Raw genomic sequence first — 144,179 nt, forward strand, 5'->3', positions numbered from 1 at the left:
ATAGCATTAGCATGACCAAACTGCATTGCTGAGACTAGATATTTTTATTTTCATGGTTTGTTGCTGTAGCATGTCCCTTGGCTGAACTCTAAACTTTGTTACATGTGAAATAATAAGGACTCAGCAAATGTGACTGAACACACTAAAGAGGAAAAGATCAAATTATGGATGAGCACAGAATCCCAGAGGCGCTACTGGTGCTAATGATTCATATTCAAAATGGATTTTGTGCATTTCACTATGGGCTAAAGAGGGCAAAGTGGGAGAAAAATCAAATACTGTAGTAATAAAAAGGCCTTACAATTGCCTAAGTTAAAATACAGCCACTTGTTAGAGGCAAGTTGGGAGAACAAAGGATTTTTTGCTTTCTTTCCTTTTCCTTAAACAGGTTTAAGTCATAAACAAGTATTTAGAAATTTCACTCAAGAAAAGCAGAAGAATGAAGTTAGGATATTTTTCTATATTAAGGAAATGTCATGTAATGGACCATGGTTCTATGAGAATGAATCTCTTGTCACTTGTTTGTTTTTCACCTGAATTTGTCCCTGTTGGAGAAATGTACTTAATATTAAACTATCAGGAGACAGTATAGGCTAGGTCCGCAGGTTCGGCCGATCGCGGCTCTCACTGGCCGCGGTTTGCTGCTCCAGGCCAATGGGAGCTGCTGGAAGCGGCGGCCAGTTCGCCCCTCGGCTCGCGCTGCTTCCAGCATCTCCCATTGGCCTGGAGCAGTGAACTGCGGCCACTGGGAGTTGCGATCAGCTGAACCTGTGGATGCGGCAGGTAAACAAACTGGCCCGGCCTGGCAGGGGCTTTCCCTGCACAAGCAGAGGAACAAGTTTGGGAACCACTGGGCTAGTGGATAAGGCACTGTGATAGGAGTCAGGAGGCCTGGGTTCTATTTACAGCTCTGCTACTGACGTGTTGTGTGACCTTGAGCAGGGAATCACTTCACCTCTGTTTCTCCTCCCATCCTGTATCTATTTAGACTCCAGGATCTTTGGAACAGGGACTCTCTCACTGTGTGTGTGTGTATGTGTGTGTATTGCTTAGCACAATGTTGAACTTGACTGGTGCTATTGTTTATCCAAATAAATAATAAATGTTAACATTTGTTTTTGGAGGAAAAAGGGAAGTTGCAGTCACGTAACTCTAGGAAGAGTTGGGCCGTGTGTGTGTCTCTCTCTAGGATAGCTGGCAAAGTCGCAATGTACTATGTTGAAGTAATAAGATTGTGATACAAGAAGCCTATCAAAAACCAAGAAATGCAAAACTAAGACTGATGTCTCACATTGAATCTTGACTGGATCCTTGTGAAAAGAAAAGCCCAACAGTAGGAGTATAAAATGGAGCATCAGCCTTATAGTTAACTTTCCTCGCTTCTGTTGCCTGGAGTCAGAACTATAAAGTTATTGACTATGCATTGTAGTTTTATGCAGTTTTCTTGTTTTTTGTTTTCAAAAGGTATTTAAATCTATAAGAACCCTTTTCAGACATTATAGCCTTTCATATAAACATATAAGTCTCAGGTAGTTACATCACATTTATTTACTACCCCAGAGGAATTTAATCTTCTGGAGCCACTGTTGACTGTCCTATAACTAAGATCTATAAAACCAAACAAACCTAGATTTAGCGTTTGGCATCCTTGGAAAAGGGTATCCTCGATTTTGCTGTAGAAAAGGTAAGGCAGCAGGACAAGCTTTCCCATACTTCCCTGTGCTTTAGTCCTGATGTGAAGGGACCCATCCTGTTTTGTGAGAAGGGAACTCCTTAGATGGCTGAATCTCTGGCCTCTTCTGAGATTGCAAAATAGTGCTAACGGTTATTATGATTGTCATAGTCATTGAGGTCAATGGAACTTATGTTTCTAAGGCCTGGGCTAGGCAGTTTTTGTACAGATTTAACTATTTAGTTTTGATGTATGGGTTTTTTTTAAACAAAAATTTTATTGACAGACCTGTACAATCCATACCACAAATGCATTTGTACTGGTATAAAAATGCCTCATACCAGTATATTGTTAGGCAAAAAGGTGCTTTTCCCCAAGAATCAGGCAAGCACAGACAATACTGAAGGGGTTTATTTACGGTACCGGGAAGACTGACAAGCAGCTTCAAAGATATGGTGCCATAGTGGCCAGTTATATACTTTTTTTTATTAATTCATTTGCGTTTATTTGTACATACAGAGGCAGATATTGTTACAAATCAAGAAAGAACCCTAAACAAAGATAAAAATAAGAACAGTATATATGTATAGAGGTCATTCTATTGCATTAAGCCTCCATGGCTACCTTGCGGGGGAAGAAGGCAGGGCTGAGGGCGGGGGAGGTAGGGATGAGTGCCTACAGATATCCAGTGGGCTGTGAAGGAAGGGTTTGTCCTGTTCTAAGAACTGAGTTACCAGATGGGCATTGACCGTATAAGCTCAGCTAAGTTATCAGGTTTTGACAGAAACTATGTCCTTGCTTTTCAGCCGTTTCTGTCTTTTCTGCTGGCTGAATTTTAACTCCTTCCTGACAATTCCCTCCTTTTGACAAATCGAACTTTTAAGTGAGATAAAGTCAATACAGTACTTTAAGTACTTTGATATACATGATTTGTTTTAGGGTTGCTTGAGGAAGGTGGGGGGGAGGGAGAGGGGAATTGGGGAAGGGGGTAAAGGTAGGAAACATAGTAAGATTTTTAAGCGTGTGTTTAAAGTACTTATATACGACAAGAGAGGTTAGTAACACAAATACAGAAGCGGCAGCTATTATTTGGACAATTGTCCACTAGGAGATGGGGCTGTAAGATGCATTACAAACAGGATTTTTTAGCTGGATGATGGTTTGATTGAAGAGCTGGACCTGAATGCGACCTTCGGTGACGTGGTTATGAATGGTGATAAACGCAGACGCAACAGCCAGGACCATTTTTAGAAGTAGCTTTTTGGCCAGTTGAACTGGTGTATTGTCCAGATGTATTGAGGAGCTGTTGTCATTCCAGTGAACACACGGCCAGGGAGGTGCACATCACCTAGGGTAAATGAGTCAGTAATTTGCAGGCACATGGAAGCGTTTGCCTGGCACTGTAATGGTCTGTACATGTAATAAGATGTAGTGGTGATGAAACACCACTGGGTAGGGGATACTTGGACAGCAATTTTATTATTTGCAAGAGGAAGGACATTCATAACAACAGAAGAGGACAAGGTTAAAGGACAAAGGGTAGAACAGGAGCACACGATGTAACTGTTCTTTTCTCAGCAACAGTTTGAGGTTATTATTAGTGTAGCATTGTCAGGGAATGATGTCAGGTATTTAGATAGCCCTACTTTATACACTATATTATTAGCTACATATTTAATAGACTTGAAACGGAAAGAAGAACTAAACACATGAGTAGGAATGACAGAGAATACATAAGAAGGAAATTGAAGGATGAGGGTGAGTCTGGAGGAAGTAGAGAGGCTACTATTAGTTGTGTAGAGATGCCTGCAATGTGGGCAAGGGTGGGGGGAGGAAAGGGTATGGGATGGGGGAAAACCCAGGCATACATTTAACATGGGTTTTTTTGCAATGTTAAACAGATTACGAGCCAGCATATCACAAGCATGACTTTTAGCTTGTGACTTGGCCAGGTTGACTACAGCATTTGGGGTTTTTTTAATGATTTTGTAAAAAAATGTTATGGCTGTATTAATTGCAGTTTGGGCATAAGATAACCCAGTGTTAATATGCTTAAGGGCTTGGGTGGTTTAGCCTTTGACCCAAGAATTGTATGACCTTGTATTTCAAAATTGGGGGTCCTATATGTGTGTGCCCACATCCCCTGAAGCTAAATACCCAGTTACAGTCCAGATCCAGTGAAATGCTTGGAGGGAGCTGAAGACTGCTCCCGGGCTGTGGTAGTCAGATTGAGACCTTAGAGCCTGGATGTTTTTGGAGGCGAGCTGTAATCACGATAGGTCCCAGGTGGTCTGGTCTCGGGGTAAGCCAAGTGTTTGGATTTTTATTTATTTGCTGCTGTTTATTGTAGGGAGTTGCACAAACTGGCCAGCTTTGAAACAGGTATTTTGTGTAACATGTACCAAGGGGAGATCCCAGGAGGCTGCATTAGGTTTGTTTGCTAGGAAGATTAACGTGGGGAGTTACATTTCATAGAATCATAGAATATCAGGGTTGGAAGGGACCTCAGGAGGTCATCTAGTCCAACCCCCTGCTCAAAGCAGGACCAATCCCCAACTAAATCATCCCAGCCAGGGCTTTGTCAAGCCTGACCTTAAAAACTTCTAAGGAAGGAGATTCCACCAACTCCCTAGGTAACGTATTCCAGTGTTTCACCACCCTCCTAGTGAAAAAGTTTTTCCTAATATCCAACCTAAACCTTCCCCACTGCAACTTGAGACCATTACTCCTTGTTCTGTCATCTGGTACCACTGAGAACAGTCTAGAGCCATCCTCTTTGGAACCCCCTTTCAGGTAGTTGAAAGCAACTATCAAACCCCCCCTCATTCTTCTCTTCTGCAGACTAAACAATCCCAGTTCCCTCAGCTTCTCCTCATAAGTCATGTGCTCCAGCCCCCTAATCATTTTTGTTGCGCTCCGCTGGACATTTTCCAATTTTTCCACATCCTTCTCGTAGTGTGGGGCCCAAAACTGGACACAGTTCTCCAGATGAGGCCTCACCAATGTCGAATAGAGGGGAAAGACGTCCCTCGATCTGCTGGCAATGCCCCTACTTATACATCCCAAAATGCCATTGGCCTTCTTGGCAAAAATGGCACACTGTTGACTCATATCCAGCTTCTCGTCTGCTGTAACCCTTAGGTCCTTTTCTGCAGAACTGCTGCCGAGCCATTCGGTCCCTAGTCTGTAGTGGTGCATGGGATTCTTCCGTCCTAAGTGCAGAACATTTGTTACCTAAAAGGATACAATATAAACAAAATGAATTTATTTATACATTTTAATTTTGGTTTTATGAACCCATGTTGGAATTTCTTGCACTTTTACAGAGGTATTTGTATGGGCCAATACCATGTGCAGGCCGGAGTATTTTGGCTGAAGTACTCCGGGGTTGTATGTTTTTACCATGACCTGATTTCCCTCCTGTTCATTCGCCCAAGAGGGGGTTTCTGGAGGGTTTTGGGCTTAAGCGGGTGCATTTTTACAAGGAACCAGTATGCCTTGCTGAAGTAAAGAGTGAATAATGTTACCTACCGCATCCAGGTTTGAGAGGGTATTGCTTGGTAGGTGGAGCAAATTGACTGGTAGCCTGGATGCGTGGGCAAAGATGAGTAGGCATTGAACTGCAAGACAGCTTATTTTTTGCCCAATCAGAGGGGAACCTGGAACATAACTTTTGAAAAGGGTTAGATGTATCCCAAGTAAGAGCCACAGATTTGGCAGTTGCATCAGAAGAGAGGGATGTATTGTTGTGGAGGGGGATGGTATGAGTACACATAAGTTTATTAGTATCTGTACTTTGAGCGAGGTTAAGAGTTGCTGCAAGGTCGCAGAGGGCGACCATGCTGAGAATAGTCCCCTTTGCATTTGGAGCTACATTAAAAAAAGACTGAATCCAGAAGAATAGATTAGATTTTACAAGAACAGGATAGCTTTTATAAGCTATGAGTTGAGCGCCTCCTACCCCTGAAATAATAATATACTGTTTAGTAATGGGGAGGGGGAGTTCAGTAATGGAAACAGGCGCTTTCGTGTCCACGAGAATTGTGCATGGCCGACCCCTTATTTATGCTTGTAAGTGTGGCCGTGAAGGATTTATATCTGCATCAGCAGTATTGACAGGCAAGGGGGGGCTGCTGGATCCTAGCGGGTCATGGAATTTAAAAGCCTGGCCATTTTTTTTTTTTACTTAGGTGTGAGTAAGGGTTGGCAGCTAGCTGAGACACTGGTTGGGGCCATTCACCCAAGGCTACTTGGCTTGGGCATCCAGCTGCTCAGTGTTTGGTTTCCCCACATACAAAACACTGTGAGGTAGGGGGGAGGGTGGGGACGGGACCAGGACCAGATTGAAAGGCAGTGAGGTGCTGCAGGGATTTAACTGGCCGTGATTCTGTCCCTGACTAGGCTTCTGGTTTTTGTGTTTGCAGTTTTTTGGGGGTACGTTTAAAACATTTACAGTTATAACAGTTTACATTATTTTTTGCTGTTATTATGGCAACTCGAATAGACTTGCTTTTTATTTTTTTGGCCTGTTTGGCTTTGCATTTAGAGGCCCACATACAGATGGATTTATAATTAGAGCCTGGGTTTACTCCCAAATTAAGGGCTGTTTGCAGGTGGGAGTTAAAACCTTTCTTTAACATTTTTAAAAATGCCTGATTTGTTTTTTGTTTTTTTTTGGGGGGGGGGGGGCGGTCTGCAATGCCTGCATTGCTGGAATACATTTCCCATTTTTTCCCCATAATATTGAGAGGCAGGCTCGTCCTTTCCTTATACGCAGTTCACGATCAGTCCCCAATTACTGGCTCTGTTCTCCAAGGCTTTTTGGACAGCTTCTTTACACTCAGTGCAGGCACGGGTTATATTATTTTTAGATTTAAATTTAACAGAGGCCCAAATGCCGTTTCAGTGTCCTTTTGTAGGGATCTTGATTCATGATAGATTGGGGCAGCTAGCTTTTGTTAAGATATAAAGATTTCTGGGATGTAATGTATAGGTGGTAACCATTTGGCTTTTTTTTTTTTTAAGCATATTAAGTTTAGGTTTTTGGGCTTTAGATTAGGGAGACTTTTTAGTAAGCCCCTTATTTCCTCTGTGCTGAGAGGAGTGTACTTATAAGTATTATGAGCCACTTTGTTTTTACCTGTTCCTGACTACCGAGTGGTCACTTGGAGAGGGGGCAAGGGAGCACTGGCACCTAATTTTGGGTTAAAGTGGGGGGAGGAAGTGAAGGGGGCCAATTATTTTGATTTTTTTTTGCGTGTGCCAGGTTCAATTTTGAATTTGTTTTTTAAGGTGTTTTCAATTAATTTTATTTTGGTTTTTATTAGTAGTGCTGCTTGAGTCAGGGTTAGTAAAATTACCCTTCTGTTGTATGCTAGCAACCATACGACGTGCAGAGGAGTTGTTGTTTTTTTAGTTTTTCTTTTAGAGCCTTGTTTTTTGCTTTAAGCTCACTCAGCTTGTGGCTGCTATTTGCCTTTTGATTTAGCTTTGATGTAAGAGCTTTTTGGAGTGTTTTTAATTTTTGTAATTTTTTTTGTATTTGCAATACATTATTACGATTAAAAATTTTTTTTGTTTGACTAGATCACCATAACACGCTATTTATTGTACTCATACCTTTATTTTATTTATTTATTGAACCCTTTTATTTATTTATTTATTTATTTATTTTAAATAGAATTAATGAGTCTTCCTCCCATGCAGGGTATTATTGATGTTCCCTGGGGCCAGTCAATAAGTCTTTTTTTTTTAGAGGGTATTATTGGTGCACCCTGGGGCACGCCAACCAGTCTCTGCCCCCCCCCCCCCGCCATGGAGGGTATTGTTGACGCATTTTGGGGCAATTTATAAGACATTGTATCCCAGCTTCCTGAAACCCACTTCAGCGGCACTTCAGGGAAGACTGACTGAGCACACCCTTGTCCTCAGTTTACCGCAGCTCACACCCTGGTGCTCAGTACTTGGCAGTGCAGCCTTCACCTCCAGCGATCCCTGCACCCCAACAATCTTGGCCACAAACACAGTTCCATTCAGTCCTCTTGCCTGTGCGTCCTATATGAGGTTCGGATTAAAAAAGGGGTGTGGAGGGGAGCCTCGGGGAGTTCCAAACCAAGGTGTGCGCTAGAGGTGGTGAGTAAAAGGGTACTTACCTCTATTCCGGGTTGTGAGAAACTTTTTGAGGATTCCCATCACACCCTGCTCGCTGCGCCAAAACTGTTAGGCACAAAGGTTCTTTTCCTCAAGAATCAGGCAAGCACAGATAATACTGAAGGGGGTTTATTCAGTCGGGAAGACTGACAAGCAGCTTCAAAGATATGGTGCCATAGTGGCCAGGTATATACATTTTTTATTAATTCATTTGCATTTATTTGTACATACAGAGGCAGATATCGTTATAAATCAAGAGAGAACCCTAAACAAAGATAAAAATACGAACAGTGCATATGTGTAGAGGTCAGTCTACTGCATTAATTATCTATGGCTACCTTGCGGGGGAGGGAGGCGGGGTGGGCAGAGGGTAGGGATAAGTGCTTACAGATATCCAGTGGGCTGTGAAGGGAGGGTTTGTCCTGTTCTAAGAACTGAGTTACTGGGTGGGCATTGACCATATAAGCTAAGCTATCAGGTATTAACAAAAGCTATGTCCTTGCTTTTCAGCAGTTTCTATCTTTTCTGCTGGCTAAATTTTAACGCCTTCCTTACAATATCTTATTCTCCTTTCCCAAAGGGAATAAGCTACATTGATATAAGCACCGTTCTACTGGTATGAACTGTCAACACTAGGAGAGTTGTATCCCTTTAAATAGACTGGTCTAATTAAAAGCAGTACAACTTTTATGTGTATTTAAGACTTAAATCACTTTCAAAGACTTTAATTGTGGGGACCTGTCCAGTAGGGATTGCACTAAGGCCACCAACCAAGCTTTCAGTCAATTGTCTGCTTCCACTTTGTGGAGAAGTGGGACCGAGGGATGCATAACTGTACCTCTCACTGCGGAGGCCACAAATAGTCTTAGGAATAAGGATTCTATTTTTTTAAATCCTGAATTCTAGTGATCACCCTGGCTGTTTGCTACTCTCCTTCCTGAAGCTCCAGCCAGCCTTCAGTGGAAACCTATGTGGTTTTGTGTCTGAGGCGATGTCCTCACTGCAGAGTTAACACCTGAATAAGAGTTTGGGTTGCCCCAACCCAGCTTCCAGCCACACACACAAACCTCTGAGTGGAGCTGAGTGGTGCTTTTAACCTGAGCTAGCTGGCTTGCCTGGGGCTACAGACTAGAGCCAGCTTTAATTCAGGCTGGTAACCTGCCCGCTTTAATTCAGGCTGGTAACCTGCCCGCTTTGCAGTGAGGATGCAGGTTAAACCACTCAAGTGCTGATCATCCTCCCATGCCTTCCCACAAATCACCCTGTGTGCCCAGAAGGAGACACAGGTTCTCCCACCACTTACTGGGAGGGAATCATGGAGTGGCTCACTTTACTGCAGCACAAAGAGCCATAAGCTATGTCTCCACAGGTCTTGGTGACACACACACGGGAATGCAGCGCCAGTGAGGATGCTGTGGCTAGGCTAACGTGAGTGCTGTGACCCAGGAATCTCTAGGTACCAACTAGGCATGGGATGCATAAAGTGTACCAGGGATCCCGTGGGTCAATATATGAATAATTATTCACTATAGCAGGGATCAGCAACCTTCGGCCTGTGGCCTGCCAGGGTAAGCCCCCTGGAGGGCCGGGACAGTTTGTTTATCTGCAGTGTCCGCAGGTTTGGCCGATCGTGGCTCCCACTGGCCACGGTTCGCCGTTCCAGGCTAATGGGGACTGCAGGAAACGATGTGGGCTGAAGCATGTGCTGGCCGCGGCTTCTCGCAGCCCCCATTGGCCTGGAATGGCAAACCGCGGCCAGTGGGAGCTGCCATTGGCCGAACCTGCGGATGCAGCAGGTAAACAAACCGGCCCGGCCCGCCAGGGGACTTATCCTGGCAAGCTGCGAGCTGAAGGTTGCTGATCCCTACACCATAGGGTGTCAGGTGAGGTCTCTACCAAAAGCCCATTGTGAATGTATGTCTGGATAATATGTGAGGAGTTATATCTGTATTGAAAATTAGGTTCTTAAATGCAGGTAACCAGGAGGGGACATGTCTCATACAGGTTCCTTTCACTCAGGAGGTAACAGATGCTTTTCTCTGTGTTTGGTCATGTGCATATTGGGCATTGTGTATGTCTCACAATGGATGTCTGTTTGCATACTGAGTCGAATGCTAATCAAGAGATTATGAAATCTTTAAGAGGATATTTACAGGAAGAAATAAACACAGAAGGGGATCCAGTTTATGAATAAAGACAATGACTGGGGAATATTGGGGGGGTGCAGCGGTGTACCCTGGATCCTTCACTGAGGAGGCACATTGACATTGTGTTTGTCTTATGAATGGAGGTCCTGTAAAACACTAGAAGAAGGCTGGGTGAGCATTGCTTTATAAGACATGAAAGTGTCTAGTTAAGTAAGTCTAGGTTCTAAAATGCATGTTATGGTTTTATTTTATATGTAACCATTTGTTTCCAATACTTCTACGTCAGGTCATTTGAATTGCTATTCTTTGTTTAAAATCTTTTTTTTTTACTTTTCACTATAAACATATCTACATGCTGCGTGTTAAGCAGAGCGGTGATCTGAGGTGGAGCTGGTAAACTCGGGTGTACTGCTTCTTTGGAAGCAGCGAATCTGTGAATTCCGTGTGTGTCCATTGGAACAGGAGGTGGGCACTTCAGTGAGATGCTTAAGAGTTGGAGCATGCCTATAGCTAACCTGCAGAGATTGAGAGTAGGGCCTGTGTAGGCCTAGAGGGGCGAGCTTGTGTTGCCTGGGGCAAGTGGAGTCAGGGACCTGACCCCTGGCAGGCACAGACAAGGCTTCCTCATGCTAAGGGCAGATGGTAGCAAGGTGTCTCTCAACCCTGGGTACCCCTGGAAGTGTCATAGGTGCCAATCATCCATTTTAACTCTGCAGTGAAGATATACCTTGAATATGGGGCTGGGGGCCAGGAATCCCTGCACTCTCACTGACTTTGGTCTTTAGCAAATTACTTATTCCCTTCATTTCCCCATGTGTACAATGGAGGTGATAAATACCACTCCCCCAGGCATGTTGTAAGGGTGGCTAATTGTTAATGTAGGCAAAGCCCAGGTGCTGTTAAGCATTTCTAACTATTCATTAATAGCAAATCTGTGGAAAAACTCCACATTCAGAAATCCCCTGCTTTGCACTTGTTTCCTGCACTGACTGTCCCCAGAAGTGTTCTGTAGGGGAACCAGTGAGCCCTGCTTATTTCATAGGTGATTTCCCCCCACCCCAAACTCCTCTCTCCCAAACCCTCCTGCACTGTGTGCCTGGGATACTTCAGCAGGGCTGCGAAAACAGTTCAACAATCAAACCCCAACACCACTGAGGAGGTGGAGCAGGAGTGGTCATTTGCCCTCAACTTGTCTGAAACCTTTATATAGACCAGATTCAGATTAAATTGCTGAGCACTGCTCTGTTTCACTGACTGAACTACTGTAAATGATGGGTGTAACTGTGATCATGAATAACACAAGCAAAGCTGTTACTGTCAGGTTAAAAAGAATGGGAGACCAGACATGGATTTCCAATGCAGAAGCAGGAGCAAACCCATAATTAAATAAAGCAACAGGTGGTGTATTTTTAATTTTTAAAAACAATTACTTTTTCATGGCTATTGGGTATGTCAGAAGGAAGCCTCCTAGTTCTCCTTCCAGACCTGTCTGAATTCTTTGTGCCAGAGTAGTCTCATTTTTCCAGACACTCCACCTACGCCAGTTTTATTTCATTCCCGACTTGCAGAGAATGTTAAAGACTTTGGAACCTCCTGCAGTAAAACAAACCATCTAATTAACATGCCAAGCTGTACAATCCAGGAAAGAACTTTCCCAAGTCTCCAGTAAGAGGCAGTGGTGCTTATGAAGAGGAAAGGACACAAGGACTTTCATTCTGTGTGGGCATCCACAATTTGCCCAACTGATGGCAGCCTTGATAACTTGGCAGGAGCCCAAGGGCTCTCCAGAACTTAAAATGGAATAGATTGTGGCTGTCCTCACCTTTTTAATAAGGAGCAGGCTGCTTGGATTAAAATGGACCTCATTGTAGACTGAGGGTCTGTTGTCTCTGCTGTCAGGTCATCCATTTTTAAAAATGAGTGATTGCTCTTGACCAAACATTTCTACACTTTAGCCATCTCACTGAGGGACGTCATAATTAGGGATGTGTGTAGCTGGATCTGAAACTCGTACACAATCTGAATCCTATTTTGGGTTCAAAAGAGTTCGATTAGTTTTAAAATAATAATTGTACAGCTGAGAGGTCTTTTTCTTGCATTAGTTCTGAACCTGTTAAAACCATGACCTTCTGGGACTCTCCTCAATGGGGCTGATTTTTACATTGGTAACTAAGAGTTTGATGCAGCCTTCTCAACTCCACTTGAATTCAGTGGGAGACTAAGGGCACTTCACATCCCATGGAATTGGGACCGAATGCAGTTCAGATATGTTCAAATAAGGATCTTAACCTGGGACTGTCCTAACTAAATTGAACCAGTAAATCTTTTCAGGCTCACTCACTGAATGCACTGTTGCATTGGAATTCATTGTAATGACTATGAAAGGTGACTTACCGGGAAAAGAAGGGGTGTCATATTGTTTTGTCTGGTGCCCCTCCAACCTGTAAGCCTGCTTTCAAAATAACGTTTTTTTTTAAAATAAAACCTATTTGTATTACAGTAGCTCCTGGTCCCAGTCCTAGCTGAGATCTTTGCTCCATTGTGCTGAGCACTGTACCAACAGGAGACTGCCTGCCCCAAAGTGCTTACCATCTAAATAGACAAGACTGATGACAGCCCCGGTCCTGTGGGCTGTTTGCCCAGAACTCCAGTTAAAGCCGCAGGGAGTTCTATGCATGAAGGATTTGCAGGATCAAGCCCTTAATGCTATGTCTACATAAGCATTTCTCAGGAAATCTCTCACCATTGCACTACCACTAGTGCAGCTCCGTGGATAATATTGCCAGCATAGAGAGAACACAAGCATTTTTACTATCATGCCATCTAACCCTGCTCAGAGCAGATCTGTATGTCATGATGGTAAAATTTCCTGTGCCTTTCAACACTAACACTCCTACTGTTACCTCCACCCTGAAAACTGCACCAATGGGAGATTTAAAAACAAAGATCAAAACCAAAACCCTAGTGGAGACAAGGCTTTATTGTCTATGTGTCAAATATTTGTCAAGTTTGGTCTGCACTGTCTTAACTTGTGCTTTTAGATACACTGACAGCAAATATTGAAGCAATTCAGTAGGCAGTTGAATTCTATAAGACAAAATGTACAGTACGAATACAATGTAGACTTAATTGGATAAAAAAAATATCAGACCAAGTTACTAGTTATAGTTACTGCTGTTTTCTTTTGGTTACTCTGCCATCACATTCATTTCTAATTCAGTGTCCAGGACATATTCTTTAAATAATTAAAATAAAAAAAAACAACCACCACCACCTTCCGGTCCCGCCCCCCCATCCCCCGCAATTACATTTGACATCTCCATGACACTAATTCAGCTGAATTATAACTCTTCTCAGCATAGTCAGCTCTTTATAACTTATGTTGATTCATCCATCAGGGAATATTTATAGTAGGTTTGCTGGTTAGGTTTCTACATTTTATTTATTGCCATCTCTATTATATGTTATAGTTTACTAATTTATACGCCAGAACACTTGAGTTCTATAAAAGAAAGTGTTTTACTGGCCATTCATAAGATTGTCTATAGCAGGGTTTCTTAAACTTCATTGCATTGCGACCCCCTTCTGACAACAAAAATGACTACACAACCTCGGAAAGGGGGACCGAAGCCTGACCCCCACCATCTAGGGCAGGGTGGCCAAAACCAAAGCCCAACCCCTGCCACCATGGTGGGGTGCCAAAGCTTGAGGGCTTTAGCCCTGGGTGGCAGGGCTCGTACCTTGGCTTCAGCCCTGAGCCCCAGCAAGTCTAATGCCAGCCCTGGCGACCCCATTAAAATAGAATTGCGACCCACTTTGGGGTCCCGACCCACAGTTTGAAAACCACTGACCTACAGTAATGCATTGGGAAAATCATTTTTCACTAGTTCATTGTTTAAACAAATCAGGGCACAAATTCTGCTTGCCTTGAGGCCTGTGGGACTACTCACATAAGTAAGGCAAGCAGGATTTAACTTGAAGTCGGTAGTGGATGTTGCTTGTTTCAGTCCAGTCCATTTTCTAGTAATGAGGTGTCACTACAGCTGGAAGCTTGTTAACAGTCTCTTTAGAGAGGCCAAAAATTGGCTGGACATGGAGATTGACCTTTTATTACCCTTAGGATGATTCCACCAAGCCCAAGTTGAAGCACACTACATAGTTCATATGGCCCATGCTGAGATTCTTCCAGGGATAGAGAACTTCATTCTGTAGGGCTGCCAACCTAGCACTTTCACAAGCACCAAGCTCACATAAAAATGTTATAAGTCATTGAGAAAAAGTCTAGGTAAGCAACCATATTTGATAATACTAATACCAGGCACTTAGAGATTTTTATCCAAGAAAATCAAAGCACTTTAGAAATGTGAATATTATCCCCATTTTGTAGATGGGTACACTGAGGCCCAGAGCAATGAGGTTTCTTGCCCAAGGTCACACTGGAGATCTGTGACAGCTGTGAGTAGAAACCAGATCTCTTGCCTACCAGTCCCTTTCTCTAGCCCCGAGGTGACATTGCCATTTTATAAGGGTGGCATTCTGTTTATTCTGTGATGGACACTCCAGCCATCCATTGGGTGGAGCCCTAGAGCAGACCTTAGCATGTAACCACGTATGTGCAAAGTCTCTCTTTTGACATTTCAACTACTAGACCCTAGGGCTCTGGAAGCTGGTGGATTCCCAATGAGCACTCCTACACACCTCCCAAATGAAAGGATTTGCTAGGGCTAGCAGAAAAGACAGGATACCAGTACGCTTTGTAGTGTCTCAGCCAATAACAAGTAAAGACAAACCCTGTAATTTCTAACTCAACCCCCTACTGAGCAGTCCCATAGTGGGGTACAAGGGTAAACTTACCTTATGGGGGTTCTTAGGCCTAGTACTCTGATGCCTCTTCTAGTTCATCCTTGTGATAGCAATTAAGTCTAGGTTAGGGTTGCCAACCCTCCACGATTGGCCTGGAGTCTCCAAGAATTAAAGATTCATCTTTAATTAAAGATTATGTCATGTGACAAAATCTCCAGGAATACATCCAACCAAAATTGGCAACCCTAGTTGCCACTTTAAGATGTTTTGAGTGCTGCTATTCTATGCTCCAGACAATCCCTTTCAGGCCCCTCTCTACTTAGGTTTTAGCTTTTGGGACCTATCCCCCCAGCCTGTTTGCCTAGTCTAGACAGGGCCCTGGGAAGGTTAATGCCAGATACTGTTGGCCTAACTTTCACAGGTTGTGAGCACCCACAGCTCAACCAACTTCAGTGCATTTCAGTCCCCATATCTTTAAGGTCTTGTTCCACCAATGGGAGGTTAGTTTAGCAAATGTACAAACAAGGATCTTTTGAACAGTTAAAAGTAGTTATTGCTAAATGCCAGCCATATTACTTTTTACTCCTTTAAAATACAGGAGGCAATGCTTATCATATGGAAAGTACCAAGATGCGGGGGGAGGGGGGACAGGAAGGGGAGGAGAGAAAGATAGATGTGTGCGTGGAAATAGTTTCAATTTTAAGTGATTATTATAAACTATGGAAAGAGGGCAGGGGGGAGGAATGTAAAGATTTGATTGTCTCTTTGCATTAATAGCTTGAGTCACATTTAAATGGCCATAACATTAGTCCTGCCTTCTGAGGGATGATTCCCCATGCTTAAAATTAATCAGATTTCAAGTATTGTGAAATCAGAGCCTGACTGGGTATCTAGTGGAGCTGGTTGAAGTTTTTTCATCAAAAACAAAAAACAAACAAAAAATAGCTTTTCAACTTCCATGAAAATTTCAATACAAATTTTCATTTGGGTCAGAATTCTCAGATTTTAATGAAAAAACAGAAAGTGAAATATTTTCAGTAACATTTTTCAGGGTTTGGTTTTATACAAACTGAACTTTTTTTAAAGCCAAAAAAATAGTTTTCAAACATTGACACACTTGTTTTTAGCTGAGGAGTTCCATCAAAAATCTGAAAAACATTCTGAAGAATTCTCACCCCCCCCCCCCACAAATTTCCCACAAAAACTGCTCAAGCAACTAGTCACTTGGGTTGAAAGGAGCATTGCCCTCTAGTGTACAAAACAGATACCCAATTATCTATTTATATTTATTGACTGATTTATTAGGACATGCATTCTGCATCACTAAGTCTCTCAACATAATATAATTTGAAGAGAATATCTGAAAATAAAGTGACGGTGAGGCCAATGGGAATTTTGCTGTTGACACGAGTGGGTCAGGATGTCACATACTCAGTCAGTTCAGGGTCAGCACACAGCCCCTAATCGTGCAAACATGAACATTGGTAATTACATTTGTTAGCAATCCCATTGCAAAAGGTTGAGAGAGGAGGTGATCACTTCATCTCTGTACCTCAGCTCTCTATCTGCAAAATGGGGATATTAATCTTTCCTTTCACCCATCCTTACTCATCTTTTTACACTGTAAATTCTTACAATGTGTTTTTACAGTACCTAGCACATTGGGGGCAGATTATGGCTTTATTATGTAATACAAATACATAAGCCCGAATATGAGGGAGTCTCAGTACAAGATCTTACATTAAATCTGTTAATCTGTCCATAAGCAGACAAACCTTTGCTTAGAGTGTGATTCTGTACTGTGTAGGTCTGTTTCTCTCCTTCAGGGATATCATAGAGTCTGTCTACATTTGTGGTTATATGTAAGCCAAATTACACTCCTATTTTACATTCTGCATAAAATGCTTCCATTTCGTATCCTTGCATTATAAATGTTGCCATGGAAGTTTTTATGGGAAACGTGAAAGGTAAAATGTAGTTTCGTCATGTCTTCATGTTCATGTAAAAATAATTAAACTGATCAATTGTTTTACTTATGTCCGGTTTAGACTGTGGTTAATAGTTTTTATTGGTAGACTGTGAATGTCCTTTTGTCTTCCCTGAATGTTTTTCAAAGCTAATAAATACAATTTCCAGAAAATGGCAGTCTTGATTTTTTTTAATCAAAACTAAATTGTGCTATTTAAATAATAATGCATTTTTATTCTGAGACTGAAAACATATTTACATTCTAAAAACATGCCAGATGCAAGTTGGGGCCAAATCCTCAAATCTAGAGGACTTTGGGTACAGAAGACATTGTACAGTTCCACTGTGCATGAGAAAGAAGGGGAGAGTAGAATTCCAGGTCTGTGCTGTACCTTGTGAATCACAGGCATTTGGTCTGACAAAAGATCTAATAGGTAGTTAATGGTTTTTGGAAAGGTAAAATGAAATCAAAACCAGATGTTTGAAAAGAAGACTAAGACAGCAACTAACTGTTTGTACAGTACATAGCTCAATAGGATCCTAATCATGGTCTTTGGGCACCACTGTAATATTAATAAAGTCTAAGGCTTTAGCATTAACTCCTAAAAAGTACTGTAATAGCATCAATTCTATCTCTGAGTGATTCTTTCTATTTACCACTTGTGCAAATATCAAAACCTCATCAAAATATAATCCCAACTATACTTATAAAATGATGGGGTCTAAATTAGCTGTTACCACTCAAGAAAGATCTTGGAGTCATTGTGGATAATTCTCTGAAAACATCAACTCAGTGTGCAGCGGCAGTCAAAAAAGCGAACAGAATGTTGGGAATCATAAAGAAAGGGATAGATAAGACAGAAAATATTATATTGCCTCTATATAAATCCATGGTATGCCCACATCTTGAATACTACATGAAGATGTGGTTGCCTGATCTCAAAAAGATATATTGAAATTGGAAAAGGTCCAGAAAAGGGCAACAAAAATTATTAGGGGTACGGAACTGCTTCCATACAAGGAGAGATTAATAAGACTGGGACTTTTCAGCTTGGGAAAGAGACTACTATAGGGGGATATGATTGAGGTCTATAAGATCTAGGGTGACCAGATGTCCCGATTTTATAGGGACAGTCCCAATATTTGGTACTTTGTCTTATATAGATGCCTATTACCCCTCACTGATAACTGATCTTGGTCAAGACGCTCAGAAGAAAAGATCACCTCAGGCCAAGATTCAGCATTCAGGTTTGAGGTAGTCTCCTAATCTAAGGGCTTGTCTACACAGGCAATTTACAGCGCTGCAACTTTCTCGCTATGGGGTGTGAAAAAACACCCCCCCTGAGCACAGCAAGTTTCAGTGCTGTAAAGCGCCAGTGTAGACAGTGCTCCAGTGCTGGGAGCTACGCCCCTCATGGGGGTGGGTTTTCTTTAGAGCGCTGGAAGAGCTCTCTCCCAGTGCTGCATCGCAACCACACAAGCCACGTTAAAGCATGGCAGCGCTTTAGTGTTGCCAATGTAGACTAGCCCTAATTCTCCAAATCATCAATTTTCAGTGTCGGCTGAGTCATTCCATCAAAGGCCGTCACTGCACTTTGACACTTGATCCTATGTTGTTTCAAAACAAATATTCCCAAGAGTGATTTTTCATGAAGACAGTGCCGTCTGGTGGCCAGATGTGTTTATTCCTGATAGCCCTAATCCAGAGAGAAATCTGGGGCCTCTGGGATTCTATTCTTTTCAGAACAGAATAATATTGGAGTGCCTTCCAGGAGTGCAACATGTCTAGCATCTGCTACATGTGGTTCATTCTCTCCCTCTCAAATTCTCCCCGGAAGGAGAATTGTGGGTTTTGTTTTGATAGGGCTTTCTTTTGTTTTGTTTTTTTTAATGTACACAGTGCTGTGTGTTGTTAGACAAGGCAAGTCAATGAAGCTTGCCTTGCATTTGGAGCTGAAAGTGGTGAAGTTTATGGTGGTCCTTACTTCCTGTGGGAGTTGACTCCACAGTTGTGGACCAGTCCCCAAGAAAACTGTCCCTCGCACAGTTGAGCTTTTAGGTGCTAACTCCGTGGGTGCTGCGAGGCTGGAGCTCCCATGGGGAAAAATTAGTGGGTGCTCCGCACCCACCGGCAGCCAAGCTCCCCCCACCCCCTCCTCCTTCCCTGAGCACACCGTGTCCCCGCTCTTCCCCCTTCCAGTGCTTCCCACCTGCTGCCTAACAACTGTTTGGCAGCGCTTTGGACTTTCCAGGAGGGAGGGGGAGGAGGCAGTAAAGAGATGGGGTGGGGACTTGGGGGAAGGGGGTGGAATTGGGGCAGGGTGAGGGCGGGGCCAGGGGTGGGGCCGGAGGGGTGGGGGTCAAGCACCCACGGGGCAGAGGGGAAGTTGGCACCTACCTTATGATAGAAATTTCGATTGTGCCTGAAAAGTGGAGTTGTCAGCCACAGTCTTCATCCCAGAGCTTTAGGCAATCTTTTAGTTATATTGGGCCTAGGCATTCAGCACCTTGAAGATAAAGCCCAAGATCTTGAATTTGATTCACTGTTCTATGGGAAGTGTGGAAAGGAGAGGGTTTGATGTAGTGGCTGAGGAAACATGCTGCAGCATTCTAGCTGGAGTTTCCTAAGAGCTGATGACTTCATGCCCAAATGCACTGCACTGCATGTGACACACAGGCCCACTTGTGGTTCACTACTTCATGTTAGCAACTCTTGTCAGGCCTGACATTCTCATTATAGCTCACGCACTGGTGTCATGATATTTAGTTAAAAGGTGACATGTAATATAATATGTCTGTCTAATGAAATCTAATAACACACTGGCCCTTAATGTCACTGTAAAATGTTTGTAACACCTCCGTAGGAGAAATCATGCATACTCTCTGATGATATGTCCAGGAGACTATAAATAGACAAAGGTGACAAACAGGTTTCTTCTATATAAAGGGGAAAGAAAGTATGGTGGCAGATACCCTGTCTAGGAAAGAGGGTTCTGACCTACTGCCTCAAAGTCAGCGGATGGCTCCCAGGCTGGGAGCTACAGTGGCAAAGCATTGTGGGACACTCAGGGTTACAGGGTAAAAAGTAACACAAATTCTCACTGGTCTGGATTGCACCCCGAATTCTGTGATACTGCTGTAGTCCAGACTGGACATGACAAAAGTATGTATAACCAAGGTCAGGATGAGATGGTCTCTCCTACCTAGCTGAAAATGATAGCATCTATGAGTAATGCTTTCTATTACATGAGAGCTTAGCATCAGTGAGGAATCCAAGAACACTCCTAAATTACAAACTGAACTGACAAATTGTAGGGTGTGTACCTTCAACCTAAGTGTACTGCACTATCGCTGCAAACTCCTCAAAGTGCTTTCTTCTGCCCACCACAACTGAGGAGACTATTGATGGATTCATTCTCAGGCAGGTTAGGGACACATTCTGCATTAATTTCATATTAGCCTTTTGGCTAAAATATCTGTTTCACAACTGATATGTTCTCTAGTGGCAGAATCTGTCCTGCACATGATGTTGTTTAGTAACTACAGGAGCCATTTGAGAAGCTTTTTCTCCTTCACAGCTTGTCTGCTCTTTCATCTTACCCATACTGCCAAATTCCTCTCAGTGAAGCTGCATGGGTGCAAATCAGGGCAGAATTTGGCCTATTATGCTGAATTTGTGACATCACAATACATTCTGTATGTGGCAATTTCAACTTTAACATTAGGGATGGTGACATCCCTGCAGGATCTAGCAAAAGGCTTAGTTAGGCTATGAGAGAGAAAAGCCCTCTTTTAAAACATAAATATCTTTACTAATAGCAAAGTGTAAACAGGAAAATCAAACTATACATGTTTGGGTGTTCTTTCAAACTTTTTTTCAATTTTGATATAGTATTAAGGAAGGTCCACTTTTAAATACAAAGTTGAATGTGATGTGTTATAACATGTGCCTGCTTCTGGCTTGCAAGTGATAACTTTTTGTAAAACTTTAATCAGACGCTCTACTTTGCTTCTGGAAACAAATGTATTTTTGAGTAACTCATAGCATCAAAGTAGTTAATCACAAGTAAAGGCAAGTTTTACCAGTTTGGGCATAGACAAGTCCTTGCACATTTCAGGCCTAATCTTTAAGGTGCTGAGCACTTCCTGTAGGGTGCTGAATTCCATCAACTTTCCTTTAAATTAGTGGGAGTCAGGAAAGCTGAGCGTCTCCTCAGAATTAGGACCCTCAGGGCAGAGACAAAGCTTAATTTGGGCTGTGGTTAGTGATTTGGTCGAAAGCTAAATTAAAAGCAGCAACTGGATATTTTCCCTTCTGTATTGCTCAACCCTAAATTTGTTTGAACATATGGGGAAAAATAATCCTTGTTCTAACTTCTTTGAAAACAACTGAGTTACAGCTCCACTTAATTTGGCTCATTGAGTGACAGAATTTAGGAAAAGTGCGCGCGCTCTTGCTCTCTCTCTGACACACACACACACACACACACTGGTGGGCAGTGTGACACCCTGGCACCAGGGTGGTGTGATGGCATGGAGGGGGGTAGAGTGACACCCTGGCATAGGGATGGAGTGGGGGTGTGTGTGGAGTGACACTTTGGCCACAGCATTCATATCAACAATGTTCCAGGCACAAAGATCTCCAGGAAGTTGTCATTTAGCAGTCCTCAGCAATGTGTGTCATGGTTTGGGGCTGCCCACATTGACATAGTGGACTGTCTCTGAAACGTTGCTGAAATTCCGCTGCAGCACAAATTCCATGTCCAGTATGAAACTGGCTCAGAAGGCTCCATTGCCTTAGTGGTAAATCAAATCTGGGTTGACGTTGAGTGGGGTCTCAGAAAAGATAATTGTCATTTTCTCTATGGACCACGAAGCTCGCCACTCGTCCTCTATTGGAAATCCCTTGTCCGGTAAACTTATCCACAATGGGCAACATCAGGGCAGATGACCATTTGGTTGATTAAACAAGTCTTTATTTAACAGTAGATGTGGCATATCATGCAATTTTGTCACGAGCTTTGCTATGCTTTCCTCTTTGTGAACACTGGGTGGAGCAATATTGCAGAGACCTGGTGACCATGGTAGAGGAGTCATGCCCCTGGCACTGGGGCAGTGTGAGGGTTTGGGGGGGTGGGATGAGTGCTGGCAGTGAGGTGGTATGATGGCATTGGGTGGGATGCTTTTATGCCTTGGCATTGGGGCAGTGTGAGAGCATGGTGGTGGGGGTGGTATGACCCCCTGGCACTGGGGCAGGTGCGGGGTGTTGTGGGAGCGGTGGGATGCCCTGGCACAAGAGTGGTCTGAGGGCGTGGGGAAGTGGCATGAATCCTGGCACTGAGGCAGTGTGAGGGTGCAGGGGGGGTGGTGGGAGGGCATAGTGGAGGGTGGTGGGATGCCCTGGCATTGGGGTGGTGTGAGAGCATGTTGTGGGTGGGAGTGGAGTGATGCTACAGCACTGGGGCAGTATGGGGGTGTGATGGGGGGCAGTGTGAGGGTGCAGTGTGACACCCTGTCAGGGGGGCAGTGTGGGTATGCCCTGGCAGGGGGGTACAAGACTATGGGGGGGGGGGGGAAGGGATGACGCCATGGGGCGAGCCCTGAGACTGAGGCGATGTGAAGGAGTGGGGGGAGAAGGAGCAGGGGGAGGGGCCGTGTGAGGCCGGGGGGTATGACGCCGTGGTGGGTGGGGGATTCCCTGGCACGGGGTCGGTGTGAGGCCGGGGGTGCGCTATGATGGGAAGCGATGGGATCCCTGGTACTGGGGCGGCGTGAGGCGGGGGGCAGCGCAGCGTCACCCGGAGAAGCGGCCCGAGGGGAGCAGCAGGCAGAGCCCCGCCCGCTTGGGCGAGGGGCACAGAGAGGGCGTCTCCCCGCCTGCCTCGGGCGCCGCCGGCAAACCCTGGGTCCTGTGGCGGGCGGGAGAGCTCCGGGCCCGGCCAGCCCCGCCGCCTCCCCCGCCCGGGGCCAGGCGGAGCCAGCCGCGGGAGGAGGAGCGGGTGAGAGGTCGGCCAGCTCCGGTCGCCCACAGAGGCTGAGTCCCGGGCGGAGAGGGCGGCGGTGAGTGCGGCGGCCCAGCAGGGGGTGGCAGGGAAAGGGCTTGGCTTGGCTCGGCTCGGCTCGGCTCGGGTAAGCCCCGCAGGCGCTGGGGGGAAATCGCGGCTGGCGGCGACCCGCAGAGCAGTGGCCAGCGCCGTGCCCGTGCGGCCGCTCTCAGCGCCGGCCCTCCCCGGCGTATCTGGCTCGGCGGGTGAGGTGACTCCTGAGACCCCACCGCCCCGGCATGCCTGGCTCTGCGGGTGTGGTGCCTGAGACCCCCCCCCCCAGTTCCCTCCACCGCCCCGGCATGCCTGGCTCTGCGGGTGTGGTGCCTGAGACCCCCCCCCCCTCAGTTCCCTCCACCGCCCTGGCATGCCTGGCTCTGCGGGTGTGGTGCCTGAAACCCCCCCCCCCCCCCCTCAGTTCCCTCCACCGCCCTGGCATGCCTGGCTTTGCGGGTGTGGTGCCCGAGACCTCCCCAGTTCCCCCTACCGCCCCGCATGCCTGGCTCTGCGGGTGTGGTGCCCGAGACACCCTTCCCCCCCCGCATGCCTGGCTCTGCGGGTGTGGTGCCCGAGACACCCCCAGTTCCCTCCACCGCCCCGGCATACCTGGCTCTGCAGGTGTGGTGCCCGAGACCTCCCCCACCGCCCCGGCATGCCTGGCTCTGCGGGTGTGGTGCCCGAGACACCCCCCCCCAGGCATGCCTGGCTCTGCGGGTGTGGTGCCCGAGACCCCCATCTCCCTCCCTGCCCCGCCTCTGCTGAGGCTGGCCCTGGAGGAAGGTGCCTCCTGAAACACCCCCATCCTCCCCCACGCCTGCGCGCCGTGGCGTGGCTGGCGGTGGGAGAGTGAGGGGTGATATTCACATGCTCCTCCAGTGTGGTTAGCACACAGGGCAAATGGTTATTGAACTTCTCTCCCTGCATGGAGAGTGTGCCTGCTTATATGAGTGCCAGAGTTGGAAGTGATGGCAGGGTATTGGGAGTGACTTATTACAGGAACTTCCCAGCAGGTGTGGAAATAGCGCCTACCCTGGCTGGCTAGCCTAGTTTTCCACTTGCTGCTGTCCCTTCAGCCACTTCCTTAGAGTTGAATCAACCCACACGCAAACGCCTTCTGCCCCATCTTCGTGATACTGCTAAATTTATGGGGTAATAGTCCTTGATACTGTTACAGGCAGGAAAAGGAAATACCTTGATTCTCGATGGGAACAATTATGACAGAACTTAAAACCTATGGTAGAACACATGGTCTGGGGATTGTCTGGTGATAGTTGTCACTTTATTACTGAATATTTACTATATTTCCCCCCAAAACTAGTGGCAAAACTAGTCTTAAGGAAAATGTGGTAACAGAAAGAAAGAAGGGAGTTAATTAAGGTGTCCTGTCATGTTTAGTGTTTGTCTGTTTGCCATGTTTGGCCTGTTTGCTGCTGGGAAGAAATATGTAACTTGTTGAAAATTCCATCTGGATCTAAACTCTGTTATCTATCTTCTCATCCTTATTACCTGTTTATCCCCTACTCCCCAAGCTGCTTTTGGGGACAGAATATTTACATTCACTAGTGTAATGACAGTTGTTTCAGAGGCTGGTATACTGTCTACAGATAATCTTTTAGCTGATGTCAAAAAGTGTATTTGTTTTAAGAAAGAGTTTGGCTCTGCTTTTAAAGTGTATTAAACCTTCAAAATATTGCACATCCTCTTATGCTTGTGTGTAGCAATCTCTGGTGTTTCAGCTGCAGAAGTGAATGGATAAATCAGATAATGACCAATCTAAATCAGCAAACATTTTAGTTAGCAAGTTTGTGCTTTTTTTAACTTCCCCCACAAATTTCAATTTTGCATTAAAGCCAACATATATTTAGACTGATTTTATTTAATTTCAGTTAGTTACATATTCCTACTAAAAACCCCACTCATTTATTAAAAAATACACTGAGTATGTAGCTATAAAAGTTCTGCTTAAACAAAAACATATTTGGAATAAGTATCTTGTCCATCCATTGTGAATACTGATTAATTTTTATTCAGTATGTCTTTATAGTGTATGTTAATGATCTGAGCATGAGGCTGGAGTCAGAAATTGCTGTGCTCTAATCCTAGCATTGATGCTGATTTGCTGTATGGCCATGGACAAATCACTTACAGCTGTGTCTCATTTTCCACATCTGTAAAGTGGGAATCACAAAATTCCACAAAGGAAAGTTGTGTTGATTAAGGCCCCAGTCCTGCAACTATTTGTGTGGGCAGACAAGAACTTCATTGGGGCACTGTGCTGGTCTAGTAGTCTGTCTTCATGCGACAAGTTGCAGATTGGGTCTAATTAGTGCATTTAGGTAGAAACATGTTATATTATTAATCAAAATGTGCCTCACCAACACTTGTGACTTGTCTTATATATAAATTGACTTTAGTCATTCTTAAACTGCAATATCTTATGCCAGGCTAATATTCATGATGTTTTTAATGAGAGAAAGTCTTTAAGATCCATCTAAATGATGTTTTTATTGTATTTTTTAGCATTATGTATAAAATAATATTTAAAGTGATTTGTCACATTTTCCCCAATATTGCAATTAATTTAGAGCTAATCATAATAGGTTATTAGTTTGTATTTACGTTAATTGTAGATTGGCTTGAAAATAAAACTCCATGAGTAAGTGACCAGTACTGTATAGTAGTAGTATTGTCTGCTGGTCCAACACAAACTAAATGAGGTTAAAGGATTAGTATACAGTTAATGACTTCTAAATCTCCTATTTCATCTCGCCATTGTATATTTTAGAGTAATTTGGGAGCTTTTTAATCAAGTGCTAAATATCAGAATACATTTCATGAATTGCTTTCCCTTAGAAATTTAGTGCAATAAAGCAATCTTATCTGCATAATTGTAAAGCTAATCAAGTTACATACATTTAGTAATGAAACACTTTGAAATTGTTCTGAGACTTCTAACTTCATCTCTTTTTTGGATATATTGCTGTCTCAGAAGTATACACACTTTAATTCTATTTTTAATCTTTTAGCACAGATACTGAGTTATAATAAACATACATTTTCAGCTACTTGTTTCATTTTAAATAATATGTATAATTCAGATCTGTAATTATGTAGTAACTAATTCTGTGGCTACTAAAGGTCTGAATTCTTGGGCCCTGATCCTGCAAAAGCTCAGGACCTTGGAGCCTAACTCATAAACAATGTGTCTGTGGCTCTAAGAGTACAACCTGTGGAATATCTTAAATGCCAGCTTCACAGCAGGCTTACGTGTTCTTGGGATATTGGGTCTGTCTTGGAAGATATTGAACATCATAAGTTTTACAGAAGGTAGTAGCTCAGTTGCTGATACCTTCAGCTCCTGATTCTTGGTCTGTTGGTTAGGCCCTGCAGCAGAAGCAAACCAACAGGAATTATTCCAGCAGCCTGGTTCTAATGAACTGACCTACCCTATCCCATAATACAAGAACAAAGACAGACTAAATGAAATTGACAAATTTTAAAATGAATAAAACGTACTTTTTATGCAATATAAAATTAACTTGTGAAACTTGCTGCCACAGAAATAAGTAACTTGGCAAGATTCATAAAAGGATTGAAGCCATCTAGAAATGAAATTAGCATCTGCATTTATAAAATAAAGGATAAAAATGACAAGGGCTATCAACCCTCTTGCTTTGGTGCAAGGACCAATGGCCTGCACCTGCTTAAATTGAAATCCATAATAAAATTTATTAACTTCAGTGAGAGCAAGGAGCAGGATCTTTTCTCAAATCCTGAGTTGGGCTGAGGACTTGCAATTCCCAGTGGTACCAAACCGGCAGATTGTTTGGCATCTCTCTGGATTCGGTCCAGTTTTATCACTGCTGGACTCGGGCAGCTTTTTTCCCTCAATGTGGTGATATTGCTCCTGCCGACAACACCCTGTTCACACCAGCACTTGTCGCAGCAAAACTTTTGTCTTTTTTGGGGATGGGGGGTGGGGGTGTTTGTGTTTTAACTTTCTGAAAGACACAAGTTTTGTTGCTCAGTTGCCAGTGTAGACATAGCCTTAGTAACATTACATCAATAGGTGATGATACTGTGTCCATGAGACAGAAAACCACATATTGCTGCATGTTCCTGGCAGGAAAAATCAGTTTAGAAAGGGGGCTGTGGAGGGCTGCTGCTAGTCAGAACACAATTGTGCTACCTTGGTAGTGTATACTAGTATCAGATATATGCGTAGGTCAAGAATTTTGTCCCTGCTATTTAGATGTCAGCTAGGCTTGTTCTGTTTATACCATCTTTCTTTCCATCCCTTTTCCATATTTTTTTTAAAACTTGCAGTACAAACATTTCAGTTTGACATGATTTAGTTTCAGGTTTAGTCATAAACTTGTTCTAAGCATTATTTTTTCACTCTGCTTCATGTACAACCGTTCTATCATACAACATCTCGTAAAAGTTGACAGTTAAAGTGAAGGGTGAGATCCTTGGATGTTTGGAGAATGTAAAACTGAATTTTATCTTGGTGGGTAATGTATATAGAAAACCCATTCTTTCATATGGGCTGGTATTTAAACGTTGACTTTACAGCTGCAGAGACTGGTATTTTCAGTTCCCTGCCCAATCGTCGTCTTGCATTTTGTGACCCACCCTTGTTAAATAGGGAGTTGTAACACGTTAAATGAAGTCCTGCTGGATCTTGCATTCTTAATAGATAGTTATCTGTGAATGCTCATGCAGGTAGGTGTTCTTAGGAAAACACAGTGTCTGGAACAACTTTTCTCACTTGCATGGGTGGAGATTGGGCAGTTTGTATTGAGGCTCAAAGGCAACTGTAAATTTCATTTAACTATTTGAGATTAAATACTCACATGTAAGGCAAAATAACAAAGGTGAGTTATACTATTCCTAGTGTTGATATAGGATACAAACAATAAACCTTAATTAGCCTTTCACTGCTAGAAACTGTAGGGAGGTGCGGGGGGAGCCACAATTATTATGGTTCTAGAGGGATTGATTTCCTCCGAGCCAGATTCTGATACCTTCACTCCTGCTGAATAGCACCTTGCTCTGCAAGTAGTCCTATTGAATTGAATGGGACTGCTTGCAGAGTAAATTACTACTCAACATGAGTGAGGGTGTTCAAATCGGGTGTGAATGAGGAAATGTTAAACATACTGTAGGTCTTGGCTAAGTGGCAGCTTAGGGGATGTGGAGTCGTAACTGTCTGCAAGTATTTGAAGTATGTCAATACCAAGGAGGGAAAAGAATTGTTGATTATGATTCAAGGGGCTATAATTAGGAAAAATTGGGTAACAGTAAAAAGGGAAATTGTAGGCTGAATATCAGGTGGAATTTTATGACCATGAGACTTGTTGCTATGTAGAATAGTCATCCAGCGGAAGTGGTAGAAACCCTGCTTTTACAATTAAATTGAACAAAACCAGAAGAAAATGTATTGTACAATGCATAAGTGTTCCCGTGGGAAAGTATAAAAGTTATATCATCTAGTCTTACTCAATGACTCTTTCTGTTTGATCCAGGTTGGCATTCATCTTTGTGCTTTAATAAAATGGCTGGAGCTAATTGCTTATAAATGAACACTAGTGCACTTCCACCATCCTCCATCAATTACGACAATTACATATTCATCTGAGAAGCCAGAACTGCTTTTCTGGTAGGGTATCTTATATTATGAGTATTTTTTGTGTGTGGTTAAGGCCCAGAACTGTACACCTCTTTGTATCTCCATTTCCTTTCCTGCAAATGAGACCTCCCTAACTCAAAGGAGCGTAGTGCGGCTTGGTTTGCTGATATTCATAGTGCATTGAGGTTCCTGAGTGGAAGTCTCTCTGAAAGTGTAAAGTATCCTCTCTATTTCTTCCTGGAGGTAATTTTTTTCCCTTCTTTTAAAGTAACACTGTCAATATCTATAGACTTAAAGACGTAGCAATTTAAAAACATTCACTCCAATCAGAACCTCCTGATGTCTTGCATATAATTGTATTTCTTTTAAAAAGTTTAAAAATTCTTTGGGTCTACAGCAACCAACAGAGCCCCAATGTTGTGCCCAGTGTTCCCTGCATGAAAAAATAGAAGGCTTATGTTATCTTTCATCAAAAGATCTCAACGTGCACTAAATTTGTGAGGTGTATACGTTTTATTTTGTCCAATTTGAAGGTGGAGAAGCTGAGAGGTGGAGAAGTTTGGATTTGACCACAAGGTCACCTAGTGAGTCAGTTGCAAAGCCAAGGTTAGAATCCAAAATTACTCTGTTCTTTGCCAAAATAGGCGATGCTCCCTTCCTACACAGCACGCCACTACTACATATGTAGATTTAAAGGGTTGGATCATTTAAAAATGGTGGTTGGCCTGCAACATCTAGATAAGTAGTAGGTGGGAGGTGAGCAATGGTGCAGGGATTGGTTTCCAAAGTACTGTGTATCGTAGCTAATAGCTGAGTCAGCTATTTTTATTTATAAATTAAATGCTCTGTAGGAAGCCTCCAGAAAAGTTTTCTGTAAACTGCCTATCCCTAATAGGATATGTTTAGATTTCTGTTCTGTGTAGTTACGTTTTCATGCTTAAATTTTCTTAACAGTTGGTTGAATATACAGTTACATGCTATTTGAACTGTCTGTGTTTATGAATTTAAATCCTTAAAACTGGCTCATTGCTTTAAGTCATTAATCATTTCAATAAGTAATGAAGCTTTTCAGGAAGAAAATTTCCATTCTTTTTTTTTTTTTTTTTTTAAGTCAAGTTTACATAAACAGGAATTCACAATTTGTTAGACTTCAGTGTCTCAGTGGAATAAATGAAATTCTGTTGTAGAGCAGTCCATATCAGTTCATAGATGGAAATGTTGACCATATTATTTCATCTGGAATGTATAGTAAGTCTAGAAAAGATATGGCAATTCATCTGTGGCTGCCATAGTTCATTTCTGCTTTGAGTTTACTAAAACACAACAGAAATAATGGTGCAATCCTGCAACCTTTACTCAAGTTAATAAGCCTTACATGAGCAGTCCCGTTGGCCTCACTTGGCCTACTCTCTTATGTAAATGGTGCAGAAGAGTAAATAATTTGTGTTGCATTGCAGCTGCTTTGTTCTCCTTTTTCTCTTAAGAAAAGGGAAGACTATAGAGGGATCTGCCCAAAGCGGCATATACCGTGTTAATAGCATAAGCCTGCTGAGCTGGATTTATCTACCTAAAAGAAAAAAATGACTGAGATAATGGACTATTGAGTTTACAGAGGCATAGTTAAAATAGATTGATGTGGCAGTAGTTTAGCATAAATTGGAAAACTTTGGATGCAGAATTTTTCAAGAATCTTTGACTTGTCTTTCACAAAATAACTCTGCTTTCATATTTAAAGTATTGCACTTGTATAAACTAGCAAAAATACTTAAATGGGTTTTAGTAAGTATGTAATTTTAAAACATAAATATTAGGGCTGTGAAGCGATTGCAATGAAAAAGATTAAGCGTGCGATGTTAATGGAATGCCATTTATTTAAATATTTTTGGGTGTTTTCTACTTTTTAAAATATATTGATTTCAGTTACAACACAAAAGGAGTACTTGTGGCACCTTAGAGACTAACCAGTGTATTTGAGCATAAGCTTTCATGAGCTACAGTCTCTAAGGTGCCACAAGTACTCCTTTTCTTTTTGCGAATACAGACTAACACGGCTGTTACTCTGAAACCTGTCAGTTACAACACAGAATACAAGTGTATAGTGCTCACTTTATATATTTTTTATTACAAATATTTGCACTGTAAAAAATAAAAGATAGTATTTTCAATTCACCTCATATCTTTTGTTTATCATTTTTACAGTGCAATACTGCAGTGAATTTTATGAAATCAGTAAAGGAACAAATGATATAAAGGAAGGCTAATGCTGAAGACACAATGTGCTTTATTCATTTATTTTGACAATTATAGTTATTTATAATACTTTAGGGCAGTGGTTCTCAAACTAGGGCCGCCACTTGTTCAGAGAAAGCCCCTGGCGGGCTGGGCCGGTTTGTTTACCTGCCGCGTCTGCAGGTTCGGCTCATCGCGGCTCCCACTGGCCGCGGTTCGCCGCTCCAGGCCCATGGGGACTGCGGGGAGCGGCGAGGGCCAAGGGATGTGCTGGCTGCCCTTCCTGCAGCCCCCATTGCCCTGGAGAGGCGAACCGCGGCCAGTGGGAGCCGCGATCGGCTGAACCCGCGGACGCGGCAGGTAAACAGCCTGGCCTGCCAGGGGCTTTCTCTGAACAAGCAGCGGCCCTAGTTTGAGAACCACTGCTTTAGGGTACATCTACACAGAAAATTAAATAAAACACTGCAGCAAGTCTCAGAGCCCTAGCATAAATATCTACACTGCTATTTTTAGCCCTGTTACCCTGAGTCAGTTGATGTGAACTCTGAGGGGTAGTTCTGACTGCAGCTAGACACCTGCGGCTGGCCTGTGCCAGCTGGCTCACGCTTGTGAGGCTCGGGCTCAGAGGCTGTTTAATTAAGTCCTAGAGCCCAGCCTGAACATCTACACCACAATTCAAGAGCCCCTGAGCCTGAGCCTGAATGTCTACACCACAACTAAACACTTGTTAGCCTGAGCCCCATGAGCCGAAGCAGCTGGCCTGGGCCAGCTGCGGGTTTTTAATTGCAGTGTGGACCTATCCTGAGACTTGGCGCTACAGATATTTTTGCAGCGTAGACATACCTCTAGCATGCCATTTTTAAATGGTAGTGCAGGATAGTCTTAAAGAGAATAAAGATTTAGCAAAATAAGAATTCACTTAACCTCTTTATTATAGGGCTTGAAAATTTAACCTTCAGGCCAGTACACATTAGGTAAGTCTAGCCAGGGTGAAAAATACTTACACTGCTATACACCCTGGAACTAATATATCAGTCAACTCTCTATTTAAAACATTAAAAAAGAAAACACTTGCTCTGTCCCTCTTGCTTTTGTTATGCCTGCTTTCCTTTCCTGTCTTGATGGCACTTTTTTTTTCTTTAAGTTGGCCTCTTCCTTAAAACTGCCAACAAGGTTGACATGAGCTTGTCTTCGCTAGAAAATTTGGCTGTACCAGGATACAATGTACAACTGATTTTGCTGTCAGTGTAGATGAGGACAAGTAGTGTTTAACACCTGACTCACAATCAAGAGACAATTTTAAGCATTGTTTGCCCCAATCATGAATGAATGCAAAGTTAAGTTTACCATTGCAGTGTTGCCTGCTCTACTGACTTTATCTGAGTCTTGTGATATTTAGTGTTTTTCTTAAAGCTACAGCTGCTTCAACTAAGCCCTGGTCTACACTAGGACTTTAGGTCGAATTTAGCAGCGTTAAATCGATGTAAACCTGCACCCGTCCACACAATGAAGCCCTTTATTTCGACTTAAAGGGCTCTTAAAATCGATTTCCTTACTCCACCCCTGACAAGTGGATTAGCGCTTAAATCGACGTTGCTGGCTCGAATTTGGGGTACTGTGGACACAATTCGATGGTATTGGCCTCTGGGAGCTATCCCAGAGTGCTCCATTATGACCGCTCTGGACAGCACTCTCAACTCAGATGCACTGGCCAGGTAGACAGGAAAAGAACCGCGAACTTTTGAATCTCATTTCCTGTTTGGCCAGCGTGGCAAGCTGCAGGTGACCATGCAGAGCTCATCAGCAGAGGTGACCATGATGGAGTCCCAGAATCGCAAAAGAGCTCCAGCATGGACCGAATGGGAGGTACGGGATCTGATCGCTGTTTGGGGAGAGGAATCCGTGCTATCAGAACTCCGTTCCAGTTTTCGAAATGCCAAAACCTTTGTGAAAATCTCCCAGGGCATGAAGGACAGAGGCCATAACAGGGACCCGAAGCAGTGCCGCGTGAAACTGAAGGAGCTGAGGCAAGCCTACCAGAAAACCAGAGGCGAACAGCCGCTCTGGGTCAGAGCCCCAAACATGCCGCTTCTATGATGAGCTGCATGCCATTTTAGGGGGTTCAGCCACCACTACCCCAGCCGTGTTGTTTGACTCCTTCAATGGAGATGGAGGCAATACGGAAGCAGGTTTTGGGGACGAAGAAGATGATAGCTCACAGCAAGCAAGCGGAGAAACCGGTTTTCCCGACAGCCAGGAACTGTTTCTCACCCTAGACCTGGAGCCAGTACCCCCCGAACCCACCCAAGGCTGCCTCCTGGACCCAGCAGGCGGAGAAGGGACCTCTGGTGAGTGTACCTTTTAAAATACTATATATGGTTTAAAAGCAAGCATGTGAAAGGATTACTTTGCTCTGGCATTTGCGGTTCTCCTAGATGTAGTCCTAAAGCCTTTGCAAAAGGTTTCTGGGGAGGGCAGCCTTATTGCGTCCTTCATGGTAGGACACTTTACCACTCCAGGCCAGTAACACGTACTCGGGAATCATTGTAGAACAAAGCATTGCAGTGTATGTTTGCTGGCATTCAAACAACATCCGTTCTTTATCTCTCTGTGTTATCCTCAGGAGAGTGAGATATAATTCATGGTCACCTGGTTGAAATAGAGTGCTTTTCTTCAGGGGATACTCAGAGGAGCCCATTCCTGCTGGGCTGTTTGCCTGTGGCTAAACAGAAATGTTCCCCGCTGTTAGCCACAGGGAGGGGGGAAGGTTGAGGGGGTAGTCACGCGGTGGGAGGAGGCAAAATGCGACCTTGTAACGAAAGCACATGTGCTATGTATGTAATGTTAACAGCAAGGTTTACCCTGAAAGAGTGTAGCCACTGTTTTATAAAATGCGTCTTTTTAAGTACCGCTGTCCCTTTTTTTTTCTCCACCAGCTGCATGTGTTTCAATGATCACAGGATCTTCTCCTTCCCAGAGGCTAGTGAAGCTTAGAAAGAAAAAAAAACGCACTCGCGATGAAATGTTCTCCGAGCTCATGCTGTCCTCCCACACTGACAGAGCACAGACGAATGCGTGGAGGCAAATAATGTCAGAGTGCAGGAAAGCACAAAATGACCGGGAGGAGAGGTGGCGGCCTGAAGAGAGTAAGTGGCGGGCTGAAGAGAGTAAGTGGCAGGCTGAAGACAGGGCTGAAGCTCAAATGTGGCGGCAGCGTGATGAGAGGAGGCAGGATTCAATGCTGAGGCTGCTGCAGGACCAAACCAGTATGCTCCAGTGCATGGTTGAGCTGCAGCAAAGGCAGCTGGAGCACAGACTGCCACTGCAGCCCCTCTGTAACCAACCGCCCTCCTCCCCAAGTTCCATAGCCTCCACACCCAGACGCCCAAGAACGCGGTGGGGGGGCCTCCGGCCAATCAGCCACTCCACCACAGAGGATTGCCCCAAAAAAAGAAGGCTGTCATTCAATAAATTTTAAAGTTGTAAACTTTTAAAGTGCTGTGCTTAAAGTGCTGTGTGGCATTTTCCTCCCCTCCTCCACCACCCCTCCTGGGCTACGTTGGTAGTCATCCCCCTATTTGTGTGATGAATGAATAAAGAATGCATGAATGTGAAGCAACAATGACTTTATTGCCTCTGCAAGCGGTGATTGAAGGGAGGAGGGGCGGGTGGTTAGCTTACAGGGAAGTAGAGTGAACCAAGGGGCGGGGGGTTTCATCAAGGAGAAACAAACAGAACTTTCACACCATAGCCTGGCCAGTCATGAAACTGGTTTTCAAAGCTTCTCTGATGCGTACCGCGCCCTCCTGTGCTCTTCTAACCGCCCTGGTGTCTGGCTGCGCGTAACCAGCAGCCAGGCGATTTGCCTCAACCTCCCACCCCGCCATAAACGTCTCCCCCTTACTCTCACAGATATTGTGGAGCACACAGCAAGCAGTAATAACAGTGGGAATATTGGTTTTGCTGAGGTCTAAGCGAGTCAGTAAACTGCGCCAGCGCACCTTTAAACGTCCAAATGCACATTCTACCACCATTCTGCACTTGCTCAGCCTGTAGTTGAACAGCTCCTGACTACTGTCCAGGCTGCCTGTGTACGGCTTCATGAGCCATGGCATTAAGGGGTAGGCTGGGTCCCCAAGGATACATATAGGCATTTCAACATCCCCAACAGTTATTTTCTGGTCTGGGAATAAAGTCCCTTCCTGCAGCTTTTGAAACAGACCAGAGTTCCTGAAGATGCGAGCATCATGCACCTTTCCCGGCCATCCCACGTTGATGTTGGTGAAACGTCCCTTGTGATCCACCAGAGCTTGCAGCACTATCGAAAAGTACCCCTTGCGGTTTATGTACTCGGCGGCTTGGTGCTCCGGTGCCAAGATAGGGATATGGGTTCCGTCTATAGCCCCACCACAGTTAGGGAATCCCATTGCAGCAAAGCCATCCACTATGACCTGCACATTTCCCAGGGTCACTACCCTTGATATCAGCAGATCTTTGATTGCGTGGGCTACTTGCATCACAGCAGCCCCCACAGTAGATTTGCCCACTCCAAATTGATTCCCAACTGACCGGTAGCTGTCTGGCGTTGCAAGCTCCCACAGGGCTATCGCCACTCGCTTCTCAACTGTGAGGGCTGCTCTCATCTTGGTATTCATGCGCTTCAGGACAGGGGAAAGCAAGTCACAAAGTTCCATGAAAGTGCCCTTACGCATGCGAAAGTTTCGCAGCCACTGGGAATCGTCCCAGACCTGCAACACTATGCGGTCCCACCAGTCTGTGCTTGTTTCCCGAGCCCAGAATCGGCGTTCCACAGCATGAACCTGCCCCATTAGCACCATGATGCATGCATTGGCAGGGCCCATGCTTTCAGAGAAATCTGTGTCCATGTCCTGATCACTCACGTGACCGCGCTGACGTCGCCTCCTCGCCCGGTATCGCTTTGCCAGTTTCTGGTGCTGCATATACTGCTGGATAATGCGTGTGGTGTTTAATGTGCTCCTAATTGCCAAAGTGAGCTGAGCGGCCTCCATGCTTGCCTTGGTATGGCGTCCGCACAGAAAAAAGGCGCGGAACGATTGTCTGCCGTTGCTCTGACGGAGGGAGGGGCGACTGACGACACGGCTTACAGGGTTGGCTTCAGGGAGCTAAAATCAACAAAGGGGGTGTCTGTACATCAAGGAGTATTTCAGGCAGGACTTCATGGAGGGTTCCAATAAGAAATGGTGCACCTAAGTTATTGTTCTTATTGGAACAAGGAGGTTAGCCTGGCCTCTGATTGATACATGGCTAGATTTACCTCGCTGCACCTTCTCTGTGAGTGACTGCAGTGTGATCTAGAGGAATGAGTCCCCTAGACAGGGGAGGAGGCAAATGAGTACAAAACAAATCTGGCTATTTCTTGTTCTGACCCACTCCATCTATCTTTTACATCTTTGGCTGGCAGCAGACGGTGCAGAAGGACTGCATGCCATCCACATCTCATGGCTGCTCGGCAGAAGATGGTACAGTACGACTGCTAGCCATCTTCATCTCTTGCCTGCCTGGCAGAAGATGGTACAATACGACTGCTAGCAATCCTCATCTCTTGCCTGCCTGGCAGAAGATGGTACAGTACGACAGCTAGCAGTCTGTATCGCCTGCCCGCTCACCATAAGACGGTTCAATAGGACTGACTGCAGGACTAAAGAGAATGACCTGGTGAAGTCACTCCAAATTTAGTCCCTGCGCCCATGTCTGCCCAGGCGCTCCCAGCCGACGTGGCCAGGAGCACCTCGGACATGACGAGGACGACTACCAGTCGTATTGCACCGTCTGCTGCCAGAAGGCAATGGGTTGCTGCTACTGTGCAGCAAAGCCGTACCGCGTCTGCCAGCACCCAGGAGACATAGGGTGACGGTTACCTGAGTGGGCTCCATGCTTGCCGTGGTATGGCGTCTGCACAGGTAACTCAGGAAAAAAGGCGCGAAATGATTGTCTGCCCTTGCTTTCACGGAGGGAGGGAGGGAACGGGGGCCTGACGATACGTACCCAGAACCACCCGCGACAATGTTTTAGCCCCATCAGAGTGCTCCATTGTGACTGCTCTGGAAAGCACTCTCAGATGCCGATTGTTTGCCGTTGCTCTGACGCCGGGAGGGGCGCTTACAGGGTTGGCTTCAGGGAGCTAAAATCAACAAAGGGGGTGGCTTTACATCAAGGAGTATTTCAGGCAGGACTTCACGGAGGGTTCCAATAAGAAATGGTGCACCTAAGTTGTTGTCCTTATTGGAACAAGAAGGTTAGCCTGGCCTCTGATTGATACATGGCTAGATTTACCTTGCTGCACCTTCTCTGTGAGTGACTGCAGTGTGATCTAGAAGAATGAGTCCCCTAGACAGGGGAGGGGGGGAAGCAAATGAGTACAAAACAAATCTGGTCTATTTCTTGTTTTGATCCACTCCATCTATCTTTTACATCTTTGGCTGGCAGCAGACGGTGCAGAAGGACTGCATGCCATCCACATCTCATGGCTGCTCGGCAGAAGATGGTACAGTATGACTGCTAGCAGTCCGTATCGCCTGCCCGCTCACCATAAGACGGTTCAATAGGACTGACTGCAGGACTAAAGAGAATGACCTGGTCAAGTCACTCCAAATTTAGTCCCTGCACCCATGTCTGCCCAGGCGCTCCCAGCCGACGTGGCCAGGAGCACCTCGGACATGACGATGACGGCTACCAGTCGTACTGTACCGTCTGCTGCCACAAGGCAAGGGGTTGCTGCTACTGTGTAGCAATGCCATACCGCGTCTGCCAGCACCCAGGAGACATAGGGTGACGGTTACCTGAGCGGGCTCCATGCTTGCCGTGGTATGGCGTCTGCATAGGTAACTCAGGAAAAAAGGCGCGAAACGATTGTTTGCCCTTGCTTTCACGGAGGGAGGGAGAGAAGGGGGGCCTGACGATATGTACCCAGAACCACCCGCGACAATGTTTTAGCCCCATCAGGCATTGGGATCTCAACCCAGAATTCCAATGGGCAGCGGAGACTGCGGGAACTGTGGGATAGCTACCCACAGTGCAACGCTCCGGAAGTCGACTCTAGCCTCGGTACTGTGGAAGCGCTCCGCCGAGTTAATGCACTTAATGCACTTAGAGCATTTTCTGTGGGGACACACACACTCGAATATATAAAACCGATTTCTAAAAAACCGACTTCTATAAATTCGACCTTATTCCGTAGTGTAGACATACCCTAAGGGTATGTCTACACTGGCAGAGTTACATCGCTGGCAGTTACAGCGCTGCTCAGGAAGCGCTGAAGGGAAACCGCTCCTGTGTGTTCACACTGTCAGCTGTCTGCGCAATAGCGTGTTCACACTTGCGGCACTTGTAGTGGTATTTGGAGCAGTGTACTTTGGGCAGCTATCCCACAGAGCATCTCTTCCTCTTCTGCCGCTAAAAGTTGTGGGAAGGCGGAGGGTGTCGCGGGGCATCCTGGGCCCTGTCCCAGTGCCCTGTGATGCATTGCTTTGCATCCCAGCAATCCCTGTGCTTCCGTCCACATTTGGCACCATCCTTCAACGGTTTGTGTATTGCGCGCTCTGCCTCTTTGTTTTGCAGGAATGGATCCCAATAATGCTGCTCGCTCTCACTAACACATAATGAGTGGCAGTGGAGTTATTCCTTAAACTACAAAGGTAAGAGGAGTTCAACATTGATCTCTCCACATGTAGTAGCTATGACACGAGATTGCTTGTGGCATTCATGGAGGAGCTGATCACAGTGGAACGCCGCTTTTGGGCTCTGGAAACAAGCACTGAGTGGTGGGATCACATCGTGATGCACGTCTGTGATGACGAGCAGTGGCTGCAGAACTTTCAGATGAGGAAAGCCACGTTCCTGGGACTGTGTGATGAGCAAAATTTAGCAGAACACCTAACAGCATGAGGACTAAACTGAGGGGTGGGGGGCTATTGTCCAGGGACAAAGCTCAGGTGAGCAGCCAAGGGTAGTTGGACTCATACCAAGGTGCTCTCCCTGAGTCCTCTGAACAGAGTCCTGTTTTGTAGCTTCTGACTAGCAGGTGTTGAATAAATTGATTCGAAACCCTTCCCTATGTGCAAACCTGGCTGCTGAAAAAAGAGAAGATGCTTATATTCCTATTTTCCTCCCTTCCACTTACTCCAGAAGTTCCTGGGTACAACATGGGTGGAGGGAAATAAAGAGAAATCTCTTCTTCCTCTCTGACTCCATTTTTAAGTCCTCCTTGCCAGTGAATAGATCCAGTGTCTGTCTCTGCTGTTGCTCATAGCCTTCTTAAGAAGCAGCAGCATGAAATTCACTGCTCTGGGTGAAGGAGTCTTTTGTTCCCATTTTCCTTTCCTCCTTCTAAGTTTTTGTTTTTGTTTTAAACCAGTGCCCCCTCCATTTATTTGCATTGAGACCCTGGAGTCTGGTGTCTCTTGTTATGGGAAGGTGGTTTCTGCCATTAGGATGATCCAGTTGGCTGTCAGTCTGGGCATGAAGCATGTCATTCTGATGCCAAGTTAATGTGGTTTAAAATAACCCCGACCAGCCCTTTAAACCTGATTCTGAAGTACCATATTGATGGGATGTGTGGCAGCAATTTGACTAATATAGACATGCAAGTAACAGAACAAGATAAATACTGGATTATATGATGTTTGCCACCACTTACAGTATTAAATGTCTGTGTGGTGAGCCAGGTCACCTGAGGGTATCTTGCCCATGTACCACTAAATCTGGGGACACGGTAAGACTGTGGGGCCCAAAAATAGAAGGGAGGAGGCTGGGACATTACAGGGCCAACAGAAGTCCATGCCTGCCCTCTGGGATCTGCATTGCCTCATTGCCCTAGAAGTTGCCCTAGATGATGTGCTGTTCAGGGGTCAGCCCCCTGTTGTGACCTGATAGTTTTTACTTGATTGGAAACAAGTCCTAGACACTGGAGTGCCTTTTTGTGAAGCAAACAGCTACAAATTCTGGAGAGGTGGATCCGTCTGGGACAGTTTTTAAAATGGCTAAGCTTTTGGGAGGTCCCTGAGTTGCTGGCTGTGACAGCTGATGGAGCCATGCAGGCTCCTGGGGAACAGGTTTGTGCAGTGTCAGGTAGAAGCTCCATGCCTGGGGATCCCAGTGGTGCCCTGCTTCCCCCAAGTGTGGTGAGTCCACTGGCTTCAGATCCTGCATTCCATGGTGGTGATACTGAGTCTCAGCCTCAGGCTGCTCCACTCCCTGCTCCTCTGAGGATGGATCTGATTGATGTGCCCACTACTTCTCCTATGCCTGGTTCCCTTTTGAACAATGGGGATGCTATTGCAGAAGCCTGATATTCTTCTGTGTTAGTGGAGTCCAAAGGAGATGAAGAAGATGATGATGTCTCTGACTTCTTGCTGGTCCCTGATGTCCTCACAAGTCAGCTGGACAGGAAGGGTGGTACAGCATGCAGGAGGTGAATGACTTTTGAGATGACACTAAAGGCAAAAGGGGAATTGAAGTTGAGGCCTGTTTCCCTGATCTGCAGTGCTTTGTTCATTTGGCCTCTCTTGTTTTGAGGGATACCTTATTTGATAGCAGGAAACGTTTCCATTTCAAGAAGTTGGTAGGCAAAGTCAGAAAGCATGCTGGGGACTGTTCAGGGCCTTAAAGCTCCCCTATGGCTCATGTACCTCTAGGTCGTCCCACTCTGACTTGTTTCCCTCTGCGCTCTATCTTTATCCTTCTAACTTCTATGGTGCTGCTCAGCCCTGGCTCTCTGAAATATTAATGGGTACCAGGGTGGTTGTTGAAGGGCACAAGTTCTTGAGCTTCTCTGATAAAACCTGGACAGTCTTTTTTGCAAGAGATTTGTTTGGATCCTGTTGACCAGGAAGCTGTCTGAATGAAGAGGAAGGGGAAGCTTGTATGAGCCATGTCAGTGCTAGGGTGATGTCAGTGCTAGGGTGGCTGTACTTTTCTCCCAGAGAGCAGCTTTCCTTTGTGAAAGAGATTATGTAAAGTCAGATCCTCCAGATGGAGGTGTGTATTGGTGCTGTGTTGGTTAGTTTTTTACTGTCTGTGGCCCTACTCTTGGGCAGGACCACGTTTCCGTTTTGCAGATACCCAGTTCCTGCTTGGCTCTGGTCCTGGATGCTATTATTGTCTGCAGGGGTGGGGATGATGACTTCATTTGTACTGTATATTGTTTTAGACAGGAGCCGTCTGGAGCCACGCCCTTCGCTGGCCAAGGAGCTGTATTGTCTCTTGTAGAACTTTGGGTTAGTGGATGACTGGAGGTTCTCTCACACCACTGTTAGGCAGTATTTTGGCTCAAAGGCCACCCCAACCAAATCTCTGGGGCTAGACTGGATTGCTTTTATGCTGTAAAGTCCAGTATGATTGTTTGTTCAGTTCTGCTTGTCTCCCACTCACTTGGCTGATCATCATTGTCTCTGTCAGTGTTTCTCTGCCCTGTCCTGCCTATGCTTCCCGCTGGTGTTTTTATCACCAACTTGTTTCAGAACCTGAATTTCACCCAGGCGTTAACTGTTTTTTTGGGAACATTGGCAGCAGCAGAAGTCCTTAAGACAGTGGCAGAACATGAGAGGTCCAAATTCAATTGTTTTGCCAATGCTACACTCAGGCTGCTGTGAGGGCCTTGCGTCATGGTGAGTGCCCTGGGATGGGACACTGTGGATCTTCGTGACAGCCTTGAGGCTTTCATTTTTTATGAATTGACACTAGGAGTTCATGGGAGAGGTCCGAAACAAGCCATTGTTTCTCTTGGAAGTACAGCAAGACTTCTTGGCAGAGTGAAAAGGACCAGTCATCAACTACATAACTGAGTGGCACAGGGCACATTTTCTTCCTTTTCTGTTTACCATTTCTGAAAATATATTAAAGAAGACCAGGGAGAAAACCCCTAACCAATCAAAAGGACCAAAATTTGAGCCTTCAGAGCACTTCCTGGAGGAGAACATTTCAGGGAGCTCTGGTTTGGGCCTATTTCCCTCATTTCTTTGGTTTGGAGAGGAAGACTGTGGACTGTCAGCAGATTCACTGTCTCCAGCTGCCCAGGCATATCTGACATCTGATTCTGTGGAAATCCAGAAAGAATCTGTGTCTTTCTGTGGTGCTTTGTACTCGCTTGAGTCCTGTGACATGTTGGCAATGGTGGAGCTGTACCACAGGTTGCCCTGTCTCGCTAGTGAGGAACAACAATGTCTGGAGCCCTTCTGTCCTTGCAGGAGCTCTGTTGTGGTCCAGCAGCTCTCTACAGGCAGAGCCTCGGGAAAAGAAAAGCTGTCGTCTAAATTTTATAAATATTTCTAGGATCTTATTGGTCCTGATATTTTCCTGGGTGGTTTCTGGAGTGCTGCCTGGGGATGGAGCTGTCCCTCAGTTGTCATAGGGCAATAATTACCCTGCTGCCCAAGAAATGGGACCTTTATGATGTGTGGAACTGGAGACCTATTTTTCTTCTCTGTCCCAATTACAAGATCCTATTCTATCCTATTTGGATGCAGTGTTTCATTTTTTTCCTCAATTGTTCCCATTTGATTAGTCTCTTTGGGTTTGTGTGATAGCTTTTCAATGGCTGGGAACTGCTTTTCTCCAGACTTGAGTTTATTCTGGGAGTGCAATACCCAGCCTGGGTTTTTTTGGTGTGTGGTGGTGTTACTGTATCAGGTCAAACTGGTCATTCTGAACTTTCCCAAGGACAAAGTGACAGGGATAAAGGGATGTGATGTACTGGAGTTGTTCTGCATGCTGATCGTTGCCTGCCTCTGGGTTTGTTACCTTTTTATACGCTCACTTTGAAGTCTGGATATGTTTTGATTGACCAGATGTATTAATAATGTCTTGAGCAAACTTGATTCTGGTATCGCTATAGTGATCCATGTGTAATGTTTGTTCGGGGTGGGTTTATTGCTATTTATTCCTTTCTTTATGTATATTTAATGTATTTAATGACATTTTGAATATATTCAAATGTTTTTTTACAGTGAATAAAGGTGTTATTCACATCTCTCCTATCCTTCCCGTGCCCCAGCCCTAAAGACCTTCCTGAATCCTGACAAACATTTTTTGGAAACTGATATATGGAGATTAAACTGATACGTCTGCACAAAACATTTTGGTTTCAGTGAAAACCTATTTTGCTGAAATGACAATGTTCTGACTGGGTCTAAGTTCTGAATAGGCACAGAACCTGCCAGAGGTCTTTCTCACTGCTGCAGTCTATGTGCAGATTTTGGAAAAAAGCACGGCATTGGTTCACACTCACTTAACATTTGGAAGGTTTTGTTCTTTGCCAGAAGTGCTAGGAACTTAATTAAAAAAACAATATAAGCTTTCATTTTTTATGAATTGACACTAGGAGTTCATGGGAGAGATCCGAAACAAGCCATTGTTTCTCTTGGAAGTACAGCAAGACTTCTTGGCAGAGCGAAAATGACCAGTCATCAACTACATAACTGAGTGGCACAGGGCACATGTTCTTCCTTTTCTTTTAAACATTTCTGAAAACATATTAAAGAAGACCGGGGGAAAAACCCCTAACCAATCAAAAGGACATAAATGTAGTGGTTGGAATGTGTCCTTCAACCCATGTAAATTTGTTGTATCAACTATCTGATGCCACATCACAGTGAGAACTAGGGTGGCTGCATGAGCTAGAAAGGCAGAGCAGAAATGCCAAAATCTTCTCATACTGATTTCTAATGTTATGTAACACGTTATCTATGTACCATTTACTTTTGTTGGTCACTCCTATCAGTTAATCGTGCTAAGAAACATATCCATTAGTACCAGGTTGATGTTGCCCAAGGGTGCAGAAATAATGGCAAAGGAGCAGAACAAGTGGTTACTTGGAGATCATAGCAAATGGGCTCCATTCATGAGATATAAATACTGTCCTTTTGTACTCTGTGCACATGGACTAACAAAATAAAAAAGCAAACTATATGGAATGGCTCTGTGAGAGAGACTTCAGTGTGTAAAGTCTCTTATTACTTCAGCCTTTGCTACACAGTTTCTCAGTGTTCTCTAGTATTTTCTGTAACAACAGCTGAACTGTGTGATGAATTCTAAGTTATGGCACAATGAGAAGTAAAGATGGCTCCAAACTCCATATCTGAACATCTTTGAATTTTGGGAAATTTCAGATCCATGTCAAAACTTTGAAGCTTAGATTCCTCTTTAACTGGAATTTTTAAGAACCACAGGCCTATTCAGGTAAACTTTACCTGAATGGGCCTGTGGTTCTTAAAAGGAATCTAAGCTTCAAAGTTTTGACATGGACCTGAAATTTCCCAAAATTCAAAGGTGTTCAGATCTGGAGTTGGCGCCATCTTTAATTCTCATTGTGCCATAACTTAGAATTCATCACACAGTTCAGCTGTTGTTACAGAAAATACTAGAGAACACTGAGAAACTGTGTGGCAAAAATATATATTAATTATACACATTATTGAGTTTTAAGCAAATAATCAGAGCCTTTCTTAACTATGCATTCTCTACAATCTGCATAAAAATAAGCACTCAAAATCCACTCACTTATTAGCTTAGTAGCATACTTCCAAGGTGAGTGCCGTCTACTTCTGCAAAAAAATCTATATTATTTATTATATAGGTATTTAAACACTTGTCCAAAATATATGAGAGACTTTGCAGGAGGAAAAAGAGTGGTGTTTCCGATTTTTGTGGAGGGCAGTGGAAAGTATGAGACAAGCATTATACTGGTTGCTAGTCTAATGGAAATTCTTGATACCTAAATTGCTTTTTTGAATGTTCACAGCAGTGTACAGACTTTTACTAGTCTTTACAATATTCCAGTGAGATAGGAAAGTAAATACCTTCATTTTATAGATGAAGAAATTGGGAAATAGAAGTATTACATGAATTGATTATGTTTATACAGTAGATCAGTGACGGACCATGATTTGTTTGAGCTCCTGGGTCCCAAGCCTGTGCTCATTCCTGTAGATTATGTTCTCACCTTCTTACTATCTCTGATAAAGAAGAGTAATGTGGGTGGGTTTTTTGTTTTGTTTTTTTTTAAAGTTTTTGAGGTTTTTTATGTATCCAGTATTATTAAAATATTAAACAGGCAAGCTGCTTTTTTGGCAGTGCGACAGAGAGCCGAAGTTTAAAAATTGCTTGATCATTTTCAAGCACTGAAATCAGCCTTTCATAAACGTTTTTAGGTAAATTCTATTTCTAACCAAAAAAATAAAAAAAAGGCTTTGGTTTATTTCACAGTTAAATGAACAACTAGAAAATTAATCAACATTTTTAAAACTAGGAGCTCTACTTTACAATTGTTTTGAAAGGCCTTGGATTTCCATTGCTTGCAAATGGTAAAGCCGATTCTCTGACTATATGCTGCATTGACAGATTTCAGTCACCTTTTGGGATTGGCACTGAAATGGCAGCCCCCAGTGAGTAGAAAAGCAGCCCCCATACTAAAGAAGCATTGGGTATTTATAATAGCTGTTTGGAACATGTTTTTAAAAATACCCTCATGACTTACTAAATATTTATTTAAGTATCTGTTGTGTTATGACTAAATCATTATAGATTTCCCATTAGTTGTCACTGCTTTGGAAGTGTTTTAAGCTAAACTGGAAAGAGGCACTCTTATTCTGGAATAAGAGAATCCACATATGGAGTTATTCTGGAATAGTTATTTTGTATTAAATTCACACCTCCTTTATTCGAGATTTAGCTTTCATGTGTAGACATGCCCTTACTACCCATGTTGATGTCTCTCTGTAATTTTGCCTCAAGTGGTTTTTATGCAGCTGTACTGTAATTTGTATATTTGCTTTTTAAAATTACTCTGGGCTACAATCATTCCCTCTGTTCCTGCAAATGAAGGGAACCTCAGTCAGATGGATCTGTTATGAAGGACAGAAAAGGGGAGAGAAATTTCAGGATTCTTCTTGAAATTGTTCCGTTGACAGCGGGACTTGCCTATGGATCTCCATAGATACACTGAGCTCCTCAGAGCTTATGCACAGCTACTCTGCTGGCTCATCCTCCTATAACCCATGTTGCCATCAGGTAACTTTCCCCACCAGCTGCTCAGTAGCAGCCCCAAGAGGCCCAGAAAGAGTTAACATGGTTTGAAGCAACATGTACTCCTATTCATATAGTCACAGGATCAGCAGAAGCAGAGGATGTGGAAAGTGGGTGTTTCCTTTCGCTGCCCTCCCCCAAATCCTGGAGTACCAAGTCTCAGAACTGTAGAGGAGAGCTTCTACTATGCCAGTGGAAGAGATGGGGTGGTGGTGTCAATCTGACAGCACCATTGCCTCATTTCCTGCCCACTATATGTGGGCTTATTCTAAAAGCTTCACAAGCAAATCTTGATAGGGGTGCGGGGGAGCTTTATTAGGGCAGTTCTGCCCTGCTTTCTACATCACAGTTGTACTAGTAGTGGTTTTTAATAACTGGTTGATTTGATAGGAACTTTGAATTATTACATTTTTGGAGTGGAAAATGGCCATTAATATATGGCATAGTTTATTTGTATGTTCATTTAAACTGAAAATTCCCTAGCATGCTCATTATTCAAAATATATATGGCAACTTGAGTAGCTAAACTCTCTCAGTTCATACTACCTGTTATGTGATTTGGATACACCAGATTAATTCCTGAAGTATCTGTTTCTTTGTCATTACATTAGTGATTTCCCTTGTTTTTCCTCAGATGTCAGAAAGCAGGTTATATATAGATATAGATATATATAGTGCTTTTTTTATATCCTTAATGTTTTAAAAGACTGTTCAGTATCTGTGACTGTGTAGACAGAAACATGTATGTATAACCTTTCTTTTTTCCTTACAGGTTTTACTATTTTACGTAATATAAAATTAGACATTGCACAGACATCTAGGGTAAAAGCATCATAAAAGCTTTGTTTTATGCAACACAGCTATTGCGTGTATTTCAGGGAAGAATAAAAGTGGCACTATTTTTTATGCCTTTGCTTGCTAAAGATTTGAAGCAGAAGCCCAGGAGAGAGAGAGTACAAGTGACTTGCTGCAATTCAGCAATCTTTGGGGGGGAGGGGGTTGGATTTTTGTTTTTTTTTTTACTGCAAACAGTAATTTTGAATTTTACCAGTCAGTTTTTTCCTTCAATACTGAATTAATGGCATTTTTTGTTGTTCTTTGTTAATTATATTGGGCTATATTATACCCCCATCCCCAGGGAGATGGAGCCCCTTGAGTGGGAACACCAAGAGTACAGGAATCTCAGCAAGGTTTTGTGCACACACAGCTTTGGGTGATTATTCCCTCTTCAGGAAGAAGGTTTTGGGGGCTATGAGGTGGAAGTATTCCAAACATCACTGATCTAGGGTCTCTGCCCAGAGGTTCAGCCCCTCTGCATTTTTTCAGGCTCCCTTTTAGGGGATTTTCTGACTCATTTTACTCTTCTTAGCTGTTCTGCTCACTTCATCAGAGAGAATGAGTAGCAGGACCATTAGTTTTTACAGTTGAGTATGTAAGGCTGTGTCTACACTACAGACCTTACAGCAGCATACCGGTTGTAAGGTCTGCTGTGTAGCCGCTCTATGCCAACAGGAGAGAGCTCACCCACTGGCATAATTAAGCCACCCCCAACGAGCAGTGGTAGCTATGTCGATGGGAGATGCTGTCCATACCAGCACTTTTGTCAACAAAACCTTTGTCAGTCAGGGGTGTGTTTTTGTTTTTTCCTCCACGCCCTGACCGACAAAAGTTTTGCTGACAGAAGTGCTAGTGTAGACAAAGCCTAAGTCTTTAAAAGTTTGCTTTAAAATGTATCTTGCTCTCACAAGTATACACAATTAAGTGTCAGTTTATTGAGTAAAAAGGATTCAAGCAAGAGAAACAGTTGGTCTATTACATTCTAAATCTAAACCTTTTCATCTTTAACATGTGAGCATTATATTTAACATTTTTTAAATGCCAGCAGGAGGGAGTTATGTATCTGTTTTTAATTTAACAGTCAGTACTTATGATCATTCTACTTCTGATGTGCTGGAAACTCATTTTACATTTCGTGCACAGCAATAAGTGTAAATCTTTAGCTAATTATATGAGCCATGGCTCTGCTCCAGCTCTCCAATGGCACTGGCTTCTTGTTTTAATTGCAAAAAATTCAGTGAGTTCCCCAGATCCAATGGCTTCTTTCAGTTCTGGTAATGAATAATCTGTTGCTCATCTACATTTTCAATGTAATAGTCACCAAGTGTGTATAGTATACATCCTGTGTTTTTTGATGGAGGGCATCTACTTTAGGCTATAAAGGGTTATCTATGTTTTTTTTACACTTTGTTTTTTACACTTTGTACACGCTTAAGTGAAGACGCTTCTACGCCAACAGGAGATCTCCTATTGGCGTATTCAATTCACCTCCATGAGAGGCAGTAGCTATGTCTATGGGAGAAGCTTTCCCGATGACATAGTGCTGACTACACCAGGGGTTAGGTCGGCATAACTATGTGCTCAGGGCTGTGGATTTTTCACACTTCTGAATGACGTAGTTATAGCAAACCAAGCATGTCATGCAGAGCTGGCCTAAGAAGAGTATAACATATCAGTACTGATCATAAATACAGGTATAAAATTATATACATAAATTGCAATATATGGCTGGTACTGAAAGATATCTTGAAGCACATTATAATTAACTGTGGGGAAAATAACATTTATTTTTTTACAGAACAATTTCAATAAATGTTACTGAAAAAGTACTAATTATGCCTGGCCCTGAATGCATAACTTCTGGGATCAAATCAATACGGGCTTTAAGAATCAATGAAAATGTTATTTGTAACCTGTTTTTGTACCTCGTTAGTAAAAGTTACATTACTTTTTGTATTTGACCACTCTCTCTTATCCAAAGTATTATCGACAAGGTATGAAAGTGCCACATTAGTCTTCAGTTAATTTGACACCCAGGTTTGTTTACCCAAATAAAGAAAAGATCTAGTCACTCCTGTGATGGTGCACAGCTTTTTCTTTTATTTTCAATTGAGGCCTCAGCTAAATTATGCTTCTGAACCATACCTGATCCCATTACCTTTCTTTCATGCACAACAACTTTATTAAATCACAATCTCCCAGGGGCTGTGATTAAGTCTTAGTTTTAAGTTTAAATCAATAAATCTTCAATGAAGCAAACATTTGAGATTGATGTTAAATACAATATCAGGTAATTATACCTGAAATTCACCGTTCTTGCAGTGGTGAACATTGGTTGCAATGAGAGCCAATGAATCTTAGATCTCCCAGACTCTGAGAGCTCTTTTCTGGGATCATGGGACTTTAGAGGAATCCGGGACTGTAAGGGCATGTCTATACTGCAATAAAACACCTGTGGCTGGCCTCTGTCAGCGGGCTTAGGGGCTTCTGGCTGCAACGCTATAAAATTACAGTTCAGATGTCTGGACTTGGGCTGGAGCTTGAGCTCTGGGAGCCTCCCCTCTCACAGGGTCCCACTACCCAGGCTTGGCTGGAGTCCAGACATCAACACTGCAGTTTTATAGCCCCGCAGCCCCATGAGCTCGCTATATGGGCCAGCTGCAGGTGTCTTATTACAGTATAGACATACCCTAAGACTTTGTCTAAAGTCCAGCGTTTCTCAAATATGGCTGCATGTGGCCACTAGGGGCTTTTTGTGTGGCTACAGATTCCTGGGCAATGATGGGGATGGGTGCAAAGCAGTGGTAACAAACATACAAATATTACTTTTCACAGAAACAGACTTGCTAGCTAGCAAGTCTTTTAAAAAAAAAAAAAGCATAAGCAACAACAACAAAAAAAGCCAAGAACGTGCAAAGCACACTTGTTTCTGTTCTGTTTAGGTCCAGTAAAGAATAGAGACCACTGTACGTTATTTTTATTGAGTCTGCAATAAAAACCTACATAAATAAATTATGATTTGGACTTGTATATGTGCATATTTATTTGTTTTTTTTCCCCTAAAGTTAATTAAGTATTTTAGGAAAAATGGTCAGAATGGCCACCAGCAAGAGTTGGTGGCTGCACTCTGAGGCCACCAAAATTTTTCTTTTGTGATCCCCTGGTCTAGGCTAGGATTTAAGGGAACATTGTCAGCAGGTGTTAGCCAGCACCTTCTAATGAACACATTTGAAAGTCTCTAGCATAGACAAAGCATTGCATACTCTTAATATGGGTTAAAATGGCATTAAAGCTTAGGTTCCCTGCTTCAACCTGACCAGTTTAGCATGTGTTACAGGCAGCCTGACTTGTTTACACTAGGCAGCTAGAATGTGATCACTAACACCATCTAACAATGTACCTTTAAATCCTAGGCTAGGCAAAGCCAGTAAACCTTCCACCTTCACTAGGAGCTCAGCTTTGGGAGCAGTGAGCTTCGGAAAGGGAAAATTTTTATGCAACTAAAAATTATGATTTCCTTAAAATGTTGATAGAGGGTTACGACGACTACTACTACTCTGAAAAAAAAAAGCAAAAAAAAAAAAGCAATAGCGAGTGCAGCAACTTGCCAAAAACATGACACCAAAAGCAAAGGGGGAAAAATTATACCCATGATCCTTAGTTATGATGTGAGAAAACAAATATATAAAACACTCTAAAAAGGTTTCTCTCCCAGTTATTTAAATCCTGGTTTTCTCACTGATGATGCCTGAAACCAAACTTTCCCTCTTCCCTGGGATGCCTGAAACCGACCTTTCCCTCTTCCATTGATTGTGCACAGAGGTTTATTGGCTCTGCTCTGATAGTGCAGAAAAATTATTTCTAGACTTCTAGCTAGAAGTGTTTCTACTCTGTTATAGCATACACTTTTATTGTGCACTTATGCATTTTTCTTTGATTTAAAAGTAATCTCTCCCAAAATGAAAAATGAATATAATTTTTTGTTCTAAACATTAAACCATATCAAAATCTTTTAGCCAAAAGCTTAAATTTTTTGCTGATTTTTATCATATTTAAAGTGAGACAGAATATGTAAAATATCAATAATTGTGGTAGGGGAGTGAGCAGCTTGATTGTTGCTAAAGGCCTGATGCTGGGAGGGGCCGAGCCTCTCTTTACAGTCAGGCTCAATAGTCAATAAACAGGAGTAGGAACAGGGATGAAATCCTGACCACACTGTGGTGAATGGGTGTTTGGCTATTGACTTCAGTGGGGGCCAGGGTTTCCGACACTGAGGCTAGTGTACAACATAGAAACTATGCTTGCATAGCTGTGTTGGTTTATGCCCTCATATAGATGTAATGTACACCCACAGAAGGACTATTCCTACCAGTGTAGGAACACCCCTGCCTCAAACAATGTTAGCTACCTTGACAGAAGGTCAACAGATCTGTCTCTACACTGTTTTGTGAGCATAGGTGTCAGACAGGGGTGTGACTTTTTTCACAACCCTGACTGATGTAGCTATGCCAATATAACTTTTAAAAGTAGACAAGCTCCAGCTGACTTTTCAAAGAGGCATGGGTTCAGATCGTTTTTCAGAATGATCAAAGTACTATTATTTTTTATTATTGCTTTAGTGTCTCCTATATGCCAGGCTCTTCCCAGACACAAGGTGCTGTTCCTGCCCCATAGAGCTCTCGGTTGGAAAAGACAAAGGAAGTGTGAAGAGTTGGGAGATGGATAAAATATACAAAGGATTATTTGTCAAGTAGATACCAAGTATGCTCACTGACCCCCTATCTAGCCATTATCTGCTGGCTAGATAAATCTGTTCTGGTTTCTTGTAGTTTAACCGTCGAAGGTGGTCTGGAGGGGAGACGTAAAACTGTTCCTCTTGGCGGCTCCTCTGGGAACTTCCCGATTTTTTTTATTATTTTTTTCACCCATCTTTGGGAAAACTTCCTGTGCTGTGGCCATAGCCGCTGCTGGGTTTATGCTTTGGGAGGTGAAAGCAGTGTGTGGGGATTTTTTTTTTGAATTTTTATTTTGCTTGGTTTTTTTGTTTGTTTGTTTGTTTTTGCCTGTATATAAGGAAACTTTCAAAATATTGTAGTCTTCTTGTAATAAGAAATGTCAGCGTTCGATTCTAATCTTTGGCTTTCTTATCCTGTGGGTATAGCTGTATTTTAATTTTACTGTGTTACAGATTTACTACACTAATTAAACCTGAACAAGCTGGGACAAGTGGAAAGACTTCTTGTCTAGGTAAGTGTTCAGCACACACCCTTTTCTGTCTTTGATTGCAAAATATAAAAAGGCATGATATTCAATTTCGCAAACCAAGTTGCCTTAATTTTACTCTGGAGTAAAATCAATAAAATCAGCATTTATATTTGGCTCTGAATTTGAACATTCTTGTTGCTCTGGAATAGTTTGCATATCCTGCTTGGCTGGGAGGCAGTAGTAGCGACTGAATCTCTTTTTATTATGAAGAACCTACTAAACAAATTAAATGTATTGGATGGTCATTTTTTCCTCATATTTTCTATGCTTTTATCTTCTCTATTTTCTCCATTTTCTTCTGTTCCTTTCTCATCTGTCTTTTCCCTTGCTTCAACCTTTTTCAGTTTCCTTCCTTAGTTATTCCCTCATATCTTCCCCCTGCAAAATATCCTCTCACACATCCACTCTCAATCTTTTTTCTCCCTTTTGCTCTTCCACAATCGTCCCTAATGCCCAGCAACTGTCCAGTGCTTACAAGGTGCAGGAGAGGTGGTGCAGGGGAGGTGAACAGAAGCATGGATGGCACTTCCAAGTCTAGGTCAGTAACTGCCTGCATATAGTAGCATGACAGCTAAGCTTCCTGTAGACTTGCCACTTGCAGCAGCGCTCAGAGTCTCAGACTCTGCTCACATGTGATTGTACAGCCCCGTCTGTGCTATGGAAAATTTCTAAAAACTTTCCACGATAATTAACACTTGTTTAGCTTCACTGGTGTTAGCATATTAGGAGACTTCGTATAGATGTCAAGTATCAGGGGGTAGCTGTGTTAGTCTGTATCCACAAAAACAATGAGGACACTTCAGAAGTGGGGTTTTTACCCACGAAATCTTATGCTCAAATAAATCTGTTAGTCTTTAAGGTGCCACCGGACTCCTTGTTGTTTTTTTGGTATAGATGGGCTGCTGGCATCTTTAACATAGTATCATAACTCTTTTCAGAGCAGCTCTAATCAGCACTTGTTTGTTAATAATAATTAATAATAAAAGAATCAGCAGCAACTGGTATCCCATCCATACTAAGACTTCCAGAGATGCTAACACTAGTGGCGCTGAACAGATATCTGCAATGATGGGAAACTTTAAGAAGATTTCCTATGTCTGAGGAAGAGCTGGCTCATAAGGTTGCTGATTGTGAGATTTAATTGAGTGGGGATATGATCATTTGGTAAATCTGTGGATGGTCCCTGAGGTGCACAAATGCTTCCTAGTTCACTATCAGTTCCAAATAATTATTATCCGTTCCAAAAATTCAGTTATCCGACAAGTCTACTGGGGTTTACAAAAATCAAGACTAAACAATGTCTTCTGTAAAACTGACAGGGACTTTGTCAGTTTTCAGGGATACTTGGTTGCCCATTTATTTATAAAACCCTGAAACTGTGTGGTGTTAATTCACATAAGTACAGGGTGGGTGTGATCATGGTGGACAAGAGTCAGTTTGTTTGATTTTCCTGCGCGGAAATGGGTAGGCAGAAGTTGGCAAATGATTTTTATGGGCATTTATATCAGGATACTATCTTGTGTGAAATCAAGCACTCAGATAATACTGTGATGGAGGCCATATAAAAACCTGGATACATTACACATTATGGACCATACCTCCAAAACCAATAGTGGTGGCTGTTTTGGGGAGGCGGATGAGAGAGCAAGAGAGCACTCGCAGAAGCAGGCATGTCAGACATCTGATCAATGCCATTTCACCTTGAATAAAAATGTAGTGACCTGGACTATACTTCATTTTTCTGTGTGCTGCTCTGATGGTGTGGATTGCACTCTCAGCAAATTTGCGGATGATACTAAACTGGGAGGAGTGGTAGATACGCTGGAGGGCAGGGATAGGATACAGAGGGACCTAGACAAATTGGAGGATTGGGCCAAAAGAAATTTGATGAGGTTCAATAAGGATAAGTGCAGGGTCCTGCGCTTAGGACGGAAGAACCCAATGCACAGCTACAGACTAGGGACCGAATGGCTAGGCAGCAGTTCTGCGGAAAAGGACCTGGGGTGACAGTGGACGAGAAGCTGGATATGAGTCAGCAGTGTGCCCTTGTTGCCAAGAAGGCCAATGGCATTTTGGGATGTATAAGTAGGGGCACTGCGAGCAGATCGAGGGACGTGATCGTTCCCCTCTATTCGACATTGGTGAGGCCTCATCTGGAGTACTGTGTCCAGTTTTGGGCCCCACACTACAAGAAGGATGTGGATAAATTGGAGAGAGTCCAGCGAAGGGCAACAAAAATGATTAGGGATCTGGAACACATGAGTTATGAGGAGAGGCTGAGGGAACTGGGATTGTTTAGTCTGCAGAAGAGAAGAATGAGGGGGGATTTGATAGCTGCTTTCAGCTACCTGAGAGGTGGTTCCAGAGAGGATGGTTCTAGACTATTCTCAGTGGTAGAAGAGGACAGGACAAGGAGAAATGGTCTCAAGTTGCAGTGGGGGAGGTTTAGGTTGGATATTAGGAAAAACTTTTTCACTAGGAGGGTGGTGAAACACTGGAATGCGCTACCTAGGGATGTGGTAGAATCTCCTTCCTTAGAAGTTTTTAAGGTCAGGCTTGACAAAGCCCTGGCTGGGATGATTTAATTGGGGATTGGTCCTGCTTTGAGCAGGGGGTTGGACTAGATGACCTCCTGAGGTCCCTTCCAACCCTGATATTCTATGATTCTATGATGCATGAATTTCAGGAAACAAGTCCCTGCTCCAGTGTTTTTAATTGTAATTTCCGAGCATCATCTGCTGCTTTGGATGGGGTTCTCCTCCCAAGCTGACACATGATGCTCCTTCTGGCTTGTTCATTCAGTTTACTGGCAGTCAGTCAGTTGCAGATGACTTCTTGATTTGTATCTGCTAAAATAAATTGATTTTGTTTAACAGTCTTGAAATACCACACACCTTTCTATATGGGTTTCTCTTCCTTGTCACAGAACCAATAAAATGGTCAAAAATAAAAGCTCTGATAAATTCATAAAACCTTGACTTTGCATTTATGTAGGGCCTTCCAAACAAGGACCTCGAGTACTCTACAAATAGCCTCCCGTCAACCCTTTCAAGTGGATGTTATCCCTGTTTTACAGGTTAAAGAATTTGCCCAAGGTAACACCCCACTGTGTGGCGGAGCTGGAAACCGAACACAGATCTCCTGACTCCTACTCCTGACTCCTGTGTTTTGACCACAGGACCATCTCTGCCCTACATGCTGTAAGGTAAGCTATTTTTGATAAACAACTTTTCTTTATAAATTAGTCTATAGTTACTTTTAGATGATTGGAAAACTTTCCAATTGTAGGCCGACAGCACCATCTGGAGGGTAATTGGTATGTCCGTTAGAGAGAGATTTAGAGAAATCTCACTACAGTTTGAGGAGTACGAATTGTTCTTTTAAATGACATTTTGTTGATATTACCTGAATGAGATAATTTTGAGTGGTTTCAAAGTAACTAGGTCTAGGGTCAACTTTCACTTTGATACTTTTATTTACTGGTAATGGTCTGAGTTTTGGGAATGTGATCAGTAAAAATAGAGGGGGAAAAAGACCTAATATTCTCCACTGTTCGCATCTCTACCAATCAGTTGTGCTTGACAGAATTGCACATGCCATGTGACATGGTAAAGGAGCGCTTGACCTTAAAAAGCCTAAATCACAGAAGTAGCTCCATTAGTCAGTGGGACTACTTGCATAAGAACTACTCTTGGGAGTAAGGCTTTGAAGAATCCAGTCCTTAACTGAGTATCCAGTATGATGAATCCAGTTGAGAAAATTGGAAGTAAATGCCTTATGCTTTCATTCACTTCCTTACACCTTAGTAGGGTTTTTTATGCTATTCAGGAATACAGCCAAACTAAAAGACACTGGTAAAAATGGTGTTTGTTTTTTTTTAAATGTACTCACTCTGAATAATCTCTTGAAAGCAATAATCTGAAATCTGTTTCCTTATAAAAAGGGATCTCTTTCACTGTGCACATGCACTGAACTGATGAATGACTTTGGAAAAGTCACTGTACCTCTGTGTTCCTCAGATTTTTCAATCTATAACATGGGGAGAATGATACTTTTCCTTCATAAGTGTTTTGAGATCCGCAAATGAAAAGTGCGATACAAGAGTTAAGTGTTGTTGTACTATTTATTATGGAAGTGATTGTGAAATGTATTAATGTACATCAGAATCTAAGCAAGACATAAACGGAGTATTCCAGTCCCATGCTTAAACCACTAACTTCAACTCTCTCTCTTGTAGAAAACCATCTCTTGGTGCATTTATTTCAGTTTCACATTGCATACTGAAATATACAGTCTTTTATACTGACTCCACTGCAAGCCCTAGCGTAGGTGGTGTGTCGGGGTGGGATCATAGCATGCAGTGTGGTAGATTCTAGGCAGCACTGGGGCCCTTAAGACAACCAGGGAGGCTTCTGAAACTTAGGCCCCAAGGGCTGTCTTAAATTACTCTCTAGGACCTCTGTCCCCCAAAACAATTCAGGATCAGGAGGGCAGAAGGCCACCTTAACTATTTCCTTCCCCTGGGCTGCATGTTCTGGCACAGCACAGAATCTCACCCTTAAGATCCATTGTGCTAGGAGCTGTACATTCATATAACAAACAATCCTGTCTCAAATAGCTCATAATCTCAGTGATTGTAAGGCATCTTTTTTTTTTTATCCATGTTTTATTTTAGCATCATGTCCTGTATTTCTCGATGAGGACAAAACTTTAAGATTTCTTCTCAACACACAGTTTTTCTTACACTAATCTCTTTAATGTAACTCAAAATTAAAAATATAAAACAAAGGACTACAAATTCCAGAGTATCAATTTTGTTGATGGTCTGATACATCTGACTTATTTGCTGTCCACTAGGTGTCACTCTTGTTCTAATATTAGAAAGACAATGAAAACGCTTGCGTTCACAAGAAAGTGAAAGAAGTAGAGGCCTATGTAAGAGATAAATTAAGTAAGTCTTAGGATTTTCAGTCTGCATTCATAATTAGAAATGAGGCTAGCTATGTGACAGCTGAGCAAGCCTGAATCTGATGTTCAACTTTGAAATAACAGAGGTTTCTTTGAGAGGATGCAAGAGGTCTGTTAGCTGGGGAGTCATCATTATCAAAGGTTTCAGAGTAGCAGCTGTGTTAGTCTGTATTCGCAAAAAGGAAAGGAGTACTTGTGGCACCTTAGAGACTAAACAATTTATTTGAGCATAAGTTTTTGTGAGCTACAGTTCACTTCATTGGATGCATAAGGATCACTCTCCTTACAATGTGTATGATAAACACCCATTTTTTCATGGTCTGTGTGTATATAAATCTCCTCACTGTATTTTCTACTTTATGCATCCGATGAAGTGAGCTGTAGCTCACGAAAGCTTTTGCTCAAATAAATTGGTTAGTCTCTAAGGTGCCACAAGTACTCCTTATCATTATCAAACGTGCATAGCCTACGAAGGACTGTTACACTAATGACAGTGACTACAGTGGATGGTGTCACACCAGGTGTGTGGTGAAGTTGCCAGATAGGAGTCAATCCTGTGATTTCATGAATCTCTGGAGTGGCCCTGTGGGTGGCACCAGGAAGTGTCAGAGCATGCACCACTTCATGTGTTGATGGAGAGTGTGAAAGCATAGTATGCTGGGGTATTTTTGTCCATCCTGGAAACATGGCTGAAGAGCAAGCAATGCTGCTTTTGGATATAATGAGGGCTTGAAGGAAGGCCGGATATTTGCAAAACTGACATTTCACACAAAGTCAAACTACTTTATGCTCAGGATTTAGTGCTGACAGCACATATGGAATACCTCTAGCTGCTCCAAGTGTGCTTGTAGGAACTGTGACACTGGAAGACCAGATTTCAGCTTATGCCAGGGCTCACTGAACATTGACAAATGTATAGCTGGAAACCAGTCTGGCTCAGCTGTGTGTGAGTACTGTTAAAATAGATTTTAGAGTTATAAGTATGTGTTTAGTCTTTATGAAATGCTTGTTGGATGCTGTATGTAGTTATCTTACTTATATTTGTATCCCAGGTTATAAGGTAACATTTAAGTGTTTGCAACTGTAAAAATGTTTGCTCAGACTGTAAACCCCCACAGTCAAGGGAGAAACATTAGTGAGATGCTAGTTTACCACATGAGGTGTCCTCTTCTCCCACAACAAAATAAGGTCAAACAGACAAGCCATTGTGGAACATCAGTGGACAAAAGACTTTATTGATTGCTTCCCCCACATCCATGAAAAGGATATGTGTGCACAAGCCCTCATCCCACCCTTGCTTGAAAGCTGGGTGAAGGGAATAAAGATCCCTGTCTAGGAGGAAATGTGATCACTATACTGCTTGTAATTCGGAGACAGCAAATTTTTTAAGCATAAGCAAGGGATCCCCAAGCTTTTTGGCTTGGTTAGCCCCAGGGGACATACAGAGCTTGCATATTATACCAGCTAGTATAACTTTTTGGAACCTAAGACTGTACCTTATGTATATACGTTTACCTGCTTTATCCATTTAAATAATTCTCTTACTACTTTTTCTTAATAAATCATTAGTATTATAGGATTGGCTACAAGAGTTATCTTTGGTTTGAGATCTGAGGTACAATTGACCTGGAGTAACCTGAATATTTTTGGACTAGGAGTAACCTGAACATTGTTATGATTTTTGGTGTAAGGGGCCATCTATCACAACAGCAGGCTTGCCTGGGTGGCAAGATAGACCAGAGTGCCCAGGAGGATTGTCTATGACTCCATGTCAAGGGTGTTATAGTGCTTTAGGAGTTCACTCTTATTACTGGCTTGATGAAATCTAATTATAGAACTTAAAACCAGTTTGGGGTTTGCATCTTGTTCCTTGACAGTCTGCCTTGAGATTGGCATCATGCTTGTGAGCTACTCGAGATAGCTTGACAAGGTCCAGGGTTCTGACCCATATTGCAATACTGGTAATACACAGGTTTGATAGATCCTGGGCTTTGTTTCAGTGCAAAGACATTTTTGCACCCATTTCTCTCATGTGCATGTATGGCATCTGCAGAGCAACAGTGTGTAGATGCAGTTGTTGGTCCATAAGCCATTTCAAGGCCTCCTCTGTTACACTGTGGATATCATCCAATTCACCTTTCAATTCATATTTGGGTCACTGCATTATGATGTATTTGATGGTTTGGATGTTCTCATCACAGTTGCACGAAGGGGATTTTCCATTTTTGTTTCAAGTAGCCTCATCTTCCATGGTTTGTTCAGATGCGGTTCAGTGTGGTCCAAAGTCTGTGTGGCAGGTCAAAACTAGGATGGTGGCTTGCTGGGTAAGTAATAATGTACTTGTTTGAAATGGTTGATGAGGTCTGGACACTTTGCCATCCCTGGCCAGATCTAGAGACATGAGGTGGTCATGTGTGGTCCATAGTGATTTTCATGATTTCAGGTGTTTTTGGGGTATGTTATCCATAACCAGTTGAACTGGAAGTTCTGGGTAGTCTTTGGCACGTTTAAGTTCTCGTGCTGTGGCTATATCTCGGTTGATAGCTGGATGTTCAATGTTTGCTAACACAGAATGTCACAGTACAGGTGTTGATTTTAAAGTTCCCATAATGATTTGCATGATCTGATTCAGCTGCCCATCCACAAGTTGGGTATGGCAACTTCTTGTCTACACTTGTGCACAGTACTCTGCTAAGACCAATGTTCATAGCACTGCGGCAGTTGATTCCCAGCTTATTCCCACTAACTTCTGAATAATATTGATGCAAGTCTTACCTTTAGAGGCTACTTTCTCGAGGTGTTCATGAAAGATCAGTGAGCAGTCCAGAATGACACAGAGATATGTTAGTTTTGGTTCATAACCTTTCCACCACAAAACTCAACAGTTAGTGTTTTGTGTGATTGTATTGTCAAGGGGGAAAATAGAAACTACTGATTTGCTTGGATTTGATCTCATCTTCCATTTTTGGAAGTACTCCTCCATGATCTTAAGGTCAGATGTTAAGGTCACTTCAAGCTCTTTAAAGCTATGGGCCTAAGTTGCAAGTGCCAAATCATCAGCATATGCAAATTTCTGAGCTATCATTTCAGGCATATCGGTCATACATACATTGAAGAGTGTCGGATCATGAACAGAGCCTTTTGGTAGCCCAACATTCAAAGTGCATGGTTTGCTGATTTGACCTATATGCGCATCCTTCCATAGCTAAGCATGGTGTTCAGCAGCCTGTGAATTTGCACATGGGATCACTTTGGACAGTTTTGGTAGCACACCATCCTTTCAAACTGTGTCATATGTCTCTGACAGATCGATTCAAGTGGTACCGGTCTTGAATTTTCATTGGAATCCAGCCTCCATGTCTGCAGTGAGGTCCAGATTTAAATGCGTATGCTAATTGTGGTATCTTCAATAAATGCAGCATATTGCCTTTTCCCCTTTAAAAAAAATAAAAATCCCATGTGCAGCTTATAAGTATAACACAGGACCTGGTTGCAACAATTTCGGTGCAGTCAAAAACCAGCTTGCTTCTTGGGTAGGCTGGCATCCACAGTGGTCCCAATTCTTTTCAGAATTATACACTCCATCAGCTTGTAGGTGGTGGTGGTCAAGAGGGAGATTGGCCTATTAACTAGAAGAATGACAGGTTTCAGAGTAGCAGCCGTGTTAGTCTGTATCCGCAAAAAGAAAAGGAGGATTTGTGGCACCTTAGAGACTAACAAATTTGTTCGAGCATAAGCTTTCGTGAGCTACAGCTCACTTCATCGGATGCATTTGATGAAGTGAGCTGTAGCTCATGAAAGCTTATGCTCAAATAAATTTGTTAGTCTCTAAGGTGCCACAAGTCCTCCTTTTCTTTTAACTAGAAGAGTGATCTGCAGGTTTTCCAGGCTTTAGGATTGCAATGACCTTGGCTTCTCTCCACACAGGGAATTTCATTGGTCTCCAGGATGTTGGTGAAAAGCTACATCATCCATTTCCATGTGTGTGGATGTAGGTTATATAGGAACTCAGGATAGATACCATCTTTTCCCACTGCTATTCCCAATTCTATAGCTGCAATGGCTGTGTCAATTTTCTTACTTGTGGATGATCCAGACCATTGGGACGACAGAGCACATGTGGACATCACCTGCTGAAATTGATGCTGGACTTGTTTACTATGTTTGTCCACTGCACCCATAAGTGAGACATGCAGGAGGCAGTGAGACTTATTCGTCAAAGAACGTCCTGTTGGTTGTGACCGTTTGAACTCTGCTTGCAGCCTAGGTGGATGAACTAGTTGATGGTCTCCACAGAACTCGACCACACTTGAGTTGGGGGATGGTGGGTCTGAGGGCCCAGCTCCGAGATTCTGGGAAGCAGCTGTTAAACTGAAGGAGTTGCTTTTAAATTAGCTAAGTCTACAAGAAAGAAGCAGATAGTCAGATGAAGGGGGAAATACTGAATTTGGGGTTGTCATCAGAGAATTTTCCAATTTTAAGACTATGCATAGGGCATTGGACTGTCTTTAATAAGGCTGAGATGGATAATTTTGACATTTGTGACTAAACTGGGTATGATAAACTTTGTGACCAGTAAAGTGACCTGACCAGATACAGTAACTCTTCACTTAATGTTGTAGTTATGTTACTGAAATATGCTACTTTAAGCGAAACGATGTTAAGTGAATCCAGTTTCCCCATAAGAATTAATGTAAATAAGGGAGGCTAGGTTCCAGGGAAATTTTTTTTTCCGCCAGACAAAAGACTGTGTGTGTGTGTGTGTGTGTGTGTTCCCTCCCCACTCTGAACTCTGGGGTACAGCTGTGGGGACCCGCATGAAAGACCCCTTAAGCTTATTTCTATCAGCTGAGGTTAAAAACTTCCCCAAGGCACAAATCCTTTCCTTGTCCTTGGACGGTATTGCTGCCACCACCACTAAGTGATTTAGACAAAGATTCAGGAAAAGGACCACTTGGAGTTCCTATTTCCCCAAAATATCCCTCCAAGCCCCTTCACCCCCTTTCCTGGGAAGGCTTGAGAATAATATACGTATCAACCAACTGCCTTTAATAAAAGTACAGACCAGACCCTTTATTTTTAGGACACTAAAATCAATCAGGTTCTTAAAAGAAGAACTATATTATAAAGAAAAAAGTAAAAGAATCACATCTGCAAAATCAAGATGGAAGGTAACTTTACAGGGTAAATAAAAAAGATTTAAAGCACAGAGGATTCCCCTCTAGGCTTAGCTTCAAAGTTACAAAAAACAGGAATAAAACTCCCTCTTATCATAGGGAAAATTCACAAGCTAAAACAAAAGATAATCTAACGCGTTCCCTTGCCTTTACTTATAATTTTTGTAATATTAGATGCTCATTTCAGGTAGGTTTTTAGGAGATTTTTTTCCCTGCCTGGTCCCTCTCTTGTCCAGAGAGAGAGCAAAACAAAGAGAGCACAAACAAAACCTCCCCCCGCCCACCAGTTTTGAAAGTATCGTCTTTTCTTATTGGTTCTCTTGGTCAGGTGCCAACCAGGTTATTTGAACTTCTTAACCCCTTACAGGTAAAGTGTAAGTTTTAAACAAACAATTTAATACTGTACACAGCAGTGATGATTGTGAAGCTTGGTTGAGGTGGTGAAGTCCGAGGGTGGGATATTTCCTGGGGAATGCCTTCCTTCTAAATGATGAACTAGCACTCGGCTGAACCCTCAAGGGTTAACACATTGTTGTTACTGTGGCCTCACACTCTACAAGGCAGCACGAATGGAGGTAGGGTGACCAGATGCCCCGATTTTATAGGGCTGCTCTTTCTGCAAGCAGTGGACAAAGCAGGCGGCTGCCAAACAAGGTTATAAGGGAGCATTGTGCAACTTTAAACAAGCATGTTCTCTAATTGATCAGTAACATAACAACGTTAACCAGGATGACTTTAAGTGAGGAGTTACTGTATATGAAATGCAAAATCAGCACACCAGTCAGTGTAGAGCTGGGGGTGAGCAGTAGGGTTTTGATAGCATAGGCAGGTGCCATCCCCTTAGCTCTGCTGTCTTTGTTGTGTCCTGGTGCTGCTTCAGCTGTGGCAATTACTTTTCTCCCCCTCACTTGTGCTGCTAGGTGTCGTTGTGCCTATCCTGGGACTAATTACTCCACCTCTCTCCTTGTTCCTATACATTAGATTATGAAACATCTCATATTGCAGTGCCTGGGTAGCTAGACTATTTTGTTAAGGAAGCAGACAGCAGTGAGGAACCTGCCCTCCAGAACCCCAGCCATCCAAAGCAGTAAAGATGAGACTGGCTCAGCTAGCTAGTAGTAAGGTGTTTGCACTGTGGATCTCCAGTCCTGGAGCACATCAAAGGAAAGAGCTAATCATCTGACTGGCATTACAGAGCATGTATCCCTACTCCTGTGATGGCTGGCATCTTGGCCGACACACCAGGGAGCAAACTGGAGACCTCCAGAACTAAAATCATGAACTGCTATAGCTTGAACCAAAAAGCTAAGGCTCTCTAACTGCATCTGTAAATTGACTTGTATCATCTGCAGACTGCATTCAGTACAGCAGTGGATTACACTCATACTCTTGTCAGCAGTGTTCCTCTTCTCCTTAAGGAAACTGATGTTAAACAAAAAATCAAAGCAATACCATGGAAAAGGGTGTGTGTGATTATATCACATCAGGAAAAAATCATTTTCCATAACCTTCGTGACTGCCTGAGACTTTACATAGCGCAAAATAACTTGAACTCTTGTAGTATTTTAATTCTTGTCAATGTTTAAGTGAAACAGAAAAAAGAGCAGTCATTTTCATACATCAAAATGCCATTCACAAATGCAGAAAATACAGTGTATTATAGAAGATAATGTATCACACTTTTACTCTCCTTTGTGTTGTAGGTATTTAATAGCTTTGCAATATGCATCATAGAATATCAGGGTTGGAAGGGACCTCAGGAGGTCATCTAGTCCAACCCCCTGCTCAAAGCAGGACCAGTCCCCAGTTTTTGCCCCAGATCCCTAAATGGCCTTCTCGAGGATTGAATTCACAACCGTGGGTTTAGCAGGCTAATGCTCAAACCACTGAGCTATTCCTCCCTCCAAATCATATTTAGTAACATTTTATTTTTGCAGAAATCCTTTAAATAAGTCCTTTTCAATTAGGTCATCAACTTGACCCCACACTTTTGTGTTTAAATCCTCAGTGACTTTGAAATTTTAAATAGATCATAAACATATAAAACCCTTTTTTTCTCATCACTGGAGTTTCTGGTGAATGCTTTTATTTAGTGGGTCTCTTTTCGGGCATGATCCTGCAAACCTGAACATGTTTAACTTTGTGCATATTAGTAGTACCACTGACTTCCCTGGGAGTACTTGTGCATAAAGTTAGGTACATGCATATGTTTTTTCAGTCTTGGGGCCTGCAAACTCAGGTCTATGACCTCATCTGGCAAGGATTAACTCTATTTTTATGTATTGGACATCATTGAGCCCAGTGTTGGTGTTAAACAAATAACAAACTTATTCAGAGTTTAGGACCCTTAAGGAGGGATCTGCAGAAGGACTATCACTTCAGGAAGAGCCTCACTGGATCACCACAGACTGCCTGTATGGAAGCTTATCCGTAAAGATATGTTTGGGCTTCAGAAGTTCAAGGAGTCTAAACATAGTCCTCTGGGCAAATTCCAATGCAGGGAACTAGGCAATTCAGTAGGATGGCAATGTCAGGAATTCTTACAAGGTCCTTCAATGGGTAATTCCCTCAGGGACCTGAAAATAGTCAAACTGCATTGTGAAATTTCAGTTACAGAGACATTTAAATACCTACACACAGCACAGGTTTTATAGGCTGATAAGTTTTGTTGGGTGCTCAATCGCTTTTGTTGGGTGCTCAACTCAATCATTTATTTTAGGTGCCTAACGATGGACTTTGGTGCCAAACTTTAGGCTCTCAAGTTTGAAAATTTTGGCCGAGGCCAATTTTTTTTTTTAAATTACACGACTCATTTCAAAATAGCAAACCTGGTCTCGAACAACCAGAACCCCCAGAGCTAAATTAACTAACCAGCACTCAAGTAACACTTCTCCTTCCCTCACAACAAACCCCATACCTTTTAAGCCCCCAAATGCCTGATAAAATAGTTGTCTTGAAGCATGCCTTCCAGGGAATAAACTTGAGCTGTTTCAGACCCAGAGGCTCAGATGAATTCCAAAGTCCAGGTCCTTTCACAAAAAAACACATTGTCAGAAGCCTGTCATAAATATAAAGGGAAGGGTAACCACCTTTCTGTATACAGTGCTAAAAAATCCCTCCTGGCCAGAGGTAACATTCTGTTACCTGTAAAGGGATAAGAAGCTCAGCTAACCTGGCTGGCACCTGACCCAAAGGACCAATAAGGGGACAAGATACTTTCAAATCTTGGTGGGGGAGGGGGAAGGCTTTTTATTTTGTGCTCTTTGTTATGTGGTCGTTCTCTCTTGGGACTGAGAGAGGCCAGACAGAAATCCATCTTCCTCAACCCATCCTAATCCAAGTCACCAATATTGCAACCAGTATAGGTAAGCCAGGCAAGGCGGATTAGTTTATCGTTTGTTTTATGTGAATTTTCCCTGTGTTAAGAGGGAGGTTTATTCCTGTTTTCTGTAACTTTAAGGTTTTGCCCAGAGGGGGATCCTCTGTGTTTTGAAACTGAATATCTGTAAAGTATTTTCCATCCTGATTTTACAGAGTTGATTTTTCTTTTCTTTTCTTTTTTTTTTAAATAAAATCCTTCTTTTAAGAACCTGACTGATTTTTCCATTGTTCCAAGATCCAGGGATTTGGGTCTTTGATGATTTTGGAACCAATTGTTTAGGATATTATTCTCTAGCCTCCCCAGGAAAGGGAGTGTGTAGGGCTTTGGGGGAAGACATCTCCAAGTGGTCTCTTTCCCTGTTCTTTGTTTAAAACGCTTGGTGGTGGCAGCATACTGTTCAAGGACAAGGCAAAGTTTGTACCTTGGGGAAGTTTTTAACCTAAGCTGGTAAGAATAAGCTGAGAGGGTCTTTCATGCGGGTCCCCACATCTGTACCCTAGAGTTCAGAGTGGGGAAGGAACCCTGACAAAGCCCTTCCCATTTTAATCAAGATACCAGCTCAAGTGCCTCCAACAATTGTAACTGTGGCAGAATGTCAAGAGAAGCAGGTGGCATTATAGTTCAAAACCAACATCTGAAAGGAGCTGATGTATTGTGAAATATACCTTATAAAAAATGACACCTCCTTACTCAGCAGATCTGCTTTCCCTCAGTATTCAGAAGAAAAACTGATGACTTAAGTGACAGTAAGTTCACTGCTTTTTACCCCTGTTAGCTCTGAAGAGTCAAAGCAGCTAAGGAGAGACTGAGCTGGATTCTGTTCCTCCTTATGTATCACCTACCAAATTGTCTACAAATTTCCATGTAAGGGTAGTGCGGTTCAAACATGTCACTGGGAGCATAATTAGAAGATAAGGTCATTGCACAGGTATCCCTAAGGGCATAACTTAAAAATGATGGGGTGGTACATATGTAACTTGCCCTGTAGAACCTTTGTTGCTGGTGGTGATAACCATCTGAACCCATACTGGGGAGTTTGCAGAGCTGGCAGTTTGAAAAAATGTTCACTTGTAAAGTGAACACATTTAATATGAAATCAGAGACCATAAACATGGAACTCTACAATGTCATTTTTATAGTCCGTTTTCAGATCAGAAATCGAATGTAATTACCACTTAAAAGCTAATAAAGAACTGATGCAGAATTCAGAGTATTGGTGTAATATGCTGCTGGTACACTAGGCGGCAGACAGGCAGCTGTGTTCTGATCTAACTTTGGTTTCTGAATAGTTGTTAGGTGCAGCACTATGTAAAGCATAACAGTAGTCTAATCTTGCGGTGACAAAGGCAGAGCAGGTGGTAGTGAAATCCACATTCAACATTAAAGGTGTCTGATTGGATGTGGAGTTCCAAAGTTGTGTTACAGACAGAGAAATGCCATCAAAGAGACAAGAGAAACTTTTGAACATCACATCCAATCAATTCCAAAATTGTCATGTTACAGACAAACAGAGAAATGCCGTCAAGTTGAGTGTAATGCCAGTCGTCTTCAGATGGGTATTGTGAGAGTTAATTTAATCATGTTTGCAAAGCACTATGAAATTCTCAGAAGATATTAGTTAAATGCAAAGATTATTATAACTTAGTAGTAGTATAATAAATGTATGCAGTGTAGGAACCACTAAATATGTCCAAAATATTAGAGGCCATGTTGAGGCCTATTTAAAAATTGGGTTCTTAAATTCTAACATAAAGGTTTGTTTTCATTTGTTTTAATCTTAGTTGTATGGATGTTGAAAATGTGCTGTGAAAGGTCACTAAATGCATTAAAGAACTGTGGGAAACATCACCTACTTTGTTGACTTTATTTTCAGGTGAATCGCCTTGATACAGGTGAATCACTTATGGAAAATCCTACGTAAGTGTGGGGAAAATGTGGCAAAGTGATATTTACATTTAGCTGCCTTGATCATGCAAAAATGTCAACGCATGTAGCCATATTCAGGCCTAATATTTTTCTACAGAACGGTAAAGAATCATTTCTCTTCTGTTTATGCTTTCATTAGCTCAGAGTGGCTACAGCAGTGAGAACATGCCAGATGATCTGATCACATCATGCTGAGTAATTTAAGACCTAAAATGGCATGTGGATTACCTTATATGGCAAGGCTCAGAGGATGGTTTTAGGTGGGTTTTTGGTTTAAGTTAAAGGTGATCTTCTAGGCTGTAGTTTCTCTCTGGAAAGTTAGATAAGGTACATTAGAGATCCATCAGTGTATTAGTAAATTAATCCTGTTAGAGATATACTAAAGGTTCACATGCTTATCTCAGTAGCAGGAAAAAATGGACTGTACACATTTTATAAGATGAAGAATTAACAGAAATATGTACTCTGAGAAAGTATGAACAAAGGGAATATATAATACGTTACTGCAGCTCTGTAGTTAAAATAGAACTTAAATCCATGTTTCCATGGTAAATATCCTTTTGAAAGGCTTTTAGTTCAGCTGTTTAATTTACTTTTGACCCCAACAAAGTGGTTAAGCAGGATTGTTTTCTGTGTTACAAAAAGAAAAAAAAGTCTGGCAAGGAAACTCATTTGCCTCATCTACCTCAGCATTTCTCCCTCTGGTGGTGAGGGCCTGGAGTAAATCAGTCCTACTCCGGAGGTTTTTAATTCTTCACTTTGGTTTATTTTTCAGTATTTACAAGGTGGGCCTCAGGGTAGGCCTGAATAGTTCTTTTAAGCAAAAAACAAACTCATAACACACAAGAAATACGTACGTGTCCCTGCCCTCTTCCCAGGGTGTTGCCTTATTGTGCTGGCTTCTGGTCACCAATCCTTTCCCCAACACAAGTTAACTCGATTGTTTCCTCTATCGAGAGAACAGACTTCCACCTAGGAGCAGCCTTTTCTCCCTGCTGCAGCTTGTTTTCTCATCCCTCCTTCTCTCTCACCAGAAGAGACATTTTTAAAGATAGTGGCCATTAAATTGAACTCAGGTGTGTTGAATTAACCTGAGGTGATCTCATTTCACCTCATGGGGAAAAGGGTCTTCACCATTCAAGACCTGATATACCAACCTTCCAACACTCTTGTAGCTGTCAGTTCTGACTTTGTCACACAGAGCAAGTGAAGTATATTGTAATTCCATAGTGTTGTGTTTTCCATTGGTTTTCATTATTGTGATTTAAAGAGAAACTTATTTATGGTGGATTAGTATTTATGATGATTGCATATAGTATTGAATGGGTGCATATGTATAAATAAAATGTAAAGTTAATTAAAATATGCTCCCCTTCATTGACATGAACCGCATGATGATGGCATTTTTTGCATGAAGAAGGAGGCTGTAGGCTCCATGGTTTGTTCCCCGTGTCCTGGCACCACCAGGATTCCACAAGACTGAGGCTCTGTTGTTCAGAAGGTGGTGAATTGGGGGAGCAGCCACTCTTTGGGTCTTGCTCCCTGTAGAAGTGCATAGATCTGAGTTAATACTACTCCAATATCACTAACTCCTGTTTTATTCCTACACCTTTCTCAGTGCGGAGGGATTCCCTACACTTGGGTAGAGGAGCCAATAGCAGCATGGCCAAGGTCATACACTGTCATGGGGAGCCCTGCAGTACCATAGAGGGCTCAGCACACCATGTGGGCATCTTCTTTTGCCCACTGTTCCTGTGATCTGCACAATTTGAAGGCAGTATCCCCTTCCACTGTGCAGCCCCCACAAGCCTCAGTGTATTCAGGGGTGTATTCAAAGGACACCTTCATCCCAGAGCTTCCTGGCAATTCTGCTGCCCCTGTGGTGTTTCTATGGGAGTGCAGGGTATGGCCTTTAGTTTTACTTCGAGTTGGTATCACTTTTTATATTAAAACATTACTTAGAAACTTGGGACTGCACGTAGACTGTGACTTGGATCCCTGTTATAGTTGGCCTCATACTGTGGATTGACACAGTGCATGGTGATAAAGTCACTGTTAATTGGTGTGTTAAAATTACACATGTTAAGTACTGTAATGTTCACTGTGGTTCTCTGTTCAGTCTGGTTTATTGCTGGATCCACATTTTTAAATCGGTCAATTTAAAAGCAGTTCTCCGTCAAAAGAAATAGTGGCAAAATACTCAATATTTTATTCTTCATCTTTATTTAGGTCTTTGTTAGATTAGAAATTTTGATGTATTCTTTTAAAAGTAGAGCATCAGCTGAATTTATGCAACTGTAGTGAACAGCAAATTATCTACAAAGGAATGCTAAGATGGAATTCCCTTGTGTACTTTTACAGGAGTGAGTTAATTACACTTCACTCAGCAGGTTGTTCATAAGTCCTAGATCTAAGAGTCAGTAAAAAAAGATAGATTGGCCTTTAACTACCCCAGCTGGAACTCAGCTTTAAGACTGAGCCATATACCTGCTGAGACTGTTGTTTTAAACACTTATAGTACTGTATCTTCGACGTTTAACAAAGTCTGCAAAAAGAAGCAGGATGACATATTGAAAATAATGTATGCATTCTAGTTGGGGAAAAAAGTTTTAACTTTGTGTATGAGTTTTTCTGTTTTTTGCTTGTAAAAGGGAGAATATGCAGAACACACTAAATGCACATTGAAGGACACATTTTTTGCCCTGTTTGTTAAACCTTTCCTTACCAGTGTAATGCTCTCCTGGTAAAGGTCTTTGTAGAAACAAAACTAAAACCTCTTCATTTTTCTATGGAAAAAACAGGCATTTTCCCCAGAGGCTGAATTAAGCCTGCCTGTTGGCAGATCTGGTGTGCTCTGGGTTTTTATTTATTCTCTTGCTAAACGAAGAGCTTTAGCACAGTGGATACCTATATAGCTTTGAAATATGTAGACGAGCACAGGCGATTTTGCTAGTTTCTAGTGCTGATTAATTTTCCTGCACAAACTTTGTTTCTTTTCTGATTTTAGGTAATTTATTTTATTTTTCAAAAGTTCTCATGTTTTTAAGGGAAGAACTTCTTTATGACGGATTGATGCAGATAATAGCTGCGGTGCAAATATGTGACCGTTGTGATGTTGCTTTCTGAACTCATCCATTGATTTGGTTTGTACTCAAACACTGAGTGTGGCTCCATACAAAATCTGTGTGACCAGTACTTCTGTACAGATGTTTCCTGGTGTCCAGCTGTGACCTAAACATCCAACTGTATGCTCAAAAGGGCTTAATATTTCTGTAAATTATGAGCCCTAGGACAGGTTCTTTTGGAGCAGGGCACTTTTTAAAAAAGGCATTTTCCCAGTGGGTAGTTGATTCCATCATTCAACCATAAAGCGGGAGTGTGGAGGCAATAAGAGAAAACAACTGAGCCAGGGAAAGGGACAGCAGAGTGAAAAAGGACAAAAGGTGATAGAGAGCACACAACAAAATAGAAGATGCTGCTCTGGGGGAGTAGCTGGAGGATGAAGGTTGTTCACAATCCCGTGGCTCAGAAGTAATGGGAGCATCAATTCAACAGAGTGGTTTGAGGGTTCAGATTGTGGTTATAGGGTAATCACAGTTTAAAGAGGCCACGTTGAATTATTTCATTGCCGATTGGTTTGATGTTGATTGCCCCCCAAAAAGAAATGATCATCATCAAATTGCAAGATGAATTGTCTCCAGAGCCCTCTCAGATATCTGAAATGTGCTCTGTCTTTGACACATCTGACAGAAAAGGTTACAGATAAACCTGATTATCTTATTCCTATTTGTAGCTTGTAAGTAAGGCCTGATCAACGCTAAAAAGTTAGGTTGACCCAGCTACATTTCTCAGGGGTGTGAAAAATCCACACCCCCGAGCGACATAGGTAAGCTGATCTAACCCCTGGTGGTGACTGCACCAGGTCAATAGAAGAATTCTTCAATCAACCTAGCTACCGCCTCTCAGGTGGATTACAGTCCTTCGCTGATGGGAGAACCCCTCCCATTGCAGTAGTGTGTGTCTACACTGAAGTGCTACAGTGGCGCGGACAAACCCTAAGACAGTTGAGTGTTATGGTAGTGTTGAGCCAGGTTTTTTGGGGGGAGCATGAAGGGGAGGGATGCTTGCACTCCACATCACCTCCTCCTGGAATCCTTTCTTCTGCTTCCTGTCTCATCACATACGTTCAAGCTTCTCTTCCACAAGGCTCTACGTAATCTTGTCCCTACCTAAATCTCTGCTGTCTCTTCCTCTTATCCCCATCTCACTCCCTATGCTCTTCCTAAACCTCTCCCCACTTCTCCCTCTGTCCCAGCTTCATGCCTTCTCTCTTGCAGCCCCATGAGTGCAACAGTCTCTTTGTTCCCTGCCACCAAGAGTCCTCGCTCTCCTTCAAATTCCTCTTTAAATTCCACTTCTTCGGGAAATCCTTCATCTCATCATTAGTAAATACCAGACCCTCCCTCTCGTCAATTGTTGTCCTTAACCTATGGCTAAGTAGGTGGCGACCTGGATTACTGCTCCTGACTGGCTAAAACTTGCGCACGTCGTATCATTGTTGTTAACCCCACTCACTTCTTTATCTCATCTGCTTCTTATGCCTAATATTTTAGGCTATGTCTACACTACGGCCTATGTCAGCAAAAACTTTTGCCGCTCGGGGTGTGAATGTTCCACCCCCATAAGCTTGTGTGCACAGTGTTATGTCGGCGGGGGAGCTTCTCTCGCTGTCATAGCTTATGCCGCTCGTGGAAATGGGGTTTTTTATGCTGATGGGAGAGCTCTCTCCCATTGGTATAAAACATCTTCACCAGATGTGCTGCAGCAGTGCAGCTGTATCAGTACAGCTGTGCTGCTACAGCGATATCTGTATAGACATGGCCTTAAATTGCGAGCTCTTTGGGGCAGGGGCTGTCATTTGATATATGTTTGCACATCATCTAGCACTGTGGGGCTTTATGAGGCTGACATCTAGGTGCGAACACAATATTATGTTAAATAATAACTGTCTCATGTAGATTGTGTACCGTGAGGCCTTCGGGGTAGGGAATGTGCCCCACCTATGTTCTGTAAAGTTCTCTCTAATTTTACAGTTGCATGTAGACGTTTTATAATACAGTGATGCCAACGTTTTCTTGATGAGTAGAAAACAATATGTCCATTTCAACAATGCCAGAGTTTAAGCAAGCTTTTGAGAATCTGTTTAACACACCCATTATTTCCAATTACACCACATGCAACTCAGACCACTACCAAGTGCAATACTTAAAATGGGGATCAACTTCCTCTCCCAAATGTAAGACGAATCTAAGTGTAGCAGGAAATGACAGATGAATGGGTATCCTACTGAGAAAATTACTAGGAAGACTTGGAATCTCCTGATGTTTTTGTCCTTGTACTGTCATGCTCTACCTGCTGATGGGAGTATATAAACTGCATATTTACTGGTAATTGGAAGGGTGACCTATTTCTACCTGTTTGAGGAGCTTTTTAAAGAATCATTTGCTTAATAGCCTATTAAGAAAATCCTTCTCCTAAACTTTGAGCACAAATAAATATATAAATTCTTCAGAGTTTATTCAAAATGTATATAAAGTTGCAAACAGTTCATCACCATAGTTTGAAGTAGAATGCAAATACTGCCATTGAGGATTTTTGTGACTGTTTGTGTTGCATAGATTCCTCTAGACTCTGAAGGAAAAGAAGATTATTGGGTAGTAGTCTGGTTGTTTAAAATTAGGACTTTATGTAGGCAGCCAGCCCGTCTTTAAAATCACATAGCTAGTCTGTATTCTGTTTAAAAAATCTGCAGAAGAGATCTACTCAGTTTTGGGAGGACTGTGTAAAGTCGTGCTTGCTGCTGCTTATGTTTGTTTGAAGATGAGGGAAGAAATAGTATAGGTTCAGGACCAAACTTGGCAATTTAATTTCCAAAGGGCATGAATGTCTTGTATGTCTGAATTACCAACAAGCCTAACTATTTAAGAAAATGGACACTGGAACTTATTAATAAGGTCATTATTAGAATTTTCTTTTGTCCAGTACTTTTTAAGGTCAAATTTTACAATGTAAATCCAGAGTAACTCAATCAATTTAAATGGGAGAAAGTGTTTTTCAATGAAGCTAATCTGTATTTACATCAGTGAAACTGAGAGAAAAATTTAGCTCTTAAACTTCTTAGTGACCGCTCTTTGACCTATTTTTCTTTTGGCCAAGGAAGATTTAATGCAAAAGGTAGGGAAATCGTCAAGTGTGTATTCCATTTTAAGAAGAAAAGGGAATCTCAGATTTTCCTTTTTTTCCCCCGCAACTTTTTTTATTATTAATTTTTGTATTGTTATAGTATCTTTGAGCACTAGTTATGGATCAATATACCACTGTGCTATGCACTGTACAAACATAGGACAAAATTTTGTAGTATATTAAGTAAAAATTGAGAGGCATGGAACCAAAGTTCGGATTGTATTTGTTGGAGTGGATCCAGGCTCTCTGGGAAAGGACTTCACACCACTTAGCAAATACCTCTTCGTTACTCCAAACATTTTTTTTTAAAATTACAATCAGTTTGCTCTGTTGATAACCAGTAAATCTTTGAATCAGGATATAATGTATTTAATATCAAATTCAGTGGCTGTATTGGTTGTCATATCTAACAGCATGTGTTGCAGGTTAGCAACTGGAAGTTTTGTCTTTAAACAAAAAACAGCATGTTCAAACAAGCACATTTTATTTTTGAAACAAGGGACCACGTTTTTGCGAGGCATTTGCACAGTGCCTAGGACAATGGGGCTGTGGCCCGTGACTGGGACTCCTAGGTGCTACTGTAATACAATTAATAAATAACTGAACTAGAGAATACAACTCTCAATCTGGCTAGATTGTTTAAAATGTTTTTTAAAAAATCTGCGAGAAGTCCAGTTAGGACCTGAGTTCTGAAACTCAGGCAGTCTCAGGCAATGTAGTTGGACCACATTTGAATAGAGGCACACTCCCCTGCCCTTTTACAATCACATAATATCCTTGTGGCAACCACAGCGATTGTTTGTGTAAATGCAGTAAGTTTAACTTGTACCCAGCAGTCTTTCACTACACTCCTTACCTTAGGCCTTAGTTCCTCCTGTGCCTCACTGATTGCTTCACTGATTACAGTCACTTGCTAGTTGTGGTACTTCCCAAGTGATGCCAGCACACTCAATATCCTATCTCATTGTCTTCTGCCAGTTCTTCCTTGACCTTCCTTGCTTTCTTTCCTCTCTCGGTACCCAGTTGAGTGCTTGTTTAGCATGCCTTCCATCTTCCATATGGCATACATGTCCCAACCACCTGAGCTTTCTTTCTGTGATGATTTTTTCGAACATCCGGCTCTGTTAGCCCCCTTACTCTTCCATTTGTTATGTTGTCTTTCAATTAAATGTGTAGTCTCTTCCTCAGCCATCTGTGATGGGCAGCTTCTAATCTCTTTTTGTTAGTGATTGTCATTGGCCAAGTCCTTGCTCCATACAGTAGCATGCTCAGTACAATGCATTGTGTAATCTGACCTTTAGTTTGGTGTGGAGACCTCTGTTTGACCAGATATTGTTCCACCTCCAAAAGTCATGCTTGCTTTTTCCGACTCTCATATGCCTATTCTTTATCACAGCCACTTTTGAATGTCATCACGCTCTCCAGATAGCAGAACTCTTCTACCTGTTCAATTTCTGTTCCATCCACATACACCTTTGCATCTGTTGTCCTACCTTCATAAATCGGTTTCTTTTACATTTATTTTCAGTCCAATTTTTGCTGCTTCCTGTTCTATCTCTGATGTAAGGGCAATCATTCTGTTCCATTTCAGACTTAGTAAAGTAATGTCATCAGCAAAGTCAAGGTTATCTAACTCATCTCCATTAATCCAGGTTACAGCATCCGTGATACCTTTTGTTGCCTGCTTCATCACCCAGTCTACTGCTAATCCAAAGAGGATTGGTGATATGTGATATATCTTGACTTTAGCAAAGCTTCTGATACGGTCTCCCACAGTATTCTTGCCAACAAGTTAAAAAAGTATGGATTGGATGAATGGACTATAAGGTGGATAGAAAGCTGGCTAGATTGTCGGGCTCAACGGCTAGTGATCAATGGCTCGATGTGTAGTTGACAGCCGGTATCAAGCGGAGTGGTTTTGTTCAACATCTTTATCAATGATCTGGATGATGGGATTAATTGCACCCTCAGCAAGTTCACAGATGACACTAAACTGGGGGGAGAGGTAGAGACGCTGGAGGGGAGGGATAGGGTCCAGAGTGACCTAGACAAATTGGAGGATTGGGCCAAAAGAAATTTGATGAGGTTCAACAAGGACAAGTGCAGAGTCTTACACTTAGGAAGGAAGAATCCCATGTACCGCTACAGGCTGGGGACCAAGTGGCTAAGCAGCAGTTCTGCAGAAAAGGACCTGGGGATTACAGTGGACGAGAAACTGGATATGAGTCAGCAGTGTGCCCTCATTGCCAAGAAGGCCAATGGCATATTGGGCTGTATTAGTAGGAGCAGTGCCAGCAGATCAAGGGAAGTGATTATTCCCCTCTATTCTTCACTGGTGAGGCCACACCTGGAGTATTGTGTCCAGTTTTGGTCCCCCCACTACAGAAGGGATGTGGACAAATTGGAGAGAGTCCAGCAGAGGGCAACAAAAATGATTAGGGGGCTGGGGCACGTGACTTATGAGGAGAGGCTGAGGGAACTGGGGTTATTTACTCTGTAGAAGAGAAGAGTGAGGGTGGATTTGATAGCAACTTCAACTACCTGAAGGGGAGTTCCAAAGAAGATGGAGCTCGGCTGTTCTCAGTGGTGTCAGATGACAGAACAAGGAGCAGTGGTCTCAAGTTGCAGTGGGGGAGGTCTAGGTTGGATATTAGGAAACACTATTTCACTGGGAAGGTGGTGAAGCACTGGAATGGGTTACCTCAGGAGGTGGTGGAATCTCCATCCTTTGAGGTTTTTAGGCCCGGCTTGACAAAGCTTTGGCTGGGATGATTTAGTTGGTGTTGGTCCTGCTTTGAGCAGGGGATTGGACAAGATGACCTCCTGAGGTCTCTTTCAACCCTAATATTCTATGATTCTATAACTCATGCCCTTGTCTAACTTGTCATAATATTGAACTACTCTCCCAAGCCTGTATCCAATCTTACAGTACAGTTTCCGATTTTATGTGTGCATGCATATTTTTGCTAACCAGTCAGCCATCGCATTCTTCACTTCCTTCAGAACTCTTGGGTGTACACCAACTGGTTCTGGTGACTCTTTGCTCTTTAATTGATCTGTTTGCTCCAGAGATTTATTTTTAACACCTCAATCTCTGAGAGATCTAAGATTGTAGAGGAACAGACATTATTTTCAGGTTGAGAAATTATTCCATTCAGTTCAAAACATCCACGACTGATGTGTATCTTGGGTTTTTGATTTGCAGACATAGTAGCACATAAAAATGCATTTTCTGCAATAATTACCCTGGTATTGGCCTGTATGACTAATAATATCAATTGAACTTTTTCAAATGCATTGACATTGCCTGAAGTGTGAAATAAATTTATCCAAATAAATATGTTCTTTTGTTAATGTGCAGAGGAAACTTTTCCTACTTTCTCTTACTATATGACTTTTACATTTTCTGATAAAAACTAAAACCTAGAGAAAAATGGCCTTTAATATTCCTTATCATACTTTTTTGCTGAGTTAATTTTCAGCGTTGGTCTCTTTTTATTCTATTATCTTCTATGGGTATTATTTCTCTTATTAATAGTATTAACATAAGAGAATATCTTGAATGGGAGTTGATGGCTTTAAAATTGTCTTACCAATTGATTTCCCTGCAGTTAAAGTATTATTTTGAAATTGCACTTGACTACTTCTTGCAGAAAACAGACTTACTTTCCAGCACAGAAACTGAGTCATATCTCTCTAGTGCTTCTTTTCATTCTCTGATTGTCTCACAGTAAGATGAAACAATCTATTTAATGAAGGGGAACACAGCCCCATAGCAAAAATTTCCATCAAAAATTAATAATGTAAACTCTCCACCCACATAAAAGGAAAACTGATAGAATAGCTGTACCTTTTTGTTCTGCTATGGTTAAGGTTCTGTCAGTATTTCCATAATAAAGTTCTAGTTTCAGGGGCTTCGTCTAATATAAAAATTCACTGTCAAATTTTACTTGTAACATTTCTAGTGAAGGAGGACTTAACTTGTGTAAATTAAAATAAAAGCTTGTTGCGCTCTTTATAACTGCAGAACCAGTAGAAGTGAACAGTTTAAGATTCCTTTTATATTTATAGAAGAAAAATTGCTTTAATTTATAAATAAAAGTTTGATCCTGTGGTTCTTAGGCAAAACTCTTCTTTGAACTCTTTGGGAACTTTGACTCAGTAAAGAATGTAGGTTTAGGCCCTGAATGTATTAGTGGATTGTGTAGTATAAGTTCTGATTGCTTTTTATATGAGGGAAAGAGAGATGTGTGGGTTTTTGAGTAAGACCTTAAAGGAGTCTTTTCTCTCTTTCTTTAAAATTCCATTTTATTTTTAAATGATGTTTTTAAACTTAAACATGCTGCTGTAAAAACCCAGGCAGTTTGTTATTGTACATGAGTTGTGGCTTTCTAACTCCTTAAGCCAACTCCTCTTTTTTTTAAATAGTTGCGCATCACTGACCAGTAATGTTCCAGTCTCCTGGCTCAGTTCACTGGACAGTGGTGTAGCTATGTCATCTGAGTAGTTTTACTGGCAGAGCTGTAAACATGTCAGCTCAGGTGCTGCCTGGAGATAGTGTCATAAGAACTTTGGCTTGGCCATTGTAGTAAGTTTCTGGTACGCAATCCTTTAAAGATCATATTGCTCACACATGTCTGGTACAAAACAGCCAGTGCTCTCATGGGACTGGTTTCCCTTTTGTAGTTGCACAACAGGAAATCTGAACTGTTATGAGTTCTTTAGACTGCTAACTACAGCTTATTTTGTGATTGTGTGGAACTAAAATGTCTTAACTTAGGCATCAGTAAGTGTAAGATTTTAAACTAGACTAAGCTGTTTTTCAGTGTTAAATTATTTCTTCCCATTTTAAAAACTCTTCTTCCATATTTGTGATCGACTATATAATACATTCCTGGATGACCAATGTCACTTAAAAATATCCCTTATTGAGCTGGCTATCTCTATCTTGTATTTGAAAAATAGCCTGTTTGCTGTGTAGGCCTTTAAATCTGGTGATTCAGCAGATGGTTAATTCACCGCATAATAAACCAAAACAGAAAGTCTCTTGACTTTTTAATTCCCAGCAATTTTCAGTTAGGATGTATTTTCCAAAAATAAAAAGTGTACCTGAAAACACTTCACCACCACCACCAAAACCAGACGTCTTGCTCAAATAATAGCATGCCGTTTCCCAGCCAAAAATGAAGAAATATCTGCCTTGTGAATATTTTTCATATGCAAACTGTCACTATGTTCAGACAAATGAATTGATCTCAGTAGAATTTTCTCCTCAAGTCCTTTGCAAATGAAGTTGCTAACACTGCCATACTGTGCATTTTAATAGTTGGGTAACGCAGTTTCCCTCAGTGCACACACTGTACACTACTACCAGGAATGTCTCCCAGTTTGTGCTGGTATTTTAATTTAATATGGTATAGATGGTAGACCAGACTGGAAGGTGATTAGTATCTGTGTTAGATTTTTTGTGTGTCAAAATGTTGATACACATGATATGTCAGCCGTCTGTGAACCCTTGACTGTCTTCCACACAGCCAAATTACACAAAGACTTCTCACTCCCCAAAACAGACACTCTTCCCAGAGCAGTTTAAACACTGCTTATACCAGATTAAGCAGTTAGCAATGCTAGGGCTTATTTTTCCTTTAAATTTAAGAAGATAAACTTTTGTTCCTGCAAATGTGGGACTTGGGCAGACTGAGTGAGTTGTAACTTACAGGTGCTGTATGAGCTGCGCCAGACATTTCTGCCAGTATACTTCAGTCCTGACCTGTAGCACCTCAGCTACTCCAGTCCTGCACCTCTTTTGAGCATTGTCTGCCAATTGTGACCAAAGACTTTTTTTCATGTGTGACTTAAATCAGGAGTTTAATATAGGTCCACAGAGCTTGAAAGGCTAGGGAATTAGTGCTTTGCACTACCTACCTTTTCCTTTATCCCGTCCTATTCCTCCCCTCCCACCCTGTCCAGAAATCACACTGATTTTCAGCTCTTTTGGAAATGAGGAAAGAATCAATATCTACCAAATGAAAAGACAAAATCAGCTTGGGGGTTGGGGTGAAGATGAGGATCTATTTTCAGGTTTCTAAGAAGGCATATTATTGCAGAGTCAAAAATATACTAATGAAGAAAATGCTTTTGACCACTTTTCTTTATTTTTGGAAGTATGTACTAATTTCCTCAGTTTTGTTCTGAACTTTGAGCAATATACGGATTTATCTAAATTGTTATCCCCAGAGGGCCACATTGACAACTTTACAGGAGCATGATAGGCACTGCTGATTTGCAAAAAATTGTAGTCACACTCCTCATATGTGGGAAAGTATCACCTGGGAAGATAGCAAGACCCAGCAGGTATTTTTCCATCCCAAATGGAGCATTGTATGCTGTAGTTTCTGTGGACCACACCTCTGTATTCAGGATAAAATGGTCACAATGCATTGTTACTTGACCAGATTTTCATCTGCAGATAAATGATACTTCTTCAGAATTTCAGGACAGACTGTCTGTTACTATGTGTATGGGCAGTGCATGATATGAGCATAATAGGACTAGATCTCAGTTGGGGATTCTAGATGGCTATTGTATTACAAAAAACAACACATTTAAGCCCTTGAAAACCAACTGTTCCAAAGGAAGCACTATCAGCATTTGGGTTTTTGTCTTGGAAAGATTTTGTGTTGAGGACAGTCAGCGCTGAATAGGTTCTGTAAAATGGAGTGTTGTAAATTTGACAAAAGTCTAGGTTCAGGTCACTGATACAGTAAACTTTGGAGATGAGGGAGCTACTTGTACTGCAACTAATCGGTTAATAAGTTTTTTTCCAATCACAGAATTTGGATGACTTCCTTCTGGTAGTGATCTGTGTTTGAAAGGGCTGGCAGTGTGTGCTGTCTGCTCTGCCTTCCCAACATACAATTGTGAGAGATGCCTTTTCTTTCCAAATTGCAACCATCTTTGCTCCAGCTCTGCTAAGGAAAGCTGAAATACAGAAACCCTTGATGGAAATACTCTGTGAATTGGATAGTATGCAACCCAAAGCCAGTTCAATTCTGAAAATGCTGCTTGCAGTGTCTGCACTAGAGACTATCCTAATCTTTGAACTGTCATGATGATTTATAGACGAACTCCTTCAGTCATGTTTGCTGAAAGTCAGCCGTTTAGAGTGGTAGCTTCGTTTAAATTTATTCTGTTTCATTCTTCTCTAGTCTCCTTGTCCCTGATGGAAATAAGACAAGGAGAAAAGTGTTACTGTTACTAGAAAAGTGGGGCAGTGCTGCGAAAGCAGGTTATTATTTAAATGGCCAGATTCATCTAGATCTGTGAGATTTATGAATGTGTTTATTTTTTGACATGCATGATCCAGAAAATAAGTTTTAAATGATACTTGGAAATCTGTTATTTAGTGTCCCTTCTGCTTGCTTTTCAATAGGAGGCACTGTCTGTCATTTTCTAATTGAGTCCTTCCACATTGTGCATTTGGCTTTCTTCCAGCTGGAAAAGCTTTTGCATTGTGTGTAGCTTGTTGAAGGTTGACAGCATTCCTTATAAAGCTGTTTCACTTTTCTATGTTCTGCTTATGTGCAGCATACTTCTACTCCCATTGAAGTCGATGAGAGTTCTGCTACTGACTTCAGTGAGAATGGCAGCAGGCTTTTGATTATCTTTGCATTGTCTCCTGATTCATCGTTGTGATTATACAGTAAAAGCTGTGTTATCCGGCACCTCCAAACGGAAAGCTCTATAAACCGGCATTTCTGAATGCCTGGTTAAGAAAGAACCCTGGTGGCTCCAGTCAGCACCACTGACCAGTCCATTAAAATTCCGGTTGACGCAGGGTCGGCCGGCTCCCTACCTCCCTACGGCAGGCTCCGTACGCTGCCCCCGCCCTGAGAGCTGACAGTTGTGGCCAATGGGAGACTCAAGTGAGTCACTGTATGTAATCCTTCTGTCAAGTTAACAAGAGGAGATAGGGAGACCAAGTTTTGAAAAGTCAATTGAAATAGTGATCCCAAGGGAGAAGGGAATCCTGCAAACTCCAAGCCCTTTTGTACAGTAATGAGCCTGATCTTCTGAGATGTCAAGTATCCTTAACCTCCTTTGAGTCAATGGAAGTTGAGGGTATTCAGTACTCTGCAGGATCCATTCCAATGTAAGTAACTGTGGGAAGTAGGAATCTATCATCGATATTTGTTAGAGCATTCCTCATTTGAGTGGCTAATTCTATACTTAACTTCTCCAAACCAGCAGCATAAGAAGCAACACCTGTTATATATATATATACACAACTCCCCCAAAGGTGCAGAAAATAAATTCTAAATATCTAAGCCGAATACAAAATTGGGAGAGTGGTCTGCCAGATGTGTATGACACAGATAATGTAAGATTCCACTTTGTTCAATCCTCTGAAGTGCACTGCTCCTGATTCATGTGCATTTGGGAGAGTGCTGACTAAGCAGACCCATCAGTGTGATAGCAAGGGCAATGCCATTACACTGCAAGTGGGAATGCAATGAGATAGCCACTTCACATGGCCCATAAAAACAGAGGGACTGGACAAGTTATAAAGAGGTGCCCTGGTCAGAAACCAGGCTGCTTAACCTTGAACCTGATTCAACCAGCATTTGTGGCATTATTGAGTCAAACTGGTAATGGACAGTAGCTTGATTATAAAGACAGCTGTTACCCACAGATATCTTAGTGCTTATCGGTGATACAGCACTTCAGGTGGGCTGTAGTAAAATGCACTTTTCTAAAGTATATTTAAATGTGATGCATCCTAATGCTCTTAAGTGTCCTCTCCAGCACACACCCAGAACCCCCTTGTCACAGGGTAGCTGGCTCTCTGATGGGGGTCAGGCCTCCAGTTACCTGTGACAGGCTCCACTAAGGAGAACGAGCTAATCCAGATCCACTTTTGAATAGTTAGTTGCTGAGGTGGGTGGCAGCAGTTGTTAAGCTAAGAAACACCTGGGCCTAATAAAGGGTTGTGAGAGCTCAGTTAGGAGGTCCCAGAACACAAGAAGCTCTTGAGGAGAGGGATGACTTGGGAGAGCTGGTTAGGTCACCATGAAAGGGAACCTAGGAAAGGTACTGCTAGAGAGGGAAGAGATTCTGAAGGGGAGAGTTGAGTGCCAAGCCATAAAGAGAACTGGCTCCAGTGCAAGGAACTGACCAGATGTAGGCAGGTGGTCCAGATGGCAGAAGAACTACACACCATTCCAGAGAAGAGCAGCCGTGGTTTGATTTCTGGGGAGGCTGAGAGTCCAGAGAGGGAACCCTTCCCCAAGTGATGACAATTAGACTGCTGGTGTGCAGAGGCCACTGCCTGTCATGCTGACCAATGTTGTCTCTGTTTCTCTTCGTAATCCCTGTCTGTCTGTATCCATCCATCTGTTGTCTTGTGTTTTATACTTCTTAGAGTATGTCTAAGACCGCAAACAGGACAGCACGTGTATACATGCTCAAGACAGCTTTGATTGACAGAGCTCACGAAAGATAGCAGAGTAGCTGCTGCAGCATTGGCTAGCTGACAGAGCACATACCTGGGGTCTGGGCATAATTGCAGTGTGGTGGCTAGCATGTGCTGCTACCCATGCCCATGCAGCTACTCTGCTATTTTTAATGAGCTAGGCTGATCAAAGCTAGCTTGGGTATGCCTACATGTGCTGCAGTCATGCCTCCTGATTGCAGTGCAGACATACCCTTAGATCAGTGGTCCCCAAACTGTGGGGTGTGTCCCCCTAAGGTGTTGCGGAGGAATGTTCAGGGGGGGATGCGTGATGGGGCCCAAGCCAGCCCCGACAGGGTCAGAGAGGGAGCACTCCCAGCCCCACTCTGTCCCCAGACCACCTCCGATCCCAGCCAGAGCTCCACTCCACCCCCTGCTCTGCCCCCAACCCATCTCTGCCCTCATTCCCTCTCCGCCTCTAGCCCCATCTCTGCCTCCAGACACAGTTCTGTCTCCAGCTCCGCCTTCAGCCCTAGCTCCTCTGAGCCAATTGTGCAGTAATGGAGGGGAAGCAGATTCCATTGCTGGTAAGGAGTTGGGGATGCAACAGGGAGAGTTTGGGCATCACTGCCTTACATTGTAAGTGCTTTCGGGGGGACCGACTGTCTTTTTGTTCTGTGTTTGAACAGTGCCTTGCAGAGTCAGGCCCTGATCCGTGCCTGGAGCTCCCGGGTGCCATGATAATACAAATAATTACTAAGGGAAATGAAGGCAATATCTGAAAAGTCACGCAGGAAGTCCATGGCAGAGTAGAATAGAGATCTTATGGTTTCCAGTTCAGTGCCTTAGCCACAAGACCTTCTTTACACTTGTATAGATTGTTTGTTTGTTTCTTCTTTACTCGTGATTGTATTTTACTAAACAAGAAGCTATCAAAATATGTGTAAATGAAGATTAGTTACTTTTGATATTTTCTTTGTACTCATGGCATGAACATAACACACACTCTTTGCTCCTTCTTTGTCTCTGGGACCCCTCAGTGTAATTACATCTTTATTATACATGTTCAGCTAATTCTTTATAGTAGAATCTGCTAAATTAGAATGCCACTATAGGTTTCAGAGTAACAGCCATGTTAGTCTGTATTCGCAAAAAGAAAAGGAGTACTTGTGGCACCTTAGAGATGAACCAATTTATTTGAGCATAAGCTTTCGTGAGCTACAGCTCACTTCATTGGATGCAGTGAGCTGTAGCTCACGAAAGCTCATGCTCAAATAAATTGGTTAGTCTCTAAGGTGCCACAAGTACTCCTTTTCTTAATGCCACTATAGATGGTCTTTAGTTCTGATTATATGGAATTCACAGTTAATAGAAAATACCGGATAATTATTCATGTCTCTGTCTGGGGAGAGCAGTGACATTAATGAAGAGGCCAAGGGAGTTGGGAGGAGACTGTTTGTGCTGGGACAGGATCTGAGCCTGTTGCTTGTCCAGCTTTCACTGTAAGGAGTCTTGAGTTCATATTTGGCAAGAAGCTAGCAGGGAGAGTTTTGAAATACTGTAACTTCGTATACTTTCTGCACATATCACAGCTATTGTTAATGTATCTAATTCTTGATATGTCTTAGCTCCTTTGCAATGCAGAACTGTTTGATCAAATCTAGAAAAGTATTGGAATACGGTTCAAATTCAGAGAGGGAGAGAATGCTCTATACTATTCTGTGCAAAGAGGGCTTTTAAAAAAAGCAAGGTGCTGCTGAACAGGCTGAAAACTACAGTATGTGGGGAAAACAGAGGGGGGGGGGGGATGCTTTTTGTTAGGACAAAATAATGCCATGCTTGTTTGGCTAGACACGTGCAAGAATCAAGAGAGGAAAAAATGGAGTGGTGTGGATAGCTGGACAAAGGTGAGAAATATGAAACTTCCTCTGAAACACTATATTCAGGGTCTTCGAGAGGTGATTTTTTTTTATATGTTTGAGTTGAGTCCATGTAGCATAAGTGAATTTAAACACAGCACAGCAGTAGTTGATTATTCACTTCGTCTCTAAGGTGCCACAAGTACTCCTGTTCTTTTTGTGGAGAATAAGACTCACTGCTGAGTTTGTATACAAATCCTATTAGAGACGTGCCAGTATTTTCATAGAAGTTTGACATAGTTTAAATTGCAACCTGGCAAAGTGGCTTTGTCCTAACCAGATTTTTTTGCTTATCTAGATATAGAAGCACCATAAAGGCATATTCAAAATATTGCAGTAGCACTGCTGAAACAAATACCTTTTTGTTGATTTTGTTCTATTAACTATGCTCCTCTACCTTATGTTTCCCTGTCCAACCCCCTCCAAACTGCCATCTGCAATAACCCGCAGGCTAAGGTCTTCGCTAGGCAGAAGTAATACCATTCGGCTATAAAATCCAGAGCTAAACCTGCGCCTCTCTTAATTCTGGCTTTTTTACTTGTCATCCCTGCCATGTGAGGGACTAAACAAAGGAGCTTATTTAATGCCACTTGTGATCAAGCAGATATCTTCACAGTGTGACAGAAAGCCAACACTTGTCTCCTCCAGCAGTCACATAGCAAAGAGCTACTGCTAGGCCAGGAGGCTGACCTACAGTATAAAACCTGCTAAAGAGACACCCCCGCCCCCCCACCCCCGGCGCACGAGTGACTACTTGCAGCGGCCATGGAACACCACCACTCTCTCATGTGCAAACCTTTGGAGAGAGACCACTCTTACAAGCGACCACATTTGCTTGCTCCCATGAGTGGTCACTCTTGGCAGGTTTTACTGTATTTGTTTTTCTGTTTTCTAGAAGTATTTGAGGAGGGTAAAGTTTACTAGTTTAATCTCTTTGCTGCTGCATAAGGAATTAGTGGAATTTGAATATTATTTCAAATTTGATGCTGCAAACTGCTCAAGCTGCCCCTTCTATCCTCATGCTGCTCTCTGATCAGTGCTTGTTTCAGCAGAAATAATGCTTGTTTCTGAAGTGTAGGCTGTACTTTCTGCAGAGATGAGAAACAACTTAGATTACATAGGACAAATGGCACGAATGTTACTGCCCTAAAAATAAATAATAATTATACTTAGCTCTTATGTAGGACACTTACTAGGTGGAGAGTCACATGAGAGCGGCATGGTCTAGTGGTTAGAGCAGAGAACTAGGTGTCAGGGCTCATGTGGCCTTACTTTTTGGGAGTGCTGCACAAGCTAGCTCCAACTGAAGTGCAGAGGAACTATGTTCAGCACCCAGAGAATTAGGCCAAGGGGATCTTTTCCCCAGCTCTTTCCATAATTCGCTTTGAGGCTTTGGGCAAGTCACCCTAGGCCAAAATTTTCAACGGGGGCTGCAGTTGCTCATCGAGGATAATTTTTTGAACGTAAGGGCCAGGATTGTCTGTCTTCACTATGAGTTCCGGTATAGCCCTTTCTATCTTTAGGTTCAACATTTTCTGCTCAAAAAATTAAACTTCAGCCTCAGTAGTGATTAAATCCATCATGAAGTAGGCAAATTCCTTGGACCCATCTTTCTTGATCTTTTTAAGAGTACCCTTATGCATCCTATATGTTTCTATTCATGTGTCGTTTAATTGGCCGCATTGTTTTGTGGTTGGTCTGGACTGATGATATGCTTTATTTGCATTTGCCTTAAAAAAATAAAAAAATAAAATAAAATAAAAGTCTAAATGTAACAGCAGCTAGCTGTGATTGGATATAACGGTTTGTGACTATGACCCTAGCCTCTGATGAGGGTCAGGAAACAAAGATCCATCTCTTGCTAGCATGCCAGGTTTTGCACCTTGGTTACAGTATTATTGTAATAAGGAAATGATGGTAAATCAAAGGCACAGAGGTCTTTTAGAAAGAAGACTTTGCAAAGATTATGCTTCAGTAGGACTTATGGGGGGGGGGGCAGAAACAATAGTTGAGCAGTGAAGTCCTCTGCAATCCTGTAGTCCTCCATGCATCTGTAACAAACTGAAAGTGGCTTGATCACATTATGTCTTTAGAACTTGCTTATTACACAACTTACAGAGGCCACCCTGTGATTTGATAGATATTGAGGTGTGCATGGTGTAGAAGTTGGCAGAGTAATGTATCCTCAGCAGACAGCCATTATGAAATACACGTCTGTGGCCATGATCGTGGAATCTTTTAAGAGTCTTTGTTGTAACGAGACCAACATTATGCCTGCCAGATGAAAACACCAGTCTGAGCAAACAATTATGCTTAATTATTTACTTTTGCTGCAATTTTGATTTAGACAGCAGTTTTCTTTCTTTTTTTCTCCTTCATTATCATTGAGTTGGATCTGGCAGAGTGACAGCTTTGCTCTCATGCTTGTCACAGTGTGGCTTTACACAGGGTTCTCATTAGCTACTTCTTAGGATTTGGTTGTCTGTGATTCTGAGAGCAAATCTGGTGTTTCTGTGCATGACTCAGTGAGATGCTCTGATTTACTGGCAGTGGTTTAGTCACCGGCTTGAACTGCCTGTGATCAAAACCTGCACTCTGATCACTCACATGCCTTCACAGAGGCTAACTTTACACACTATAGAGTCAACGTCCAAAAGCTTTGATCAAATTTCAGGCATGTGCTGCTGAGATCAACTGAACACAATGGGTAGTGTCCAAGTGCAGCACTGTTAAAACTGTGTGGCGTGAGTGCTGCTTTGAATTCTCATCCTGAGAAGAAAAGTATGATCAATATCAAAGTTGCTCACTCTTTTTACCAGAAACACATTTTGAACCAGCCATGCAGGGTGTGTGTGTTGGGAGGGGGGGTTTGGTTGTGGAGTGGGAGTATTTCTCTAGACTTTGGCAGCTGTTATGTCTGATTCCTGTGAGAAGCTGGAAGATTGTCCTTAAGTCACTACAAAATCCAAACATAACCTTATCCGGGTGTGTGGCAAAGTGGTGGTGGGGGAGAGCAGGAGGTGCACACATGACATTCTCTCTGCTAATGAGCAAGTGGGCCATGTCTCTGCCCCTTTCCTTCTCTGCTGACCCGCAGATGTGCCTGGGGAAAGGATGCTGTGCCATGTAAGGACTCTTGTAAAATACTCCTCCAGAGGCCAGCAGGAGAGAAATGGCATCTATCTCAGACACTGTGTCTCCTGGCACAGTCTAGATTCCACAACTTCCCCTTGCTCGGGGTTGTGCTAGGGGGCAAATTCATCCCCTGATAATCAGTAATAATACCCTAGCTTTGGAGAGGTATATGTGGCTCTAAAGCTAGCATCTGGCTCAGTATGCAACTTTCTCTAACCTTCTGTGCAGAGATCTCTGTTTTTAAAATGAGCATAGGAATACTTTTATGACTGTCTTCAACTTTAAAAGAATAAGTAGATTAATAAAAAGCTGCTGGGAGGGAAAGTACAAGTGGCGAAACTATTAGTGGAGGCTGTATTCATATTATTGGGCTTGGAATTAGGGAGAAAAAAGATACATAAAAGTTTAAACAGTGTTATGCGCTTTTTTTCTTGCTAGTATTTTATCTCTACAATATCTGATCTGTTGACATTTCACATAAAAGAACTAAAAATCCTTTTTCAGCCTATGACATTGCCTCTATGCAGGCAATTTTTTAGAAAAATAACCAATTGTTTTTCTTAACAGAGTTTGAGCGGTTTCATTGAAAATGACTAGCAAAACAACTAGCACAACAAACAATATAGCTCAGGCACGAAGAACTGTACAGCAGTTAAGAATAGAAGCTTCTATCGAAAGAATAAAGGTGAGAAAAATTCTTACTGGTCTTTCTCTCTTTTTGTATGAACCATGTGAATTATGGCAGATATATTTTAGTAAACTCACAATATATATGTAGAGTTTTTTGTATTATGCATTACACATCACAGGGGTTATCTTTGAATGTAGTCGTTTCACTCATACCTGTGGTACTGAATTTTACAGATTTCCATATTGTTGCTATAGAAGAAATTGTACCAACAGTATAAAAGGTACTTTATGGATATGTGAGAAGACTACTGTGCGTTTATAATCTAAATCTATAATACATAGCGAGTGGAAGATGAGATGTGATGTAAAGCAGTTTTTTCCAATTTACCATGTTGGTTTTGGATGTTTAAATTTTACTTCATATATCTTTGCAGGTAGGTCAAGGGTTTATAGCCCTCTTGAAAGAGGAGGAGAGTTGAGACAAGGTGCAGCTAAATTATGATGGACAAGGAGCCCAAACTCCTCCCTTTTTCTCCCTGTCCCACCCAGTGGTTAAGGAATTTGATTAAGCTAAAATCTCACCTACTAAGATTTGGCTTTTTGTTGTTCTAACCATACCATTCCTTACCTTCATTCTCCATTTTATTAATACTTTTATTAATACCAACAGTCCAAAGGTCAGCAGACTGGTTAATTCAACTGACATAGGTGCTTTTCTTACAGTCAGCTAGAGATTAGGAACATGCAATGTCTTGCAAGGAAATGACTGAATCAATTTCCTAGAAACTGTAAGTTAGCTGATGACACTTCAGTGATTATTAACAATGTCTAAAGATATAAAATCTTCTTACTAGAAGTCTGCTCTATTGTTCTGAACCTGCTGTTCAAATCTCAGAAAAATGTAAAGTTACTCATGCCTATCTTCCCAAACTAACCCCAAAGTACCTTTAAAGACACCACATCCTGGGTTATCCTTGTTTTTGCTTACTTTTTTCCCATTCTACCAACCTCACCAAGGCCAGTCCAAAAAGCAAAGCCCAGAAACCTTTGCATTATGCTTGGTGGCCTTAGCTCTGGACCTGAAGATTTTATGGATTTCTCAAACTCTGTTCTTCCATATGCAGAACTAATTCACTGTAGCTATGGATGCATCCCACAGCCCATTCCATCCTATTGCAAATGATTTGGGAATATTTACCATTTTGTGTGTCTTTTTTTTTTTTTTTTTTTTGCCAGGTGTCAAAAGCATCAGCAGATCTCAGGTGCTATTGTGAAGAACATGCCAGGAAAGATCCTTTACTAATGGGCATACCTGCTTCTGAAAACCCTTTCAAGGATAAAAAAACATGCATTATATTATAGTAGAGCAGTGAGTACCTCCATAGCTTTCCCAAGCGAAACAAACTACAAGCAAATTCTTAGAGAAATAACTGATATCAACGGTGTAAAACAGCAATGTATTTACTATGTGTGTAAATGAATTTTTAAGCTTAAGATTTTTTTCTTTATAGCATCCTTACTGGGAACGAAGATTATAAACTAAATTATCTTATTTCTTGTAAAATGGAATGTGGTCTGTGGCATGCAGCTGGTAATTCTCTTGTGTTGGTTTTTATGTAAGGCCAGGTATACACTACACACCTAACTATGTTGCTCAAGGTGTGAAAAATCCATGCCTCCTGAGTGACGTAGTTATACCCACCTAAACCCCTGTGTAGACAACTATGTCGGCAGGAGAGCTTCTCCCGTCAACATAGTTACTGCCTCTCTGGGAGGTAGATTAACTACGCTGATGGGAGAAGCTCTCCCATTGGTGTGGGAGCATCTTCACTAAAGTGATCCACTGCAGCGCTGTATGTGAAGACTAGCCCTAAGGAGATAAGGTTGGATGAGGTGAAGGTCTTTTTTTAAAACGTGTAATATCTGCATTTCAGTTTAAGGTATTAGGCTACACAATCAAAACCAAAGTTGCCTGATCTTCACCTACAGATCAACAAGGTAGACCTGTAATTTGGCTCTTAATCAAGATTAATTTACTGTAGCTTTTTAAAAATAGTGTATTTGTATTCAATTAGTATATTGGTTTTGTGTGTGTGTGTGTGTGTATATGTGTTTGTGTATATACACATTCCAAAGTGCATTCTCTGACAAGACTCCTTGCAAACTACTGCTGCAATTATTGATAAACTCCATAGGTTCATGCCTTTACCTTCAGTTATGTCTTAATTCTTTTAAAAAGTGAAAAATCTGTTTTTGTGTCAAGAATCAATACATTTCTGATGATGTATGTAATTTTTCATTTTTGAGATGGTCTAATAAAGGAGAATTTTAATCCTTTCATTCGGCCCCTCTAAATTTTCTCCTCAAATTATGATCATCATAGCTCCTTTGATAGGGCTACAGTAAGACTCCAACATTTTGGAATTAGCATTTCTCTTGCCCCACTGCTAAGGTGAGGGGGAGGATTCTATCACTCCAAGCCACATACGTCACCTGTGCAAGTCTCATTTAGGTTTTGTGCAGTGATCCAGGATTTGGTTCTTTTAATAATTGAGTTCACCTTTTTTTATGGAAAAAGAAGCCAAATCCTATCTGGATTACGATCAAGCAAATGTAATTGGAAGGCCTTTCCATAACATCACTGATGTACAAATAGCCGAATAAAGTTTTACATATGTCTTATGTATTGATGGCATAAGTGAGTGGAAAGAAAACAATATTGACTTCTAGTAGGTTACCAATGTGCTGTTTTGTGTGTGTGTGTGTTTCTCTATAGCCAGCTATACAATGCCTGAAATTGTGATCTTCTGTAACGATATTTACAGAAATCAACCACTTTTAATTTACTGTTTTATGTTGCATGTGTCTAATTCTGTATTAAATTATATATACACTGTTGATAATATATTGAGAAATTATATGTTTTTAACAAATCTCCTTTCAAAAATCTAAATTTGAGACTTCCTGTAAGAAAAAATAAATGCACGGATTGTTCTGTGCTGACATTCAAATTATTTTTATAATTAGAATATTTTTCTAATAACAATTTCAAAACTATCTAGATTTTTCACTGATTTTATTTACCATATTTCAGTCTATCATTTTATAATGTGTCTTGTTAAAAACAGTAATTAACTTAGGTATATACTTTCATAACTGAGCTGTTAGAAGCAATCATTCTGTATTTCCTCAGTTCTGTAATATCTTGGTTTTTTCAAAGTAACTTTTTACAACCCAAATATTGCCCTTCTATTGATCTATTATGGCCCGTGTTGTCAGCACTTTCGGCTAAATGTTTGAACTGTTTAGAAGCCAAATGAATGTATGAAAATGTAATAGATACAAATATGGTGATGCAAAGGTTATTTTGATACCTGGCTCTTTCTCTCTGACCATTTCTAAGCTATTGGTTTATGATCCTTCTTACGCATAGCATTTCATGTCAGAAGTATTCAGCTAAATTTGAACTTTACTAACTTGTTTTATAACTACTTACGTTGCATTAATTTGAGTAATGAGTTTAACTGAAGACTTTTTTACATAGATTTTCTTTTGACCTGAATCCATGAATCCATTTTGTTCAGTTACTACTTCCATATCAAATCTACCCAGTATTTTTACAACTGGAGTCATAAGTGCCATGATTGTGTTTTTCAAGTTACTGAATCAAAACATGTAAATGATACATTTTAAAGTATTATCACAAACATGTTGCCATAAAACATACGCTACCGGAAATATTTTCATAAACAGCTGGGGCCTGACTCAGTTCCCATTGAAGTCCATGAGAATTTTGCCATTAACTTCAGTGGGAGTATGATGAGACTTGGGGTGACTAGCATAACCTGTTGAAAATGTCTTCATAAATATTAGGATTTTAAATGTTCATAGTGCCACAATATATGCCTGTTTTTAAAGAATGAGTCAATAGTGATCTATTCAGCCCTGTTTAATCTGAAGTGTATTTTTCTACTTTTTTTATACACTTTTGACATCTTTACAACACCAGGACAAAATTTATAGCAGCAGCTGTTTAATTCTTTCTTATACCTATGCATTTAAATAGCAAAAGAGTTTTATTAGAACATAATTGCCCCTTTACCCACATATGTATGATTAGAAATAGAGCAAATAGTGTGCCAACTTCTTTCAAATGCTTTCTAACTTTTAGCCTAAAACACATGGAAACTACAATAAAACAGTGAAATACAACTAACTGCTTCTGATTACTTTTGTATAGGTTTTTAAATAAACTCTGTGTATTGTATTTTAAACACAATATGTAGTATCATCTGAAGCTTCAAATTGCTCCTTACATTTTTGTATTACTCTTTAAGTACACAAAATGCACTATAAAGTAGACCTTTTTGTTCAGTGAACTTGTGAAGAGAATGAGTCGTGCAGATTGTGAAGAACTGTGAAGACATATGGACTTTCTAGTTAGTGATATGAAATAATGAAAACCAAACCCACCCACCCCTATTGCCCCCAGATTCATAGCTGTAGGTTTCAGGAATGATTTTCGGCCGGGCTAGCTAAGCATAACAACTGTGCCACAATACTGCAACTTACTTGGTGCTTTGAGTGCAGATACCTCAAATGTAAAATCTTTGTGATGTAAAATGAACCTGATATTATTTCAGAAAATTTTAGGGCTCTTTTTCTTAAACTAAGAGGCCTGTTTGCTAGATTTTTTCCCCCCTCTGGGTTTATTAATTTGATTGTTTTAATACTGTGTTGTTTTGTATTGTCATTGTAATTTCAGATTCACATGAGTGTTGTCACAATGATTTGCCTTTGACTTACAAATGGTTTTATGGAATTCTTTTGTTTTCTCTAACATGCTTTTGCCATTCATCAGTGAGCCTCTTAAAGTTGTTCATTGTGATCTTTCTATGAAAGAGGGCTTCTTATAGCAATGAGAGAAAAAACTGTTAACCAAGAAAATTTGATGGATGGCTAACATGTTCAATATTATGGATATGAAACACTTTATTAAAAATATCACTGCTTTGTATATTGTTTCGGTTTGTCATTGTAGTTTAGTTTGCTTTCCAATGCATATAACCTGTTGAGGAATTAGACAAATGTCAGCCATCCAGAGGGTCTGAAGGCTTTCAGCACAGTGGTGTCGAACACTGACAAAGACAATGTGCTTGGAAGAAAGACAGACTAGATATAAATTTTGGGGGAGTGCGGGGAGAGGAAGGAATGACTCACTTTGTAGGTCAAATTTGCTAAGCACCAGAGCTTAAATTGGGAGGGTGGCTGTATATATGCAGTGTTACTACCAACTGTAATCTTATGCTCCAAATCGTAGCTTTCCTCTTTTTAAAAAAGTCTCTCACCCTGTGGTTACAAAAAACAAAAAAAAGTCAATGGTACAATTACTGTTAACTTCAGTGAGAGCAGGATCAGGCCCTTATCACAGTACACTCATTTTAAACTACTGGTGGCATGGCACTTGCAAATGCAACACCATTCCACATCATGGCCCATGTGGGAAGATCCCTGCATCTGCGGGGAGTCCCACTAACTTCAGTGGGACTTGTCGTGGGCCTGATTGTAGGACTGGAGCATATAATGCAACAGAAAATATTACTACATTTAAAGGGGAGGGTCTATTTACATTACCATTTTCACAGACTCACTTAGTAATTAATCTGCAGAGTTACAAAATGTACATTTGTTGATGCACTCTCTTCAATTAAAATTATTGGAAATCATATGTGGGGACACGAAAAGGGTGAAAACCTGGCTCCACTGATGTCAGTGGGGTCAGGATGTGTTTATTTTGGCTTTAACTGTGCTGCTCTGTGGTCATTTTGCATATGGACACATCTAATGCCTTTGTGAGTCATGGGAAAGTGAGAAATCTTGGCTGCCAAAGGGTTTCATCCGAGTCATAAAGCAATTCCAAGACACTTACTGAAGTAAGAGCCCTGAGCCTGCCATGAAAAGGTTTAGAATTTCTACTGCTCTCAGCCAAAAGTTTTGGTTTTAGAATTTTGATAAGTGCAAAGTACTTCACACACACTAAATCCAGTAGCATTCAGGTAGGAGAGATACATTCATTTCATGCATGGAGACGGAGTGTGGTTAAGTTCATCATAAATAAAAGAAGACTTTAGGATTCTGCAGAAATGATCCAAAATATGTCTTACAACAGCTCTTCCTGCTTGCATGCTTACAGTTAGTAATAGAAAGTGTCTTGCCCATTGTCACATAGTAAGTCAAGGTTGGAGCCAGCAAATTGTATCAATGAATACTGACTCCCAGACCTGTGCTCTAATCACTAGATGTCATATAGAAACTATTAGGCCCACTTAAGTCTTTAAGTGCTTAAGTCTTTTTCCATGACATTATTTCACAATGATTGGGGGGTGGGAGAAATCTGTAATTATTAGTCTGAAACTTCCATCTTGTAATGAATTTGCCACTGTGTACCACTGTCCTGTATGGGGTGGGACCCAAACTATTCAGTTGTGTTATAGGGCATGTACGGCAAACGGATAAAAGAGATTACCTTTTTAGATCATGTCCTAGAGATCTGTGTTTCTGGAGTGGAAGGATGTGTGTTTTAACCCTATTCTCGCCACAAAATTCAGAGTAGCTAAATTGTGCTGCAAAGTGATAGCAATGATGTTGCAGGTAGCCACAGCTGTTTTACAATACCTTTCCAGAAAATAGCTTATATTTGTATACATGCTAAAATGCCTTCCAGTGAGAATGGCCACAAAGAACTTTCTGTTCTCCGAGGGATTGCACACATTCATTCCGCTCTTGTTGTACACCCAACGTGCACACATTGGACATTTTTTCCCCCACTGGTACCCTCTGGTGTGGCTCAAGCACTGCCTGCTGCTGCGCACCACTGCACGCTGGCATAAAGGGCCAAGCTGCCCCAGAGCGCGCTCACTTCCTTCTTGCCATCCATGTCGGTCGTTGGAATCGCTTGGCTTGCCTTGCCTTAGCAAGTGCTCTCAGTGTGTTCATTATAAATTAATTTAGATAGTTTCTAGATTTATAGTGATAGCTCTTAGTTAATAGTGTAGATAGCATAAGTTTTTCTTTTTTGGTCCCAATTGGAGTGTTTTTCTGTTACTCGGTACTGAGGGATAACTTGGTCACTGGGCTTCAAGCCCTGAAGTCTCTTGCCAGGAGGTACCAGAATGGTGGGGGCGGGGGACACAATGTCATGTCGTCGTCCCCCATTTTTCACTGGCTGTAAGGGTGAGCGATGGGAGGAGAGGGCAGAGAGGAGCAAGGGGGGTGGGGTCTTGGGGGGAAAGAGGTGGTGCAGGGGCGGGGCCTTAGGGAAAAGGCCAGTGTGAGGGTGGGGGCTCAGGGAGAAGGGGCGGGCACAGGGGCTTGGGGTGGCATGGTGCATGGGACCATGGTTTGGGCACATGTGCCCCCCCCACTTTTAGGGTGCTTCTGCTTCTCCTGTATCTTCCATTAAGCCAATGCTCATAAGCAACCCACACTCAAGCTGCTTGAAGAGTTTAGGGGAAGCTCATATTCAGGATCACTGCCAGATCTGTGAAGACTTTAAGCCTCAGACAGGGAAAGACGGAGAAGCCAGGTTACAGTTTTTGCACATGGAGGCAGCCATGAGACCTCTGTCAGAATCTGGTCGATCAGGCTCAGTACCGAGTGCATCCTATGTGGCCTGAGTCCCGACACTGCTCACCCTCCTTAGTGCTTAAGAAGAGGTATAAGACCTGTAAGCAGACCACCAAGAGGGGATGGTCACTGGTACCGAAGTCATCTAGGCATGGGCATAAGAGTAAAGTGCAGCTGAAACCTAAGCCCTCCTCTTCGACCTGGCACAGCTAACTCTGCCCCTGAGGCAAGCACCGTCCTGTTTGGAGTGTGAGGGAGTGCCTTCTACATCTACGGCACTGCACGACCCCGAGACCAGCATTGGCCAAGTGGACGATACAGGAGCGGCAGAAGCAGTGGTAGCTGATGGCAGTGGTAGCCGATGACAGGACAAGGAGTAATGGTCTCAAGTTGCAGTGGGGGAGGTTTAGGTTGGATATTAGGAAAAACTTTTTCACTAGGAGGGTGGTGAAACACTGGAATGCGTTACCTAGGGAGGTGGTGGAATCTCCTTCCTTAGATATTTTTAAGGTCAGGCTTGACAAAGCCCTGGCTGGGATGGTTTAGTCGGGGATCGGTCCTGCTTTGAGCAGGGGGTTGGACTAGATGACCTCCTGAGGTCCCTTCCAACCCGGATAGTCTATGATATTCTAAGCACCCTAAAAGTGGAGGTACCACAGGTGCCCAAACCATGGTCCCACCCGCCATGCCATGCCGAGCCCCACCCTCACACTGGCCTTTCCCGAGGCCCCGCCCCTGCACCACATCTTCCTGAGGCCCCGCTCCTGTGCCATCTCTCCCCCCCCAAAGCCCCACCCCCCACTTACTCCTCTCCACCCCCTCCTCCCATCACTCGCCCTTACAGCCGGTAAAAAATGGGGGGCATTTGCTGCACTGAGAAAGCTGCTTAGCCTTTCAGTGCTGGTATACCCAGCGGTGCAGGAGACCACACACTAAATACCAGCAGATACAGGAGGGCAGCAGCGCTTGGTACCATGTCAATCTCTGTTCCTCAAACTGCACGTCCACCAGTACTGTTGAAAGGGAAGCCTGAAATGTTGGTGGTGCTACTTCCAACTCTGCACCAGACTCCAACATTGTAGAGAGCAGCCCATCCTCAGTCAGGGGTGGGAGAGTCGCCCTCTTCTGAATTGGAGATTTGGCTCTTATGTTTCCCAGCCCTGGAGCTGCTCTCACTACTCTCCACTAAGGCACTACTCCCCTGCTAGGGATCTTTCAGCAGGAGTAGTACCATCAAGTAGATGGTCAGTGGGTCACTGGACCCACTACCAGCCCAGTGGCCTTATTGGAACCCGTAGTTCCCCCCCCCCCCCCCCAGTTTCTAGGTCATACATGAGACGTTCTTGTTTTGTGTCCTTAGAGAGGCATGGGGCACCTACTCACCAGGCACTACCTTTTCCATAGCCTGATACCGAGCAGCAAGAGGTAGTTAAGGAGGACCCTGCTGGACAGCTAGTGGAGGAAGAGCCACCTCAGCCTGTGTGGGCCTTTTCCTCCTCTCCTGATGAGGCAATCTCCTCAGGGGCCATTTAACCTCCACCAATGGACTATAAGGCCCACCAGGAGCTGTTAAGAGGGTGGCCTTAAGGCTGGTGGCAGAGGCTAAAGAATTCTTGCACAGCTTTGTTGACATTTTGGCCACAGCAAGGCCTTCAAGAGTGGCCTTACTTATTAACAAGGCAATTATGAAGGCTCTCTGGAAGACCCCTTTGTCCCTTCCCCCTACCTTAAAAAGGGCTGAACATAAATACTATGTAGCTTCCCAGGGGGTTGAAATTTATATATATGTCTGTGGGAGCTGCTTTCCTGAAGACACTATGAGTACAAGTCCACCCTTACCTGGACAACTTGCTAGTCAAAGGCTGGTCCAGGGCTCGTGTTGGCTCCGATGTACAGCTCATCCAGTCAACCTTCAAAACTCTAGGTCTACAGATCAGCTTAGACAAGTCTACCCTTTGTCCAGTGCGGAGGATAAAGTTTATAGGAACAGTGCTACTCTACTCAAGCTTTCCTTCCAGACACAAGATTTCAAATAGTTGGCACATTTTAAGGTCCACCCTCAGCTTTTGCTGACAATGGTGATGGACATGTCTCCCATGGAATGGGGAGCTCATCTGGGACCCCTCCAAACTCAAGGTTCTGAAGGGATCTCTCTCTGCATATCAATATCAGAGAGCTAAGGACTGTCTGCCTCTCCTGTCAGGCCTTCCTACCACATGTTAAGGGGAAAAGCCTGTTTGTTCTCACAGACAACACTCTGGCGATGTTTTACCTCACCAGACTGAAAGGCACACATTCTTCCCTGCTTTGTCAGGAAACAATGCATCTATGGAACTTTTGCATTGCCAATTCAATCAATCTCAAAGCCTCTTACCTTCCAGGGGTGCAGAACAAGCTGGTCGACTGCCTAAGCAGATCATTTATGAGCCACCATGAGTGGTCTCTGCTCCTGGATGTAGCCAGATAAGTTTTTCAACAGTGGGGACTCCCCAGATAGACCTATTTGCAAACAAACCCAACAGGAACTGTCAAAAATTTTGTACCCTCCAAGGCAACAGTCCCAGTTCCATCACAGAGGCTTTCCTGCTTCCCTGAATGAACAAGCTCTAGTATGCTTTTCCTCCAAGCCCACTCCTACACAGAGTGGCGCTAAAGATCAAGTGGGACCAGGCCCGAGTTACATTAAGAGTCCCAACATGACCTTGACAGCACTGGTTCTCAGTCTATTGGATCTGTCAGTGACACCTCCAATTTCACTCCTGTCGCACTCAGACTTGATCTCCCAAGATCATGGTTGGCTGCTCCACCAAACCTGTGGGGCCCTTCATTTAATGGCCTAGAGGCTCTATGGCTAAATCCTAGGGAGGAGTTTTGCTTGAACCAAGTTCACCATGTCTTGTTAAATAGTAGAAAGCCCTTCACCAGAGCTGCTTCCATCTCAAAATGAAGGTGTTTTTCTTTCTGGTCTCCTCAGTCCAGGGTCTTGCCAATGCAGTTCTCTATCCTGGACTATCTATTGCACCTACAACAGCAGGGGTTAGTGATTTCTGCTATCCAGGTCAACTTGGCAGCCATATCAGCTTTCCATCCCCATGTGGATAACCATTCTATATTTTCTAATGATATGAGAATCAGATTTGTGAAGGGCTTTAACCTAATTTTGTTGAAGCTCATGGGGCCACCGTTTGAGCCTCTATGAATGTGCTCCTTACTACGCCTATCTCTGAAGGAGGATTTTCTGGTAGTTATCACTTTGTCCAGGAGGGTGGCCAAACTGCATGTTCTGACATCCAAAATGCTTTCTACAGTCTTTTTTAAGAATAAGGTGTACTTGCGCCTTCATCTAAGATGTCTCTCTCTAAAGTGGTATCTAATTTTCATATTAACCAGTCAATTTACTTACGTGCATTTTATCCCAAACCACATGTGAACAGAGAGGAGCAACATCTGCTTACCTTAGACATTAGAAGAGTGTTGGCATTCTACAGAGACAGAACAGGACAGTTTTGTTTGTCAGACCGACTATTTGTGGCCTTAAAATCTATGCTATTTATTCAGAATGAAGGGTCTCCTGGTCTCTTTGCAAAGAATTTCATCTTGGATAATTTCCTGCATTCATGTTTGCTGCTGGGCACACTGATTCATGTTTGCTGCTGGGCACACTGGCACATTCCACAAGATTGCAAGCAGCCTTGAGGGAAGTCCTTGCACAAGTCCCTATCCAGGACATTTGTAGCACGGCAACCTGGTCTTCAGTTCACATCTTCGCATCCCATGATGCTATTACTCAGTACTCCAGAGACGATGCTAAATTTGGCCAAGTTGTACTACAGTCTGTGTGCATGGGAATTCCAGTCCCTCCTCCTACGTTACGGCTTGTGAGTCACCAGGAGAGGAATGTACACGTGCAATGACTCAGAGAAGAAAAAGCAGTTACTAACCTTTTGTAGCTGTTGTTCATTGAGATGTGTTGCACATGCCCATTCCATGACCCACTCCTCTGCATCAGAGTTGCCCGGCAAGAAGGAACTGAGGGAGCTCAGGGGCAACTGGGCCCTTTATGCCAGTGTGTAGCAGCAGAGGGTGCTTGAGCTGCCCCCGATGGATACCACTTAGGGAAAAATTCCCAATGGCTGTGCATGCGGCATGCACACACCAAGAGTGGCATGGACATGTGCAGCACATCTCGAAGAATAACAATTATGGAAGGTTAGTAACCATTTTCTCCTTCTCCTCTGCTGAAACACAGCCTTGAGAAGAGTTGGAACAGGGCAACTACTCAGCATCAGCAACACTGTACAAGCTTCAGGCGGTGAAATGAATAATTGCTGCAATTAACATTACATGGGAAATTTAGGAGATTTTTGTATGCAATTACAAAACAACTCACTTGCACGGTCAACCTATGGAACTCATTGTCAGGGGATGTTGTGGAGACCAAAAGTATAACTGGATTCAAAAAAGAATTAGAAAAGTTCATGGAAGATAGATCCAACGATGACTATTAGCCAAAATGGTCAGGGACACCACCCCATGCATTGGGTTTCCCTAACCTTGTGACTGCCAGAAACTGAGACTGCATGACAGGGGATGGATCAGTTGATAGATTGCCCTGTTCTGTCCATTCCCCCTGAAGCATCTGGCACTGGCCACTGTTGGAAGCCAGGATACTGGGCTAGATGGAGCATTGGTCTAACCCAGTATGTCCATTCTTATGTTCTAACTCTGGGGAAAAATGACTGGACATGGAAGCTCTGCTCCCGTGCCCTTCAGATTTGTGATTGGGCAGATCTCACACAGCAATAACTTTTAAAATCTATGCTATTTTATTCTTCCTAGGCTTTTATACTGAACCAATTGCCATGTAGTCTGGGTACTGTTCATGTAGGACTCCAAATATGCTACAAGTCTATCCATGCCTGCTCATAGTGGTTTTCCACAGTTAGGAGTGTCTGTATTCTAACACTGTCAGTCTGTGCTGTGCTTCTCTAATAATCTTTTATAACACTACCAACAAAAAAGACAGTGTTATACCAGGTGGATGCTCCTAACAATGCTGGACAAATTTCTGCTCACACCATTAGATTTGTTGTGTAGATGGGGCTTTAATGCCTGATCAAGGTAAAATGAAGCTACTGGCTTGGGACAGTTAGGGACTGTAGCTAATCCTCCAGATCCTGATTCCAACATTTGTTACACCATTTACCTTATTGACTTAGGAATTAGCAACAAAAGGAACAAAGCCTGGGACATGGAGGTGAAGAAAGATTAAAGATCCAGCAACCTCTAATTACATGTTTATAGTCACATATATTTAAGGGATGACTAAACTATTTCCTTAATATTTACATTTCTGCTTCTATATTACCTCCAGCACAACAGGAAGAGAGGGGATTTTTGAGATGGGCATGAGTTGGGGGGAAACCTCTAACACATTCAGTCTTCAGTGTGTATTTACTTTTGAAATGCTGATAGTAAATTTAAATGTCATGGTAAAGCAGCACATCAGAATTTAAAGAGACAATGTCAAGTTAAAAATGTTTTCCAAAAATTCCTTTCTTTTGTTACTAATGCTATCTTAGAATAATTTACTCTTCACCCTTTCTGCTGTAAACATATCAGCGTCACTTGTGGTTAGAATCACAGTCACATTCTGGTGATCCTGCATTTATGTAATATGTGGGATGCAAACACTGCGGGGGAATGTTTAAATCTGAACTAAAGAATTGTTACTGGCTTTTTGTTTCAAATGACAAAACGTTTCAATTAATATCCAGTCTGGAAAAAAATTAGTAAATGGGGGCCATAAACATTTCCTTTTAACTTTATTATTTGTATCACTGTAGCCATTCGCACTAGTCATGGCCCACAACCCTGTTTTTCTAGGCGTTGGACAAACATGGAACAAAAAGATAGTCCCTGCTCCAAAAGGACTTACAATAAAAGTAGAAGATGAGACAACAGATGAGAAGCACAAGGAAACAATGAGAAAATATTCATTAGCAAGACAGATAGTTGTCTCAGAACACCTATGGTCTCCATATTGTGAAGTTTTTTGTAGGTATCAGAACAAAGGAGAGTTTTGAGGAGGGATTTGAAAGTAGATTATGAGGTAGCTTTGCAGATGTTTATAGGGAGCTTCTCTGAGACATGGAGAAAGTATACTCTTTGCAGCAGTAATCAGAAGGGATATAAATGGGGCAAGTTAACCCACAGAGGCCTTAATCCTTCAAAAATTTACACATATATTTATCTTTAATCTTGGGAGGAGTCCCATTTCTGGGAGTAAAGTAAAGTATGCGTGTAAGGACATTTGCCAGATCAGGGCCCAAGTTTGCAATTAGCTAAAAACAGCTGTCTTATAGTGCAAGATTCTCACACTCTGAGAAAGCAAGTGCTACAAACAGGTTCTAAAGTTACATGTCAGATGTCTCCTACCAAACACTGACCCTAATAGAATATGAACCAGCAAATAACACTTTTGTATTTCGTAGTTTGGCCCTACAATTAGTCTGTTTCCTAGAACCATACTAAAATTGGCCATATTCTGCCCTGCCTTAAACAAGGTGCAAACTCAGTCTGGTCATTGGGAGAACCCACAGGTGTAAATGAGGGCAGGATTTGGTTGGTCTCTGTGGATTGCCTGTCAGGCCCAGCTTTCTTGTCTGTCAGTCTTCTTTTACGTGCAGTTAATCTGGACACAAGGCTTGCTTCAGAAAGAATGCCATTTGCAGGGTTATACTGGCTGCTTATGTAACCCCCAGGCCATGTGTCTGAAGTATGTATCCTGCTGTCCAAACAGAGGTCAAGTGTAACTAGGCCTGAAACCAGGTAGAAGAAGCATATAGAGCATGAGGAGAGTCTTCCCAGCTAGGAATGCTAAAATGACAGTCCTTCCAGGGTTTCTGGGCCTACGGTGAAGTTGATGTATTGGCAATGACCCTGGCCAAAGATGGATTAGCCTCTAAATTCGTTCTTGGCCTGTAAGGCCTTCTTCATCAGGTCCTGTACAGCTGGGCTGTAAGGAATATGGGTGCATGTTGCTGATGGAGAGATTCTAATGGCTAACCCACCCACCCCTACTCCTCTTTTGTCTGTCTTTGATTTTGGTGGCTGCTCCATACCATCTAAGCATAGATTCCTTGTAACAGAACTGGTAGTGTTTGTCTGAATCTCCCCACCCCATTAACAGGTGTTGATCCAGCAGGGAAAGTCTTAAGTGGGTTTTACTGACTCATTAGTGCAGGTGCCTTGTTACCCTTCTCAAATACAAAGGAGGTAGGAGTTGCTAAGCGGTTCATGGACCAAGACATGAATTGCTTTTCAGCGTAGGAACCTTGCTCTACAATTCTCAAAAGCACCTAACTCATTGACTTTCAATAGGACCAGGGCTCCTAAGTCACTTAGGTGCTTTTGAAGTGCTTGAATAATACGTAGCAGGCCCCACTCTCACCCATGTACTCTTATTTTTTTAAAACCATGACAGCGTTTAGGAATTAAACCCACATCCCACTTTCAGGCTTGGTCCTGTAACTTCTGAGTATATAAAACACCTATCTGCTAAAATGAACTGTAGCTGCAGAATCAGCCCTTAGCACTGCACAGTATTGAATCTGGCAAGAAAGTAAAAAGCTAACACGAGGATTTTTGAGGTTTTAAAATTTTTATTTCAGTAAAATAAACACCATCCAGTTTCAAACAAATTATATTAATGTAGCTGTTTTAATATTTTATTTTATTAAAACAAGTGGTGTAGTTGTATATCAGTTGCTTAAGGGTATTCTGGTTCTGAAGTTCATAGCATAAATAAAATCTTTGTCAATATCATAAAATAACTTAGTATATCTTAGAATAAAACCTTGAGCATCAACGTCCCAAAATACAATACATTTTTAAAAAAGTTTTGATTAACCTTTTTGCTCTTTCGCGTTAAAGGCGTTTTAAACCAGAAACTATTAGTTGCACTTTTAAAACTTCAACGTGTTTGGTGCATTTTGAAATAACTCAACCATGCAGCTTCTTAAATCTTCCTGCCTGGTTTTTAGTTCCTTTGTGACACACTTGCTTACAACTCTTTCAGCACAGGTTCTTTTTTCATTCCCTTAACTTTTTGGCTACAAAGTCAACTTCCTTCAGTCCCACACATCATGTTCTTCAATCTCAGTCTACCCACTTGACATCAGTTGTTTGTAATCCTTTCATCAGGTATAGGGATTTACTTCCTGACCAACCACTAAAGTATTTCAAAATTTCAGTGCAATTTTGTTCAATTAGTTTTCATCCAAATACCATCATCGCTCAGGGAGATTAATCACTGGGACCCACTGATCCATGTAGCGACTTTCCCGGCAAAAGCAAATCAGCTGACTCAGTGCTGGATCCTTCCATTGAGATGCATGGGGATTCTGGAAAAAAATAGTTGTTTCAAAATAAAACTGAATGGTCTTAACTCACTAGTGCAAAAAGATGGTACTCCTAACTAACATCCAAATGCAAAGCTAAACTGGATCCTTGAACTCAGATTTTAGTTTGATACAAATAGTCTCCTCAAGCCCCTTAGAGGTTTTGTGAAATCCTATGCTATATACATAACTGCATTGCAATAGGGATTCAACATCTAAAAGCTGAGTAAGGGGTTCAGAATTTGGCTGTGGTGGAGGTGTGGTCTAGTGGTCAGAGCATTTTAAATACATTCCTATTTTACGTACTGGCATTTTCTTGATGTCTTGAAATTTTGTTTCATTCTAGTGTTAATCATGCTGAAAACCACACACAAACATTAACGATCTGGCTTCTTATTTGAAAATGCAAGATTATATATGATGGACCATAACAAGAGTGTCAGGATATTGTAGAGAGGTTGTAGAAAATAGCTTTAACATTATACTGCACCTACACTATTGCATATAAACGTATAACAGCAAAGCAAACAAAACCACTTAAGATTCCTTTCATGTTTCTTCTGCAGTATGGGCATAATGGAAATACTTAACAAGTGTTTTGAGGACTATTTTTAGCATCGGGAAAAATATTAAAATAAGGAACTGCATGCATATAAACTTCTTCTACTTTTTAAGCTGAAAATTATTGACCCATTTCCTGCTCTGACTCTGAAGAGCAGATGAATTTCAATTGAGCTGAATTATTTCCCTATTTTTCTCCAGAGAAATGTACACAACAATTTTTGACCATGGGCTAGAGTTAAGAAATTATTACTAGTGTTCAGACTTGTCAAAACCTTTAATGAAAATTTCTTCCCACTCTAAGGGCTTCCTCTAAAAGCAACTAACCTGTGCTATCTAATCTCTACTCTGAGCCAATTTGTAATAAGGAAAGACAAATAGAGGAGGCTGCTGTAGCAAGGTGACTCATGGGGATCTCTCTGCTGCTGGCAGGATCTTTAACATGTTTGAACATGCCCATATGGGGAAAATCTTTATGATCAAATCAGGAACAGCTCTGATGCAATGTCCTTAGTACAGGAAATAACTAAGTAGGGAAAAGGGCATGTCATTCCCCATAGCAAGTTAAAGATAGGCCTGATCCAAGTCCCAGATCTGAGTACTCCCAGATCTGGGGGTGGAGGGTGTAAATCCAAACCCAGATTTGAATATATAATGGCCAGAACCCCAGATCCCAAACTCCATGTGTTCAATATCTTATCCAAGGGCATATTTTAGGTTCTCTCTAAAGTAAACCCAACTGTAATCAGGTAAGAAACAGGCCTCAGAGACCCAGCTTAAGCTGCAGCAAGGGAGCTCTGTGCCAGTGAGTCTTTTGTGCTCCTGCTACTGGGGAGGGAGGACGGGATGGTCACTTACTGTGACAAGCACACAGTGCAGGTCTGCAGGCTGCTCAGCTCCCCCACTTGGCCCCAGAAGCAGCAGCTCAGCCAGCCGGCCTGGGTTGCTCACTCGCAGGATGTTAATGTCATTCTCACAGCAGAAAGCCTGGATCAGGGTGAAGTGGATTTGCAAAGCAACATCCCGATCATCCTCCTCATCTGCAGCTAGCAAACAAAGCACCACATTATCCGGATCCCTGCAAGGATGAAACAATACAGCCTGATTAGTCACAGCTAACACACAATTACATATTTAACAGAGACACATACCGATGAAACAAACAATGTCTCAGCTTATACACATGCAGAAGCTACTAGGTAGGCTGATGGTGTGTGTCTGAGCCATGAGTAATCATGCACACGTATGTTCACAAGGGGAGACCTGTGTACCCACAGTACATACCTGCAGTACATACCGATGCATCCCTATTTATCTGCTTTACATGCACACAGGTGTACTTCCCCCAAGCCCCACTGTACATGCACAGAAGTGTTCTTCCCACAGCACTGTACATGTGCATAGGTGTACTTCCCCCAGCCCTGCTGTCCATGCACACAGGTGTACTTCCCCCAGCCCCGCTGTCCATGCACACAGGTGTACTCCCCCCGGCCCCGCTGTCCATGCACACAGGTGTACTCCCCCCGGCCCCGCTGTCCATGCACACAGGTGTACTCCCCCCGGCCCCCGCTGTCCATGCACACAGGTGTACTCCCCCCGGCCCCGCTGTCCATGCACACAGGTGTACTCCCCCCGGCCCCGCTGTCCATGCACAGCGCTGCGCTCCCCCCGGCCCCGCTGTCCATGCACAGCGCTGCGCTCCCCCCGGCCCCGCTCTCCATGCACACGGGTGTACTCCCCCCGGCCCCGCTCTCCATGCACACGGGTGTACTCCCCCCGGCCCCGCTCTCCATGCACACGGGTGTACTCCCCCCGGCCCCGCTCTCCATGCACACGGGTGTACTCCCCCCGGCCCCGCTGTCCATGCACACGGGTGTACTCCACAGCGCTGCGCTCCCCCCGGCCCCGCTGTCCACGCACAGCGCTGCGCTCCCCGCACAGCGGGCGTGTGAGGAGGCGGTTAGCCCCCAGCACAGCGCACAGACCGGCAGTGGCGGCAGGCTGCGCCCAGGGGCACCTCGCCCCCCGGGGGGAGGGCGGGCAGGGGATTACCAGACAGCAGAAGGCAGCCGGGGGCCTCGGGCCTCCCCACTTACACGTTGAGCAGCTTGGCCGCCTCGTAGACCCCGACGGTGACGCTCCTCTGAGTCAGGGCTTTGCTGAGAACTTCCTCCAGCGCGCTCCCCGCCGTCTCCATCCTGAGAGCAGCAAGAACAAGCCGCGAGGCTCCTGTCAGCCACCCGCGGCGGGGTCCTCGCTGCGCCCGCCCCGGCCCGGCCCCGGCCCCGGCCCCGGCCCCGGCATCCCCTCGCCCCCGCGGCGGGGCGATCGGCTGACAGGCAGCCCCGCAGCGCCCGCGCCCGCGCCCCCGCCCCGAGCAGCCCCCCGCGCCGCGGTACCTGCCCATCGCCTGCTGCTCTCCAGCCAGCTCCTCCAAAGTCATAGTGCAGCCGGAGCGCGCCCCGCCCCGCCCCGCCCGACACACCGGCGGGGGCCCTGCCGCGACCCTCACGCCAACTTGCGCCGCCCCAGCTGCGACCCCGGCCCCCGCCGCGCCGCCCGCACCCGCCAGCAGCGCCGCAGCCTCTGAGGGACAAAGGCGGCCTCGGCCGGGCTTATCCTGCCAACATCCAGCCAACCGTCTCCTTCCTCATTTGCATGCGGCCGCCCCATTGGGCCATGCAAATATAGTTTCGCGGCCCACTTGCCCCCTTTGCCCGGGCCCCGCCGGCCAGAGGATGGGGCCGGCAAGCCGGGCGCGGGACGACAGCGGCGCCCCTCCTGCCGATTGGCGGGGCAAGGGGGTTGGGAGGCGGGGTCTGCGGGGGCAGGGCGCCGCCGATCATCACGGCAGCCTCTGTGGGGCTGGTTCAGCTGTTTTTCTGGTCGGTGCACATTTCTCCCCCCTTGGAGTGGGGGAGGGGGCTGCTGTGCCGAGCTGTTGCCAGGGCTTAGTGCTCGCAGGGCACCGGGACAATAGGAGTTGTTGGTAAGCAGGTTAGGAAAGCCAAGGGTAGCTGCCCGCGTGCAGCGCGGTGTCCCTTCCAGCTGATGTTCATTGAACTCCTGCATTGTGCTGCGGGGCGCTGCCTGGCTGTGCAAGGGGGCAGCATTTCAGCGGCGGGGTGTGTGACCTGCCACCCAGATGTCACACGGCATAGGCAGGGGAGGGACACGGTTTCTGTATCCACCTCTGCTGCTGCATGGACTTTGGCATGCGTATGGCTCCATTTGGAGAGGTGCTAAGTACCCCCCCCCCAGCTCCTCTTGACTTCCCTGTAGCTGTTGACTTGCAATAGGAGCTGGGGGTGCCCAGTGCACCTTTAAAGAAAAACATCTGGTTTCTGTGCCTCAGTTTCCCCATTTGAACACCTCCCAGGGATGTTGTGAGACTTGGTTCATTAATGCTGGTGAAAGCTGTATGAGAACCTCAGATAGAAGGTGCTTAGGAAACACAAAACAGCATTATTGGGAACCTGGTTCTTGTCACATACCCATTTTTAACATATGTTTGAAGAATGCCATTGTAACTGTTAGTATTCATTAACATCAGAAGAGAGGTTACCAGTCGCATGTAATATAACACAATTCTTGTGAAGCGGCTGAACTAGAGTAGGGGCCAGATTCTCAGCTGATATAAATGGGCATAGCTCCATTTAAGTCAAAGTAACTATGCAGATTTACACAAGCTGGCCCTTGACTCCTAAAAATCAGGACTTAAATAGGCTTAGTAAGCCAAAAATTGTCTATGCCCACAAATACACACTAAGGGCTCAATGCTGCAAGGTGCTGAATGCTCTGGCATTAATCCACAAAAGCACTTAATATTTAAGCATGTGCTTTTCTGGGTCAGGGTCAGAATGCTGATCTCGTAGATCCAACACTTTGCTAGCCAGCATTATGGTTACAGTCAGGGAGAGCTGGGTTACTGGGAACTTTCCAGTTTATGGGACCTGTCTTGCCCTCCTGGTTGGGTTAGTTTCAGTTTCTGCTGAGTGAATACTGGAAGATATGGCTGCGTCATTGGCCTTGTGTGCTGCTTTGGAGTTTCTGCGGGTCATGTCTCAGCTGTGCACTCTGACATCATTTCCTGCCTGCTACAGAGTAGGTCTATTTCTGTCTCCTATCTTCAGTTTAGGTCATTTTCCTGCACCCCTCACTCCCAGTCCATCTATTGTTGGACTCCAGGCATATTTTTAGATTCCTTCCCTCTGCCCTAGGGCCTCCATTTCTGGCCTCCAACCTGCTCCAGCTTTTTCTCTTCTAATTTCCGCCCCTCCCCCACAACAGCTCCTTTTTTACTTTCAGGTACCCTTTTCCCCTGGCAAGATCTCTCCCTTCTCTTTTGGTAACCCTGCAATAGAGGTGGGGAGAGAACGAGCAAGGAAAAGACATTGGAGGAAGGTAAGTGGGAGAGTGAGAAGAAGCTTGAGGGAGAGCTGATACAAGAGAAGAGGAAAGCTGTGTAAGTAATGCTGGCTGGAGGAAGAGAGAAAGCATAGGGAGCAGGGAACAGAGAGAGAAGATGAAGCACCGAGAACTTAGGGAGACAGAAACTCAGAGAAGCAATAAGGAAATAAGGTTGGAGTAAATTAAAAAGGGAGCAAAGCCTGCAAGAGGTGGGGCTGAGACTGTGGAAGCCCTGACTAAAGGAAGCACTGAGATGTAAGGACTGTTTTTTCCCCACTTCATCCTTTACGGTAATAGTCCTGGTTTCTCTTCTGGAAGAGGGGCACATGGCTAGCTCTGGAAGGGAGTGTCAGAGGTGCCTTTTAATGCCCAGGCAGAGCTCTGGCCTTTCCACCCATAATCTACCATGGCAACTGCCCTGGTTTTCCACTTCAAAAATCTGATTTCCCTAGTTAAGGATGGTAACTGAAGGAAAAACAATGGGCTGGAAATAAGTAAGTGCGTATCAGACCAAATCACCCTAAGTATTCCCAGTCATGCACTGAAATGGATTTCCCAACTCTTCCTCAGGTCTGAGACCCACCCAAATCTGCTATCTCACATTTGTTACAGTAAGTTACTGACGTAAGATTATGCTGACTCATGCAGTGGAAATGACAGAAAACGTTTTCTCTAGGCCAGCGGTTCTCAACCCACTGGCTGCATGCAGCCCAATTATCACACAGCTGTGGCCCAGCTGTGTGCGAAAGGCTGCCAGGCCACACAGCATGGGTCTGGGCTACCGGCTGGTCCTGCATAGTGGGAGGTCTGGGGCTGCTGGTTGCCCTGCACAGTGGGAGTCTGGGATCCAGGGCTGCCGGCTGGCCCCGCACAGCACAGGTCCAGGGTCACTGCCCGGCTCCATAGGGTCCATGTCCAGGGCTGCTGGCTAGCCCCAGGGGGTTGGAGTCCGGGGTTGGTGTCAGGGATGCCGACCATCCCCAGGGGGTTGGGGTCCGGGCTGCTGCCTGGCTGCCCTACCACGCAGCAGGGTCCAACAGGTCAGGGCTGCTGCATAGCCCCGCATGGCGGGGTTTGGGGTCCCTACTCCCCGGACCCCCACCCAGGGCTCCACTCCTGGCCCCACTCTGTGGAGAGGTCTCTTGGTGGGCGGCGCTGGGCATAGGGGTCAGTCAGGAGAGGTTCGGGGGAGGAGGAGTACGCTGTTTTTGGCTAACGCAAGAGAGTGCCCAAAAGTAAAGTCAGTGATATCTGTGTTGGCAGTCAGCTGAGGTCAGGGATGGATCAATTTAAAAAAATCCTGAAATATGAGGTTATATCACCATTAGAAGCGTGAAGTGCCTGAACTTGTACTTTCCTTGAGAGAGAAGCAGTGATAGCTCGTTGACTGAGATCACCCTTTAGATCAGGGGTGGGCAAACTCTTTGGCCCGAGGGCCACATCAGGATGCAAAACTGTACGGAGGGCGGGGTAGGGAAGGCTGTGCCTCCCCAAACAGCCTGACCCCCGCCCCCATCCGCCCTCTCCCACTTCCTGCCCCCTGACTGCCCCCCTCAGAACCCTCAACCCATCCAACCCCCCCGCTCCTTGTCCCCTGACCTCCCCCTCCCGGGACCCCCACCCCTAACCGCCCCCCAGCACCCCCCCAACCCCTCCACTCCCTGTCCCCTGACCGCCCCGAACCTCCGCCCCATCCAACAGCCCCCTGTCCCCTGACTGCCCCCCGGGACCTCCTGCCCCTTATCCAACCCCCGTGCCCCTGCCCCCTTACCATGCCGCTCAGAGCAGCATGTCTGACAGCCACGCCGCCCGGCCAGAGCTAGACACGCTGCCGCACTGCCTGCATGAGCACGCAGCCCCGCCACCCAGAGAGCTGCCCACGTGGTAGCATTGCTGGGGGGGACAGCGGGGGAGGAGGCGGGGCTAGCCTCCCTGGCCGGGAGCTCAAGGGCTGGGCAGGATGGTCCCGTGGGTCGTAGTTTCCCCACCTCTGCTTTAGATCTTGTGCCACACAATGAGTCCCCCTGTGAAAAGAAGTGACTCTCATATCATTTTAAGGCCCACATTCAATCTTGTACTGGGGATAAATGTACATGCAAGCCAGGTCTAGCCCTGGGCCCTTGGCCAATTGCCAATACAGCTCTTGGTGACATTACATTCAGGTGCCTCTGATTTAGCATAGGTACAAAGTTTTCTATCATATCCATTGCATGAGTCAGCATTTATGTCAATAATTCACTGTGATAAAAGTGAGATAGAAACTATGGCTGGCACAGAGGTGAGCTGGTGCTTAAAATGAGGGCATTGCATTTCACTGCATAACTGGGAGCAGCATTTGGTCCAATGATTCACTCTTCCTTCTGCATCAGAATTTCTTAAGTGCAATATTGCCAACCCGAAGCATTCAAAAATCACAGGTCAGGCCCCCCCAAAATCATGACACTGGCATAAAAATAGTGAAATTTAAAAAAAATTGGGGGTTCTCTCTAATTTGCCGTCTTGTTTCTGGGCCTTTAAGGTACACTCAGGTCACAGGTTTCAAGTTGTTCTTCATAACCAGGAAGTCTAGAGATTTACTTTGCTTTTTTTAATGAAAGTTGAGATACTCGGCTCATTATGGCATACAGCAAACAGGAAAACGTAAAAAAAAGAGCTCTCCAACCTGGAGACTCTCATAAATAACCAACCTTCCATACAAACGGACTTTACTAAAATAAGACAGGAGATCTACATTACACACTTCACCTCTCTACAAAGGAAAAAGGACCATAAGCTGTCTAAAATCCTACCTGCCACATGGGGCCACAACAGTGATACCCCTAACTCACCCAGCAGTATCGTCAATCTATCCAGCTACACACTCAACCTGGCAGAAGAGTCTGTCCTATCTCGGGGACTCTCTGTTTGCCCCGCCACCCCCATAAACATGATAGTTCTGCGGTGATCTGGAAGCCTACTTTTCCCGTCTCCGACTCAAAGAATACTTTCAAGATAACACTGAACAGCACACTGATACACAGATACCCTCCCACCAACAGCACAAGAAAAAGAACTCCACGTGGACTCCTCCTGAGGGTTGTAATGACGGTCTGGACCTATACATAGAATGCTTCCACCGACGTGCACAGGCAGAAATTGTGGAAAAACAACATCGCTTGCCTCATAACCTAAGTTGTGCAGAACACAATGCCATCCACAGCCTCAGAAACAACCCTGACATTATAATCAAAGAGGCTGATAAAGGAGGTGCTGTTGTCATCATGAACAGGTCTGACTACCAAAAGGAGGCTGCCAGACAACTCTCCAATACCAAATTCTACAGGCCACTTTCCTCAGATCCCACTGAGGAATACACTAAGAAACTGCACCGTCTACTCAGGACACTCCCTACACTAACACAGGAACAACATACTCTTAGAGTCCCGACTGGGGTTATTCTATCAACTACCCAACATCCACAAACCCGGAAATCCTGGACGCCCCATCATCTCGGGCATTGGCACTCTCACTGAAGGACTGTCCAGATATGTGGACTCTCTACTCAGACCTTACTCCACCAGTACTCCTAGCTATCTCCGTGACACCACTGATTTCCTGAGAAAATTACAATGCATTGGTGATCTTCCAGAAAATACCATCCTAGCCACCATGGATGCGGAGGCTCTCTACACAAACATCCCACACACAGATGGAATACAAGCTGTCAGGAATGGTATCCCTGATGATGTCACAGCACAACTGGTTGCTGAGCTCTGTGACTTTATCCTCATGCACAATTATTTCAAATTTGGTGACAATATATACGTCCAGACCAGTGGCACTGCTATGGGCACCCGGATGGCCCCACAATATGCCAACATTTTTATGGCTGACCTGGAACAACGCTTCCTCAGCTTTCATCCACTCACACCCCTTCTCTACCTATGCTACATTGATGACATCTTCATCATCTGGACCCATAAGAAGAAACCCTGGAAGAATTCCACCACGATTTCAACAGCTTCCACCCCACCATCAGCCTCAGCCCGGACCAATCTACTCGGGAGGTCCAATTCCTAGACACCACGGTGCAAATAAGTGACGGTCACGTTAACACCACCCTATACCAAAAACCCACCGACTGCTATGCCTACCTTCATGCCTCCAGCTTCCATCCCAGACACAGCACACGATCCATTGTCTACAGCCAAGCGCTGAGATACAACCGCATTTGCTCCAACCTCTCAGACAGAGACCAACACCTGCAAGATCTTCACCAAGCATTCTCAAAACTATGATACCCACATGAGGAAATAAGGAAGTAGATCACAGAGCCAGACATGTACTCAGAAGGCTCCTGCTGTGAGACAAGCCCAAGAAAGAAACCAACAGAACTCCACTGGCCATCACGTACAGTCCTCAGCTAAAACCTCTCCAATGCATCATCAGTGATCTACAACCCATCCTAGACAACGATCCCAAACTTTCAAAGACCTTGGGAGACAGGCCAGTCCTCGCCCACAGACAACTCGCCAACCTGAAACATATTCTCACCAGCAATGGCACACCGCACCATAGTAACTCTAACTCAGGAACCAATCCATGCAACAACCTCGATGCCAACTCTGCCCACATATCTACATCAGCAACACCATCACAGGACCTAACTGGATCAGCCACACCATCACCGGTTCATTCACCTGCACGTCCACAAATGTAATATACGCCATCATGTGCCAGCAATGCCCCTCTGCTATGTACCTCGGCCAAACTGGACAGTCCCTACGTACAAGGATAAACGGATACAAATCAGATATTAGGAATGGCAATATACAAAAACCTGTAGGAGAACACTTCAACCTCCCTGGACACACAATAGCAGATTTCAAGGTAGCCATCCTGCAGCAAAAAAACTTCAGGACCAGACTTCAAAGAGAAACTGCTGAGCTTCAGTTCATTTGCAAATTTGACACCATCAGCTCAGGATTAAACAAAGACTGTGAATGGCTAGCCAATGGCAAAAGCAGTTTCTCCTCCCTTCGTGTTCACACCTCAACTGCTAGAAGAGGGCCTCATCCTCCCTGATTGAACTAACCTTGTTATCCCTAGCTTGATTCTTGCTTGCATATTTATACCTGCCTCTGGAAATTTCTACTACATGTATCTGACAAAGTGGGTATTCACCCACGAAAGCTTATGCTCCAATACGTCTGTTAGTCTATAAGATGGCACAGGACTCTGCCGCTTTTACAGATCCAGACTCACACGGCTACCCCTCCGATACTCGGCTCATTATCTGACTCCAGCAGCTGGGGCTTCAAGAACAAAGCACAAAATATTGCAGGATTTGCAATACAATCCGGAGAGCTGGCAACTCTGAAGCGAAAGATGCAGCCACAACTTAATAGGTTTATTTGTGTTTTTCTCCAAGAAGCTGGTAAAGAAATATCCCCTCTGCTTTTTAAATTTATTTTAAGTATTTTATCATTTTAATTGTGCAGCAATTCAAATTACTTATACTAAAAAATTGCTAAGAGTGAATAGAAGAAGGGGGCATGTGTGCAGCAGATACTGTATATCCTGATTGCACAATGCAGCCTATCCCTCAGCCTTTGTGGCTTTCTGTACATCTGGCCTTGTTAGGCATTTAAGCACTGGGGTTAATGTCCTCTTCATACATCGTCCTCCAAAGAATATAGGAGCTTTTGTCAGTGACTTTGTAGAACGCTTGGGTTTGTTTTTAGGAGCCTAAAGGTTTCCCATGTCTATAACTTTTATTATAACATGTTTTTTAATTATACACTTGTTAATTGTGTCATCTTCTGCCATCGCTAAATTCTGTCCTGCACGTTCTGTAAGTCATGCACGTGCCTGCTGTGATCTTTTCACCAAATATTTTAACTGGGGGAAGCTTCCTGTACTAAACTGTGTGGTAAGTCAGATGGTTAGACAGAGAGTCTTGGGGCTGGTGGTCACCCTTAGATGTTCCTCCTAGAGAACATGCTTTCTGTCTTAGACAATTACTGGATTCAGAATACTTTACTCTCTGATGCACATAAATTTGGATCTGTTGTGCTCAGAAAGGCACAGGGTCCCTAAATATGGCACAAAGTCTTAATATAACAACACTATCTCTACAGTGGACACCCTGGCTACACTTTATATCTGCCCCTTGCTGATAAGGTACCACTGATAACTGTGAAGTAAGGAGAGCCACCAGTGCACCCTCAGCTCCCATTGGCTTCAGTGGGATTTGAGGCTGCTCAGCACATTCCAGAAGCTGCTTAGCACCTCTTAGGGTTGGGCCCTCCTCCTAGCAGCACCATGGCACTTTTTAAATGTATGGTTTAAATAAGCCCAAAAAAATAGTAATTCTCGCAGGTGGATCCCCGCTGTCAGATCTGACCTGAATGAGCCTACACAACAAGCTGCATAGAACCAAACTGATCTATGTTAGAACTGATGGGAGGTGAGCATTTTGTTCTAGTGAATCTAGTTACTTCAAATTTGAGACTTGGCCCTTCAGGCTATGCTTTTCTCCAAAAGTCAGATAGTTATTTGCAATCGCTGCAATATTAACAAAATAACTTTTCTAAAAGGTACTGTGAGAAGCCTTACATTTTGTTCAGTGTCTTGTGTCTTTAAGCCCTGTATGGCATCTTTAGTTGCCATACACACATTTTCTGGCACCGCCCCCAAATCCAGCCATTTTGATCAGACTTTACAAAACCTTTGACAGACCAGAGAGATTAATAAAAAATCACAGCCCAATCCTCAGCTGGTGTAAATCAGTGCAGCTCCACTGACCTCAGACCGCTACATTCCCGAAGATAGACCCCAAACCTACAAAAAAGTAACAAAAGATATTAAATGAAGCAGCAAAGACTGTGACTCGTAGGAAAACTACAACAAAATATGAAAAGAGGAAAGGGAATAGATCTCTTCTTAAATCAGACAGTCTGTAACTTGTTTGAAGAGCTAACACACAGGAAACAAGTGGCAGTGCCTTAGGGCTAAAGCTCCACTGTACTGTCTCTCAAAAAATATCAATCACTGAATAAATTCAACCTGAACACAATGCTGTACAAACCACCCTTGTATCTGTGTATCACAAGTTCAAACCTACCCTACCTGTGTATAACCGTGCTGCACTGAATACCTTTGAATATACAATAGTTAAACTCAATAGCTATACACATACCTATCTATAACAATAGCACACCAAAACGCACTGTCCCTTTCTGTTCTGCAATATTATGCCAAATATTTACATGTATATTTTACCTTTGGACTTATCAAGAAGTACTCCTATAAAATGCAAATGAACAGCTAAACAAAAGGGTGCATATAATCTCAGACTTCCCCATTCAAAAGTGGCTTAAAACCAACTTTGTTTCTTCCCCCTCTCGTTCTGCGCAGAATATTGCTCAGCTTGGACAGAGAACTGGGGCTCAAGTTTGCATTTCACTCTCTACCTTAGCTAACCTGTTGGGGTTTTGTTTTTTTTCCCTGGTTTTGAGGAAGGTGCTGGATTTACCTTTGAATTATACTTGTATTTGTAATAGGTTGCCACACCTTTGCCACTTATTTCCCTACAGGAGAGACTGGGGTTCATTTTGCTGGTGACTGCTGAGATGTAGAAGAAGCAGGTGATTGTTTTCCATTGAAATTCTTGCTCTGATGGAAAGGAGATGGTGGTCTGGGCAATTGGGGTGAGGAGACTTCCCACCACCCTCTATGCTAGAGCAACTCTTTTATCTATTTTAACTAGTCCGTATTTTAGTTTATACACAGCCCTTTTTTATTTGATACTTGCCTAGCATAGAGGTGAAGGACTGGAAGGGACCTCGATAGGTTTTTTTCCACTGCACTGAGGCGGGAGTAAGTATTATCTAGATAAGTGATTCTCAAAGCCGGTCCACCGCTTGTTCAGGGAAAGCCCCTGGCGGGCCGGACCAGTTTGTTTACCTGCCGCATCCACAGGTTTGGCCAATCGCAGCTCCCACTGGCCGCGGTTCGCCGCTCCAGGCCAATGGGGGCTGCAGGAAGCAGTGTGGGCCAAGGGACGTGCTGGCCGCCCTTCCCGCAGCCCCCATTGGCCTGGAGCAGCGAACTGCAGCCAGTGGGAGCCGTGATTGGCCGAACCTGCAGACACGGCAGGTAAACAAATGAGTTGGGCCCGCCAGGAGCTTTCCCTGAACACGCGGTGGACCAGCTTTGAGAACCACTGATCTAGATCATCCCTGACAGTTGTTTGTCTAACTTTTTTGTAAAAACTTCCAATGACAGAGATTCCACAACCACCGTAGGAAATTTGTTCCAGTGCTTAACTATCCATAGAGTTAGGAAGTTTTTCCTAATGTTTAACCTAAATCTCCCTTGCTGCGGTTTAAGCTCATTACTTCTTGTCATGTCATCAGTTGTTAAGGAGAACAATTTATCCCCCGTGTCTTTATTAATAATCTTTCACATACTTGAAGACTGTTATCATGTCCCCCCTGTCTTCTCTTCTCCAGACTAAACAAACTCAGTTTTTTTAATCTTTCTTTCTAGGTTATGTATTTTAAATCTTTACTCTTTTTTGCTACTCTCCTCTGGACTTTCTCCAATTTGTCTGCATCAGTCCTGAAGTGTGGTGCCCGGAACTGGCCACAATACCTCCACTGAGGCTTATCAGTGCTACATAGGGCAGTAAAATTACATCTCGTGTCTTGCTTACAACAGATGTGCTAATACAACCTAGAATGATGTTTGGTTTTTTTGCAACAGTATTACATTGTTGACTCATATTTAGTTTGTGATCCAATATAGCCCCCAGATACTTTTCTGCAGTTCTCCTTTCCAGGCAGTCATTTCTCATTTTGTATTTGTGGACTTGATTTTTCCTTCCTAAGTGGAATACTTTGCCTTTGTCCATATTGAATTTCATCCTATTTATTTCAAACCATTTCTCCAGTTTGTAAAGATCATTTTGTCCTCTGATGTGCTTGCAACCCCTCCCAGCTTGCTATCATCTGAAAACTTTATATGTGTACGCTCTATTCCATTATCCAAATGATTTATGAAGATAGTGAATAGAACCAGGCCCAGGACAGATCTCTGCAGGACCCCACATGTTATGCCCTTCCAGCTTGACTGTGAACCACTGATAACTATCCTTCAGTTTTCTAACCAGTTGTGCACCCACCTTATAGTAGGTTCATGTAGGCTTTATTTCCCTAATTTGCTTATGAGAAAGTCATGTGAGACAGTATCAGAACCCTTACTAAAGTCGACATATATCAAATCTACCGCTTCTTCCCCCATCCACAAGTCTTGTTACGCTGTCAAAAAAGGATATTAGGTTGGTTTGACATGATTTGTTCTTGACAAATCATGTTGGCTGTTACTTATTACCTTATTATCTTCTAGATGCTTACCTTCTGTGAAAACTTTATAACTTGACTCCTGAAGAAGATAATCCACCACCTTTAGCTAACACAGACTACTTCTACCAGTCTATTCTCTGGCTAGCTATTATGCTTTACTCCTGCACTTGGTAAACTGTACTGGCTTTCTGTAACATGGTAGACTGTGGTTTCAGATTCTACAGTTGACCTGTAAGGCTTTGTAAGGACAGTAGTCAGCCCAGTGCTTCTCTTTGAACTTTTGCTGCCATATGTTCCCATTCACCCTGTAAGACCTACAGGGGAGGGTTTATTATAATCAGAACTGTGTCAGAGATCATGCTTTCTCAGCTGCTGCCCCAAGAAGCAAGCCTCCCTTTTCCAGAAGACCTGTATTCTTTGTACATTATCTACAGAAACAGAGCTGGAGGGTCAGATCCTCCGCTGGTGTAAAATAGCATAGCTCCCTTGACTTCAACAGACCTATGCTTATTTACTTCAGCTAAGGATCTGGCCCTGAAAAATCTTTTAAAGACGCCTTGGCAATATGGTTTAATATAGTTTGTTGTTTGTTTTCAGATTTGCTTTTTGCTTGTTATAAATGGCAACTTGGATTTCAGAACAATTAAGTCAATCTAGTGCAATGCATGCCTGAAACCCTCTAAAATCATAGCTTGAAGCATGCAGCTAAATGAGGTAAAGGTTTATTCTGTATGCTGTACTTAGAACCATTTATTTGAGCATCTGTTAGTAAGAGCTGGGTATGAAACTACCTGCCATAGCACAATACAAAGGGGTTATTAAACACAAAATTAGTGGATCTTTAATTGCTTCTGACATGGGCAAGAAAACAGTTGTGGGCACATTTCACTAGCTTAGCTCAGCCTGCATTGTCCTTTTCTATTGTCCTTTTCTCATTTCTAAGGTGGCACTGAGTGTATCAGATGTGACATGACGTGACTTAACAATATGTATCACATATGGGGAAAGGGAAAAGCTTCTTTTGCAGCAGGTAGAGGGATGGCAGATGGTAAGACAACAGCAAAACAGGTGGAACCATTGTTTGATGATGATCTGAATTAAGTTCAGTTAATTTACTATATCTTTACATATCCCTAGCAACTAAAATCTCAGACTTCATTGCACGAGATCGAGATCAGGTTTATACTTTGCAGACAAACTGTCAGTGCAAGTCCATCTGTGACTGCTTGTAGAGCCAAATCTGTCTTAAAGTCAACTGCAAAACAAAATGCCTGTTTCTATCTTCTGGGTGTCAGTAACCCCCTGAAGCCAGGACATTAGACACCCTGTGCAGTGATGTAAAAATGTGTCTTTTCTCAGGATTTTCATGCACAGGGCAATTCCTCTCCATTCTCCTTTTACTGATAAGCTGCAAAAAAGCTCTGACAATGACACAGATTTGTCCTTCTCCACTATAGCCCTAACCTGGCATTTTCAGAATCAGGGCCCCCTCTCATGCTGAGGTTGCTGGCTAGAACTTGGGGAAACTTTTGAGTTGATTTCCAAAACAGATTTACTTAAAGTGGTAAACCAGATGCACCCTTGCCCTCTGTCAAATGGACCACGGTCAGCCACGTTGCTTACTCAATGATTTTTAATCCTGGGTCACATATTGGCCAGGATAATTCATTTCCCCTTGAAGAGTGTGGCATGTCTTTGTGTACTTAGATGCACTATTTGTTTTGCTGAAAAGACCTCTCTCCCTTCTCCTCTCTTGTATGGACTAAGATCCTTTCAGACCTGCTGATTTGTGAGCACGGTTGTAGGGAAAGGCGTAGCAATGCATCCCATCTACCTGTGCTCGTATGAAAATTCCCACTTAGTTTTAGATGTAGACACAGCATAAAGACAGACTGATATGGGGCTGCTAATACTGCCACAGCAAAAAGGTGTTTTCATCTTGTCCTTCTTTATATTCTTCGTATTATTACGGATGACTAGAGCTGCTCAAAAATTTTCCGATGGAACATTTCAGAAAATGCTGCTTCCACAAAATCAAAACATTTTACAGGAACATATTGAGTTAACAGAAACTTTTGATGAAAAATTATCAGAATGTTTTGCTTTGATAAGGGGAAACCATTTTAGTTTGATAAGATCAAAGAGTTTTGTTTTGACTTTATTCTTTTGATTTTTCTCTTCTAGGCTATTCTAACTCAAAGTGAAGTGCTTTGACCTTATCAAAAGGAAATGTTTAGATAAGACCATTTTGATATTTCGGAAACGAAATTTGTCTGAAATTTCATTGTGCAGGAAATTTGAAATTTTAGCTGTTTTGTTCTGATTTTGACCAATCTTGAAATGTCAGGATTTCCCACAGAACAGAAATTCAGAGTTTCAACCAGCTTGATGCACTAGGTCACTGGGTTCTTTCACCCCTGTGAACACATGGAGGGCCTTTGAGGTACTGTCATTACCTAATTTAATCAATTTCCCTTTAAATGTCTTTCAGCTGGCTCAGTTATTCTGGGATTCCTCTGCTTTGTGACCAGCCTATAGATTTACTTTGCAAAAGTGGCTAAGGGAACGGGAGAAGGGTAGGCTCAGTGCTGTCTTAACATCAGCTGGTCAGGATGGAGTGTTTCAAAACTGGTTCTGGCTCAAGTCAGATAAAGCTGATGTGATCCTGACTGGCCTGATGTGCTCTCTGAGTCAGGCTCCCCCATTACTCCCACCACATTACATTAGAAGATTCAGAGCTTGCCAACAAGCTAGAGATCCATATGGATTCAGTTGTTCCTTGACTCTCATCTGGCAGCTGTCACTAAATCTGCCTTTCATCACCTGCCAAAAAGTGCTGAAGGCGTTTCACTCTCACACAAACTCTGAGCTTTAATCCCTACTTTCATAATTTGCCAGGTTGATGCTTGTAAATCCCTCTGTATGGGTCTCCCTGATAGCTCCGTCAAGAAACTGCAATTAGCCTGAGATGCAGCTGCTCAAGTATTTCTCCACACATGCCCCTTGTAGAGGACCTTCTCTGTGCACGCTTGCGCACAGGCCAAGTCTTCAGGCGATGATTTGCTGAAGTCTGCCAGGATGAGGGTGGGTTTGCAGGGCTTCATGGCTCTGCATTTGACTCACTGCTGGTATTAATGCTCCTTTAGTAGCCAAGTGAGGGCTCTTCTGTTTTCAGTCAATTTAATTCCCAGGAAAGGACTACACGAAAGTCTAAAGTCTTATGTATACCCAGAGGTGCACGTACTGCACGGCCAGCAGGCGTGCAAGCTTCCTCACACTGCCCCACCAATGTGACTCAGCACCGACCTGGCAGGACCACTCCATTGAAAAGCTAATAGCAATAATTAGCCCTTTGCCAAGCATGAATAAATTAATCCTCATAATGCCCATGTCAGGTGGGTAAGTGAGTATTAACATCCCTGTTGTACAGATGAGAAATTGAGACACAGAGACAGATTGAGAGGCAGCTCTGAGCTGGGGTAACTTTTTTCCTTTTTCTAGCCCCTTCATGCTTGTAAATGAGACCAACTAATTCTCCCTTAGATTCAGACCCATTTGCTATTACGTAACTAACACATCACCTGTGAATTTGGCCCTCTCAGCCTAACAGAATCAAGGGCCTTGGCTACGCTGCAGTTTCGTCAACAAAAGTTATGGCACTTTAATTAAACTGTTTTAATTAAACCGCTGTTGCATGTCCACACTATGCTCAGAGCGCATGGACACTAGCAGCTCTTACATGGACACAGAGAGCAGTGTCCTGTGGGTAGCTATCCCACTGTGCAACTGGTCGCAGGGTGCTTTGGGAAGGGTTTACAGTGCCTCATGGAACAGGTACAGAGTCACATGATGCAGGTTTCTCAATCCCATCTATCTCTAGGCATCCTACTAGATTGCCAGCCACTTTTCACCTGAAGTGTATGGGGTGGGGGAGAGTGCGTGACAGTGAGTGTGTGTATGTGTTGTGGGGGAGAGACAGAAACAGGGTGTGCGTTGGGAAGTGTGTGCGTTGGGGAAGAGTGAGTCTCTTTTTCAGATAGCAGCCTGAACAACCAATCCGGGGGGAGGGGGGACACAGGCAAATTAGCGGGTGCTTAGCACCCACCTGCTGTCTGGTTCCCCTCACTCCTGCCCAGCGGCCCACGCCCATCAACTCCTCCCCCTTCCTCCCAGTGCCTCCTGCACACCACAGAACAGCTGTTCCCTGGCGTGCAGGAGGCGCTGGGAGGGAGGAGAGGAGCGGGGATGGGGCATGCTCGGGGGAGGGGGCAGGAAGGGACGGGGCGGGGGTGGGAAGAGGCAGGGTGGGGAATGTGGCCTTGGGGGAAGGGGTGGAATGGGGGCGGGAAGAGATGGGACGGGGTGGGGGCTTGGAGGAAGGGGTGGAGTGGGGTCGAGGCCTGGGCTGAGTGGGGGTTGAGCACCCACTGGGAAAATTAGAAGCCGGCACCTGTGGGGAGGGGGACACCCCCCACATCAACCCCCAACTATGCACAGCAGAGCACAGCAGTCTCTTCTTCCCTCCTGCACCCCACCGCAGCAGCAGCAGCCTGCTCTGACTGCCTATGGTTCTGTGATTGCCTCCGAGTTCTCCCACAGCCTTCTCAGCTACCAGGAGCTGCATCCTGTGAGCTCCCCGTGCTGAGGAATGTCAAAGCTTCCTGGAGCTTTGAAAGAGGAGGGCGCATGCCTGCAGGGCAGCTGAGTTCAAAGAAGTGAGCACAGCGGTCACAGCAGACATTGTGGCATACGGGGGAGGCCAGTTATGTTGATATAATGAACGGCAGTGTCTACACCGGCACTTTGTTGACAAAACTTTTGTCCAAAAAGCCCTATGTCTCTCATCTAGGTGGTTTTATTTTGTTGCCAAAACTGAGGAGTTTTGTCACCACCAGTGGCATTGCAGTGTGTACACCTCCTCTGGTTTGCCGCCAAAAGCTGCCTTTTGCCGCCAAAACTCTGCAGTGTAGACGAGCCCTAAGTTGGTATAACTCACATAGAATCATAGAATATCAGGGTTGGAAGGGACCTCAGGAGGTCATCTAGTCCAACCCCCTGCTCAAAGCAGGACCAATCCCCAATTAAATCATCCCAGCCAGGGCTTTGTCAAGCCTGACCTTAAAAACTTCTAAGGAAGGAGATTCTACCACCTCCCTAGGTAATGCATTCCAGTGTTTCACCACCCTCCTAGTGAAGAAGTTTTTCCTAATATCCAAACTAAACCTCCCCCACTGCAACTTGAGACCATTACTCCTTGTCCTGTCCTCTTCTACCACTGAGAATAGTCTAGAACCATCCTCTCTGGAACCACCTCTCAGGTAGTTGAAAGCAGCTATCAAATCCCCCCCTCATTCTTCTCTTCTGCAGACTAAACAATCCCAGTTCCCTCAGCCTCTCCTCATCAGCCATGTGTTCCAGACCCCTAATCATTTTTGTTGCCCTTCGCTGGACTCTCTCCAATTTATCCACATCCTTCTTGTAGTGTGGGGCCCAAAACTGGACACAGTACTCCAGATGAGGCCTCACCAATGTCGAGACATGATACAGCTAGTCCAGAAGAAGATGTAAGTTACATCAGCTTAGGTCTTATCTCTAGGCGAAAGTTGCTAACTAGGGTGATGTTTACTTGACAAGCTGGAGGTGTGACTCCCCTGCTCCTGTACACAGACCCCTGCTAGCTCAGCAGTGCAGTTGCCGTTGCACAGACATTGGCAGCGGAGATACAGCTGAGCCGTGCTGAGCACAAACCCACCGATTTATACTGGGCACAGCTCAGCCATGCCTCTCCTGCCGTTACCGACGCTACCCCTGCTATTGATACTTGCACTAGGTCAGTGAGAGCTGGGAACACCCCTCGCTCATAGTGTTAATGTAGCCTAAATCCAGTTTCGTTACGGCGTTGCAAAAGGCTGCTTGAACACTCTTGTTTTGGTTTAACGGAAATAAACCTGGTTTAAACCAAAATTAGAGTATTTGCACAGCTTTTCGCACTGGTTTGATTAAATCGATTTAAAACCACACCTTTGGTTAAACTGCGATAACTCTGTATGAAGTCTCGCCTTTTGATTCACCTCTGAATTTGGCCCAGAGAATTTGAAGGGACATCGTCATCTTGAAATCTAGGGAGTTTAAAGAGGAGATTCAGAGCAGTTTCAGGAATTACTCCAGTCCCTGCCGAAGTTTCTGGCTTCACAATCTCACTTTCTTATCTTTGTTTATGTTTTTCTCCTTTGTTGCTGTGTGAAAGGCCCATACAAAGAACAGGGGGAAACAGGGGACTGGCATGGGGAAACTCCTAAACTGACTATACACAATGTACTGTCAAATGCCTAATGTAAACAAACTGAAAATACAGAGACATTTTCCCCTTTAATCTTTCTGTTATTGGAAACTATCGAGCAGGGGTGGCCAAACTGCGGCTCGCAAGCCACATGTGGCTTTTTTACCGTTAAAGTGAGGCTCGCAGAGCCCCTCCCCCACTCTCCACCTACCAGACTGGTGTGGGGGGGAGCTAGGGACCTGTGCCTTGCAGCGGGGTGGTGGGGTAGGGGCTTCTGCCTGGTGGGCAGGGGGGTTTGGGGCTTTAGCACCGCAGGGTGCACCTGGCCAGGGATTGGGGCTTCAGCAGGAGTGGAGCTGAAGCCCTGAGCCTCATCAGATGCCTCCCACGGGGCTCAAGCCCCGAGCCCTGGCAGGTGCATCCCAGCTCTTGAACTTCTGAAGATTGTCGTATGCGGCTTGGAGGTTCAATAAGTTTGGCTACTCCTGCTATAGATGTTACCAGTAATACTAGTACATGAAAAGTTTTCAGACAGCCAAGTGGTTTTAAGCTGACTATGTTCATAGAGTGACAAGGGGTAGTCAAGCATACCCAGACGCATGGAGATTTTCTCTTTCTGATTACCTATGTCATGGAGATCCCCATCCCATCCCCATGCTACCCTCCACTTTTACACCCTATCTTAACTTGAGATAACAGAGTTTTAGAATCACAGTCTGACTTCCTGCATAACACAGACCGTACAACCCCCTCAGTAGTTTATGTATCAAACCCATCACTTCAGTTTGAGCTATTGCACATCTTTTGGAAAGATATCCAGTCTCGATTTAAAGACTTCAAGTGACGTAGAATCCACCATGTCCCTAGATAATATATTCCACTGGTTAATTACCCCCACCAGGGCTGGCCCTACATCAAATGGCACCCCAGGTGGGGAGCATCTTTGGCGCCCCTCCCATTTGTTAAACTTTTGAATACCTTATTTTTTTATTGCATTGGTAGCCCATTTCACAACTTTGATGCATGATTTGCACACATGATTTATCCCTGTCATATAAGACTGACTGGCGACGCCCTACCCTTTATATACCTGCAAGGGCATGACAGACAACAGTCTAAGAAGTCTGAGGAAAATGTAGTTCTCAGAAAGTCTGGAAGGTTCCATGAGATGCTACAAAGGTCCAGAACATTCAAGGAGGCTAGTGAAAAATGAATCCACATACAGAATACCTGAAACATTTTACTTCAAACACTCTATTTTCCCTTTTGTCACTAACAACAAAAGCTGGCGACCCCCCGAGCCCAGCACTTCCGTTGGTCACCTGCCCCTAAATCTGGGCCTGACCCCCAGCGTTACAAATGTATATCTTATTTGTAGTCTGAATTTGTCTAGCTTCAGCTTCCAGTTTTTCTTTTATATAGCCAGGGTTCAGTCTTTAGATCAGCAAGTTTTGACTATACTGATGCGTAGAACAGTTTCAGTAAAGGAGTACATTCTCTGAATGTTGACTTTCTAGGTGGCATGCAAAGACCACAGGGCAAATGTGAGCACTAGTATTAGAACTGCACAATTACTGGCCATACCACAACGTTCAGACGCTAGGGCCTAGGCCAGTGGTTCTCACTGAGGGGCCCAGGGCCCGCTGAGGGGGCCGCAAGTAGGCTTCAGGGGGCCCGCTAAGCAGGGCTGGTGTTAGACTCACGGGGGCCCAGAGTGGAAAGCCGAAGCCCCACCGCATGAGTCTGAAGGCCGAGGCCCTGAGCCCCGCCACCTGGGATTGAAATCAAAGCCTTAGCAAATGTAGCTTCGGGGGGGCCCCCTGTTGCGTGAGGCCCCAGGCAATTGTCCTGTTTGCTACCTCCTCATGCCGGCCCTGACTTTTATATGCAGAAATAACAGTTGTTGTGGCACACGTGGGCCATGGAGTTTTTATAATATGTTGAGGGGGGCCTCAGAAAGAAAAAGTTTTGAGAACCCCTGGCCTAGGCCATGCTGTCTCTATGGTGATTTACTCTACTTGCCCTTTCAATCTCTGGCTTTAAAACCATTATGCTATTACAGCCACTAGGAACCAGACTGACACCACCAACTCATTTCACATAGGTCACCATAGCCAGCTAAGCCTTTCAATCTCTGCTGACCATAACCAGATTCAGCTTTGTGACACAGAGATGAGAGGTTTCCAATCCTCATCAACTAAGCCTTGTCAGGCCCATGTAAGATGGAGGAGGGTCCAGTGCATCTGTGACTGATTACACACTGTCCAACTGGGAAGGCACCTGGCCCTTATAAGGGGGAGACAGTAGCAAAGGAAGGATATCAATGGAGGGTGCTGCAAAGGAAGCTCTGGCAGAGCTGCAGGACAGAAAGGAGACCCTGAATAACCACAAGAGCAGCAGAGGGGGTTTGCCCGCTGACCTCTCTCAGACAGTGAGAAAGAGATGAAGAAGGCTGAGGTCCAGTGAGGAAGGGCAGGAAGTGGCTGCTTAGTGAGGAGCAGACTTGGAAAGAAGAGCACTAGGACCGGCTGAAGATGCGAGAGCTAAGTATGAACTTTTGTGTTGTGGTCATGGACTTTATTTTAGGACTTCAGGATTGTTTTTAACTTATCCTATTAAACCAGCCCCAGGCATGGGTGGCAGTAGCTCTGAGAGAGCCTGTATGGAGTTTATTAAGGAGCCCTGACAGAAGGGGAAACTGAAATTGGTCTCCTGAGAACCAGCAGGGGGTGCTAGAGGGCAGGTATACCCATTTACAAGCCCAAACAAAAATCCCCCATTCAAACCTCTCCTAACTTCAGGATTTTTTTAAACCCTGATCCAGCTTTAATTGTAATCAAGTATTTGTTTAAGAGCCACCTCAATTGCAGAGTGTAGTGTTTAAATCCTATAGTCAGCCGTTAATATGAGACTGGGTCAGTCTGACAACAAAGTTACTGACATTTAATTAGAATTTATTCCAGTAAAATACCAAATAAAGCATTTTGCAAAATATGTGTATTTTGCCCTCTTGTTTATACTTGCAAAATGAAGCTCTTCACCCAGAGATACAGTTGTATGTCTGTCGTATTTTCAGAAACCCTTCGATTGTGGACAAAAACACTCAGACTATGGTGGTGGGTGCATTAGCAATACCTACAGAGAGAAATGGACACAAATTATAATTAAGAAATGTAACTGAGACTTGAAAGAACCCTCCTGATTTAGGAGCAGATAATTCTCCACAGGTCAAGCTAAAATATTACACCCCACCATGCATGTAAGAACACATTTCACCTCTCTTGGGCTTTTGGGAATGAGGCCAAAAATCAAATCCTGTAGGTGGGAAGTTGAGCTGTGCTCGTGTCAAATAAACAAGAATAAATCAAGCAGGGTCGACTTGCTTCCTCATAGTTAACAAATTAGGATTTGGTGGAACAACAACAAACTAAGCAAGCCTGCCCAGCTGTGTTTGAAGTTGTTTGAATCCATTATACAGGAGGAGTCTAGTTTTACTCTCAGTGATTCAGACAGCTCCACCACATGCAAATTATGTGACCCTTGCACTAAATGTGTTAACTAGTGAAATTAACTGGCTGGAGCCCACATTACAGGCACAGTGTCACTCTGCTCCCAGGATCTACCTGTTTCTGAATTTTCTAATTGGAAATGAGCTGAAGCAAAGAATAAGAACAATGTTAAGAATTTGTGCAGTATTACATGCTAACTGTGTCTTAAACCCTATATCATTGCTATGTTTCTGGAAGTACCCAACAGAAGCTCTTATTCAGCAAAGCACTTCAACACGTGCTTAGTTGCTTTCCTGAATCGGGGCCTCAATGGCGTGTTTAGTTTTAGAACCCGAAAAATACAATGCTAAATGAAGTAAGTGCATCACAGCATAAATATCAGTGAGGGAAAAGGGCTGAATCCTGCTGGGTTAAATGTATCCTGTGCGCTGCATATATTAGAGCAGGGAAAATACTGCAAAAGTTTGAGGGATTATTTGTTTGTCTTTTTAAACACATTCACTTTGATTGTGCCCCTTCTAAAATCACTTTCTCTGACTACTCGAGCAGTTGTAGTTTCTGGTAAGAGGCAACAGATCTTTGATTTGCAGAATAGTCACACGAAGCTTATTTTGAATTTGTAATTGAGAGCTTTCACACTGATTCTAAGGGCTAGATCGCAAGCTGGACTACACACCTGTGCAGGGGAGTAAGAACCCTCCTAACACCTGTGCACTGGCTATATGGGGGTTGGCTTCAGGCATGCAGTGGTAAATGGGGAGAATATGCTCACTGATGCCTCTCAGACCAGGTGGCGTTGGCCAGTGCAGCTGAGCCAGCACAAGAGGTGTTGTAACTTGCTGCTGTTAGAGGCCAGCAGCAAATGTCTGCCCCACCGTACCCCAATACACACTCCTGCACAAGGAAGATGCAGAGCAGGCTGGAATTATGCCTTCAGAGCATGTCTCTAAGCAACAGTTCCCCTCTGTGCTGGCCCCCTGAGTAGCTCCATATACCACATCCCTTGCTCAGAACTGTGCCTAACATCACAACCTAGCCCTTAAAGTTAAGCTCTTCCAGTCAGGGGGTAGGATGGATACACTGGGACCTATGTGCTCAATCGGGTTGTTAAACATTGAGCACTCACAGCAAGCGTTCTATGAAGAAAAATTGTTTGAGAGCATTCAGTAAATCTCAAATAGCAAATAAATTTGAGAGTCATGACAATTTGCTCACAGAAAAAGAGGAAACTCTTTGTTATCCACCCATCTGGAGGGTAGAGACACATCCAGTTACTGAGAGAAGTGTTTTAATACTAGAAAAGTACTTTTTTGTATATGAATGTCTGATCTGAAACTGGGGCTGAGGGGAAAGGTAACTTTTAGTTCTTTACTCAGTGAAAAGTGACACTACATTTATTCCAGAGTTGAATGTCCTTTATTTATTTTAAAAAAAATTTAAAGCCGCGTTTCTTTTCTTCCTACAAAAGAGGACACAGAGGCTGCCTGCATTCCGGCTGCTCCACATTTACTCAATCCCTTGCTGACGTGCACGTTTGGCCCAGTTTCCATCTTATGGTCCAATCTCTGCTCTGCCCTGTTGTCATTTGCATTGCCTCCTTCCTGCTGTGGAAATCTGTCACCAGCTGCCTGCTGTTGTTGACTTTATTAGAATCTTTAGTCTGCTTCACTGAGCTTTCCTCTCTGTCATGTTGTTGCTATGTAAAGGCCCTGGATTTGGTTCCTCGGTCAACAATGTACAGAAGTATGTTGTCTGCACCAGTTAGCAGGCTCTCTGGCAGGCAAACATAGCAAAACTTTCAGGTTTGCCTCAGACTCTGGGTTGTAATTTTAATTTCCCATTAAATCTGTGAGAGCCTATGGTGATTCACGTTGAAAAGTGAACAGTAGCCAGCAGATTCCACAGACCCCTTACAATCTCCACAATTATTTCATTTTCCAAATAGCGCAAGTTCCTGCGAGCTTCCTGAATGAACACACTAAGAATCAGTAGTGAAGTAATTAGCAGTGTTGGGATATAACAACACTGCATGGGCATCTACACAGAACTGATAAAAACCACCCAAAATCCTGTTACAGATGCTGCTTGAGCTGAAGGAGCAATTCCATTAACTAGTAATGGTAAGCTGTTGTCTGCTAGTAGGCCAGCCAGTAAAGGGGTGTGAGACACCCTGCCAACGTGCTACTCTTGCACTGACTCTGCCTTTGTTTGGAGAAGACTTCCCCATCCAGCGCCTTTCACAAGTGCTACATTCACTCGAAGGGCTTGTCTACATTGGCACTTTACAATACTGAAACTTGCAGCGCTCAGGGGGGTGTTTTTTCACACCCCTGAGTGAGAAAGTTGCAGCAATGTAAAGTGCCAGTATACGCAGTAAGAAAAGGAGGGCTTGTGGCACCTTAGAGACTAACAAATTTCTTTGAGCATGAGCTTTCGTGAGCTACAGCTCACATAGGCAGGGCGAGGGAGGCCCGGGGACTGGAGCACCCATGCTGTGTATGAGCTGGGGCTCAGGATCTGCCCTCTTCAAGAGACTATTTACAGTGTTAGTCACTGAATTGCCCTCTGACACTATATCCCCAAGTTCAAAAATCATTCTACAGCCTTCCCTTCTGGTCTCTGGTGCAATCTGCATATAATAGCATTGTGGAGTGGCTATCATTGCCATGAAAGCAGCTAGAGTCCAGCAAGCTTTCAACTTGTATGTCTCATTTTGACCAGAACACCTTCCTCAGAAAAACAGCTGCAGAGGCAGCTGTTGTGATGCTCCCCGGGGTACCCAGGGTTGGGAAGCACCTTGCTATTACTTGCCCTTAGCATGAAGGAGTCTTGTCTGTGCCTACTGTGGCTCAACTCCCTAAAACCACCAGCCTATAGCAGCACAAGCCCTGCCTCCCAGGCCTCGCTCCCTCTTTCCAGGTAAGTGAATGGTACACACTAGCCCGCTGTCTCTCTGAGCATTCCCTGTAATGTCCAGGCTCTTATCCCCTGAGCACTCCCAGAAATACCGGGCTGCTGTTCCCAAATGAACTGTGTGCACACCAGCTTGTAAGAGTCAGCTCAGCAACAGCTCTTAGATATATTTATAGTGAAAACAAGAATACGTTTATTATTAAAGACTAGAGATTCAGGAGGGAGAGAGAGTAAGCATAGTGGAAACAAATGGCTACATATAAAACAAAATCACCATATACTTTCTACCTAAAAAAGTTTATTTCTCCCACAGTCTTCTTCAGTGTTTTCAACCGAGGTTGGCTTAGATGCCGTTTTCATGAATGTGAATGCTCCGTCCATTTACTTTCTACCAAGGTGTCTTCTGTGCCTTCTAGAAATATCCTAGACAGGATAACTGCCTTGAGCAGTGTTTTTGTGTGCTCCTTCTCTGTTGACTTCACATCTTTGTTATGATGGAACCAGGCATTCATTGTGTTAGCTTACAAAGCTTAATTTACAACCGCAGAGGTACACATTTCTTCCCTCTTGCCTGGACGAAAACCTGGTTTTCACCTTTCCTGGTGACTAATACCTTGATACAGACTTTAAGAACATCTTTTCAGTGTGTATATATACATAATTCCTTACACCGTATCTCTACATACATTTCACAATGCTATTAATGACCCGTGGGACACTGGCTGTCATTTGAGACTCACATGACATTCTGTGGTGAACTAGAATGTACAAACCAGACTTATGAGATTTCTGCCACCCCTTGCCATTTGGCAGTATGAGATTCCTGGCTCTCAGCTGTCCTCTACTCTCACTTGCAAAGGGCACTGAGGACAGAACTCTGCACAGAGAAGCAGGTCTGAACTTCTTCCTTTCTTTCAGAACTCGGACACCAGCAATGCTGCAAAATAACCAGGGCAAATATAGGTTTTTGTACAGCAACTCAAAGAGTAAAAGAGCCTTTAATGTTAAAGGCCAGGTTTTCTGCCAGTGGAAATCGGGGAGCAAGGCACTTAGTGGTAGAAAATCTGCACACAAGAGGGGTTGCATAAAGTGCCCACTCAACCAGGGGCCCAAAGTGGGCAGCACTGGCCATAGCGAGAGTGGCCACCATGCTCAGCAGAGATGTTGGCTTTAGTTATTATTTATCCAGCTTGTAGTAGTGCCCGCAGTATGCTGTATGTGTTCCAAACCCAGAGACAGACGCAGCCCCTGCTCTGGAGAGCTTCCAGACAACGAAGGACGGTGGCCTTGTAACACCCAATCACGGTGATCAGGGCCGTGACTGGCACATGTCTTGCTAAACGATAGGTTTGGTGGAAGTTCTTCATCTATGGGGGTTTTGAAGTTAACGCACAGACAATCCTCCCTTCAGGATCCTGCCTACTCCTTTCTCCCACGCTGATTCCTTTGTTGCTTCAGTTCCAGTGGCCTTACCCTTCTCTCCATGTCTATGAGCAGGTCACTCCTGAGAGAGACACAGGAAATAGATAAGGGCTACAGCTCATTTCATTGGATGCATCCGATGAAGTGAGCTGTAGCTCACGAAAGCTCATGCTCAAATAAATTGGTTAGTCTCTAAGGTGCCACAAGTCCTCCTTTTCTTTTTGCGAATACAGACTAACACGGCTGCTACTCTGAAACCAGGAAATAGATAAGCTAATGAACTTGCCAGTTGTCTCTTGCTAGAAGTGGGCCCTCAGCGGGATCCAGATGAGGTGAGGATAATGGCTTTGTGGGCAGCAAAACTGTGGTAGCCTCTGCCAATGATCCCCAGTTTGGGGGAACTGAGGTACTGAGTTAAGTGACTTGCCCAAGGTTATAGGGAGTCAATGACACAACGGTGGATCAGAGCTCAGCAGTTCCTGGTTCCCAGTCCCATGCTCAGGTTGTTAGATCATTTTGCCTCTCTGAAGTTAAAGACTGAGCCTATTCTCATTTATACTGAAGCCCCTTCACATCCCATGGCGCAAGAATTTCACCCTTTATCTCTGAATTGCAGATTCCAGTTGTGCTATACCACATGGGTGACAAATACACATTGGTAGAAGGCTCACACATGACCCTCCATGCCATGATACCCTTATGGTACCCTACATACAGAGGAAACAACTTCATGTTGGCTCCCACGATACTGGCATAGGGGGAAGCATTGGGGACAGATGAGGGAGATACTTTATATGTGGATCTATTCACATATGAATCTAGTATCTAGGGACCCTACCAATGGGTTACAGCTCATCGCTGCGGAACGGTCATGGAGGGGCTGCCCATGGCCTGATTGAGGATTACATCCTTCCCTGCATTCTACAGAGTTTTTAGTACAAAGATCATTTATTTGGGCTTTTGTACACAGAGGGTGTATTTCAGCCAACTGCACACCATTCCTATCCTAAACATGAAAGTTAGATGTGTTCATCTCGGAGAGAATATGCTCCTAACCCTTGGAAATTTGTTTCCCACATTTTGACTTAGAGGCGTTTCTTGAGTCTTAATGAAAATAAAAAACAAAGTTCAGCTGAAGCAACTCCCTCTCCTCTGCTGGCTTGCCTGTGTAATTTTTATTGTTTTGGCCAGACATTCAGTGAATTCATAATGCAGCTGGGAAAATGCAACTCTCTCAATTTGTTTGGCTTCTGAGCCATATGGGTACACATGAGCCTAGGCATCTGGCCAACAGCTTTCCTAAAAGTCAGGGTCAAGGCAGTCAACAAGAAGTTGTTGTTTGCTGCATAGTGCTTTTTGCATCAAGTGAATTACAATTACCTACATGTCTTGCTAATTATTAGCATTACTTCCTGTAGATGCAGGAGAGATGTGCAGTAAAGGAAACTCACTAATATTGTTCTATGCTTAACCTATGTGCTGAGCAATGATAATAGTACGTCACTGACACTTAGTAGTCTAGCACAGATGCATAAGAGCCTCCATTTGAACACAGCTTGAAAAGGCTACTGAATCCAAGCTTCTGTTAATTAGGATCAGTCCTATGCTGAATCTGCAATGATTATTCCAATGAACTGGCTGACCAAACAGTTTACCAGAAGGGTATTTTAAAATGCCTCAGGTCTGAGGCAAAATATGATTTCTCAAACTGCACAGCAGTTAAAAACATGTTTTAGAAGTTAATGAAGCAAGAACAGGACTTGCTTGGCAGAAGTCAAGCCTTTTTTCCTGGAAGGTGCTGGCTAAGCTGGCTGCATAAAATCTAAACAAAATCCACAATTTCTGAAATACTGTCCATAGCTGCTGGGGTTTTGTTTGTGTAGCTGTAGGTGACAAGAAGTTAAACTGTAACTGCCAGTTAGTCATTGGCATTTTTTTAACCCTGTGACACTGGGAACAAGATTTCACAGTGCTAACCATCACTAAGAAGAGAATTACTGGGCTAGAATGAAATCCCGATGCCAGGAAAACAAGTTGGCTCAGAAGGAAATAGATTTTGATGACTGATAAGCTGTACAAATCAGTCCTTAAATTACTATGTTTAATGCAGCTCTGGAACTTGTTTCTGTACACAAAAGCCATTTAAAGCTGAAGTTTTTGCTATTTATTTTAGAATAAGGAAAATGAAAGAGAACAAATGTAAAACTTCCATGTGTTTATCACCTCTGTACCAGGCTTCAGAAACTCTGGGTATGTCTATGCTGCAATTAAAAACATGCCTGCTGGCCCATGCCAGCAGACTCAGGCAATGGGGCTGTTTAACTGTGGAGTAGATGTTCAGGCTCAGTCTGGAGCCCAGGCTCTAGTACCCTGTGACGTGGGAGAGTCTCGGAACTTGGGCTGCAGACTAAGCCAGAATGTCTACACCACAATTAAACAGTCCAGCGAACTGGAGCCAGCTGGCACAGGCCAGCCATGAGTGTCTGTTTTCAGAGGATATGTCTGCACTGCAATTAAAGTGACTCTTGGAGTTAGAACGGTGGAGGTGCCACAAACAGAGCAAGGATGTTACAGTTTTACTGCCATCTAGAGCATTGACCCAAACTGCAAAGTTTGGATCTAGAGCTGAACTTCCCCAAAGTTTGGGCATGTTTGGGTGCAGAGAGTTTAGCCTAGTTGATTTTAACCCATGTATCATACTGTCAAAGAGAAGTACCCATGTGCAGATGAGGTGGTAAATGGCTACTGCTATCCTCAGAGAAACAAAGTCTTGTAGACATTAGAGATGGGACTCAGTAGGTTATCTAGTTTATCCCCTGTCAGTGAAGAGCGTATTCAGTTTTGGGGCTGAGTACTGAGCTCCTATACAGTATGGATTAAAGAAAAGCAGCTTTACATGAAACTGGGAAAGAATCCACATCCTATAAGTGCTCAGGAATGAATAGTTCTACTGATACTCAGTCAGCCTCCTACAATGTGCCTCTGAAAAACCTCTTTAGTGATACTGTCTTATTTTCAGACTAAAACACACATCCTGCTGGATTTTTAAATCTCAAGGAGAAAACACAAATGTTGCTAAAGTCCATGCTGGGAATGGAAAACAAAGCTACAGCAATGTTTTGTCTGAACTTTGAGTTGTGCAAAAAGGAGCACACAGCTGGTCCAAGAATGCTGGGCCAAGAACGCTTGTAAGTCTGGCTTGGTGCCTCACTTTGAAAGATAAGCAAATAACCTGCATACGAGTTAAAACCAGAGTTAAATGGAGAATACTGTACTCGCCACTGGTTCTATCCAGTGGCAAGAGGATCAGAGTTAAAGATACTAGTGTTCCATTCACTGCTATTAGTTTTACTTGTGGCACCTCAGAGGCTCAGTTTTATCCACCTATGCATGTGTTGGGTTGTTTTTTTTTGTTTTTGTTTTTATTGTACTGCCCAGAGTGTTACATTAACAATGACAGCACTGAAAACAGGAAATATAAACTAGAATCGTTTTATTGTTTCATGATGGCCCTAATTTATTAGATTGTGGTCATTTTTCTTCTCATCTAAATGGAAAAAATACCAGTCTATTGCTACATAGCCTCAGCAAGGGGAAGGTGGCTTGTTCCTTTTCATGGTAACTAGGTTTCGTTCCAATCAGGGAGTAAGGAGTGAAGGATCAGGTGAAGATATTAGCACCTGTTAGCTTGAGGCAGCAGAACTCAGTGCCACTTAGTGAAGCCTGAAACCTGCTAGAACAGTGGTTTTCAAACTTTTTTTTCTGGTGACACAGTTGGGTTGCGGGCATCAGCAATTTTCTTCAAAGGAGCTTGGGATGAGGGGTTTGGGGTGTTGGAGGGGGCTCGGGTGTGGGGTGAGGGCTGTGGGGTGGGGCTGGGAATGAGGGGTTCAGGGTGTGGGAGGGGGCTCTGGGCTGGGGCAGGGGGTTGGGGTGCAGGCTCTGGGCTGGGGCAGGGGGTTGGGGTCCAGAAAGGGGCTCTAGGTTTGGGGGGGGGCTCAGGCTGGGGTAGGGGCACAGGTTGGGGCACAGGCTTACCTCGGGCAGCTCCTGGTCAATGGCGCAGCGCGGGTGCTAAGGCAGGCTTCCTGTCCTGGCACCAAGGACTGCACTGCACCCCAGAAGCAGCCAACAGCAGGTCCGGCTCCTAGGCGAAGGCACGCAAGTGGGTCTGCATGGCTTTTGCCCACAAGCACCGCCCCCCGCAGCTCCCATTGGTCCCAGTGCTCAGGACAGAGGCAGCGTATGGAGCTCCATGGCCCCCCTACCTAAGAGCTGGACTTGCTGCTGGCCACTTCTGGGGCACAGTGCAGTGTTGGAACAGGTAGGGACTAGCCTGCCTTAGCCGGGCAGCACCGCTGATTTGAATAGTAAAGGCTGAAGAAGGGCAGAGAGGAAGGAAAGGAAATTGTCTCTTTCCTGCTGTCCTGTTAAATAATTTTATCCAATATGCAAGTGTCTGTGCTTTTGAGGCTTGGTTCAGGCAGCCTGACTGGTTTAGTGTTTGGTGGATGGCATGCAGCTAATTTTATAACAAATAGAAATGCCACCAACAATATGTGCAGTATTATTATTTATGGTGCCAAGTGCTTTGCAGGAGACAGACAGGGGCCTATCCTGAAGAGCATACAGTCTTGACTGCGACCCTCTTATTCACATTAGTGAGCAGTTATTCACATAAAGAGTTCCACTGATGTCAACGGGAGTCACAGTGTGGACCTAAAACTGAGTGCACGTCTCTTTTGCCAGTCTTCTTTCTTTAGGGCAGAAACAAGGCTGGCTTTAATATCTGGGGAGCTGTTACTGAAGTTACTTATGGTGTTGGGAAACCCATTCCTTTGATTTCTTCTCCTCCCTGCAAATTCCCCTTCACAAATCGCCCCCTCAGTTACATCTCATGCTGTCTTCCCCCCACCCCAAATTAAATGTGGATTCATTTCACAAGTCAGAACATAATGGTTTTCCTTTATCTTTCCTTGCAGCATGGTTTGGACTTATGGGAGGATGGGTAGGGTTGCTACCTATCCAGTTTTCACTCAGATAGTCTGGGTTTCGACTTGTGTGTCCGGGTGCTGTTTGACAAGCCCTGATGTTTGGTTTTCTTTATCTGGGGGAAGAGGCGGAGCAGGAGGAGGGACCATGGGGAAGAGCAGGGGGTGGGGCCTTGAGGGCCTGGTCAACCACCAGTAGAAAGGTGGAACCCCTAGTGGTGGGTGGGTGATGTGCATGTTTGGGTAGCCATGTAGTAGTGAAGATGGGATATAACGGGGGGATTTATCTATGGAGATGGAAAGCAAAGAAGAGATCTTGGGAAAAAGCATCATCAAAATTTGCAAATGGCCTGGATGTATGAAGCAAGCAAGAAGTCAAAACTCACACACCTCATTATGGGCTTGAGTGACAGGGAGCATAATGGTGTTGTCAACAGTGTCAGAGAAGGTGGAAGTAAGGAGTGTAGTTAAGCTGATGACAAGATATCAAGGAGCTGTCAGAGGGTCACTGTTGGACGTGAGATTGGATGGGAGGTGCCAGGTCAGGGTTGGAGAGGTAGATTTGTGAATCATCAGCATATTGGTGACCACTAAAGTCATATGAATAGATGAGATTGCCCAGAGAGCAGGTGTAAGGAGAGAAGAGCAGGGAGCTAAGCACAGAGCCTAGGGGTACCTCCTGCAAACAGTAGCAGTGGAGGCCCCATAAAGAGAGAGGCTGAAAGAACAGTCAGAGGTAGGAGAGGAGATAGCATGAAGACCCAGTGGGAATAAGATGAGGACAGTTGACAGTATCAGAAGCACTAGAGAGATCAAGGAGCAGAAAAATGGAGTAGAGACCCTGAGAGCTGGCCAAAAAGAACTAATTAGAGACTTCTGCTTTGTTAAATGCACACAAGTAATAAGCTGTGGCCAAGAAAAAGTAGGCAGGAAGCAGCAGGTGATGTTCTGATTCTGACAAGGACATAGAAGGATAAGGGTGCAAGAATCATTTTTATTTTGAGAACAAAAATGTTCCTCACGTTTCATTCCGGTCTAGTCACATAGCTGGTTTGATCAGCTTCATTAAAGTGCTGTACACCCGGTTAGGATTCACCCAAGTGTGCAAAGGCCAAGATGTGAGAGAGCAGTTGGATTATTTTTCGCACAATGAAGCAAGCAAGTTCTTCTGTGCTTGTTTTTGACGTCTAGGGAAAGAGGAGGTCTATTTTTGTCCCCGCTGGATTTTGGGTAAGGGAGGGCACTGAGGTCTTGTTTGCTATCCTTTTTTACACAATGCCGAGAAAACTGCTCTGAATTGACAGTGGCATTTCTGTGTTGGAGATTAAGATGGAAAAGGGGATTAGTCATTAGTTAATGGGTAGGCAGGAAGTGAGTGGCTACAAACTGGGCATGCAGCTAGTCTATGCTAAAACAGCCTATTATTCTTGTTACCTGCTCTCCCACTCTTGCCACCCCTTGGTTGATGTAACCCATCCTTTAAGCCTCATCTGTTTAGGCCTGATGCACGTACTTGGGTGCTGGAAGTAGTTTTCCATTGACTTTCATAGGACGGTTGATAAATTGTATAGTCAATTGTTTGACCACACTTGGCTATAAAATATACTCAGGAGACTAAATAACCAATACTAGTTAGGTTTATTGCTTTAAGCCAACAATAGCGTAGTACAGGGAAAAGGTTCAATATGATACCAGTCTTTGGGAAGCTGTCTCGCGCAGTGTTATATTCACCTTATGCAGCAGGGGTGCTCCCAAAGTTGCATATTTCAGCTGGCATTATTTGTAGGATGATTTCACAAGTTACACATCTCTTTACATATCACTAAAATCCAACCCATCAGTTGTCCTAGTTCTTTAACTTGTTCTGTTCCTTTCCTTGTCTTTGTCTTGGATACTAGCATTCCAGGTACTGATCTGTGCAGGTACTGCCTAGGTTTGTACCAGGGTAGAACAATCCTATATCTTGTCCTTTTCCTTTAGGATGTTCCAGTACTGGCCTGTGAGAATAACTCCCTACCTGTTGCTATGGTAAAATACTTGTATGTCCTCATCCTGACAGTGTTCTTATCTACTTAACTGAAGTAAGCTTTTGCTGAATGCTAGGGGTTATGGATACTTAGCATAAATGAACAGGGTTTTATAAAAAGCATAGGCCAATTTAGGCTAGATAACTACTCCATGCTTAATATATACTGATTTTTATATGTATATGTGTGTGTGTGTGATTTATACCAATATATAGATCTATAATATGCTAGCCCAGAATATAGTAGTCAACACAGTGTGTGTAAAGTTCAGCGTATGCACAAGTCTTGGCAGAATTGGAGCCTGATGTTGTAAGCTCTTTGGGGCAGAGACTGTAATTTACTATACCTTTGTACAGTGCCCAGCACAATGAGACCTCAGCTTCGTTAAGGCCTCTAGATGCTTCCACGATCAAAATAATTGATCCTTATTAGAAGCTGGATTCTGCTTCCTTTGAAGTCAAAGGAAAAACACTCCTTAAGTCAAATTCTGTGTCATTCAGCAGCTTCTAGTCTCTGAGTGGCTCCAGCAATGCCAACCAACCAATTAAGGCAAGTTTGCAGCTGCTTGGCATTGCCAGAGTGGTGCAAAGCAGCAAAAGCAGACCAGTGAATCTAGCCATTCTCTCATATAGGGGAAAGTGGTGCTTTGAAACTGATGGTATGTCCACCGTGCAAAAAACAACCCACGGAAGCAGGTCTCAGAGCCCAGGTCTACTGACTCAGGCTCGAGGGCCTCACACTGTGGGACCTTCCCAGTGGGGCTGGAGCCTGGGCTCTGAGACCTGCCTCTCTTGCTGGGTTTGAGTCTGGGCTCCAGCCCCACTAGGAATGTCTGCTCTGCTATTTTTAGCTCTGCAGCATGAGTCCCACAAGCCCGAGTCAGTTGACCTGGGCTCTGAGACTCAATACCATGGGTATTTTTGTAGGGTAGATGTACCCGAAGCATTGCAATATCAGCGCCTTTCCAACTGAAGCTCAGTGCCATTTCTCTCAGAGCACATATTAAAAAAAGGTGTGGTGACAGGATTTGGAACAGAAAATGTTTGAATCAGAGTGTAAAATACTCTGCCAATGCTTTTAGGGCCAATTCTTGGCCTACATTTTTAAAATATATTCTAATTTGATGGGAAGGGGGGAATCACTCAGACACATCCCCTCCCTCAGCTGCATCCTGTGGATGCGTCTTCACTTTACAGTCAGGGTCTTTGATTAAAGCCTCTGGACTTATTATACAATGGGATGTTTATTATCTTTAACTACATAATTAACTCGGTAAGGTGCTTCCTTTGGCAGAACTGCTGTAAGTCCACTTCAGAATGTTTGCCATTCTTTATGTCCATTTAGGGCTCAGTTCTGCAGAGTGCTTTTTGTGCCACTCCAGAGTGCTTGTTACCTTAGAGCAGTGTGTAACACCTTGCAGGACTGAACACTTAGAATTTTAGTAGTCTCTTCTCCAAAAATGCTTTTCAGGTGACCTGATACTAAATTTGCTTGCTAACTGGGCCATTTTCGTGTTTCCATCTCCGTTATTGGGTACCATTTAGGGCTGCCAACTCTCTAATCCCACAAAACTGAACACCACTGCCCCACCCCTTCTCCAAGGCCCCACCTGCTGCTAACTCCCTCCCCGCTCCCTCCATGGCTCACACTCCCCCACCCTCACTCAGTTTCACCAGGCTGGGGAAAGGGGTTGGGGCATGGGAGGGGATGAGGGTTCCAGCTGGCGGTGCAGGCTCTGGGATGAGGCCAGGGACAAGGGGTTTGGGGTGCAGGAGAGGGCTCTGGGCTGGGGTAGGGGTTTGGGATGTGGGGGGTACAGACTCTGAACTGGGGGTGCAGGCTCCAGTTGGGACCATAAATGAGGGATTCAGGGTATGGGAGAGGGCTCCAGGCTGGGGCAGGGGGTTGGGTTGTGGGGGTAGGGGGAGTGAGGGCTCCAGCTAGGGGTGTGGGCTCTGGGGTGGTGACAGGGATGAGGAGTTTGGTTTGCAGGAGGGGGCTCAGGGCTGGACAGGGAGTTGGGGTGTGAGGGGAGGTTGCGGGGTCCCAGCAGCACTTACTACAGCCCCACATGCTGCTCTTGTGCCCACAGTTGCTGCCCCCGCAGCTCTCATTGGTCGTGGTTCCCGGCCAATGGGAGCTGCTTAGCCGGCACTTGAGGCGTGGACAGCATGCAGAGCCTCCCTGGATGCCCATGAGCCTAGGGGCTGTAGGGATCCAGCGGCTCCTGTCAGGAGCTGCACAGAGCTAGGGCAGGCACCTCCTGACCTGGACCCTGAAACCTGAGCTAGGGCAGGCACGGAGTCTGCCTTAGCCCTGGGGCCCCGCTGCACTGCCGACCAGACTTTTTTAACAACCTGGTCAGCAGGGGTGACTGGAACTGCTAGGGTTCCTTTTTGACTGGGCATTCCGGTCAAAAACTGGATGCCTGGCAACCTTAGATACCGTGTGCTGGACACAGTACAATAGCCCTAATGAACTTCTATAAATTACCAGTGCCGCTACCTAGAGAAACTCTAGATCTCGAGTTCAGCTCTGTAGCTTACGCAGCTGATGTTGTACAACAGCCGGACACCTATGAATTAATGATACTCTTCGCTATCTTGGAAAATTGGTGTCGTCGACTTGGAATTGCAATAAATGCCAAGACAATGAAGTGGTTGTAGCTTGGAAAAGGGACGATTAAGTGGTGAAATGCAGTAGTGGTGAAGTCACACAACAAGTAAAACCTTATGTGTACCTAACATAAGGCCCTGCAGGTCTAGAACCCAGGCCTGAAGAGCTGCTAGAAGCTGTACCAGCTTGTGCTCCACTGCCCACAAACCACTGTGACCACAAACCATGGGAAGTCCCACCTCCAGGGACTGTGTACTCTAGGAGTCTGACAGGCAGCAGCCTTATGGCTCCTGATTGGCTCCCCACCTTATATAAGCCCACAGGACATTCCGGGAAGTATCCAGGCATCTTCTGTAGCTGCCATGACCATTTCTGGTCCTGAACTCCTGGTTTCAACCTCTGCTTGATTTGTACTTCACCTCCTGACCTGGACCCTGAAACCTGAGTCTGACCCTTGGTATCAACCCTGGCCTGGAACCTGACTATTAACTCCTCTGCTACTCCCAGCCTCGGGTTTGACCCTGCTCAGACCGTTGGTCCCTACTTTCCTTGTTAGGATCCTGACCCCCTAGGAAGCTTTATCAGTGCCAATGGTTCCATCAAGGATGAAGTTAAAAGGAGATGTGCTTTAGAGCCAACAGCTGCCCAGAAAGTGATGAAATTCCTGATTAATAAAAACATTGTTTGGTACCAAAGTGAAAATGTATCAAACCAGTGTATTACCAGCAGGACAGTGGGGTGGGAGGAGGTATTGTTTCATATTCTCTGTGTGTATATAAAGTCTGCTGCAGTTTCCACGGTATGCATCCGATGAAGTGAGCTGTAGCTCACGAAAGCTCATGCTCAAATAAATTGGTTAGTCTCTAAGGTGCCACAAGTACTCCTTTTCTTTGTACTAACAGTATTACTCTATGGTCTGCAAGCAACTGCCTTAAATGAAACGCTGTAAAAGTGCCTTAGGATAAATGAGAATCAGGCCCAATACCTTTTTATCTCCTTCCTTCACAAAACCAAGAGGTGTGTATCCAGCATTTCTCCACTTTTCCTGCTCCATGGATTTCCCAGATAAGAGACAAACTAGAAGCTTGTTAGACCTGACACAGAGAACTTTGTCTATAACCAGATGTGGGTTGGAACTTTCATATTACTGCTTTATGACATTACTTTCCTAGTGTTTTGTGGTGAGAACAACTTAGTGCATAACGATGAGGGGAACTAAAACTCTCTCTACAGTTTATACTATGTGCACGCAGACTCCAGTGCAGACAGACCAGCAAACTCCTGATTTTTGGTGGTGGTGTGTGTTTTTTGGTTTTGGTTTTTTGTTTTTTTTTCAGTGGGAGAGGGAGATCCATTTTCAGAGCCAAAATTTAGCGTCACCATAAATACTTCTTTCCAGGCATTCTGGGTATGTCTACACTGTAATAGAAGCTGTGA

General features: G+C 43.7%; 2 protein-coding genes and 1 long non-coding RNA gene across 8 annotated transcripts; 2 read left to right on the plus strand and 1 right to left on the minus strand.

Moving 5' to 3' along the window:
• The first annotated feature begins 3,368 nt into the window (after nt 1-3,368).
• On the plus strand, nt 3,369-93,655 carry GNG12 (G protein subunit gamma 12). 4 transcript variants are annotated; one of them, XM_048861667.2, is made up of 6 exons: nt 3,369-3,430; nt 28,313-28,446; nt 51,731-51,789; nt 54,884-55,012; nt 88,576-88,693; nt 89,875-93,655. In XM_048861667.2, exons 5-6 carry the CDS (start codon nt 88,598-88,600, stop codon nt 89,998-90,000), a joined length of 222 nt encoding a protein of 73 aa, XP_048717624.1. In that variant the 5' UTR covers nt 3,369-3,430; nt 28,313-28,446; nt 51,731-51,789; nt 54,884-55,012; nt 88,576-88,597; the 3' UTR covers nt 90,001-93,655. The 4 variants fall into 4 exon arrangements, with proteins under 4 accessions (XP_048717624.1, XP_074987855.1, XP_048717623.1 ...); XM_048861666.2 differs by lacking the exon at nt 3,369-3,430 and adding an exon at nt 22,446-22,800; XM_075131754.1 differs by lacking the exon at nt 28,313-28,446 and having other exon boundaries at nt 3,407-3,430.
• Nucleotides 31,259-34,140, plus strand: LOC142073121 (uncharacterized). The gene is made up of 2 exons (XR_012669802.1): nt 31,259-32,993; nt 33,582-34,140. It is a non-coding gene; the product is annotated as an uncharacterized LOC142073121 (long non-coding RNA).
• An 8,417-nt stretch (nt 93,656-102,072) lies between the features above and the next one.
• GADD45A (growth arrest and DNA damage inducible alpha) lies at nt 102,073-107,815 on the minus strand. 3 transcript variants are annotated; one of them, XM_075131756.1, is made up of 4 exons: nt 107,793-107,815; nt 107,324-107,425; nt 106,086-106,305; nt 102,073-104,669 (listed from the first exon to the last, which is right to left on the minus strand). In XM_075131756.1, the coding sequence occupies exons 2-4, from the start codon at nt 107,422-107,424 to the stop codon at nt 104,556-104,558; spliced, it is 435 nt and encodes a 144-aa protein (XP_074987857.1). In that variant the 5' UTR covers nt 107,425; nt 107,793-107,815; the 3' UTR covers nt 102,073-104,555. The 3 variants fall into 3 exon arrangements, with proteins under 3 accessions (XP_074987857.1, XP_048717629.1, XP_048717630.1); XM_048861672.2 differs by lacking the exon at nt 107,793-107,815 and adding an exon at nt 107,627-107,773; XM_048861673.2 differs by lacking the exon at nt 107,793-107,815 and adding an exon at nt 107,631-107,736.
• Between the last annotated feature and the right edge of the window lie 36,364 nt (nt 107,816-144,179).

The sequence above is a fragment of the Caretta caretta genome, chromosome 8 (genome assembly GCF_965140235.1).
Source record: "Caretta caretta isolate rCarCar2 chromosome 8, rCarCar1.hap1, whole genome shotgun sequence".
Taxonomy (NCBI): Eukaryota; Metazoa; Chordata; order Testudines; family Cheloniidae; genus Caretta; species Caretta caretta.

What these genes read in the sequence shown, in the direction of transcription:
- GNG12 (XM_048861667.2), top strand. Translation starts at nt 88,598, where the DNA reads ATGACTAGCAAAACAACTAGCACAACAAACAATATAGCTCAGGCACGA. An exon ending in CTTCTATCGAAAGAATAAAG is followed by an intron (nt 88,694 to 89,874) that starts GTGAGAAAAATT and finishes TTTTTTTGCCAG; the next exon opens with GTGTCAAAAGCATCAGCAGA.
- GADD45A (XM_048861672.2), bottom strand. Translation starts at nt 107,670, where the DNA reads ATGACTTTGGAGGAGCTGGCTGGAGAGCAGCAGGCGATGGGCAG. An exon ending in GAGCAGCAGGCGATGGGCAG is followed by an intron (nt 107,426 to 107,626) that starts GTACCGCGGCGC and finishes TGCTGCTCTCAG; the next exon opens with GATGGAGACGGCGGGGAGCG. An exon ending in GCGGCCAAGCTGCTCAACGT is followed by an intron (nt 106,306 to 107,323) that starts GTAAGTGGGGAG and finishes TCATCCTTGCAG; the next exon opens with GGATCCGGATAATGTGGTGC.